General features: G+C 40.7%; 1 protein-coding gene across 3 annotated transcripts; it reads right to left on the bottom strand.

Annotated features, from left to right (window-relative positions):
• Positions 1 to 40,765: 40,765 nt before the first annotated feature.
• CA8 (carbonic anhydrase 8) lies at positions 40,766 to 127,671 on the bottom strand. 3 transcript variants are annotated; one of them, XR_001177247.2, is made up of 10 exons: positions 127,302 to 127,671; positions 125,956 to 126,147; positions 114,044 to 114,168; positions 83,880 to 83,975; positions 75,959 to 76,021; positions 73,702 to 73,750; positions 71,557 to 71,669; positions 60,302 to 60,471; positions 51,200 to 51,281; positions 49,760 to 50,197 (listed from the first exon to the last, which is right to left on the bottom strand). XR_001177247.2 is itself a non-coding variant. In XM_004778360.3 (9 exons), the coding sequence occupies exons 1-8, from the start codon at positions 127,399 to 127,401 to the stop codon at positions 60,337 to 60,339; spliced, it is 873 nt and encodes a 290-aa protein (XP_004778417.1). In that variant the 5' UTR covers positions 127,402 to 127,671; the 3' UTR covers positions 40,766 to 41,767; positions 60,302 to 60,336. The 3 variants fall into 3 exon arrangements, 2 of the variants coding, with proteins under 2 accessions (XP_004778417.1, XP_012904354.1); XM_004778360.3 differs by lacking the exons at positions 49,760 to 50,197; positions 51,200 to 51,281 and adding an exon at positions 40,766 to 41,767; XM_013048900.1 differs by lacking the exon at positions 49,760 to 50,197 and having other exon boundaries at positions 51,199 to 51,281.
• Positions 127,672 to 144,179: the final 16,508 nt, after the last annotated feature.

The following is a 144,179-nucleotide window of genomic DNA, read 5'->3' as shown; positions in this document are numbered from 1 at the left end:
TGATGGTTGCCAGGGACTTAGGGGATGGGGAGAAATGGGAGACACCGGTCAAAGGGCATAAACCTTTAGCTGTAAGACAAATGAGTTCTGGGACCTAAGGTACAGCATGGAGAGTATAACTAACAATATTGTATTGTCTACTTAAAATTTGCTAACAGAGTAGGTCTTAAGCATGTTCACCATATACATTTTGAATACATGCCACTTTATTTGTCAACTATATCTCAATAAAGCTGGGGGAAAAACTAAATTTTTATGAATAAAAATGAAAAATTATTCCACCAAGATAAACAAAATGCTTTGTTTGGATTTCCTCATCACAAAATTAAAGTTTAATAAAAGCTGTGCAATCATCACAGTTGGAGATTCAAAAGCTGCAAAGTGACATATCCTCACCTGGTGATTATGGTCTTGAGTGCTTTTCTTCAAAACTGCAAACCCCACAGAGACTGTGTTTTGTTTTGTTTTTCCCAAGGGTAAATTACAGAAATCAGTAAACAATGACAGTCTTTCCAGGGATGGGAGGGCTAAGGAGTCAATTATGAATTAATTAAGCTTATGTGGCAATTGAAACCTGTGAATTAGGTGAGAAGCAGCCTTCATTTAAACCAGTGATGAGAGCCATTGAGATCATCGTGCCTCCTAATACAGGTCACGTGTTCTTTGTATTTTATTACACATCACAGAATGAATTAAAACTAATGAGGCTGGCTGGTGTTGCTAATTTCATTAATGATTTTGATTAATGCAAAGCCTAAAGGATGTGGCACATGACTAGCTGTTGAATGTCATGGTACTGACAACATTTTGGGGGCCTCTGGCTCCCAGAGATGTCATCATCCAAAGGAATTACCACTTTGCAAATGTTTCCTTTGTAAATTCCTTAGGATATAGAGAACATAAATATGAGCACGTATTCCTGATTCAGGGACTAGAACATTAGTATAATCATCATAGGCTGAAAATCACAATACTATGACATCAAAGATGGAAGCCTCCTTCCCCCATGTGGAAAAAAGCAGGTAATTGACAACACATCCCAGACAACACAATGTCCCTACAACTTCCCTTTCTACTGGTTGTCATTTCTTCAATCTCAAGCCACAAAAGTTGAACTCTGGCTAGATGCAACAGAAAGTCATTTATTAGAATAATCCAGGAAAGGTTCCAAGTCTGGAAGACAGACTGAAAAATCAAGCTTGGAAAAGTCAAGAAAAGGTAGCTCTGCATTTCCATGAGTTTACCTTCACCGTGTGCAGGACAACAGTGACAAGGATGGAAGAAAGAGACACAGAGATCCCACTGGCTTCCCTCACAAAAAGCAAGAACCTGAATTTAGCATCTCACCCAAACTAGATCCACTGAGGGAGAAGCATCTCTCCAAAGAGAAACTGAGTGGAGAAGGGGTAATATATGCAGGTCACCGGAAAAGATGGCAACTGCCCACCACCAAACCCATGGTCCCCTGCCTTAGCATGTGCCTTTCCACCCTTCAACTGCTGTTGAACTTGGAGCACCATGACCATGTAACTCTATTTAAAATCCTTTTTGTGCCCCCTTTCAAAGTTTTGCCTTTTTTTTTAAATTGTACATTTTTAAAAATTTAATTTTGTTTCTAATCCTAACATGGCACAAGTTTTTTCTTTTCATAGTGTAAATAGGGTTTTTTTTAATTTTCTAAATATTTTATTTACATAAAATTGAATATATTTACATATACTATATTTTAGATAAGATTCCAAGGTATTTTGAATTCTGGACTAAAGCATACTGGGCTTAAAGATATGACTGATTATATATAAAACACCAAAGAGTGTGTAATCAAAGAAGTGAACAGGGAATTTCCAAATACAAAACAAAATAATAAATTAATCAAAAGAGAAAATCTAAGCACCTTGTACTTTTTAGGCTTTGTCAACTTGATGGATGGATAATCTTGTCTTTTTTTTTATTTAATTTTATTTTATTTGTGTGTGTGTGTGTGTTCCAAAATTTATTGTTTATGCACCACACCCAGTGCTCCATGCAATACGTGCCCTCCATAATACCCACCACCAGGCCCACCCAACCCCCCTTCCCTCTCCCCTCCAAAACCCTCAGTTCATTTCTCAGAGTTTACAGTCTCTCCTGGTTTTATCTCCCCATCTGATTTCCCCCAACTCATTTCTCCTTTCCATCTCCCAATGTCCGTGTTATTTCTTATGCTCCACAAGTAAGTGAAACCATATGATAACTGACTCTCTCTGCTTGACTTATTTCACTCAGCATGCTCTCCTTCAGTCCTGTCCATGTTGATACAAAATTTGGGTATTCATCCTTTCTGAAGGAGGCAGAATACAATACATATACAATGGAATACAATATTCCATTGTATATATGTACCACATCTTCTTTATCCATTCGTCTGTCAAAGGGCACCTTGGTTCTTTCCACAGTTTGGCAACTGTGGTCATTGCTGCTGTGAACATTGGGGTACAGATGGCCTTTCTTTTCACTACATCTGTATCTTTGGGGTAAATATCCAGTAGTGCAATTGCAGGGTCATAGGGAAGCTCTATTTTTAATTTCTTAAGGAATCTCCACACCTTTTTCCAAAGTGGCTCCACCAACTTGCATTCCCACCAACAGTGTAAGAGGGTTCCCCTTTCTCCACATCCTCCCCAACACTTGTTGTTTCCTGCATTGTTGATTTTGACCATTCTAACTGGTGTAAGGTGGTATCTCAATGTGGTTTTGATTTGAATCTCCCTGATGGCTAGTGATGAGGAACATTTTTTCATGTGTCTGTTAGGCATTTGTATGTCTTCTTTAGAGAAGTGTCCATTCATGTCTTCTGCCCATTTTTTGACGTGATTATCTGTTTTGTGTGTGTTGAGTTTGAGGAGTTCTTTCTAGATCTTGGATATCAGCCCTTTGTCTGTATTGTCATTTGAGAATACCTTCTCCTATTCCATGTGTTGCCTCTTTGTTTTGTTGACTGTTTCCTTTGCTGGTGGCACAAGTCTTTTAAGAAAAAGTTGAATAAAATTTTCATGGAAGTCTTGCTTCACAATTCAGGGTGTCAGGCAGGACTACATAGGACAGAGATGAAATCTCCCTTGATTGACAAAGACAACCGAGTCCACTGCCACTCTTGACCACATCTTTGCTTAATCACTGGGATGATACACAATTCAAACAAAATACACAATTGAGACAAAGCATTGAGCCTGGCCTGGGGTCCCAGTCAAGAAAGATGGGATTTATAAGACTCCCAGGTCACCAGAGAGCCAGAATACACATCATAAAAAAGTCTACGTACCGAACACACACAGAAAGCCAAGGAAAAAGGACTCACCTTCCATACCCGACACGGAGACCAAGTGCAGAACATTAACATTAGAGCACCCCATGGGAAGGACTGAGTTGGAACATACATCCCAGTGTGACCTACAGTGTCTACCTACAGTGGACAGGACTACTCAGAGAGGAGCTTGTGGAAGGCAATTCTTCAAAGTCAGGAGCTAAAAAAGGATTAAATTTACAAAGCAATAATTCCCTATGTGATAACATCTTTAGAGGTAGGTGACCTATAAATCAGTGCTATCATTTTGTCATTCATTAGTTATTTGTGCGGCCTGGACTGATGAAGTCATAAACACAATCACGGTATCACTTGAGCTTTGCTCTCCCCCAAGCCCCTACCACCCCAAAGCCCAAGGAACAAGAAAAGCACTTTAAGTTCAGTGACAGGAAAGAGATATCATAATTTTCTAACAAGTAAGAGATAAACCTGGAAATCAACACTTACTCAGCTATCATTACTAGGTTAGAATGAATTAAGTGTCTTTACTACGTCCTTCTGTATTACTTTTTTACTATTATTATTATTGCCTAAATAACCATAAATAACATTTGTAAGAGTCAGTACATTTAATCCAAACATTGATTCCCTTGTGCCTCATGAACATTCCTTTGTGTGCCCCAGCAAATCACCCCTCCAGGCTGGGAGTGAAAATGTTGTATAAATGTGGAGTGATGGAAGAGATTTGCCATGGAAGAAACTAAGGAAATGTTAGGAAATAACCAGAACTGATTGTATTAATTTCTGGTTGACAGAAACAATCCCTATTGTTTTCAGTGTTATTTATCATAATCTGCAATGGGGCCTGCTAATAACACAAATACTCAGCAATGGTTATACTTCTACTCAATTTGATTAGCTAGTTGTTAGCTCAAGTCAGATCTTCAAATACTTATGTACTCCCAATCAAATAGGTGCTGTAAGAATGTAGAGATGAGGTCACATGATCCTGTCCTCAAGGAGGTTATGGTCTGGTACAGTAGGGATACATCGTAAGCACAAAGTGGAGTGCCACAGGTTAACACTTTAACCACAAAGAGGGAAAAAAGAGAAGACAAGCTATATGGAATATGATCTCAGAAACACAAAACAGCTTGTCACAAATATTCTATCTGGCAAGAAGGAAGCCCTTTTTATCTTTTCTATTTTTTTTTTAATATTTTATTTGTTCATTTGAGAGAGACAGAGAGAACACATGCAGGGGGAGAGGCAGAAGGAAAGGGAGAACCATACTCCCCACTGAGCTGGGATCCTGACATGGGGCTCAATCCCAGGACCTGGAGATCATGACCTGAGCCAAAGGCAGACGCTTAACCAACTGAGACATCCAGGTGCCCCCAGGAAGCCCCCTTTTATTTTTTTTCTTAAGATTTTATTTATTTACCTGACAGAAAGAGACACAGCAAGAAGGGAACACAAAGCGGGGAGTGGGAGAGGGAGAAGCAGGTGTCCCACTGAGCAGGTAGCCCAAGGCAGGGCTTGATCCCAGGACCCTTAAGGACTGAGCCACCTGCCCCCACCCCTGAAGCCCTTTTGAATTGAGAACTTCATGCATTCATTCCTATTCTCCCTCATATGTTACAAATAAAACAATACCCTTCATACCAGTGGAACTTTGGCCTGCATGAGGATAGCTAAGGAGATGGTAAACATGGAGATGCCCTCCCCTTAATTGCTAAGCATCTAGTTCAGTGGGTCTACATTTTAATGTGTACTCCAGATGATTTTGATATGGTTCCTTAGCCTATACCTTGAGAAATGTCATTCAGATGTTGGAATTTTATTCAGTGTTCTTCCAAGTTTGTATTCCTTTGGCTACAAACATGGCTTCTGTGAGTGATAAGGGTTTGGGAGAGGTTTTTTTTTTTTTTTTTTTTTTAAGATTTTATTTATCCATTTGACAGAGAGAGATCACAAGCAGGCAGAGAGGCAGGCAGAGAGAGAGGAAGAAGCAGGCTCCCCGCTGAGCAGAGAGCCGGATGCGGGCCTCGATCCCAGGACTCTGAGATCACGACCCGAGCAGAAGGCAGCAGCCCAAACCACTGAGCCCCCCAGGCGCCCGGGTTTGGGAGAGTTTTATAAGATATTTTATACAGGTACTGACCTTCCCTCAGGTCACACCCATGCTAATTTTCCCTACTCTGTACTTTAGGTAAAAACATGGCTGCAGGGGCGCCTGTGTGGCTCAGTGGGTTAAAGCCTCTGCCTTCAGCTCGGGTCATGATCCCAGGATCCTGGGATCGAGTCCCGCATCGGGCTCTCTGCTCAGCCGGGAGCCTGCTTCCCCCTTCTCTCTGTCTGCCTCTCTGCCTACTTGTGATCTCTGTCAAATAAGTAAATAAAATCTTAAAAAAAAAAAAAATGGCTGCATTTACTGGGGCAGACAAAGAATTCTAAGATGGGTTAAGCTATAGAAGAACAAAATTCATGCACTATTAAGGCCTACATGTTATTTGCCCACAAATCATTATTTGGAAAAAAGTAGACATATCTGACATAAGAAGATTTAGGAGAGACCAACCCAGACATTTTCACATCTTTGCATTGCAAATTTTACGTGCTACCTTATCATTATATTGAAAAAAATATTATCAGGTTTATATGACATTGATTTGTTCTTAATAAACCCATGCTGTTTGTGTCTCAATTCATTTGATTGTAGAATTCTGAATAGACTATAAAAACAAATTTCTAGAGTTAATGAGCTAAAAAATTGCCATTAATTGAAGTACAAGCATTTATTTCAATTAAAGAATGTCACAATATTTAGTTTACATCTCATAGCTACCACCGTAAATCTAATCAATGGCGTAATTTATACCGAAGAGCAATTTGAATAATTTAATACACTGTACTTAATGTTGGTCATTAGATGTAATTGCAAATTTATACTATTATAAGTGCAATATGTACTGTTCTTTACTTTGTTTACTTCTTGTCATATTACTTTATATTACTATTAATAAACAACACAGAAGAAACCATCCTTTTTTACCAATAGCGTCAGAGAAAGTTTAAGCTGATGATCCTGTGGGCAAAATCCATCTTCCATTAAAAAAAAAAAAAAAAGACTTTATATATATTAAACAAGCAGTTACTTGGGATTAGTCAATAAACTTAAGTATCTATATTCTAATTTCTCCTTATGTGCCAATTAGCTCTTGCTAAGGTGAATTTCAATTTCTATAGAAGGCAAGTAAAAAGCAGGCATATGGTTGCAAGTCTACAACTCACCTAATACCTCCTGCTTAAAACACTCCCTTGTGCAGGAGACTGAGGGTAAATCATAATGAGATCATGCACCGCTGAGAGGATGAAGTGAGATGACACCACTCTTGTGATCATCCATGGTCTTCCTCTTCCAATCACAGCCCAGCCAAACCATGAAAAAACATCAGACAGACCCGAATCGAAGGACAATCTACCAAATACCTGACCAGTCCTCCTCAAAACTGTTAAGATCATTTCAAAAAGAGGAGTCTGGAGCGCCTGGGTGGCTCAGTCTGTTAAGCATCTGCCTTGGGCTCAGGTCTATTTCAGGGTTGTGGGATTGAGTCCCACATGGGGATCTTTGCTCAGTCAGGAACCTGAATGAGCTCCCTCTGCCTTCATCTACTTCTGCCTGCAGCTCCCCATACTTATGCTCTTTCTCTCTCTGACAAATAAATAAAATCTTAAAAATAAAGGGGAGGCAAAAGTCTGACAAGACTCACATATCCAAGGAGGCTAAGAAAACTTGACCACTAAATATAAGTTGGCATCCTGAATGGAAGCTAAACCAGAAAAGGGGTTTTGCAGAAAATTAACAAAATGTGAATTCAGTGTGGGCTTTGGTTAATAGTAATGTATCGATACTGGTTTGTTAGCCATGACAAATGTGCCACAGTCGCGTGTAATGTTAACAGGAGGGGGAACTGAATGAAGAGCCAATGGGAATGCTCCATGTTACCTTGGCAACTTCTCTGCAAACTGAACACTATTCTAAAATCAAAAGATTATTTACAGGTGAAAAAACAATAATATTAAAGGACAAGCTGGGTGGGAGGATGGGACACCGGGTAGCGGTCGTTAAGGAGGGCACGTAATGTGATAAGCACTGGGAGATACATGCAATTGATGAATCACTGAACACTACACCTGAAACGAATGACATACTATATGTTGGCTAGCTGAATTTAAATTTAAAAAAAAAAAAAAACACTAAGGAAAAAAAAAAGGAAAATCTGAGAGAAAATATTTGTAGTGTAATAATAAACAAATAATTAGCCTCCAGAATATAGCCTCTAAATTTATTTTAAAAAAAGACAAAAATTGAAAAGTGGAAAAATACCAGAAGAGGTAATTGCCTGAAAACATAAAAAAAGTCCAATGAACATAAAATGACATTAAGTGAAACACAAATGAGAATGACCACTTTTTATCCATTTTGTTGGCAAATGTAGATTAACTACATCTAAGGTCAAAATTAGAGAAACTGCATTGCCAGACGCTGCTGGTAGATATGTGTGGTATTACGACCTCTTTGGGAAGCGATTTGACAGTAGATATTACAATTATAAATGCCCATGCCCTAAACCCAGAAATTCTGAATGTCATTATTTATCCTAGACACGCAATGGCCAGAAAGCAAGTACAGGGCCATCCCCTGGGGCACGTTTCTAGTGGTAAAAAAAAATTTTAAATGAGGCACATATTCATAAATGGAGCAATTGTTACATAAATTAAACAACCTGATAGTATGTGTCCCACATATATGATACATGTTCTATTATAATGTTCAAAATGAGGCTGACCTCTCTGAACTAACACAGACAGATGTCCAAGACTTTGCTGAGGGAGAAAAATGCAAGCTACAGAACATCAAGTTTATCATGGCACATTAGTAAATAAAGGGGGAAAATGTTAACAAAATTATGTTTTATCTGGAACCCCAAAATATATAAATATGTGGAAAGTAATCTGGAAGAATTATAGCATACTGATAGTGGTAGTAAAACCTAAGAGTGAAAGGTACAACACATGTTAAGGACCCTTGTCCAAGAAAAATCTAGTCGGTGCTATGCTCTTATTAGGTATGGCACTAGCTCCCCTATCTCCTGATTTTTTACTAGTAAATAAATACACACCTCTTAAAATTCCTAAAACATTAAAAATTGTTCCTTCCAAGTCAGTCCAAGCCTCCTCTAGTACCTCATTTTCTCTAGCCCTACCTCTTTTTTTTTTTAACTTAAGTGGTTAGAAGTTTTTTTCTCAATAAAAAGAAAATGTTCTATTGAGTTATTCAGGGACATTCCAGAGGCAGAAATTTCTTTTTTTTTTTTTCAGAGGCAGAAATTTCTTGAATTATATTAAAACCTCTAAGCGCCACAAGGGCTTCTGATTTTCTTGAAAACATCTGTGTCCACAGATGTTGGTTTTGGGGTGTTTGGGGGGTAGATGTTTTCTCTCTCACAGTAGTATAAGTGAACTTCAAATAATTTTAAAAAAATGATTTCTCTGCTTTTCATCATGAAGCTTCATGGATGATGAGATAATTAAGGCTGTTGTGTAAGTTTCCTCCTCCTGCTGTAGCAAATCACCACAAATTTAGTGACTTAAAACAATATAAGTTTATTTTACAATTCTGCAATTCACAAGTCTGAAAAGGGCCTCAGTGGGCTAAAATCAAGGTGTCAGTAGGGCTGCATTCCTTTCTGGAAGCTCTAGGGGAGAATCCACTACCTTGCTGTTTTTAGCCTCTAGAAGCCACCTGCATCCCTTAGTTGGAGGCCCCAGTCCTCCATCTTCACAGCCAGCGATAGTAGGTTGAGCTCTTTTCACCTTGCATTCCTTGGACGTTCTTTCCAGTCTCCTCTTTCCGCATTTTAAGAAGCCCTGTGATTGCACTGGGTCCACCTGGAGAATCCAGGATAATCCTTCCATCTCACAGCCAGCTGGTTAGCAAGTTTAATTCCATCTGTGACAGTAATTCCATTTGCCAGTTCTGGGATTAAGACACGGACATCCTTGGGGGATTACTAATCTGCCTACCTGAGTCAGGAGGAGAGCTGTTGGAAGAATGCCACCAATTATCAGTCTGACCTGCCTGCCTCCCATTCCAGCCAACCTGACAGTCCACAGATCTGCTGCCTCCTTTTCAGTCTTGGCTAAAGGGTTACAAAGACATTTGTGTGGGGTTGCTGACTGTAATGAGAGTGTTTGTTTCTCTGGGAATGATGAAGTTGGTTTGGACTGTGTGAAACAAAGTTTTGACTAGACATGAATAGCAACGGTAATCCTGACTACCAAGACTTTTTTTTAGGAGGAATTTAATAATAACAATTAAACAGTACTACCAGAATCATCTCTGGAACCATTTGGTACTGACAGTTTTTGGTTCCTTCACCTGATAATACTAAAGAGTCAAAGGGAAGCTATTGTTTTGGTCTGGCTCCCACAGATGTTGGGTTGAATTACCCAGCACTTCGGTTCTCACCTTCTGCATCTATCCTATGGGCATTTAGACTAGAATTGTTCAGTGCTGTTCTTAAGCCAGGAAACTGTAGGGACCCGTATATCCCCTGCTTGTTAATTATTCTTTACACAAGAGAGAAGGAATGTTTTGTCCAGATTTTAAGTATGGAAGGTGTCACGATGCTATTAACAATGGGCTCTACAAAGGCAAGAATTAAACAATAAAAGATTTAACTACATGAAATGGGAAATCAATGTTGTATTTATGAAAGCACCAAAGGGAATGGGATATAACTGAAGGTTTCAAGACACGTTCAGTACCAATATGATGCATCCACACTGACTTGGACAGCAGATAGGATACAGGGAGGTCAGTCCCAGAAGAAGAAGAAAAAAAACACTATTATTTGTCCTTTCACAGAAAGAAGGAATTTCGTTCTTTAGAATATTATTTTATATTTTCAGCTACTTGATACATGCAACGTAATATAATCCAGGTCTTTTGATGAGTTGGGTTTTGTTTGCTAGTTTACCTAATTTTGTGTGATAATAGTTTGGCTAATGCACTCAAAATGTTTCCAATTCAGTTGTTGGATAGCAAAGATCAGGTCATGAACCAAGGAGGTATCACATGGTATTCAGGCTCAGACGCTTGACTTGATATCTCATCTCTTGATCCAGGACTGCTATTGTTCATCCCAAACATCCAGTGAAACTTACACAGTTAAAGAACCTAAGAGGACTTAATGAGGTATCATCTTAAGTTACAGGAATTTGGGTAGTTACCCTGTTTTTGTATTTTCTTTATTATTCCTCCTCTCCATGCCCCTCTGACTTTTCTGGGAATCCTTGTTTTGGGAAAAAATAAAGTATTAAAATTATCTGAAGTACCAAGTTCACAACAGATCAGAAAATATTTATATTTTTGAGAAAGTTAATGAGAAGATGATATGACTATCTCAACTTTCAAAAAAAAGCTAAAGTCTAAAAAACATTGGAGAAATTTCTAATCTACACTTCAAATAAGAAAATATAATAGAAGATAAGCTAAATTACTTTCTCTCCAAAATAGACCAAAATACAGGGGTGCTTTGTGTATGAATGAAGAAAAAAATGTATTTCTGTGTCTGCCATGTCATTTTTCTTTTCTTTAAACAGAGTCTTTATGAACAGAATGAAAAAACGAAGTATGAGGCAGAAAGGATGATAATAGATTCAAAATGACTTTAATTCCCTCACGTATACATATCCTGAGAATGATTTTTGTGCCCTGTGAAAAAAGAGAAATATATCTGATGATCCAGTTATAAATAGAGCAATATTTATCTTCACATTTCAAAGGAAATAAATTAGATGTAAACTGATATGCATATTACCAGTTTGAGTAACATTATATTCCTAATCCTGGAAACATTTGGAAAAATTGTATAATTCAAAGCCTCACTTTTCCCAAAGGAACAATGTTATAATCTTAAGGGTAACTATAAGATATTTATTGTTAGATGTGATAAAGCTGGAAAAAAAAGAATTAAAATAAATAAGATGATAGTCTGGAAAGAAATGAGAGTGAGAAGGGAAAAGAAATTCTTATGACCTGCTGCAATTTGGCTTTATCTCTTTGTTGGAATGAATACTGAATTCAAGAGAACACAACAATTAGCAGTTTTTAGCAAAGAGTTCATTCTAAGCTTAACAGTTAATGTACTTAGGTTGTTTCAAAATAACATTTAATAAAATTTATCTACAGCAGTCCATCGTATTAGGCAGATAGCTCTTGGATAGAGCCTTTTGGGGACTATATCACTGTAATCAAATCTCTCAGATTCTGTAAGACACCATCAATATAATCAGGACAAATTACAGTGTAATTAATATCTGTGTGGCTATTCTTGTGCAAAATCACTTTTACTGCTCCATTACTTGTACTTCCAACTATCTTCTAAAGTAGTAGAAACAAATAGAGATCACATAAAGAACTTTCTTTTTAAAAAAGGAGGGTTTTTTTTTTTCACTCAGGCAATATAAATATTAATCAATTAAAACTCTAAGTCATGTGACCTAAAATAGTAAATCTAGAACAATTTTATTTATCATTTAAAATACACAGCAAGGAGCTTAAAAGGGAAACTAGAACATTAATCAAATAAGTTTTAATCAAATAGGCAAAAGACATGACTATAAATCTCTGGCCCAAAGTTAGCTATTAGATCAAGTTAGCTTCTCCCAAATTAACAGATTTAATTATATGAATAGATAAAGGCAGATGTACACATATACTTCTCTTGTAGACAACATATGGATGGGTCCTGTCGTTTTATCCAATCTGCAATTCTGTGTCTTTTTATGGGCGCATTTAGGCCATTCACATTAAGGGTGGTGATTGAGAGATATGTTTTTGGACATTGTGTTATCTGTGAAGTCTTTGTTTCTATAGATTGTCTCCATATATTTCTGTTCAATGATATTCTTAGGATTTTTTCTCTTTTTTTTTAATTTATTTTTTATTTATTTTCAGCATAACAGTATTCATTATTTTTGCACCACACCCAATGCTCCATGCAAACCATGCCCTCTATAATACCCACCACCTGGTACCCCGGCCTCCCACACCCCTGCCCCTTCAAAACCCTCAGATTGTTTTTCAGAGTCCATAGTCTCTCATGGTTATTTCTTTTTTTTTTTCTTTTCTCTTTTATAGAACCCCCCTTAATATTTCCTGCAGTGTCGGCTTGGTGGTCACATACTCTTTTAAACCTTGCCAGTCTTGGAAGCTCTTTATCTCTCCATCCATTTTGAATGTCAGTCTTGCTGGATAAAGTATTCTTGGCTACATGTTCTTCTCATTTAGTGTCCTGAATACATTTTGCCAGCCTTTTCTGATTTGCCAGGTTTCTGTGGACAGGTCTGACATTATTCTGATGGGCTTTCCTCTGTACGTAAGGAATTTCTTTGTCCTAGCTGCTTTCAAGAGCTCCTGTCTACAATTATGATTCATCATTTTCACTATCAGGTGTCTTGAGGTCTTTCTAGATTCTATGATCTTGGGGGGAGACCTTTCTGCCTTTAGTACATGGTTCCATTCTCAAGATTGGGAAAATTTTCATGGAGAATTTTTTCAACTATATCTTCTAGTCTTCTTTCTTTCCCCTCCGCCCAAGGGATTCCAATAATTCTGACGTTGGAACATTTCATGGTGTCATTTATTTCCCTAATTCTGTTTTCATGGCTTCTAAGCTGTTTGTTCCAGGCTTCCTCCTGATCCTTTTTCTCTATCTGTTTGTCCTCCAGATCACTAATTCTATCTTCTGTCTCAGTTACCCTAGCTTTTAGAGAATTTAAATTACATTGGAACTCATTGAGAACATTGTGAACATCATCCCTGGTGACTTTCAGTTCTGCTCTAATCAATTACATTTTGTCATCCATGGCTTTCTCCAACCTATATTGCCTGGATGATTGTGAGCCTGAATTCCCTTTCTGAAATATTGTCTATGTCCATATGCATTAGCTCTGTTGCAGAAAGCCCATTCTCTGAATTTTTCTTCTGTTGGGCATTCCTCCTCCTAGTCATTTTGGTGAGAGATGGCTGAACTGATGTGTAGCTTAATGTATCGACCATGGTGCAGGCAAGGTGCGCTCTGGAATCCTTCTGAGCAATTAAGAGTCCCCACCCAAAAAAAAGAAAAAAGAAAAAAAGAGAGAGAGAGAGAGACAGGAAAAGAAAAAAAAAAAGATAAAATTAAAGAGAAGGCCCAGACCAAATGAACTCCAAGATAAGATTTATGAAGTATACAAACAAAAACAGACAAACAAAAAGACCTACAAAAGTAGATGACAAGGGGAAAATAAATAAATATATAAAAACAAACAAACAAAAAGAACCTCGTCAAAAAGAACCCCAAGTATACGAATTATAAACTACCAGGACAAAAACAAATACACAGAAACACCGGCAGAAGAAAAAGATGGGAGAGTGGTTATAAATTCTCAGTGTGGGTGAGGAAGGTTGTTTTGATTCTTCCTGGATGTATCTTGATATCTTTGTTAAAGGACTCAACTTTCCTAAGATAAAAAGGAATTAAAACTGGTTTACCTATAGGGGTAGCATTGATTGGGGAAAGGGAATTACCTTGAAGCTTAACTCTATATGAATGTTAAAAAAAAAAAAAAAGAATAAACTAAAATAAAATTTAAAAAATTTAAAAATAGAAAAGCAAAAGAAAAACAGGTTTATGTATCAAAAAGTTCAGGTTAAAAGGTTATTATGGAATTTGATGTACTAGACATCTGACTGTGATGGTAAATAGGTTAAAAAGTTATATATATATTTAAAACTAAACCAGAATAGTGGGAACGAATTAAAAATAAAAGTTGTATCTATGCTGAGGGGTTTGACGTGGCAGGGGGGTGGGAGTTTGGGGTACCAGGTGGGGGTATTATAGAGGGCACGGATTGCATGGAGCACTGGGTGTGGTGAAAAAATAATGAATACTGTTATGCTGAAAAAAAAATTGTATCTATGAAGTATTGGTGGTTGTCCTCTTGTCTTTTTTTGGGGAGGGGGGGTGCTGGCTTTCTGGGGGAGGGGTCTGCTGCATAGGTTTTCAGAGAGTCTTGCTGGAGTTAAGTCCTCCTGCCCCCATCAAGGGGATGGGCTCTGAGCAAACCGGTTTTTCAGGCTTTTGTTCTCTGGAATTTTTTTTTTATTTGTTTGTTCATTTGTTTTCTCTCCCCTTGGCAGCTTTTGATGGTTTTTGGAGGTTTAGAGGAAAGCAAACTGCACCCAGACCTCCCTCTCAGAGAGAAGCCTCAGTCTGTTCCCCTCTGGGTGCTCCAGAGCACTTCCCCCTGGGCTGCTAGCAGAGCTCGTTCCCAGTCACGGTCTCTGGGATCACAGGAACTCCTGCTTGTATCCAAAACCACAACAGTGGCTGTCTGGGCAGATCCAGACCACTAGAGAGGTCCCAAGCAGTGATAGCGCACTGAGATTTTCCCGCTGGCCCGGGGTGGGAGTGCTCAGACTTTCTGGGTCAAGAGCGCTGGGCTGGGGCCTATACACACCTTTCTCAGGGGAGGGTGTGGGGCACGACTCAGACTCTGGTTGTATGGCCAGCACGTGGAGAGTGCAAAGGGCTGTGATTCTTCCAGCTGACAAGTCTCCCTCACCCTCACAGGAGCCCCCACCCAGAAACTCTCAGGGGCACTGGCGACTCAGGGACCAAGACCTGGCTTCTTCGCTGCACTCGCTCTGGCTCAGCTCCAGCTGTGACTGTCCTGGGTCAGCGGAATTAAGCCCCTGTCCCTAACTGCCCTGATTCCCACAATTTCCCCCCATGATCCTTTGCTCTTTTTGAGTGCTTTCAACCAGACTCCAAGTTAATGCTGGTCCCCAGTCTCAGGGCACTCTCCTATTGGGGTATTACTTTCCAGTGGGTCCCTTCTGGTGGCTCCCTCCCCCTTTTGTTTATCTTCTGATATCAGTCTGATGTTCCCACTCCGTTGTACCTGCCCACTGGCATCTTCTGCCCCCTAGAGATCCAGAAGTGTATAATTCTAATATCAGGCTGATTTCATGGGTGATCAGAGTTCTTGGGTAAGTAATCAACTCACTTTAGGGTACAGGTTGAAATGGCACTTCCTCCTACTTCCCCACCATCTTGTCTCCCCCCCACAACAACACAATGGAATCTCAATTTGCAGCCCACTAATCAATTCAGATAGATACCACAGAATTTTTTAAAATATTTATTTACAGTTTGAGACAGAGAAAGAGCAGGGAGAGGGTTAGGAGAGAGAGAATCCCCAGGCAGGCTCCTCACTGAGCTCAGAGCCTAACACGGGGCTCCATCCCAGGACCCTGAGATTATGAGCTGAGCCAAATCAACAGTCAGCCACTTAATTTACCAAGCCCCCAAGTGTCCCAATACCACAGAATTCTATAATTTATGAAGACCCTAAAGATATTCAAGACAAGATTTTATCATCTAAGACCTCATATTATTCCATAACTTTAGTGTCCAACACAGTCAAAGACAACTAAGGATACAAAAAACAAGATCCCATGAACAAAAATCAGCAGAAATAACAGGAAACTGAAATAGATCCACAAGAATCATAGATAGGGGAGTTATCGGACTATAGACTATGAAACAACTAGTATATAAAGCCAAGGTTAAAATTATCAACACCAAATGGAAACTATTAAACAGTGATGTAGATGATTTGGAGAAAAACCAAGTAGAAGGAATAAAACTGAAAAATTAACAACTCGGTGGATGGGTTTATCAGATTATAACCAGCTGAAGCAAGAGCTATTGAACCAGAAGATGGAAGAAATTAGCTGAATGAAACACAAAGAAATGAAAAGATAGAAAATATTTTTTTAAATGTAAGATACACAAAAGTGAACAGCATATCTAAGTAAGAAAAAGGTCTATCATAGACTTAGTTGGAGAATCAGGAGAGAACAGAAAAAATGAGGCAGAAGCAATATTCAAAAAACCAATGGCTAAACATTTTCCAGAGCTCATGACAGATAACCCATATATTTGTGAAACCCAATGAATACTAAGCAGGAAAATATAAAAGAAATACACATGTATGCTTATATGGAAACTAAAAAAAAAAAAAAATCAAGACAAATGTACAACTTTAAAAGAAGCTAGTGAATAAAGGATAAATTTATTTAAATAACACATGCTGAAGAACAATAATAAATGACTCTCGGTTTTTGTTGGTCTGAAAAAAGTCTTTATTTTGCCTTTATTGTTGAAGACTATTTTGCTGGGTATATAATTCTGGCAAAGGTTCTCAAAGGGGAAAATACTTCTGTCAGGAATACAACAATGATGTCACTAAAAGTTTTACCTGGCCATTTGGGGCTTCTTACAACACCAAGACAACAGGTTTAAAAAAAAAAAAAAAAACAGGTTCATCTACTAATTGAAGTGATTATTCCCAGTTACCAAAGGAATATTGAATTGTTGCCTGAGAGTGGAGGCTAGGAAAACTATGTCAATAATCCAGAGGGTCCTCGGGGATGTCTCTTGGTACTTCCATGCTTAGTAGTAAAATTGACTTAGAAAAATACAGCAAGAAACAGAATTGGTGAGGACCCAGGCCATTCAGGAAAAAACGTTTGGCTCACTCCACCACGTAAAGAACCCAGGGAAGCTGAGATTCTGGCTGAGAGCAAGGGAGATACAAGGCCGTGGAAGAAAACACAGCCAACAATAAGCTTGGGACCAACTACAAAAGTAATGTCTATGGGAGCTTTACATATTTTCTCTTTGTTATGTGCATATATTTGTCTACTCTAGCCACCAACTTCTTTCTTCCCATTCCTATTTTATATATGTTATTAGAAATTTCATTTTGACTTGTTTTTAAGCAATAGAACAGTCTAGCTAAATTTGAGGAAGAATTAAGACAATCAGTAATGGATGCAATGATTATTGGGACTGCGAGATTTCTCCTTTTGGGGAAAGGATAGGAATTTTTACATGTCAAATGGATAGATGTACCTTATTATGTGCAAAGATAGAGTTGTCCTGATGATGTACGAAAGCTCAAATGCGTGTAGATCTAGAGTGCATATGGAAACTCGGTAGTCAAGTGGTGGACTGTGCCAGTTATCAATTTATTGTCTCTCAGCTCCAAGGTCATTTTTCACTGTCTACTCAGCAAAAAAAAAAAAAAAAAAAAAAAAGGATCTGGACACTTTGTCTATTTTTTCCTTTGCCAATGGCTGTACGTTTTGTCAATAAAAGATACTGGGAAAGACTACAGAAAGAAGGGGCTTTCCATTGGGTTCTGGTGCGCTCATTTGGCAGGACTCTGCAGTGCACACAGCCAACAACAGTCCATTGCCAGCAACTTCTCCTGGCGCCCTACTCAGGTGGTTTTGTAGCAGAATGCCTTCAGTGAAACACATCCCTGTGAACAGTTTTCCCAGGTGCCCTAGGATATGGAATGTTAGCAAGTTCCAGAGGGCACATTTCCAGCAAGTTGGACAGCATGGCACCACCATGACTTCTCTGCTATCAGTGAGTCACAGCTGTGCCTCTGCATTGAGATCTGAATTTCAGCCCTGGAGGGTATCTTCCTAGAGCTCCCTACCTCAGCCCTAGGGATAGCAGCTACTCCTTACACCGCAGTTCCTGTATTCCCTGGAATCCTTTTTGTTTCTTACTAGTGAATCACTCATTATGTCAATCCACTATTACAGTTAATAATTCTTTTTTTTTAAGATTTTATTTATTTATTTGTGAGAGAGAGAGAGAGTGAGAGCGAGCACAGGCAGACAGAGTGGAAGGCAGAGTCAGAGGGAGAAGCAGGCTCCCTGCAGAGCAAGTAGCCCGATGTGGGACTCGATCCCAGGACGCTGGGATCATGACCTGAGCCGAAGGCAGCTGCTTAACCAACTGAGCCACCCAGGCATCCCTACAGTTAATAATTCTTAATATTGAACTTTCCCTTGCAAATTCCTTTTCCTTTCAAATTACCATGTGGTTTCCCTCTTTTAATTGGACACTGATTGATACACCATGGTTTTCTCTATTTTTATTTTTCCTGAGATCTGTGGATTTTCTTGGATTCTAAAAAATTACTCTATACCACCCTCTCTTTTTCCTCTTACTCTGAGCCTCTGATTAAACATACATCAGAATGGGGCACCTGGGTGGCTTATTTGATTACGTGTCTGCCTTTGGCTCAGGTAATGATTCCAGGGTCCTGGGATCCAGTGATACATTGGGCTCCCTGCTCAGTGGGGAGCCTTTTCCTCCCTCTGCCCCTCCCCCTGCTCATACTCTCTTTCTCTCTCTCTCTCTCTCTCTCTCTCTCAAATCAATGGATAAAATCTTGAAAAAAAAAAAAAACCATACATCAGACTGCTTGATATTTTATCATAGTTCACAGAGATTTTGTTCCTTTTATCCAGTCCTTTTCTCTCTCACACACACTTTATTCTGGACCCTTTCTATTGCTTTGTCTTCAAGTTCATTGATCTTCTGCAGTGTCTAATCTCATGTTAATCTCATTCAGTCTGTTTGTCTTTGTGGACATTGTATTTTTCACCTCTCAATTTCATTTGGTTCTTTATCATATCTACCATTTCCTTCCTCATCTTTTTCATGTTTTCTTTTACATCCTTGAGCATACTTGAGATTTATAAACATTGTCTTAGGATCCTCATCTCCCAATTCCTTTATCTCTGCTGGTTTTTGGTTCTTTTATACTGATGGATCTTTCTCCTGGTTATCAGGCATATTTTTTCCTACTTATTTGCAAGCAGACTGATGTTTTTAAATCATTTCCTGGCCATTGTGAATTTCATGTCAGTGGGTGTTAGATTTTATTGTTTTCCTTTAGTATTTGGCTTCCTTACGGAATTTTACTTGCACATCATTTTGATCTTTTCAAGGCTTGCTTAAGCTTTATCAGGGTAGGCTCACAGGACCTGCTTTAGAGCTAGATTGCCTGGAAACAATGTTATGACCTTTGTGAGGATTCTGTCCCAAACCCCATGTCATACCAGATTTCTTCACCGAAGGTGGTGAGAAGCCAAACTTTGCCCCCAAAACCCATGTGAGCTCTGGGAATCACTTAGTCCACTGCCTTCTGGTGGCTCTCTTCCTGGCTTAAGAAGATCCACCCCCACCTGCACATGCAGACACAGGGAGAACCCTCTATAGATCCCCAGAGCTCTCTGTCTGTGCGGCGCCCCCTCTGTACTCTGATTACCAACTGTGACTACTTGCTGTGTCTCCCAACTACGATCTTTGTCTCCCCAGTCAACAACCCACCAGCCCTACTTGTGTTCTCTGTCCTGTGCCATGGCCTGGAGATTGGCCCCCAGCAGTAAACTGGGACAACTATAAGGCTCAGTTCATTGTCTTCCTTCTCTTGGGGTCATATCCCATTTTCTAGGTTTCATGGAAGAAGAGCAATATCTGAAGCATTTGATTCTTTATGGGCAGAAGTAGAAGTCCTGCATTAGCTATTATTTTATGCTGTCTTGGGAACTAATAGTGTAAATGCAACCCACACTTAAATTTATTTAAACAGCATACACAGATATTTATTTCCAGGGTTATACTAATAATCACAAATCATGTTTTCCATCTAGCAAAGCATCTCTAAAAGACATACTTGATGTACTCTGTTATTTGTGGAAATGTATTTTTTGCAATTAACACATCTGAATATTTAAAATTATCCTATAGAGCTTTCATTCATTCACCCAATCACAACTTTTCTAAACAACACTAGTTTTTATGCCTGAAACTTAAGCACCTACATTGGCTACTTGTTGGAGTCCTAAAGGGAAAAAAGCAGAAGGATGCTGATGTTTGACAATGGTGAAATCTCAGAGTTCCACGTGTGTGATACTAGCTCACTTTATGGATAAGGATCGGGGAGTACCTGCCACAGGCCACATGGCTAATTAGAGTCCATGATGATTCTTACTAGTGAATCACTCATTCAAACTCTTTCTAAACCATTACAATGTCTAAGCTGAGTGCGCCTGTCCCTTGTGGTGACATTTAGCAGTTACAACACCAGTAGAGATGTGAAGTATTTATCCTTTGAGACAAATGCTACAGCCCACACTGTCATGCAATGGGGGAGAGCACTGAACTTGGAACGGCTCATACGCATTTGATGTCATCCTGCCACCGGTAAGACTGGTGTGGCCTTAGTTCAGGCCTCAGTTTCCACATCAAGAACCACATATAATCAGAGAAGTGAAATATAAAAGTCCTCATATGTCATAATACAATACTTTGTCTTTTTACGTCTAAAAGTTTTAATCCCATCAAATTCTGGGACATAAGGTGATAGCACCCAAGACTTTCTCTCTCCTCCTCACCCTGTCACTTGACCCTTTTGCTCCTTCAAATATTTAATTACTTGGCTACTGCCATAAAATATTCACTGATGAGGTTTGATATGTGGATGAATGAATATGCATTGTACTGAGTGGTCTTCCTGCTGCTCTCGTTTATAGACTAACTAGGAATCTTACCTGTGATGATCTGGCTGGTCAAGGGTTAAAGATTAGTAATTCCTGTTTCAAAAATGACAATACATTCCTTGTCACTTCCTAAATCTGAGTCATTCATATCAGCCTGATAGCTGACATTTTAAAGAATAGATCTTTCTCTGTGATTTTTTTTTCCATCAGACTTATTTTTGCTAGTTCTAAGGAAAGTGTCCCAGGAAGGCCGTATGTACAGACAGTAGCTCATCGGAGCAGCCACACTGGGTAAAGCATTAATGGAATGGGATGTGGGCTTCATGAGTAGAGCTATGAGGAGGGAAAAGAGACAGGTGGAAGGATGCAGATAACCGAGGGGGATGAAAAAGAAAGAAATTTTGAGAAGTTGGCAAAACAAAGCAATGCTATCCATGATAAGAAGGTAAGGATTTGGGCATCAATATAACTCTACCACAGGACGAAGTCTAAGGTTTTAACACTGTGCCACAATCTTTCCTATAGAACAGAATTTGCAAATGCTTTATGTGAGGGGCACCTGGGTGGTTCAGTGGGCTGAGCATTGAACTCTTAGTTTCTGCTCAGGCCATGATCTCAGAGTCCTAGGACTAAGACCTGCATTAGACTCCCACTCAGCTGGGAGTTTGCTTGGAGATTCTCTCTCTCTCTCTCTCTCTCTCTCTCTCTCCCCTTCTTGCACTCTTTCTCTCTGAATAAGTCTTTTTAAAAAATCCTTTAAGAAGTATTAAAAAAGGTCTCCTATAGTTACAAAGATGTATATTTCTGACATCTTTAGAGAGAAGCAATCTAGATGGCCACCAAGTTGGGAACAAATTAAAGATACAGACATAAGATAGAACACTCTACAGCATGCAGAGACGGGAGAAACACATTATCAGATTTTTGAAAAGCGAGATAAAATGAAACTAACATAATAAATGCATTAATAAAAACATGCAAAAATAGTATTATGTAATCATGTATATGTGTGCATTTCGATGAACTGGGAAGTAACACACTAATCATAGTGATTGCCTCGGAAAAAAGGGTCAAGTGGTGGGACTGGTCATGGTGATCAAAGGAGATTTTAGCTTCATATTATGTTTCACATCTTTAACAAGCAGAGAATGCAGATGACAGCTTTCTTAAAATATTTAACTCTGGGTGACAAGAAAGTGGGTATTCTTAATTCTGTTACCTTTGTTTTAGCTTCTTGGAAATTTTAAATTTACAAACTTATTGCCCACAATAAAAGTAAAATAAAGAGAGACTCAAAGCCTGAGAACTTAGCAGTGATTTTTCAGCAGTTTGTTTGGAGTGGTGATGGAGAGAAGACACTGGAATCATGAGTGGATTGGAGCTGAGTAAATGTAACTTTATACGGTCTCCTTCTCAGGCTATGGCAGGAAGGATCTTAGGGTACATGGCATCCTGAAATCTGTGGAGGTGAATATATACACACATTTGTTACTTATTATATTTATTTATTGTATTTATTATTATATATTATATTCAGCATATGTACAAAACATATATATATATATATATATATATATATATATATATATGATGAGATGTGCACTGTGAACCCCCACAGAGAACCTTGGCTGAAGGGATTTAAAAAACACTTAAAAACTGACATTTCAGTGGCACAGGATGGAAGTGTTTGTACAATTTACATACTTCAGCAGGGAAGTATGTAAAAAAGAAAGAAGCTTCTTTCTTTGAAGGAAACTCCAAGGGAAGAAGCAATGGCCAATGTCTTTTATTTGCAGGGGGCTATTTTTATAACATTAACCAATAGTGGTTTAGGACACAGAAATTAGAGAGCCCTAGTTGGAGAGAAAGAAAGGTGAGAGGAAAAAAGGAGAAGGAAATACAGATGTCCATCCACAGATGAATGGTGTGTGTATATATACACACACAATGAAATATTACTCAGCCATCAGAAAGGATGAAATCTTATAATTTATATCAGCGTGGATGGAACTGGAGGGTATTATGCTGAGCAAAGTAAGTCAATCAGAAAAAGACAACTTTCATAGTTTCACACTTATGTGGAATATAAGAAGCAGCACAAAGGATTATAGTGGAAGGGAGGGAAAAACAGAAAGGGAAGAAGTCAGAGAGGAGGAAAAACCATGAGAGACTATTAGCTATGGGAAGGAGACTGAGGGTTGCTGGAGGAGAGGTGGGTTGGGGAATGGGGTAACTGGGTGATGGATGGGCAGTGATGGATCATGGGAAGACACATGATGTGACAAGCACTGGGTATTATATGCAACTGATGAATCACTGACCTCTACATCTGAAATTAATAATGTTCTATATGTTAGCTAACTGAATTTAAATAATAAATTAATAAATAAATAAAATATTCCTAACTTTTTTAGAGATCTCCTTTTGAATTTTAAAAACTCTAATAAGTCATATATGATATTATTTGTGCATTTCAAATCCACCAATTGAAAGAAACAGTTGGCGGTGCCTGGGTGGCACAGTCATTAAGTGTCTGCTTTTTGCTTAGGTCATGATCTCAGGGTGCTGGGATCTAGTCCCACGACTGGCTCCCTGCTCAGAGAGAAGCCTGCTTCTCCCCTCCCACTCCTCCTGCTTATGTTCCCACTCTCTGTTGTCTCTCTCTCTGTCAAATAAATAAATTAAATCTTAGAAAGAAAGAAAGAGGAAGGAAGTTGCAAAAAGCTTTTTTGAATTAGGCAGTATTTCTCAAGAAGATTTGTTTCATTACTAATTCAAAATTATCTTTTGATACTTGAAAAATAGCAACATACTAATTTTGTTTATTGGCAAGATTTGAAGTATCTCAGATTCTGTGGACCCCTATAACAATTTTGTAGACCCCCTACCTCTTTCCATCAGGTTGTGGCATTCTGAACATGACCTCTGGCTGTAGGTGTAAGATTATTAGAATAAATGAAAAACAACTGCATGGAAATGTGTAGCATGAGTTCAGCTGAGACTTCCGTGGACTTAGAAATGGATTAAGAAAGCTTATTTGCCAAATGCTAAGTGACAGAGCCAGGACTCAAATTAATCTGATTGATTCCAAAGCTCGCGCTCCTCCTACCCAACAGACAACGCTATTTTTGAACACTGCATTTTGTACCTAACACTAGGATGACTAAAACACAGTTAAAACCAAGTTCGACACAACTCCTAAGGTGAAGATTTAAGTTTTAGATAAATCAGCCGATTTTTCATTATTCCAACCAAGATCTTTCCTGGAAGCATAAGGTTGAGCAAACATATCAGGTCCATCCGTGAGGCCATTGCAATGTGGGCGGGGCCCTGCTGAACCGTCGGTATTCATCATCTCCCTCCGCATCTGTGGAAGCCTCGTTCATGCATACTGAGATCCTCTGAAAAAAACTGTCTTCTCCATTTTCCAATTTTAGCGAAAAGAGAGTCAGGGCAGACCCGGTTCTCCTGAATAAATAATTAACTGAAGAAAGGAATCAGATTGCCTGTGGGGTACCATCCTGGTGTTCCTGACCAGGAACATGAGCAGCCAAGCTCATGTAACGAGACTGTAATCCTTAGTCATGTTTCCAGGAGCCAAATGCTGACTCCCATTTGGAGTCTGTTCCTGGGTACAATCCTGCATCTATATGGAAATGCAGTCATGATGGGGGAAGAAGCTGATTCACACATTCTCCCTGCTATCTCCCCAGCACCAGCACATAAAACAGTGCCTGAGAATAGAAACATTCCAATAGCCGTTAAAGGAATGGATACCAGTGGCTGCGGGATTTTTATTCCTTTCCTGTTAGTATAAATTATAAACATAATTCACTTGCAATAGTGATGATACCTCTGAGCAGAAGACAAAGATTCAGTTTAAAAGCTGATAATCTCACTAGAGTATCTGAGAGAAGCAGCAAGGTTGTCACTCCCTTAACTTCCCCATCTCAAGGCTAGTGGGCCAAGTCCTTCACCTATGGTCAGTGATGTGTTCCATAGGTAATGTAGGTCACTTACTTTCACCTACCTTACCTCATTCAATCATCACAGCTAATCTTTAAGGAAAATAGCATTATTATCCCAATTTTGCCAATAAAGAATCAAAATATTCTTGTCAGGACTCAAACTAGTCCAAACAAAATGAAATACAAAAAGGTTTAAAAAAAAAAAAAGTTGATTCCAAATAACTGAAATGTCCAGAATTGGACCCAAGTTAAGTTTGGAATCAGTGACTCAAAACATGTCAGAGCCCTCTCGTGTGGGCTCTTCCCAGCTCTGTGGGCTTCTTTCTCTGTGGGTTAAAATTTATTCTTAGGTGAGTTCATACCTGAAAACTCAGTTAATACCATTCTTACACCTTGTAATCCTGGAGAATAGCTCACTTATTCCTCTTTCCAGGAAGCTCCAGCCACATTCTCAGATTGGCCCAGATGGGGCCATGTGTCCATCAATCCCACGCTAATCACCGTGACCAATAAATTGAGTATTTAGATTGCCCCAGTCCACGTCTCCATGTTATAGAGAAAGTCAGGCATTGGCCACCTCGTTAGGTAGAAGACAGAGAGTTCCAAAAGAAAATTGCTGGGCAGACTAAATGTGACAGACTATCTGCAATACCAAAGCTCACAAAATTCAATTCCATACACACCATTCCATTGCCACTAAGAGGCTGAGTACCTGCGCGCATCACACGTAAGCGTTTACCACATAACTAAACAACTATGAGCCCGGGTTCTAACTCCCAAACCCATGCTTCATCCACTACGCAGGTGTCTCCTATATTTTCAGCAAAGTTAAGAACTACCCTCAAATTCTCAAAGCGAATAGGATTCATCACGTGGATTGACACAGAAAACTGAACCATAAAAATGGTAATTCTTAGAACAGTGCTACATAATACTGCCCTATGGTCGAATGCTTTCTATTACTCTTGGTTGTAAGGATTTGCTAATCAATCTAATAGTTTGAAAAAGCTTCATTTGGGGTGCCCTTAGCCAGCCAACATCAGAGGTAGTCGCGCCCCACAGGAATGATGGAACAGCCTCCCTTAAGAGATGAGGAACAGGACCATCGCGTTGCTACTCTTCCTGCCTTTCATCTAATATGTCTTATCTCCTCTGCTTTTCTGACTGAAAGACACTTGATTTGAATTAGTGAGAAAATGAGTGGTAAGCATCCGTAACGGGTTTCTAAACCTCCCTTTGATCTTGCAAAACTCCAAATGGAGCCATTCGCATTAAGTTCTGACGCTCAAGTATTTGTCTACTGTCAACAAATGGAAAGCTTTATTTTAAATGTTGCTAGACTTCCCCTAAGCTTCACTATTCCATTCCGCTCGACTATGAAAAGGACAGATACTCTTTCTCTATAGTCTAGGAATCCTGGGGAAAGATTGAAGGCATCCCTTCTGGCTTGGAGGTGAATGTGTGACTTTTCATTAATATTAACAGAAGTCCTTTGCGCTGGAAGAGCAGACTCCATGTTTTTAAACGCCTGAGTGGTGATTCACACAAAGCTGGGAAAAGCCTTTTCTGTCAGGCAGCTCTGCCCGCTGTTGCAGTACTGGGATTAGGAATCACGGGAGGCTGTCCTTCTAAGGCAGTTCACCCATCCACAGACATTCCAATATGCTCGTGCAGAGAAGGATGTCATGGCGGAGCAACGCCAGGGTCTGGGTCGGGCTCCTCACTGCCTCATCAAGGGGCAAGGCTTTCAGGCAACACTCTCGTGATACCCTTCTGAATAGAAAGACTAAGTTAACTGAAAAACTGCCTAGAGTTGTATCTTTTCTCTGGTGAGTTTAAAGTAAGAGAAAAATAATAGTATTGTTTCGGTATTTGCAAAAGCTGACAAAAATCCACTGAAGTGTGTGGACACAACCAGCTAATCCTGGTCATTATTTTAAAATCCTCTATTGACCACATAAACAGAATGATGCTGGGGTTTTTAGTTCACTTCTAAATAAGAAAAAGGTATAACTTTATAATCTGTTAAGTAAAATAATTATGGAATAAGAAGACATATTAATGGTTTTTTAAAGATCCAATAAATCATTTAAACTAGTCTTTCCAAGTAATGTTTGCAAGTTGCTAAAGATATGAAGAGAGGAAGAAATGACTGAAATTAATTCCAAAGACAAATCCCCATCAAAATGAGAAATAGCTCACTAGCCTACATTAAATGAAAAATCACTCAGGTGACATAAAGCGGATAGAATACATCCATTTTTTTTTTTAAGGAATACAAATATGCAAGGGAGCCCTGTGTAAAAACAAGCAAAAAGCAGAGTAGAAGACTGGACGCTGACCAGGTAAGGGATGAACCCATGAGAGCACCATGGTGGGTTTGCCCACCCATTGGTCTTGCTCTGTATCCCTGTCTGGTACCCCTTCCCACCCCCTCCCCCGACCGCCGGCTGGGGACCGCTCTGTTCAAGCAACTCTTCATGGGCCAGCAGAGGAATGCCTAGTGCCCACCTCCTCTGCTTTGCTTCATGGATGCCCATCTCCAAGGTCCTTCTGGATTTGTCATCTATGGCCCGGAGAAGACTGCTGGGTCCAGAGAAAATGGGGAACCTACAGGGTTACAGGATGTTGAGGGGGAGCTGAGGGGCCCAGCCCGTGCATCCTCTTAGAGAACACTTTTAGAAAATAGAAACAAGGTCAGAAGCTGATGGAACAACCACATGGCCATTAGTTTTTATCAAGAAGACACACCCATCCTGAGCGTGTGACCCTGAACAACTGTGTTGTCAGCAAGTCGAAAAGAAGAAGGGTGACGTGGCTTTAGGATAATGTGAAAGGCAAGAAAGCTGCTGGGTGTTTTCCAGAGGCCAAATGTTCCTACCGGTGAAATCATGGATTCCACAAGGATTACTGAGAAGGGAAGATGGGGGAGGGGGAATACACACACACACACACACACACACACACACACACATTATTTACATTTCCACAAAGACAAGTAAATTTGTATTTAGTTGTTACCAAGGTTTGTTTGGGTCTGGTAGCAAGTCCAGAATCTTTTACCTCACTGGGAATCCTGTCAGGCATCAAGTGTATGGGAGAAAACACTCTGTGGGACCCTAACAAAGAGAATGAAAACAGTCCTTACTTTCCAGGTGTTTAAATGCTGCCTGCGAGGAGCAGACCCGGGCCCTGTACTATTTTGTGAGAGCAATTTACAAGTAAGACATTTAGAGCACACGAGAGGGCCACTTTGTATTTCGTGGAGTCTGCAGAATAACGCAGAGTAATGTGAAATGTTTGCAGATGATGCACCCCACAAAGTAAGCGGAGGGGCAGCAGATTACTGACAGCTAGACCCATCTGCTTGGCAGATGAGTGACTCGTGAGGAAAACAGTTTGTCCAAGTAAGGAGGCAGACTCAGACCCCAGTGCTCAAGCCAGGAGGTAAAGCAGGCCCCTGCCCCATCTGCTTCTCCATCTTGCTTCTCGACCCGGATCGGTCTCTGCCTGCCCACATCTCTGGGCAACAGGCCCGCCAGCCTCCAGGCTCCCCGCTTCCAGACCGCCATGAATAACGTGGGAGCATAATCTCCAGAAACTTCAATCCCCTGTTCAGAATGCTTCTGGGCCTCGTTGCTGGCTCTGTATCATTTATCCTCCAGCATCTCCAGTGTCTGTCACGGTGCATGCTTCTTATGTGCTCACAATTAACTCGCATAATGAATCCATGATCTCTGGTAGATAGATAAAGGTCAGACTTCCTAACTTAGCTCTCAAAATACTCACTGTGATTCCTTCACTTGCCTTTGATCGTAGTAATTCTCCATTTTCCTTGCCTATATTTAGACTCAGCTAAAATGGCCCGTCACCAGCTCTGTATTGCACCCACCCTCCTCACACCTCTCTTCCTACTGGTCTAGGTAGCAGGAGGCCCTCTCCTCACCTGCCTCTCTAACCTTCCTCTCCGACTTTCAAGTCCAAAGCCACCCTCCCCATGAAACAGTCCCTGTTCATCTCAGAATGTTCTTTTTTTTTTCTTTGTTGAACATATACTTTGTGCCATCCATCTGGCTTTAGAAGAGGCTCTGAATTATTTGGGTATATTTCAGGCAAGTAGTGTATCTCCCTTAGCACAGGACACTAACAGACACACACTAAGAACTCAGTAAGTATTCACGAAATACATAAACGATACCCTTGCATGCTGCCTCCCTCCCTGCCACAGGAGAAATGTCAGATGTTACCAATCATGTTTAATTACAGCAACAGAAGAGAAACAAATAGAAGGAGGAGTCTAATTACTGCACTTGGCTTTGACTATGTTTCCGAGGCCATCGTAACCATCTTGTATATACCCTTTCTACTGTGCAACAGCCCTTGCATTTGTGACCAGAGATGCCTGCTCGCTGAAGCATAAAATCTGCATCAGGACATGCAGGATTAAGAAAACTATAGACTATATGACAAGCATGAAGCAAAATCATCATAATGGGCTTGTCTGACCCCAAAAACATGTAAACATTATTTTATTCTGTTTTTGGTTTCAAAGTGAATTTGGCCATCATCCCAGGAGGCATTTCAGTAAGGAGTAGCTCTTACCCTAAACTGTTAGGGGCCCCTGTCAGTGGGACTGCTCTCTAGAAAGCTCTATATCTTTAAAAAAATGATAATGCATTAGTTAAATGCACTCAACAAAATAATTTCCTTTAGGAGTAGTTTCACAGTATTACATAAAGTATTGTTAAATATTTCTGATGGATTGAAATTGAGAAGCATATAATAATATATCGTTACATAAATTTCACTGGTCCTGACTAGAGAGTGAGCATGGAAATAAGTGGAATGTGTAAACTGAGAAAACTTATCAATGGTGATATCATATATTGGGGTTCTGTGATAGAAATGTATAAAGAAACACAATAAGGTAGTGTTCCAATACGGCTGGATTAATTAGAAATACGGGAGAATGGAATTAAAAGGACTACTGTTAACTCACACTTATATTCTGGATCACCTCCCACAAACCAACATCCTGTCCAAGAAGGGACTTGTCCATTGTGTAACTGAATGAGACTTTCAGTCCCAGAGTGACCCTCAAGTCTCCTTGTCACTTAATTCTGTACTTAATGTGCTACTGCAAAGGACCCTGCCCATTTCCTAACTATGCAATTCAATAATTCAGTAATTGCTGATTTTTTTTATTAGAACCTTGTCTGAAACCCAGCTCACACAAAGCTACTAAAATTTCAATGTACTAGATAGAACTAGATCAAATTCTGTAGCTTCGAGCTTACAGGAACCAAATGACTCTATTTTATCTGCTCCAGATTCTCATGCTAGAGTGTTTTCAGTCAGAAACAGTAAAGTTCTGTTAGCTTGTGTATTTTTTTTTTTTTTTTTTTGATGAATGAAGGGCAACTGAAAATCTACCTCTGTGAAGACTTATTCTTTTTTTTTTTGCACACACCAAGATGAAACAAACGGTCCATGCATTGCAATTGTTTGTCTTTGGTGCTCTATCATTGTGAAGAAGTATGATTTATCAATGTAGGTGGCCAATAGAGGAGCTTACTTTCATTCACCCATTCTGGCCCCAAGAGAGGCTTCATTAATGTGGGCAATGAACAGACCACTTACGGACGAAAAAAACACCGACTCCCCTGGAAGCAAAAGCAAAGAGTGTCAACATTTAGTGAATGTAGGAAGTTCTCCAGATAACAAGTCCACTTACCTTCACAGAGTATTCAACTCTTTCTCACCTAAGTGGCTCTTGGAAATTAAATACTCTACTTCCATTTGAGATAAGACAAGCTAAAAATTCTTAACTTAACCATTATCTAGCATACACAAACCTGGGAATTCATTAAAAAAAATATTGCCCCATGCTACCTGGATTTCATGTTGTTGCCTAGGAAGTCTGGTGTGTTGTGAGAGAATTTGGGAGATAAGATTCCAGTCAGGTTCCAAGCAGAAAGTGACTTTTTCCAACCACAGAAGATTCCAGCCTCAGCCCCCAAAATGTTGCCACCAGTCCTAGCCCACAACTCTTAGGCTATTGCTTTCATGGGATGTTATCACCAGATAGGCCCGCCCCTCCCATGTGGTATCTTGCTTTACTGGGCCTCAGGGGGCCCTTCCCAATCAGTGAACTCCCACAGGTTCCCCTAACTTTCAAACTCACTTGAGAGTCTTACTTTCTTCCCTCCCCAGAAGGACCCTAGCTCTTTATGGAAATAGTGTCAACTGTACCCCAGAGCATTCCTTACCAAAAGGAGCTCCCCTCAAGAGGGCACACTCTTCTGTGCCCTCCCTCCAAGTGGGGCATACCTATGTGCCTACATGTACATCTCTAAGAGAGGGTCCCTCAGTGACTCTGAAACAAGGAAGTTACCCTTGGGAGACTGTCTCTATCTAACCATACAAGACGCAGTCATAGTCAGCTTTTTAAATTATTTTTCTGCATCAACAGAAAATAACATATAAAATGAAGTAAACCTATTTACTCTTCATTTCACAGTATGGCTTCACTCGTCCTTTGCAAAGCATTTCATCATCTTCTTTCACGTAATTTGATATTCGGTCACCTAGTTGTGGACTATAGCTGCTTTTAGTACCCAGGATGTGGGAAGAAGAAAAATGATGAGGAACTCCTCAGCAGATTTTGCCTTGGTGAATGATATTCCTCTCTCAGTATGGGAGTGACTAACTGACATGTGCCACAGTCCATGACTGTCCGTGTGGAAGCCCAGGGAGAGCCAGTGGGCACAAAACCGATGATCCTTGCAAAGAGGCTAAAGTGAGTGACGAAGAGAAGGAAGGGGACAGTGTTGGGCAGTCCTGTTTCAAAAGCCCTGGGCTCTTGGGAACTGGTGATATGAAGTGCCTCCTTCATCCATGGACATGCAGACCTGCCAGCCATCACAAGGAAAGCACAGAACCATAGGATGGTCCATTCCAATCTCATGACAGAGTTAACACATGTCATTAACAAGGTATGGCAATGGAAACACCAGACAGTTACAGTTCTTTGATATTTATATTGTACTCAGTGTCATGAAAACTTGTTTGGTATTTTGCCATTGGACCATTAAAGGTTAGAGAAAACCTACTTCTCAGTGTTTTGACTGAGGAATGAAAGACTGGAACTGGATATCAGTCATCTTGGACATGAAATGAGATCTGAGGTGATCTATGTAGTCTTGGATATGCTGAGAGGCTGAGTGCAGAGGTGCACACATTGCAGTCTCCAGAGAGTGTGTAGGGTGGGTGGGCAAGCTGAGGTTGCCAGGCAGCCTACCCCCTTAACACCTGTCATTCCAGAAAAGAGGGGATTGCTCTGGTCCATTCCTCACTATATCCCCGTCACCTCACACAATGCCTGGGACTTATAAAACTGCACAATCAACAGTTGTTGCTCAAGTGAATACAACTTCTATACGTGATTAAGACAACTATATTCTAAAAGGGCTTCTCTAATGTCTTAGACATTCCTATAAGTGATGTAGTAATAACAGCACTTAATTCAGATATTCCCATGAGTGTTAATAACAGTAAACACTTAATTCAGATGTCCCAAAAAAGAACATCTGAAGATTTAAATCTTGAGATCCAAAGATGGAGAAGCTGATACCCAATGTGATTAAGTCCATGGCCCAAGGTCACACATCACTGGCAGTACTCAGACTTGGAATTCAAATCAAAGAGTCTGGCTTCAGTCTATGCCTGGAATCTTCTAGAATGCCTGCCCATCAGAATGCCTGACATGAGGAGAGCACATAACTTAGAGTCAAACAAAAACTTTGCTCAGAGGATGGTGTTACGAATACCACTTTAAATCATCTAAGGTACTGACCTGTATCTATTATAGCCATTACTTGCTGGTGGGTCTGGCTTCACTGAAATTTTTGTGACATCTTCATATCTCCTTTCATTCATGCACCTGCCCCACGTATGCACTCTTATTATATATCACTTTCTAGGTGCAGACCCTGCCTTCTCTCCATTTGGCTATGCTGGAGTTTCCTTTCCACATATCAGCTGGAAGAGATATATCATAGATTCCGATTCCTAATTCTCCCACCTCACACAGTAATGCTGGGAACTAATGCTGTTGAAGGAAGTCCGTTTTCTTAAAAGCATTGTGCAATGCACTGGAAAGAGTCTAAAGGAAATAAAAAATACAAATAATTCGTCAGATGAAGAGGTTCGACCATAGGTACTTGACACATTTCTTTTCCTTTCTGGTCAAAAATAAGGAAAGGAAATTTTCCCTTGGCAAAATCAGAGGACAGAATTAAGAAACTCCAGAAATCAATTATGTCACCATCTCTCAATAGTTTTTAAAAGGTGATTTAGAAAGAAAGAAAAGAAAGTTTTTTCTGGCTTCAATATTGTCTGCCTCTTTTGAACTAACTCCTATAGTATAGAAATTACAAGGAGAAAAATATATTTAATACAAATGTGCAAGAATGTTAAAATATAGACTCGTTGTCAGTAACCCAGAAGAAAGAAAACTTCTCCAAGGGTAGTAGTGAAACACATATAATCCTGCCAAAGATGTTAAGTTAACAACAATGTATCTTATAGTCTCAAGGGGCTCTGAGAACAGAGGGACACAAGGCAAGGCTAGAACCCAAGGGTCAGAACTGCAGTGAGAAATAATAAGTGTAATCAATGTCCGTAGGATGTTTTCAAATATGTGGTTTTGTGCAAGGACTGGCAGTAATAATGGTCCTAACCTCGGTGTGATGTACCATTCCTTGGAGCTAACTGCTCACCTTGTCCCACACAGCAGAATACCACTTGGAATGTTTTCTCCCACTTACCTAAATGAGAAAATCACCTCCTTGGTGCTCTGAAGTATTAATTTCTCTCCCTGGGAAGACCAATCTACCCACAAGAACTGTGTGTACATTTCCTTTGTGGGGACCTAGAAAATAGAAGCCTGTGGAATCATACGCTTCTCATACCTAGTCTCTTGTTTTTTCCAGAGAGCTTCACATTTCTGGCTTGGCCTTCTTGATTACTGAGCCTACTAGCAGAGGCAAGTTCCTTTCTGCAAAGCCATCATAAAACACTTGCCTAGACTTGCATGTGAATTTTTTTAATAATGCCTCAAATATATTTATTGAATATTGGAACCATTTCATATGAGAATAATGTATAAGTATGAATAGAAAAAAAGCGGGGGGAAGAAATCACATATATTACAGGACTTTTTGTATACCAAGATCATTTCATTCAAATGAGATTTGTTCAAAAAAGTATTCATAAGGAAATTTATTTAATATGACTGAAATTTCAAGGGATCAATTTTCATCTCAGTCTTGCACTATAATAATACTGTAGATCTCCTTTATATGATAAAGAAGCATCTCTATGTTATAAAAGATAAAATGTTTTTCATGCAATGTATGGACTTTAATCTGCATTTTAAGAAAATCCCTTTGGGCCAGATTCTAACACAATTTCACAGGAAAATTCCTATAGAGGCTGACTGAATTCCAATATAATTTGAAAGCAATTAAAGTTTATCAAAGGAATTATGCAGTAGGGTTATTCTGAAAATGAATCAGCCCCAAAGGCAGTAAAACAAGGATATTAGGTCTTTGGAGCAGCTCTAAGAAATTTCTTAAGTTCTACTGACTAACTAAAACTATAGTGTTCCAAGCGAAGGGAGGGAGGACAAAAGCCTTATAAGGCAGCTTATACAGATTCATTGAAAAGTTTCTTAAAACTTGATAATGGGCATTCCTTTACAACCTGAAGTATAAAACTTCTAGTATGCTTTAATAAAACATCATCTAAGCCTGATACAACACAAAATTTCCAATTTAAAATCCTTTCTTCTATGTTGTTTTTACCTTTCTTAAAAATGTCTGAAGGCTCATATTTCACCACCTTACTATCTCAGTGAGTGCCAGTTAAGAGTTTCACACAAAACTAGCACCGGAAACAACTGTAAACAAAGGAAGGGAACATAGAAAGGAAGGAAAGAATGTTTCCCTGTGCATATCCTTAGGATTCACATTATCTCATCAGTGTACAATAGCTCACATTTTCCATAACGTTTTATACTATTAATTAAATTTAATTAACTAAATATGGGTTGCTTTTTATCATAGGAATATTTTCTGTATCAGTATGTTCTTTAAAGAAATGAAGATTCCAAGGAAAATGAGGTTTATTCAGGAGTCTATTTATGCACATGCCACCTTGGGATAAAGTTTGTAGAGTTAAGACTTGAAAATTATCAGCATATGTTAGCTAACTGCTTTTAATTAGTTGGTTAGAGAAATAAAATCACATGGTAATTAATTCCATAAGTTAATGCCTAATATTGTTACATCAAGGTCATTTTCATTTTAAGAAATTTTACCAAAAACCACGAATCTACCCTCAATCACAATGATGATATTTGACATAAAATTCTGGAAAATATGCTTACTTGAGTGCAAATTCCAAAAGGGAAATGACAGCCAGACATTTTAAGTAATACGCTATTGTAAATGAGAGAAAATTACATCCAGAATGACAAATAGAGCTTCACAGACCTGCTTCTCAGCAAAACAACCATAACTGATAGAATTGGAAAAAAAAAAAAAAAAAAAAAGGAGACATCTGATAGTCTGAAAATTTTTCTAAGGACATACAGCAAAAGAAGAAATATTTATTCAAGAAAATCTCTTAATCTCAGTAAGAATAGTTAGAGTACCATGAACCCACTCTTTCCCTTCCCCTGCTCCAGGCTTAGCATGATTAAATCTCCACCCTTGGTGGGGATGACCAGGAAGCTGGGGCTCCCCTCAGTTCCCAATCAAGGGATACTAAAAAGGTTGCAGAGGCTAAGCACCTGAGGATTATAGGTCCCTTCCTTCCAAAGCCCCCACTCACAGACCAGAGGTTCAACAACAGATAGAGCAAGCTGAGAATACTGGGGTCTTGATCACCTTTGCCCCAGCTCACTCATACAGCAGTAGTTCCATCTTAGAACTACATTCTGGGAGAGGCAAGCCACAAAGATGGGAGGCTACTGCCCTTACCCAGAACCCTATTTGCAAAGCTGGAGTGTCACTGCATTAAGAAACAAGCTGCTGACCCCATCCACAGCTCAAGAACTGTGACAGAAATATTTTGCCTAAGACAGACGGTAAGAACAAAGAGCCCCAAAACTTTCCATACAAGAATGAACTTTATTAGTAACAGAGTGTGGGGGAAGTTCAAGCCTGAGGCTGCTCTGGAAAACAATGGAGATTTTGGTGACAAGTAATTAAGAGGAGAATATTAACTGTATCAGGGTAACAAGTTAAATCACTAGCTAGTTTTTCAGATGGAACCATGGAAAGAGACAGCCAAAAACCCTCCTAAGATCAGAACAAATCTCATAGCAAAGCTTAGCAGAGAGATCAAGGAAAGAGACCACCCAAGAGAGTCCTGTTACATCACTGTCATCCTGATGTGCACATGCCCAGAATTTCAGTTCTCTGAGAAGCTACTTCCTAGGCTTCACAGTGCATGGAGTAATAGAGGTGATTAAAAATTTTTAAAAAAATGCATAGTCCAGTCAAGTCATTAAACAAATAAGGCAAACAACAACACAAACAAGCAGGGGGTGGAGTGGGTAGAAAGGGGAAAAAGTGAGCACAGGATCAGAGAAATATGGGACACTATCAAATGCCTTAGCAAGGGGCACCTGGCTGGCTCAGCTGGTTAAGTGTCTGCCTTTGGCTCAGGTCATGATCTTAGAATCCTGGGATCGAGCCCCACATCAGGCTCCCTCTTCAACAGGAAGCCTGCTTCTCCTTTTGCCCCTCCCCCTACTCTGATTTTCTCTCTCTCTTTCTCTAATAAATACAATCTTAAAAAAAGAAGAGTGTCTTAACATTTGAATAATGGTAGCACCAAAAAGAGAAGAGAGAAGGAGAAAAAAAAATTTAAAAAGGAATGACCAGAAACATGCCACATTTGATGAAATATTAATCTATATATCTAAGAAGAACAATGAACTCCAACTAGGATAAACACAAACAGATCTACACCCAGATACATCATAGGAAGAATAGGTAGGAGAGATCAGGTAACAAGAAAAGCAGGAAAAAAAAAAAGAATTTGATAACAGGTACATAAAAATCACTTGTCATGTGGAAGGAAACCCCACTAAGTTTAATGGCTGACATCTTATGAGAAACGACATAAATAGTGGAGGCCAAAAGGCCGTGAGAGATCATGCTCAAAGTGCTAAAAGAAAAAAAAACTGCCAATCGAGAATCTTACATATAACAAACTTTCACACAGAAAGGTAGAATAAATGTATTCCCACATAAACAAAAAGAATTTGTTGCTAGTAGACTTGCCTTAGATGAAATCCTTTGGCCTGAAACCAAGTGACCCCAGACAATAGTATGAATCTATACCAAAAACCAAGAGCACTGGTAAAAGTAATTATATAATTCTAAAAGTAATTATATAATTATAAAAGACAGTGTAAGTGCATCTTTCTTCCATCTCTTACTTAAGAAGCAACTGTATAAAGCAGTGTCATATAGTTGTACTATTAGCCTTAGAACATATAGAAATGTAATGTATTTGACAATAATAACATATAGGAAGTAGGTGAAAACAAAGTAAGAGAATGGAGTAAGAAAATTACACAGACGGTAATGTGAATCTACAGGGCCAAATTATAAGAACCAGAAATTATAAATAAGAAGACTAACATAAGGAATCCTATAAAAAAGAAATTCTACTTGTCCTTCCTTTGCTTAGCTTCTTTAATAGACAATTCTATAAAGTAATGATTATAACAATATATTGTCGGGTTCATAGGACATATATTTGTACATATAATATATAAAACAGTAACAAAAAAGGAAAATGAATAGAGAAATATAAAGGTAATATTTCGGGGCGCCTGGGTGGCTCAGTGGATTAAAGGTAATATTTCTGATCTCACTGTAACCAAGTTAGTATAAATCTGAAGTAGATTCTGATGAATTACAGGTATATGGTAAGCTCTCTGGGGCACCTCAGTGGCTCAGTTGGTTAAGCATCTGAGTCTTGGTTTTGACTCAGGTCATATCTCAGGGTTGTGGGATCAAGCTCCATATCAGGCTCCAAGTTCAGCATAGAGTCTGCTTGATATTCTTGCCCTGCCTCTTCCTCTGCTCCTCCCCCTGTTCATGCTAATATATAAACAAATAAACTTAAACATACACACACACACACACACATATACACACACATATGGTAAGCTCTAGAGCAGCCGCTAAGAAAATAAAGTCCAAAGAAAGTAAAAGAAAAAATCACTAAAGCTATTGAAGTATAAATATTCACTTAATGCAAAAGAAAACAATAAAGGAAAGATAGAAGAACAACATCAAAGACATGAGACATGTAGGAAACAAAAAGTGGTTGGCATAAATCCAGCTATGTCAACAATAACATTAAATGTGAATGGTTAAAAAAATGCAATCAAAAGTCAGAGAGATTGTCAGTCTGGATGAAAAAACAAGATCCCACTTTGTATACAGGAGACATACTTCAGATTCAAAAATACAAATACACTGAAAGTGAAAGAACGGAAAAGACAGATTATGCAAATAGCAACCATAAGAAAGTGGCAATGGCTTTACTAATATCTAACAAGTTACTTTTTAAAGCAAAAAAATGTTTCTAGAGATAAAGAAGGGCATTTTTTAGTAATAAAAGAACTCCTTCAGAAAAATATGGAAAAAATATATATTTTTCCATATTTTTATGGAAAATATATTCCATATATATATATATATATATACCAAAATCCTTAAAGAAAAAGCTGATAGAAAAGAAAGGAAAAATAGATAATTCAATAATAATAGTTGGAGCCATCAATATCCAATTTTCAATAATAGAAATAAAAAGATAAACAAAATAGAATACTTAAACAACATCATAAACCAACCAGACCTAACAGGCATCTACAGAACACATCAACAACAGCAGATTACACATTTTTCTCAAGTGCACACAGAACAGTCATGAAAACAAGCCATATGCTAGGCCATTAAACAAGCCTCAACAGATTTAAAAGGATTGAAAACATGCAGAGTTAGTCCTCTAATCATAATGGAGGAGAATTACAGATCAATAACAGAAATTTTAGAATTCAAAAATATGTGGGAATTAACCAACACACACCTAAATAACCATTAAGTCAAAGAAGAAATCACAAGGCAAATTGGAAAATACTTTGAGATAAAGAAAGCAAAAACATACCAAACAAAACTTACAAGATGCAGCAGAAACCTGCTTAGAGAAAATTTTATAACTATACTTTGAGATAAAGAAAGCAAAAACATACCAAACAAAACTTACAAGATGCAGCAGAAACCTGCTTAGAGAAAATTTTATAACTGTAAAGGGCTTTATTACAAAAAAATCTCAAACCAATAACCTAATCTTCTACCTTAACATACTATAAAAATCACAAACCAAACCTAATGCAAGCAGAAAAAGAAATAATAAAGATTAGAGAAGAACTTAATGAAATAGAGAATAGAAACACGGTAGAGACAACCAACAAAACTAAATGCTGCTTCTTTGAAAGGAGCAACAATATTGGCAAGCCTTCAGTTCAACTGACCAACAACAATAAAAAATTATCTTAATTGACAAACCTTCTGAGGACAATATTACTTTAGACACCATCAGGTACATTAATTACCATGAATCAGAAACACTTTCAGATGTATAAGCTATGTGAAAAAGCACCTCCGTTTGTTGCTTTTTTTTTTTTTCCTGTTAGGTAAACAAATCCACCCTAAATTACATTTCAAGATCCATAAAATTTGTCATTTATCCCAAGTTAACTCCCCCACACCCCCTTCACCCACCCCCCAACACACACACACACACACATACACACACACTTTTGCTTGGGAGGCTCCTTCCTCAATTTCAAGGCCCTTACATACCTTTCACTTTCCTTCCCCAGGACACGGTCAAAGGGAGGATAGACTGGAGATCAGTTATTTGTGCTTGTGTTGATTTACAAATTACACTTTCAGATTCATTCTTACACAAGCATCACTCTCACACCTGCATTCATAGTCTGAGCCTGAGGTACCGAAGTGTAGAAAGGAAGAAGGGGTTTCCTATATTAAAGACTACTAAGCCTCCACACACACGGCCTCAGCAATGGACACCACAAGCTGAATCAAGTAGTTCATGTCCCTCTTCTCACTTAAGAAAACAGATGGTAAATTTGATTGCTTCAACTAAAAAACATTGAAGGGGGAAATTTGGGCAACTAGTTATTTCCCTAAAGGTCATTTGAATTGATAATGTTTGTGTTTTTCAGGGACAGATGGTTGGAGACTACAAGAAGCAACAAAAGTCAAGTCCAAGACTTGACCTGCACCCTGCTTTCAGGGCCCGAACACAGGCTCTACTGAAAGATTGCCAGGGCACCTTTTGACTGGCTTCTCATCCATAAGAAAATGAGATCTTCAGAGGTCATCTTTAGATATCAGTTACAAATGAGGAGACACCTACGACCAATGTTCAGCGTGTGTGGCATGTTTTAGTCTAGGAGAGAGAGGTCTTTAAACAGGTTGCAGTTTTTGCAACCATGCTTTGCCATTTCTTCATTTTTGCATAGGAGAAACTACAGAGAGGAAGGATCCAGGGCTTCTCTCCACTTCCCAGAGACTCTGCCCAATGCTGCCCTCCTGTGGCCCAGGGCTCAGGGAGGACCCCAAACCTTTGCAAGTTCCTGCTTTTCCTCACTCTGCTGCCATGGCCACCGCTCCTGCCTCTCCCTGCACAAGGCTCTACCAGTATCTTCCTTTGCTGTCATTTTTCAGGGATACTTGGTATGATTTTTATTTGTATTTAATGCTTTCATTATCACAGCCTCTCCACAACACATCCAAAACCTCACAACGTATACACCTTTTACCTGTATGATTTCTGACTTAGACATTTTGCATCCCCAAATCCCTCCAAATTAGGACTATGAGGCTTGCAGTTTTACAACAATAATTGTAACAACAAATAACATTTATTAAGTACTTGCTTTGTGCCAGGCATACTACTAGTTTACACAAATTATCTCATTTTGTCACATCTAACTGCTTCTAAGCATATGCTTACATTTGCCAGTAGCACTTAAAATTAATTAAAATAAAGATATTGTGGATTATTTTAGAAAGCAATGTCTCAATATACTAAAGTAAAATCCATAGAATAAAATATTTTAAGGTCTTACAAAATGTACAACACTAAATTATTATAGGATACTATTAAATTTATGTTTCTATCATTGAAAATAAAGCTATTTTCTGGTAAGTAGTACCCACTTACTTTTTATCCTATTTTTATGCCTTTCTCAAACTCCTAGAAACCAGAGCTTCTAATATGTCAGATAAATCAATTAGATTCCTACATTCAATTTGATCCTTTGAGAAATGCATAAAGTGATTCTGTTGTTGCATTAACTCCAAAATTGTTTTGCATAAGAACCAGCATGACATTAATTGTGGCAGGAGGGCTGAACAACATGCGATACGACCTTCACTAATCTTTCACGTTCCATTTGCAAGCCGTATGCTGTCCCTGATCAAAACTCTTATTATTAAGAATTATATTATTCTCCAAATGAGTGAATTTTCTGAGACAGGAAATGAAGGACCGCTAACACTGAGAGTGTATTTTTCCTGTCTCAGTATTAATATGTGATATATATTCATATTAATAACAACTCTGAAAACTAGTTTCATTTCTTCTACACATAAGCAAAAAAACAGTATGTGCTAAAATCTGAATCCTAGCAGCAGTGGTATGGATATAGAATATTGGGGTTTTTTTGAATGTACAGCCACTTCTAGTATTTCATTAGAGCACATGTAGAGGCAGCTGTCACAGAGGTCCATCAGAGCTGGGTTAGATGAAGACAAACAATGCAGGCTTTGAGGGTCAGCCATAGATGCAGCTCAAAAGTTTCCGTTTCTCATCGAAGGGCACTATAGGATCGTTGTCTTCCTCCTGGAGGCAAAAAGAATAAATCAATTATGTTACTGACATCCCTCCACAGCAGACTGAAAAGTCTTTTTTTGCAGTCTCAGAAGAGACAGTGAAAACTCAAGATTTCTTAAGAAAATGTGGAAATTTCAAAACTATATTCACGGTCAAGTTTGTCATCTCTGCAATGTTTGCATCAAGTCCACCATCATTTTATTTCTGTGGCAGAATCTACTAGCGCAAAATTTCACAGAGGTATTTCCAACTGAAGGAAATGCTTGAAAGGCTGAACATTTCTGTACCTTGTTTAGTAATAAAATTCAGCTTTAAGTTATTATCATTAACTTCATGTATATTAATCACAGATGGTGACTGCTTATGCAAAAAGACCACTTCCTGCTAGCCCCAAATACTTTCCAATTCTATTAAGTAAATGGATAATTAATAAATACAAAATAATACATGAAAAGATAGTCTTTTTTGAAATAGTGGATTTCCCATATAGAAAACAACATCAGCTAAGATGTCCAATACCATCTACTCATGTTGCCAGAGATGGGAGTGGCCAAACCAACTTTCATGGAGTTGCTGCACATTAATTGGTCCACTCTTTTAGATAATAAAGACCTATTAAAATTCAGATGCACATGCTTTCTGATCTGAAATTTTATTCCTAGAAGTCTATTATACAGATACAGCCATCCAATCATACAAAGATTTTGTGTGTCAGGATATTCACTGCAGCAATTAAATAACTTTCTTCCTTAATAAAGAAGAACACAATAGAGTTCTTAAAAAATGTCCACATATGCTCTCTGTGTATGGATATATTATACACACACACATACACGTGTCTTTCCACGTATGCTATGTACACAGATATACACGATTTCTGGAACAATTTATTAGAAAGTATTTGTAATGTGGCGTATATTTTTCCAAACCACGTTTCAAAGAAAATAGGGAGTCCTAATCAAATCTTTAAGACCTCAGATAAAACTTCAAAGGTAAAGTAGGACTTTGTGTACACACTTGATAATTACAACCCAGCAAATTTTAAGTCAAAGCGACTCACACGGAACTGATAGTCAAAATTGTGAAGCCACAGCATTTCAGAGCTAAAAGGAGCCTAAAGGTCATCATATGCACATCTCCTTCAAAAAAAAATAATAACCTGGAGTCCCCCATTTCCCAAAATGCGTTCAAGTAAAAATTAGTTCGAAAAATGAATCCATGTTCAAAAAAACTGTGGAAATTCTGGTTAAATACAGTAACATATGGTGGTTCTATACAAAATCACCTCAGAGTCTCTAACACACTCATGTGCCCTGTAAATCTCCAAAAGGAGGTTATTATATCCAGGATTCTCCAAATTGCTAGACATCAGCTCCTGACTTAACAAAACACCTTAATGTGTATCTTAATGGCTCTACAGAACACATTTGGAAAAGGTGAATCTACAGGAATATATATTCCAAGTTTATCAAAGTAAAGAAATTTCAATTTAAGAATATATGAAGCCATTCTAAAACTTAAACTATCATGGTTCAAAATACCAATTAAACAAAGGATAGTTAATATGCAGTCTCCTTAATCATACAAACTCAGGTCTTAACACAAAGCATTTAGACACTGAATGTTCACACATCGAGCATAACAGATGCCTGTGTCCATCGGTGTCTCATTCATTTGAAGTTCTAAGGGTCCCATGTAAATTGTTCTCAACAGATGCTAAGTGAGTTCTAATCTACCAGAGTGTGGTCTCTTCCTGGTAAATTTAGGTACTCACTCTGCTAAAAACCCCCCTCCAGAAGAAACTAAAGATAGTAATGCCCCATGCTTGTTGGGCTGCTTCTCCTCTACAAGGCACTGTAAGGATGATTTTTATGTTAGCCAATCCACCCCCAGCCCCAAAAAATGGATGCTTCATCTTGTTCACTGAAGACACCAAATTACCTGGGTAAATACTTCAATCGATCACAATCTGTGGTACAAATTTGAAACCAGGGAGGCCAAGGTTCGAGTTCCAGCTCTGCAATTTTAGGCAATCTACTCACCCCTTCTGAGCTTCAGATGATCGTGGATCCAGATAGAACCTTCATAGGGATGTGTGAGAATGTAGTATGACAACAGATGAAAGGTGAGAACAGTGAGTCCCAGGCACATAATCAAGCTATTACTGAGGATTTCAGCTGATTCTACGACATCTCACTAGCTGGAAATTGAACTACACGATGGCCTATTGTTTTCCACAGCATGTGTTCAAAATTTACTTTCTAGAATTTCCGAGAAAGTTTTCATGGAAGGAAATTATACTCGATCACCTTTGCACTGTATTCCCAAGGCCCAACACAGAACCTGGTCCACAGCAAACACTCAAAGAAAATGTGTGTGTGTGTGTGTGTGTGTGTGTGCGCGCGTGTATACATAAAAAAGTGTACAAAATGACAGGAACAACTTTATTTTTTAATTTTATTTTCTAAATTTGTATCAAAATTGCACATTTACATAAAGGGTTACATAGTTCTAGAATATTTCCTACGAAAACTAGCAGGTCCCTATCTCTTACGCCAACCTCTTACACCAATTTCCTCAACTCTCTTAACTGATTATTTTATTAACACCACAGAGCTAATTAAACAGTGTGATTTTTATTACTCCTTTTCAATTTTAAGTATTATCTCTTGACTTTTCCCATGGAAAATGAAGATTTGACCCTCCTTCCTCCTGTCAGACATCTCCCCACTCCAACATACACCACCCACATGTATCTAAACTCTTCCCTCCCTCCGTCCTTCCAATATGGTTATATAGTAATTTTGGCTGGATCATTAAGTTCTATTATTTCTATTACTGTAATGAAGTAAATCTAATCCAGAGCTGAATTATGTGTATTCATGTATCATTTTTTTTCCCTATACTTCTTTTCTCCCTCTGGAGTGAGTAACTGTAATTATCTTGGTTCTTCCCACCTTACTTTTCTCTGTACTCAATCCAAAACTACCTCCCAATTGTCTGACTCTCAAGAAGTTTAAGGCATATCATGCAATCTATTTCATCTTCCTGGAGAAAGTTCTAGAACCTTTTCATTTGCTCACATCTGGACTCACGACGTCTATCTCTACAACCCCATTTCACAATTGTTTTGGGCATCTCCTTTGCTGGATCTCTTGTTTCCCAAATGCTCCGTCTGTTTTCTCCATTTTGGTGAGGCTTTTCTAGTAGCTTCTCAGGAAATAATCTTCAATAACCTTGATATTTAAAAAGGAATACTTTAAGCTTGACTGGCTTAAAAATTCTAGAGAGTTGTAATTTTCCCTCAGAATTCATGCTTGACATTTAGCTTCCAGTGTTGCTATTTATTGGTCTGATGTCCAAATTCCAGGTTCTTTCAATGTTTTTTTCTCCCTGTAATTCCTCCCTCAGTGTCTAGAAATTAGTGGTGCCTTGCTGTGGGTGCACTTTGATCAATATGCTGGAAATTCAATGGGTCCTTTAAAACCTTAAATGTATATTCATGAGTCCTGAGAAAATGTTTAAATAATTTTGTTGCTGCTTCCTCTCTTCCATTTTCTCTGCTCTCTCTCTCTCTCTCTCTCTCTCGTTTTCCTATTATTTGGATAATGAACCACCTGCGCTGGTTCTACAATTTTCTAACTTATTTGTTTTTGTTCTACTTTCTAAGAAATTCAATTCTGCCTTCTGATTCTCCTAGAGAAATTTCTGCCATCGTGTTTATGATTTCCAAAAGCTTTTTAGACTATTCCTTTTCTTCACAGCATCCAATTCCCATTTCGTGGTTGTAGTTTCTTCCCTGACCTCTCTGAAGACATGAATGATCACTTTTTTTTTAACTTTTCCTAAGTATTTATTCCTTGTATCTTGCCTTCTTCTATTTGTTTTGGGCTCTTCTGTATTATACACCTTTTTCAAATGTAACTGTTCATACTGAAGAATGGGAACAACCACTATAAAACAACAACAAAAACCGAGAGTGGAGGGGCACCTGGGTGGCTCAGTGGGTTGAAGCCTCTGCCTTCGGCTCAGATCATGACCCCAGGGTCCTGGGATCAAGCCCCGCATCGCATCGGGATATCTGCTCAGTGGGGAGTCTGCTTCTCCCCCTGCCCCCCACCACCTGCCTCTCTGCCTACTTGTGTTCTCTGTCAAATAAATAAATAAAAATATTAAAAAAAAAAAAAAACAAGAGCGGAGACTCCAAGCACACAAGAGGGCACTTATCTATCTGCCCTGCTTTTACCACAGAATGTTCCAGCTGGGCCATTTTGTTAAGAAGTCCCTTGGGGTACTCAGGTTCTCCAGAAAGACCATTCAAGCTCCCTATCTAGAGAGTAGAGGCCTTTCTGCCAGTGTCCTGGAGGCCAAGTGGGGGAGGAGAGAACACAGGACATGAGGATATTATTTAATTATTCTATTTTTCAGTGAGGTATCCTGATACTCAATAGCACCTATGTCCCCTAATAAGGAGACTCTCTCTTCATCAGCTTTCAACCTCTACACATGATTTCAGTCTCCTCTACTCCAGCTTCTAGAGATTATCTGCTGCCAATTCCTGAGCCTTTGAGAGAATGTCACGTAAACAGGCATGTTCCTCACATCTGCTAAGTCTGTTACCTCACAACCATCTCCTTCCAGCTTCCAAAATATTTTTGGTGCTGTCTCTTTTGTTTTCTCTTCCTAGTCGTTTTGTGTACTTAAAAAAAAAATTAAAAAAACAAACACCTTTCCTGTTATTTTAATGCAATTTGTAGTAGAAACAAAATTAATTGCCTATGTTCAATGGATTATCATTGTTTGATTAAAAAAAGTTATTTTTTTCCATTTGTGTATTTTCTCAAGTTTCTACTATAACTGTATTACTTGATAATCAGAATATATATTTATTCAGAAAAACCATCTAAAGAAATGATACTTTCAATATACAAAGGCCATTAAACTGACTGGCTCCCCTTTGGGACTTCCTCCAAATACCCATCTATGTATGTATAAAAAATAAGAAAGATTAATTCTAAAAAAGAATGTTCTATTATACAACGATCACTGTTCATAACAAGACCCTGAAGTATGGCTATACCCTAAGAAGTCCTCTAAATCATCTGCTATTTCAGTATAATTGTAACAGATGCTATCTTTCACATGTGAGTATTTTTGAACTTTAAATTACCTTCTATGAAGAGACCCCAGGGAATGAGTGCAAATCAAATCACTACTGGGAGAATTTCCTGAAAAGCTATCAAAAATAAACAAGCACATAAGAGGAAAAGAAATAATAATAAAATAATAAAAAGACACACATGCACACACATGCCCTACTTCTCAGAGGCCACTGCAGGTCCCAGGGCTGACCTAAGTGCTGGTCTGGCTCTGCTCACTGATAACCCATTAAAGTTTCTCTCCCTGAGTAAGATAATCCAGGGTATAATTTCCAAAATAAGAATCTTTTAAGAAATAGGGATGGGGTGCCTGGGTGGCTCAGTTAAGCACCTGCCTTCTGCTTGGTCCTGGGATCCAACCTGGCAACAGGCTTCCTGCTCAGCGTGGAGTCTGCCCCTCCCTTTGCCTCTCTCTCTGCTAATGCTCTCTCTTTCTCTCTCTCAAATAAATAAAATCCAAAAAAAAAAAAAGAAAGAAAGAAAGAAATACAAAATAAACAAATAAATAAATAGGGATGTGATGGACGTGAGGATTCTCGCTTTCAGAATTGTCTCTTTGGCGTGTGTGTTAGAAGAGCACTCTCTTGGGGGCGTTTTCACAGGCTGCTTTAATTTAGAGGTAACCATGTACCTGATTTACTCCCAACACTGGGCTGTAAGCCCCTTTGGGGAAAGACCATGTATGTCTGATGATGTTTTTATTTTCACACAGTCCCTAAAATACCACCATACACAAAACAGAAGACTAAAAATAAATGTCCTTCCATGACAAACAAGGACGCACAGCCACCTTTTTCCCCCCAACATGCCCACTAATAACATCAGGTCACGAGAAAGGAAATAAAGAGAGAAAGGAGGATGAGAAAGGAAGAGGCCCGGAGTGTCCAATGCGTCTGAAGACTCAGAGGAAAGAGTGTGAGGAAAATGCTACTATGTTTGGAAAGAGAAGTCAAAGCATATCAGAAATAAGAAAGGGTGCTGGATTATTTAACATTATTCTAAAAGTACTATATGCTACAATAAATATTGACATTAGAAAGGAGAAGACTGTCATTATTTACGTATGTGATCAAGGTCTGTTGAGAAAATTCAAAATACTCAGCTACAATATTACTGGAAACTATGTGAAAGGTCAGTTAAGAAAGCCAAGGACAGGGACACCTGGGTGGCTCAGTGGGTTAAGCCTCTGCCTTCGGCTCAGGTCATGATCTCAGGGTCCTGGGATCAAGACCCACATCGTGCTCTCTGCTCAGCCGGGAGCCTGCTCTCTCTCCCTGCCTCTCTGCCTAGTTGTAATCTCTTTCTCTCTCTCTCTCTGTCAAATAAGTAAACAAAATCTTTAATAAAAAAATAAATAAAATAAAAATAAATTTTAAAAAAGAAAGCCAAGGACAAACCTAAGCAATTATTTGTTCAGTGAAGAAACATTAACCCATAGAAAGATATAATAATGGATAATGACGCTAATCAAAACAGATGACAGCAGTAACGATAACCATAAAAAAAGAAAAAGAAAACAATAATAGTAATAGCTCACATTTGTTGAATGCCAACTTCTGCTAAGCGCTGCGCTGTGCATTTTACCCTATTTAATTTCATCATCTCTAGAAAGTGTTGCTCCTAGTATCGTTACCTCATAGATGAGGACCCTGAGGCTGATGGAGTATCACTGATTTGCCCAAGGTGCGGAACAGGTGGCGGTGCCATATTCCCCATCGAGCCACACCCAAAGCTGACTCTAGAGCCCAATGCACACCTTGTATTAGTCTAGTGATGAGAGAACCATCCAACGAATGAAGAACATAAACACTTTTAACAAGCCCTGACCTATGCATTGTTCCTTAATAGAAAGATTCAATACCAATTCTCCTTAAATCCCTCTATATATTCAACGCAACCCAAATGAAACATTCTAGCAAGATTTTTTTGCTTTTTCTTTTCTCAAACTCTTTTTCACACACCCCCTTTCTTTCACTCTTTATTTCGACCATTCTGATAAAATGATGCTACAGCTTATCTGGAAGAACTAAGTATGGGAAAACAGCCAGGAAAATTCTGCATAAAGGGCTAGGTGAGGGCCCTTGTCCTACCAAACACTAAACCATACACATACGCCACCAGGATTGTGAGCGATGGTCATGAATAGGGAGTTTGGTGGACTAGGAGAGGGACTTCAGAGACAGAACCAAGCCATCCCAGGATTTAACATCGTAATATATTTTTATCCTTTTTAGTCAGACGGGCACAGATGAAAAATCTGAAAACAGTTAATGGTGGTAAAGGTGAGGGGAACTGTGCTTGGTGGAAGCATAAATGGAGAGGACTCCCAGGCCAAGCAATATCCATACATATGCACTCTAATTCAAACTCTCCGAACCAGTAATCTCATTACCAAGAATTTTTTAAGGACACAGATGCATAAATCAACCACAGTATCACTAAGGATGGCAAAATACTGTAAATAACCTGAATGTATAATAATAGAGGAACAGTGCAATAAAATTTTGGTACATACTTATGGTAACTTATTTAAAAGGTAATCATTTAGAAGTATGGCCTATTACCTACGCAATGGCATAAAAAGATATATTGTCAAGCAGACAGAAAAAACAGCCTGCGACACCTGCCTGTCTCAACTGGTAGAGCATACAACTCTTGATCTCGGGGTTATGAGTTCAAGTCCCACACTGGATATAGAGCCTACATTAAAAAAAAAAAAAAAATCCTCTGGGGCGCCTGGCTGGCTCAGTTAGTAGAACATGTTCCTCTTGATCTCAGGGTAAGTTCAAGCCCCATGCTGGGTATAGAGATTACTTAAAAATTTTTAAAAAATGAAATCTTTAAAAAGAAAAGAAAAATAGCCTGAATATAATTCATGAGGAACACTGTATATCTACATATTCCATAGAAGATAAATGCATGAAGAGAGACCAAAGGGACAAAAATAACAATAAAGCTAAGTATTCACTGAATACTTACACCGTGGACCAAAACCATGGTAAGCCCTTTCCATCATCTCAGTGAATCTTCACAGTAACACTCTGAGGTACTTAGGGACTTCTTGTGACTGATGACAAAAATAACTTAAGAGACAGCAGCAACTTTTTCAGGATCACGCAACTAATTAGTGGTGGAGTCAAAATGGAACGCAAGACCTTCCCACTGTGCTATGGGGTCTCCATGTTCACCCCAGTCCTGGTGATGGCTGTTACTGACAGGAGGCTTTGAGAAATCCATTACTTCTTCTTTATTTTGTTCCATACTGTTTGAATTTTTTGTCCTGAACAAGCATCATATTTAGAGACATGGGAACAAAGAACAAAAAAAGAAAGAAATCAAAGGCAACTCTTGCCACAGCAATTTCAAGAGGCAGAGGGGAGATGAACACATTTCAAAAAATCAAGGAGGAAAAAAGAAATGAGAAAGAGGTGGAAAGTATACCGAGTGATAAGAAAAAAATGGCAGAAACACTTTCTATAAAATATTCAATCAGTGGTACAAGCATTTGTGTACATACATAAAGGGACCCCATGAAAAACTGCTTTTTTTAACTCCTTCTGCCTTTATTCTTGTGAAGACCTACACCCCTGCCTTCCACAAGCCTCACAGAACAGATTAGGTCTATCCCCCTCCAGAGGTCAAGGAGTTAGTGGTTTCTCAGTAGATAACATCTTAGGAGTGACCAAGCATGGTCATCATAAACATTTTCCAAGACCACTGACACCAAAAGCCCTGGTTCCAGAGCGTACGTGATGTGCGGAGCACACCTCAACACTCATCTTTGTTCCTGGATGCATGAGAAGACATAGGCACTGGACCACAATCCCCAGTAAAAACCCAAGACCCCAAGCAACAGTAAGACTCACTCTCCTGTCTTCTTTCCAAGTCTCCCAGATGCTCTGCCCATATCTGCACTCACTCTAGGTCTTCAGTAAAATTTGTTCTCACTTCCTCATGGCTGGAGGTTGATTTCTATCCTGTACTAAGCCAAGGACTATGTTGGCTGGTCCTGCAGGACCCACACTGGGTTCTCCGGGACCCAGCCAGCCTGCATCATTTGCATAACCCTTATTATCATAAGCCTGTATTGCAGCAATATGTTACCGAAAACAGAAACATGCGTGTCCTTTTTTCCCAGAAGTCTCATTTCCGGGAAAATATCTAAAAGAGATAAGGAGCAAAGATATACAAGGATATACAAAGATATACTCATAACTTTCTACCCTTTGTAATTTGAAATGTGGTGTAGTGACAGGAGCTCCAGGTTTGCAGTTAAACCTACCTGGGTCTGAATCCTTGCTCTGTACTTTACTGGCTGTGACCATGACCCAAGTTACTCAACCTCCTTCAGCCTCGGTTTATCTCTAAAACATAAATCAAAACACAGGCCTCACAGGATTGTTGTGGGGATTAAATGAGATAAAATACAGCACCGTCTGAAATATAACAAACCACTCATTTCTTTTCTTCCCACCACTCGCTAATCTGTATAATTTAGAATGAATACATAAACTTTACTCAGAACCCTAAGATAAATTATACAGCTTGGTAATTTCTGCATTATTCTGCATCAGAGTATCATAAAACATTAAACTTAGCTTTTAAGGTTGTTCAGTAGTAAACCGACGTTATGATACTCTGACACTTTCTCAATCTCAATTAGCAGCAAACCAGTTAACAAAACTCTCATACACTACAGTGAGTCACATTTTTCTTCTTTCTTCCCTAATCCCTGGTGTGTTGTAAGGGTGACTGAGTATCTAATTACTTCTTAATTGAATGCACATAATATACATTTTTCACTAGTTCATGCTTAATGCTTTTAGTCCAGAAATCAAAGCCAATGAAATTAAGTTGAATTGGGATTTGGGCAACTGTTATAATGAAAGAAGGTTTGTATTATGTCTAATTATAAGTAAATGTGGATTTTAGCATTATTTCCTATGGACATATTTTAGGTACAGGAATGTGCCATAACTGACTAATTTAAATGATTAATAACATTGTTATTCTTATTTACAATCTTTTCTTCCTCGTTACAGTGATTTTTATTGCTGGGACCCACTAAATATAATCATTCTTTAAAGAAAAGATACTATTAAAGAATCATTAGTTGTAGCAAAATCAGGATGATCATTCGTATCAGTGACTAGATGAGTTTCTCTGTAGCATAAAGGTTAAAGGAATTCTCACATGATGTCAACAGAAGAAAAAACATAAATTTGGAATATAATCAGTTAGATTCATAAAAAAATTTATTTATAGAAAAACATAAAAACATTACTATCAAAATGGCATTCCAAATTCAGTTACTATTTTACAGAGATACTATTTCATGAGAGGTCTCCCCCTCACCCTTTTTGCATTATACAGGAGTAACAAAAAAAGTCTGAAGTAGATATTCCCCCAACAACAAAGATTTGTTTTCTTGTGTATAGATACGGGGAACAGCTATCTGAAATAATTGAGCTGAAGCCCTCCTCTGGCAGATGACTAGATTAAGTAACTTCTTCAGATCCAGTCAATGCCAAGTTTCCAAGATGTCCTAAAAAGATTTTCTGTAAACAAGCCCTAAAGACCCTGATGAGTTTCTAACCACTAAAAGTACAACAAGAATTCAGAAATTTTGAAGGGGGTTAAAGTAGTGCTGTAATGGAAAATAGACCCATCCAAAACAATGTGGTTTTCCCGATTTAACAATTTATTTGGAGAACGTGTCATCTATCTAGTGGCCAGTTTCTTGATCGGAGAAATCTCCACCTTACCTAGCAAATATATCAGATTCTGTCCCCAAGATACTGGGTATTGTCTAGATTATTTTATCTTTGCATGTTATCAAAACAAGTTTTAACTGGAATGCTTGTTTAATTAAAACTGAAGTAGCCCCCAAAATAAAGCAAACCTACACACACACACGCATCTCTAATACCTATATAGTTTAACAACTTTTTATGGCATATTTTTAGTAAAAATATTTTAAAATACATTCTCACCCTTTTGAGGGCCCTATTGATATCTGTCTTTCTCTCACATGGTTTCTTCTCTAACTCACCCTTTCCCTTCTTCAGGAGACGACTTTCATCCCTAACAAAGAGGTCTGGGGTAATTTCCTCTTCACTGTCACACTGTAATGCTTTCCTCACCCTCATGCCATTTCATGTCCATGGTGAGATTATTTCAGATTCCCTAGGTTTTGCTATAGGTAAGCAATTTGCTATATAAAATCATCAGGACCATAACTATTACATAACAATATGAAAATATTAAAAGAGGACTCACGTCATTTCATCATGCTTCCGTATTTCCTGGCTAACTGCTAACACCTAGCTACAGATCAGAAGCTCTAATGCAGATAGGTTTTCCAAAGCCCATTTCCAGAAGACTCTGTACCTTAAGAGTGAACATTTCAATCAGGTGCCAGTAATAGTACCCTTCATTACGAATGGCAATAACCACCACTGACACCAACCTCCCAAGGGCAGGTCCTGCTGGTTAGTCACAGCACCCCTTCCCACTGTACTCAGAGGTGGATTCAGTCTTCTTTTCAACCACTCACAGCTGACACACAAGTCTGACTGCACCACATCCTCCAAGTCTTTTATTTGTAGCCATCTTTCTTTAATAATCCTATGGGAAGGGATGCTCTTGCGACAGTCCAGGTAAGAAATGAGGCTAACTTCATGGGGTGTGATGTTGGGCATAGGGACACAGACACAGATTTGGGAGCTGTCAGAAGGCAAATCTGCAGAATTGGATAATAAATTGGAAATGGGAAGTGAGGTGAGGGAGAGAGGAGTCAAATATAACTCAGGTTTCTAAAAAAACTGTAAGAGAGCCAGCTCATAAATTCACTCTCATACATACGGAGTTTAAGATGTCTTTGACACCTCCAAGAGAAGAGTCAGACAGACAGTTGGGCCTCCAGGACTAGAACTGACTAGAGAGACCTAGTCTGAGACTATAAATGCATGGGTCATGTGCAGCTGGTGCGAACAGAAACTGTAGGTTTGGAGAAGTCGCCTACAAAGACAGCATGCCTCCTCACAGGCTGAGCTGTGAGGACTCCGACAGGAAGTGGCCTCCTGAAAAGTCTGGGTGCAGAACTTTTATACCTCCCCAGCTCCAGAATGACCGCTTTCCTAAGTCTCTGTAAACTTCATCAGGAGAAAGAGAAACTCGAAAGAATGAACAGCAAATAAACAAGGAAACCAAAATGAGTGCCTCCTTATGAATACGGTTTTCTTAATAATTAGTCTCAGAGTGGGAAAATGGAGCTAAACATTGATCTGAGGAAATTACCAAAACAAGCATCCATGATGCATAAGAGAACATGTTTAGAGGAGATCACCTGGTCTCAGTAATTTTCTTACGAAAAATATATGCTCTAGGTTTAAAATCTTGAAACCTACTATATTTAAGGGATCAGAATATATGAATGTTCAACATACAAGTTGGCCCATGACTGCAAAATGTTCTCTTTTCTTCTTCCCAAACACAATTTTCTTTGAATTCATGAGCTGTGGCGGAGGGGTGGGGGGGACAAATCATCCTGCAATTTTTATCTACTACAAATCATTAAAATTTCTAAAACCTAAAAGGAAAAGGGATAAATATGGAAGTAGGGATTATTATCCTTGTTGAGTAATCTTGAAGAAATGCCTATACAGCTTTGATGCTTTTCATTCTTGGGTTAATAACAATTTTTATATCACATAATCAAAACATAATAGACAGGTTGAGCACCCTTGATATTCTGGCCTTTTCCTGAAATCATTTTGAAATCCTTTAGGAAGGCCGTGATCGTATAGTGGTTAGTACTCTGCGTTGTGAAATCCTTTAGGAAATCCATTCCATTTTCAAGAAATTCTATATGATACAGTAAATAGAAAACAGCTATATCCATCGAGTTTTCATTTCTCACCTTAATGCTGTGCATCAAGTTAAATTATTAGAGTGAGGAAAAGTCCAAGTTCTATTGACTGAAAATATGGCTTTGAGCGTTCCATTTGTTCAGAAAGGATAAAAGCTTTTCCCTACTTGGCCACTCAGAATTGACACTCTCCCTTTCCCCTGGCAGGCCCCCTCCTTTTTTAGAAAGCCTTGTCCTTTTCTAAGGCTGTAATTTTTTTATGTTACAAAAGAGAACAGATAAGAAACTGATGCTTGTGATAGCATTATTAAAACTAAAAAGACAACATTATTAATTGCAAAAGTATACGGAGGGAAGAGTTCAACACAGTCAAGGATGGCTTCAAAGACCCAGAAAGAAAAATGAGGGCAGGCTTGACAAAGGGGTCATTCAGTCCTTTGGTTGATAACCCTCTTTTTTCTGCTTCCTTTATTTTTTCCCTTAATTTACTTGAAGGCATACTTAGACTTCTTCCCCCTTAAAGTGGGGGGAAGAAAGGAAAGGATTTAAAGAGACTTGTGGCATTGGCTTTACCGATAATAAATAATTATAATGAAGTATAGTTACTATATACATGTGCAGCTTAAATATATCTGAGTTACAGGGGAAACAGACAAGTCTTTGAACAGTCATTAAAGCTTTAAATAGTGGGCTACAACTTCATGAAACAAACAGGCAAGTAATCATCTCATCAGAACTAAGTACCGGTATTAAGATACCAAGAACAACAAGTAAACTAAACTAAACTTTGGTCTTGTTTTTTGTTTGTTATTATTAAGATTTGGTTCTCATACAGAAAATTCAATGGGTAAAGGATCATTTCATGGTCCCTGGCTCCCAGAAATCTGAACTAACACTGCAAACTAAGAATTTCCAGCACCTGGATGAGTTATGTGCTAGTTCTTTAAACAAGTATAAAAACCATGGTTCATACTTCTTAAATGGTAATATAAAAAGTCACAGATTATTCATGGAAATAATAAGTCTTGGTTATCAAAGCCCTCCAGATGTCTAGACATGTCATGAAAAAAAAAAAGTCATTTTAAGTCCAAAAACTAAAGTTATTTTAGTAAGACATAGCTAAAATAAATCTGAATTATTTTAAACATTTTTTTAGAGAACCACCAGAAAAAAATTTTTTTTTCCTTTTCAGTTCCAAGAGCTTAAATGAAACATTCATGCATTAAATTCAAAGTCTGACTGTCAAATCACTTCACTTTAATAAAAATTTGAATTACCTGCCTTAGGGCATTATTAAATATCAAATAAAAAGCACACATCCATAAGTCTGATTTCCCAATATAATTTTTATGTAGAACTATGACTAGATTTGTATTACACATTTCAAGATAAAAGGGTCAAAAATGTATTCATAGAAGGATGAAGTCAGAACTCGAGTTGCCCTTGAAAGAATTCCTGCACCACTCCTAGGAATTTGGGGGAAAGTAACCCCTTTAAGCAATCTCAGGCACCACGATAAGGATGCCAATCCATCCTCCTTTTAAAAGAAATAGATTGTAATTAATTTAAAGCCTTGAAAAATTATACATTATCTTCCTATCATATAAGGAATACGAAACATCTGAAATACACATGTCAGCAACATTTCAGTCTGTGTACACGTGTGGGGGGAGATGAAAGAGTCATGGTTATTGAGATATTTAGAGAAAAGCACCTTTAGAGAAAAGCACCTCTGGTCTAGGGCTAGATGTGGATCAAAAATTCAAGGTTATAATCTGATTTCATAAAATGTGTCATTTACAGTTACTGATATTCAGAAAGTACACTAAACCTAGACTGGGGAAATTAATAAATTCACATGCACCAAACCTCCCTTCCCTCCTGCCAGCCCACCTGTGCCTCCTCCTGGGGAAGCTGCTGGGAGTCCAACCACCCCCCTCTGTTCCAGTCTCCCACCTTCCCCCTCCTCTCGCCTCTCCTAGCAGCAGCCCCATTCTTCCTTAGATAATAAAGGCAAGTCACAACAATGCTAACCACCTCCCCGTCTCCCTTGCTATTACAGTCCAGAAACTGTCCCTTCTCATGAGAAAGACAGTTTCCACATTTGCTCAGGATTTTGTTGCCTTTCTTTTTTTAGTAATCCCTACACCCAGGGGGAGGCTCAAACTCAAGATTCCCCAGATCAAGAGGCTCATGTTCTTCCAACCGAGCCAGGGAGGCACCCAGACTTTGTCCCCTTTCAAGGCTTCAGAGACCTTCCTGCTAGGACGAGCCCCCCTGAGGAATGGCATCTTCATTGCCTCCCATCTACTGGCTCATTACCCCAGCATACAGACAAGTGTCAGTAGTTTTTTGTTCAAAAAGTGTCCCACAATCCTTTCGCCCCCTCTGTCGCTGCAGCTTCTGCTCTTCTCCTACCCAGCTCATCGACAGCCGCCATGACACATTACCCCGCACCTTTCCCATTCAACTCAGGTCTGTGGCAACACACATTCCCTCCTCGTCACACCACCCTCCCCTCCAGCTTGGGGACGCTCCCAGACCCCTGCCGCACAGTGGGTAAGAAAAGGGGCTCTGCCAGCCAGGGCTGCCTGGGTCCAATTTCCAGCTCTGCTGCTCAAAGACTGCATGATTTTGGCAGGTGATCTAACTTCTCCAGGCTTCTGTGAGCTTTATCTATATAGTCTCACATTAAATTTTGTGAACACTTAAATGAGACAGCCCTGTGCAGCATTAGAACATGAGACGTGTATGTATAACCTCATGCCAACGCCTCAATGACTCCCACATTCAGTTCAGACCTCCTTTGTGATCTCTGCTTTTGAAATCCCAGCGAGCTGCAGGAAGCGTCCACCACTGCCACTGACAAACATCTCTCATCCAAGGAGCTCCAACTCAACTCTTTAACTTTCCAAGAGTCTACTCCGGCTTTCTTGCTGTCATTCAATGATGTCATTCATCCATGTGCAGTTTCTGAAGCCCCCAAACCCCAGAAGTTATCTTTGATGTTTCCGGCTCTCTCCATCATCCCCTGATTAGTCAACTGGGTGTCACTTTCAGTGTCTACTAAACACACTTTAACTTCTCCCCATCTCCGCTGCTCCTTGTCTAGCATCTGAGCTCTTTGTCTTTCCCCTCGGCTACCCAGCAGACTTCTAAAATATCTCCCTACAGGCGCCTGGATGGCTTAGTGGGTTAAAGCCTCTGCCTTCAGCTCAGGTCATGATCCCAGAGTCCTGGGATCGAGCCCACATCAGGCTCTCTGCTCAGCAGGGAGACTGCTTCCTCCTCTCTCTCTGCCTGCCTCTCTGCCTACTTGTGATCTCTGTCAAATAAATAAATAAAATCATAAAAAAATAAAATAAAATATCTCCCTACTCCTGCCCCTGACCACCCATCATCCTGTATGTTCATTCAGCAGTTTCTGTGATCTATTGGAAATGTACATGGGGTACATTTTCTACTCAGTCCACTCCCCTGAGTAGAAGTCTTCATGGGTTCTCAATGCATCAGCAGTAAAATAAAAATCCCTTAACATGGCTGACTAGGCCTCCAAGATAAGAGCCCTGTCTGTCTCTTTGATTCCTACGCCCCAGACTCACAGGGCCCTCCTATGTACCTCAATGCATTAAATTTTTTTTTTTTTAAATGCAATCAAATTTTTACCTCCTCCACAGGAAGTAGCTCCTCAGGGCCTTTGCAAAAGATACTCCCTCTACCTGAAATCTCCTCCTCTGTACTTTGTTGTTGTTCTCATTTATGGATTTATTACAAAGTGTAGTCATATGTTTTTTGAAATATTTATTTTTCCACCATCAGGCTCCTGACGTGATTCTAAGTTTTCTGGGAGCAGAGATGTCTGTTCTTCTGACCTCTGCATACCCAGAACCAATCATACAGTGATGATCTTTGATCAAATAAAATTTGAATTCTTTAGTCCCTCCAACATAAGGTTTAGCTTAAAGCACTCTTGGGACGTTCTCGCATGTTACCCGATAGGATTTACTGAAAGTCCCTTCTCAGTCCTACCAGAGCAACTTTGCCTGGCTCTCACCATCTCCAAAATAGGAAGAGGATGAACCGTACCAGCTAAGTCAGAAACGGAGAGTCTGGGAATGACTGGCACGTGTGTAGCTCTAAAGAATCGCTAATTGGCCAACAGACATTCAAGACACAAATTGTTAGGTGGCCTCATGGATTCAGAGCAAAATAAACATGGTTCAACCTTTCAGTCTGACTGTAACCCAGAAAGTTAAAAAACACACAAACAGCTAAATGGGAGAAAGGGTATGAATAAAGAAGTACAATTTAAGGGAGGAGCAGAGAATTCATGCTGAGAACAGGATTTGGGCTGAGCCTGCAGGGAGCTCGGATTTCAACAGGCAATAGGAGCGGTGGGAAGGACTGTAGGAGCAAAGCACATTCCCATTAAAAAAAAGACAATCTGGATGAACTACTGGGTATAAATGGTATAGTAGTTACAGAGAGGCAAGAAAAATGGATTGGGGAAACACATGGACAAAATGGTCACTTTTTAAAAGTCTAATGTCAGCTGTCTAGCTCAAGACCCTGTTGACTTCCTGAAACCAGAGATTTCATCTGTTCATCTGTGACTCCGTCTATACTGTTCTGCTCCCACAGTATGTGAGCTTATACTCACCAAGGTTCATTAAACCAAGTCCAAGCTCTGCCCTGCTCACCTACGTAACTTCCAGCAGATGCTCTCCTCTTGTGGGAAACAGTGGTTGGCCAGCCACATGCCCTGACCTATGTACATACTCTTGGGAAATTGACAAGGTAAAGAAATAATCCAGTATATAGGCATCTACGTATATTTGATCTTTCCCATGTCTGTGATGTTTTATTTTGTTAGTTCTTTGGGGATAAGGTATACATATATTGAATCCAACATATGAAAATGCATAGATTATATTTCAGTCCATAAAGAAGTATACCATATTCATATACCTAAGAAGTGCTTCCTGATCTATCAAATAAAAGCACTTCCACAGGACAAGGATTTTCACGCACACCAGATCTGCCCTCTCCTACCCCAACAGAGGATCCCATCTGCATTAGACAAGGGTCAGGTCTGAGGCTCACATACCCCCCTGCCCCGGTGGCTCCCTGTATGTTCCTCAGTCATCAGGAGGTAACTGCTACCACTTCAAGGGTGAAGCATAGGGAGCCCTAAAAAGGAATTTACCTCTTTGCCTTGAATAAAGACAGACTGCTTCTCTGCCGTGGGGCTCCTTACCTGAAGAAGGCCAGGATTAAACCAAAATGGGAATTAAAGGCTGCTCTGGTGGGAAAATGCAAGGACTGGAGGTTCTTTTTCAACACTGCACGAAATTTTTAAAGCCACCTGACTTGTGGTTAACAGGAATTGAGAATGTGTCCTCACTTGTATCAAAACGAAGGGCATGCATACTGCTAAACTATCAGGACTGCCGTGAGGATGACTCTGGTTTATGGAACTGGAAGCCCCATTTTGCTTACTTAATCTGCACATACCCTGATGAAGACCGTCTTGTTCCTCTTCTCTTTGGCTACTGAAATGCAGCTCTAATGACTCTGTCACTAAGTGGCTGAGTGGGTCTAAAATTGTCTCCCAAAATCCCATCACAGCCTTCCACAAGCTCTGCCCCCTTCACGTGTGTCCTCAGCCTTCGAAATTCTTCAATCTGAAAATAGAAACGGAACAAAACAGATGGATTATTTACTAGACGCGGACGAGACTGGAGATTCCTCAGTGACTTAATATACACATAAACTACAACAGTTTGTACAAAGAAAACAAAAATTATTCTTCAAGAAAAGTAAGACGGACTTAATTCTTCCAAACCTAAGACATTAGCCATCCCTGCTACACGAGAAACGGAGGCAGCAGAAAGAGAGATAGTAAGGTCTCCAGACACCCCCAGTAGTCACAGAAACCTGCTAGATTTGTTCAGGTCAAAATGCAATACCCCTGTCTCAAAAAGCTCTCATGCCTGTCTGTAACACAGTAAAGGAGAGACAAACAAAGGAGTAAGTGTTCCAAGCAGAGCTTCAGTTAATGAAATCTAGTATTACTGCATACTAACACCGAATCGATGTCAGATTTATCAGATGGACATGCCTTTTATCACACAACCCTCTCTGCTGCCCTTCTAGCTTTTTGGAGAGTGAAAACCTCTGCTGCCCTTCTAGCTTTTTGGTCCAGTGAAAACCTCTGACTTTCCAAAAAATGTAAGCCCAGCTTCCCCCCTTAGCCATATCAATTTTCACGTTCATTTCCTTTCCCAGGTGGCCTTCTCAGATCCCATGGATTCTCATTACATGTTAAGAGATTCCCAGAGTCCCAAGGGTCAGTTTCTAGGATCTGACAGGTCTGCGCCTCCTAAGAACCCATATCCTGCCAGGACCCTCTAAGCAGTTGCTGACCAACAAGCAAATGTGATGAACATTCACCAGACTCATTCCCATCAGTCGATTTATCTACAGGTATCATCATCTGCCATTTCGCTAAATGCCACAGAGTCACATCATACAGTTTTCATTCCTTTCACAAAAGAGGAAACTGACAGACTGAGAGTGTGTCCACGTTAGCTGGGTCAGACAAGTCCAAGTCCGCCCGCTCTTCCCCCAGGTCCAGTGCCAACTCTTCAGAAATTCCCATCAACCCGGTATCACCTCTGCCCTCCATGTATCGCAAGATATGGAACAAATGTGCTTTCAGTAGCATCAATCCCCCAAAAGTCCACCAGGTGTCTATCACAGGGCTCTATCTACAGAAGTTCTTCCCACAACAAAGCCACAGAATTCTGCCACTCGTGAACTAAAATGAAATGAAGAAGATCCATCAATTCGGGGGTTCGAATAAAAGTCTAGAAGCCCCTAGAGACTTTAGGGGCTCATGAAAACCCTCAATGATATGGAACATTTTACATGTGCATTTCCTAAGAAGAGGTTCCTGGGCCCGAAAAGAATGGACTTTCCCAGGATTCTAATATTCCAACTATTTATATACGTGCTGGGAAACAGAGCTAAGGGAGAAGGAAGTCACTTGTTACATCAGAACGCAAGTCAGAAGTCTAACCTCTAAGATCTTACTTTCTCATGTCTCCAAATGCTTTCCCTACATGTTGATTTCCCCACATGGGGCAAGACTGACCCACCTGGTACTGTCCTGTTGTTTGCTTTTTTATCATACCTACTCGCTGCCCTTCTACAGAAGTGTCAGTGACATAAGCAATTAATGGTTTAATCTACACTTTGGTTTCTCCCCAGACCTTCTTGGAATCTTAGGTTCAGAATACGGGCATCACCTATTGTTTGCTGCACTTGGAAAACTTCCAGAGCCAAGGCTGCATTGGAGAATTCCCTGTCATTATTTGTGGCATGTATTTTACTAGGTTTTCTCTAAGCGTGGAGTTGAAAGGAACCTAGTCAGGCTTTTTCAACAGGAAATTATGGAGGTGAAGGCTGTTGGGCTGTGCATCAAAAGCCTAGTTCAGGAGTTCCTGGGTGGCTCAGTCATTAAGCGTCCGCCTTCAGCTCAGGTCATGATCTCGGGGTCCTGGGACTGAGTCCCACATCGGGCTCCCTGCTCAGCGGGGAGCCTGCATCTCCCTCGCCTACTCTCCCTGCTAGTGCTCTCTCTCTCTCTTTCTCTCTGATAAAGATAAATCTTTTTCAAAAAATAAAATAAAAAATTTAAAATTCTAAAACAGCCCAGTTCACACCCTGGCTCTGACACTGAAGAACCAAAACGGCCAGACTACATCACCTCTTTAAGCTCCCGTTTTCACATGGACGTAAGGGTCGACGACAACAGCATTTGCAAGGACAATGCAGGAGCGAGATAATTCATGAGAATCACGGAGCATACTTCTACAGCACACACAACTGTTCAGCAGATACTGGCACTTCTTTTGAAGTCAAACCTTTAGCATCTTGAGATAAATATTTAGCTACAATTTTCTTTGCAAAAAGTAGACTGGAAATAATAAACCAACAGACTGCAAAAACACAACGTCCTGCCTTCTCACAGCCTCTTCACATGTAATCACACATAATGGCAGCAACTAGAATCCACACACCAGGCACGGGGTCACCAGTGAGGAACAAGGACTAGAAAGTGCACTGCCTAAGCATAGTTTAAGAAAGACTCCATTTCTGATTGACTTTGAAGCTTATTTGAAAGCTAGGTTAATTTTATATTTACATATTCTGAACCGAAGATAAATCTTTCAAGCCCCAGACCTCAGCCTGAAGCAAATTCTGTGAAAAACAGCTTCTTCTAGAACAGACGATCGGAATCCACAGCCAGCCAGTCTCAAATCACTGCATTCTTGGAGAGAACTATTTCACAAGAAATGTTTTTCTCTGATCATAGCAATACTTTGAAGACTTCAAACATCAACAGAGATCGAGGGGAAAACATGCCTTTCTGAAATGCCATTTTTTTCTGAAGTAACCACCCCTCAAAACCTTTAGTCACTTCAAATGGTTTCAAGCGCGTACCACGTTATCTCCCACTGAAAAGAGAGAGAGAGTGAGAAAGGAGCAGAATAATATTTCAGGATAAAAGTCTGTGATGAAATTCAAATGTCAGGGCAGTACAAAGACTATCACTATCACACACATCAGTAGAGATGACTTCGTCAATTTTTAATGCTACTCTACTTAAACATGGCTATCGGTTTTTAACCAATTTAAAAGAGAGGGAGAGAGGACAGAGACCCAAGCTTCAGGGAAAAATGCTTGTCTTCTGAAGGTAACAGAGTTGAATAGCTATTCTCTGAATCGGCCGTGCACTCTACTTAGTCTAAAGCATTGACTCCAACCTTCACTGACTCATGAACCAGATTATTCACTCAAAGTTCAGCTTTAAAACCTCTTTCTTTAAGAGTGCATTCAAAGTACTAATTTACAGGGCTTGTGGTTTGGCATTAATTATTTTTAAAGATTCCCAAGATCCTGTGAATATCCTCTAACAGACGTCTTTTTACTTGCATCTCTGTTACCATGTTTAAAGAGAAAAGAACACATAAAAGTCAACATTCTCATCTGGTTTTCTTTTCTGGCCAAGCAATGACACTGCATGAATTAGTGTAATATAATTCCTTATGGCAGCAATCAAGTAAAGAGTCAAAAGCCAGCTCTACTTAAATAGTCCATAAATACGTACATAAATTGAGATTATGTCATTGATAGGACTCTCCACCTTTCACGTACTCAGTCTAATTGTTTTTGTTTATTTCCTTTTCCTCAACCCACTATCTACTTTTTTCTAAAATCACTGCTTTTTTTTTTTTTAAAGACTTCTCATCCATAAGTCAACTCATCTGTCACAGACTCTACTTAGTCTCATTTTTCTCATTTTTCTGAGGAAGAGCTCAGAGAAGAGCCCAGTAAAACTGATGCCAACTTTCCCTTATTCCAATACCCAGTCCTGGTCTCTGCCACAGTCTTCCCGTCTTCATCTGAGGACAGTTACTGATGAGCTACACATATGCAAACTCAGTCAAGAATTACAGTCTAGAGTTCATGACCACAGAGGAAGCGCTCTCTAACACGGAAGACGCTGAGAAAATACATCCAAAATTCCCCACAAGTGCCTAAAAAACACTCATTTTAAAAAAGGGAAGAGGGAGCATCCCAAGAGAGAGAGCCTAGAGCTGTATTCTCACAGTGTGGCCACTGAGCATCCGAAATGCAGCTGGTATGCCCTGAGGCGTGCTGGAAATGCAGGACACACACTGGAAGTCAGACTTACAGTGAAGTAATCGTGTAAAAAAATCCCATCCATGCTTTTTTTTTTATTCGTTATATGTTAAAATGGTATTTGGGGTACACTGGGTTAAAATATACTATTTAAATTCATTTCAACTATTTATATTTAGATTGTTTTATTGTGACCCCTAGAAATTTTAGTCTTATATATGTGGCTCCTCACATGGTGTTTCCACAGGATAGTCAACACTTCTCTCAAGAAACTCCACATTCTGATATGAGAATGTGGTTCTAAATTACACATGGAGGTAAATGCCAGTAGACAAGAAACAGGTGTCCTCAAAGTGTGCTTCCTGGGATAAGTTCCTGCCCCAGTCCTACTGGATCAGCAACTCCGGGGTGGGGCCCAGCAATCTGTGTTCGAACAAGCCCACCCAAGTTTGGGAATTGTGGATAACAGAAGACAATTGACAACAAATGTCCCCAATTGCTTGAAACTGTTTTTCAAACATGACCATGTGGTGATTCCACAGCAACTGGGGTCTTTAGGGTTACCAGCCCCTCAGAACCGATGTGGGGATCACACAGACAAGAAAGGCCCTGCTGCTGAGTCCTGGCCCTAAACAGACCTCATTGGTCTCCCAGGACCAGGTGGGCTCTCAGATCCCTCTGGTCAAGCACACACCATATCCTGACTAGGGCTGTCGGGGCGAGGAAGAGTTCTGCTTCTTGATCTCTAGGAAATATGTAACAGGGAAGGATGGAGAAGGGGCAAAACTGAGAAGAAAAGAAAATTAAAAGTGGTTTTCTAAGTTCGAACAGACATATATTCACACAGTGAGAAACAGTAAACACATTCACGTCCCTTTGCTTCACTAGTGTTACTGAAGTTGAAAGAGAAAGAAACAAAAACAGGCACATCTAACCAAAGAAAGCAGATAAACTAAGAAGTCAGAATAGATGAATAAGGGGGAAACAGAGAAAGTCAGAAAAGGAGAGTAAAACTTAATCATTTCTCTGTGCATACTTGCACACATGCCATTATAGTATCAATTCTGACTACTGTTCACATTTTAATGTCACTGGAAATCAGGATGGGTCTTACAATTTGTTGGCAGATTTGATGAAATTTGGCATGTTTTATTCTGTTCTTGGAATCTCATCTCCAAACATAACCGCTCAGCTGAAAAAATTATTTCCTTCAGCTTCCTAATGCTTAGACCACTATTTACTGCAAAGTAATTGAACATTCTAGATCATAGCAAAATCAAAGAAAATTACATACCATCCAATTGCATGTCTTTTCCCCTCGCATATGGTATGCTAACCAAGAATAAGATGAAAAAATTCAACTGAGCAGAGGCTTCCAGTTGTTTACTCTAGAATTCCAAGTACCCCTGAGCATGTGAGTGTTCCATGATGGGCTTAACGGTCAACACTACAAGTCAACAGAAGAGGACTCCTCCTTAACTGAACTGCTGTACACTTCATTAGAAACTATATGATTTGGGGGTGCCCGGGTAGCTCAGTGGTTAAAGTCTCTGCCTTCAGCTCAGGTTATGATCTCAAGGTCCTGGAATCAAGCTCCACATTGGGCTCTCTGCTCAGCAGGGAGCCTGCTTCCTACTCTCTCTCTTCTCTCTCTGCCTGCCTCTCTGCCTACTCTGTCAAATTAATTGTTTAAAAAACTTAAAAACTATGATGATTTGGAGCCTTTTCTTTAATGTGGCTAGTGCAGACACTCTTATCCTATGGCATATGGTACACTGCAAGATACCAATCATTTCTGTAATAAGACCCAACAGCCTAATTTACATATGCTAGCCCTGGAATCTGAAAGGAAACATTTTTTCTTCAATACGAAGTTTTATATTTCCCAACAGACTCAGCTATGCAAAGACCCTACCTACTATTTTCCAGTTCCTTTCAGTGTTTTATACACAAATAATATTTTATAATCCCTCCCTTTGTTGTCTCTGTTCCTCTTTAAAGTTAATAATACAAGACGTCTCAATTTTTCTTGGTCTAAATTTTAGAATCCCACCTCTCTCTTTGGTCCCTCTCATTTTTACTACCTTCTCTGGACTTTTTCTTTTTCTGCCCTGCTTTCTCTGAAGTTATATGAGCAGCAACAATGAAACATTTGGGCCAAGAGAAAACTAATTTACATTCTCCTAAAACTGTAATTTTTTTCCAAATTGTTGTAAGTTGCATTTTGTATGTGTATGTGTGTGTGTGTGTGTGTGTATGTGTACATTTTAACACCGCTGCCGTCCGAAAAGATGCTATAATGGACCTTTGTGCTAATAGTACCTATGTCTTTTTTCTTAAAAAGCTGCTGCTAATTGGAAAGTCATGTATTTTCAAGAGCAGTTGATGTTATTCCTTCCAATACACATCCCTTTGGCTTTGGCTCCCAATTAGGAGGATACGGCTTTTCTCAACAATCGAGGAACATGACTTGGTGTGTTAGGGTTATTAGAGTCTTTTACGGGCCTTACCCAAAGGGACAATAGAAAGCAAGGTTTGACGCTAGCCAGACACAAATGCAGACACAGTGATTTGTCTCTGAATTTTGGCATAACATGCTAGTCAACAGGGGAGTAAAACATTATGGCTCACATTTACAGAACATCAGTTAACATTCAGAGTAAAGCTCAACAATAACATTCCCAAGAATTAACAGCCTAGCAAGGGAATCCTTAATGGAATTCCAAGGGGAATTGAGAATGTTCTCTTTTGTGGCTCAACAAGGTTAATCCCAGCTAACTTCCAATAAACAGAAATTTATTGTGGTGATAAAATTTTATTTTTCACTAAAAGGTTTGATCTATTTTTAGAAAAATACCCCTAAACAAAGCAATGCTGAACAAATGGGACTGTAGACTCAGGTTCTTCTAGTTCCTCCCAATGCCTGAGATCTCTCCTTGTGGCTCAATCCAATTAATACTTTTCTACCAATCCTTTAATGTATGTGCAGAATCTGATACTTTTCATCTTTCCACGCCCTTCTTTTTTTAAAAAAAATATATTTATTTATTTATTTATTTGACAGACGGAGATCACAAGCAGGCAGAGAAGCAGGCAGAGAGAGAGGAGGAAGCACGTTCCCTGCTGAGCAGAGAGCCCGATGTGGGGCTTGATCCCAGAACGGTGGGATCATGACCTGAGCCAAAGGCAGAGGCTTTAACCCACGGAGGCACCCAGGCGCCCCTCCACTCCCTTCTTCTTAAAACTCACACCTTCTGTGGCTTCCCATCAACCTCCTGACTCTTCCCACCCCTTGAGTCAGGTGGTGGGGACAACTCTCCGAATGCATGCCCTTATCAGCTGCCACTCCCCAAGCTCCGCATGATTTCTTTTCTCTCCCTAAAGGATCTCCTTCCTCTTCTCCACGTATGGCTTCAACCATCACCTATGAAGTACACCGCTTTCTTGGGACGTCTCAAAGGCATCCTCAAACTCTCAGCAGTCACAACCATAAACTCCTAATACTCTCCATAAAGCCTACTCTTCCATTTTTATTCCCTGTCATGAAGAGCAACACTACACACTCGCCAGTCACTCCAGCCAAAATCCAGGGAGTAATATGCAGGTTTGCCCTCCCTGAAAATCCTATGTCTTCAGTCACCAATTCTACTGATTCTACTGCCTTTTTGTTTCTAAAGCCATTCCTCTCCTTTCATCCCACTGTCACAATCTTTTTTTTTTTTTTAAGATTTTATTTACTTAATTGACAGAGATCACAAGTAGGCAGAGAGGCAGGCAGAGAGAGAAAGGAGGAAGCAGCTCCCTGCTGAGCAGAGAGCCAAATGCAGGGCTCCATCCCAGGACCTTGGGATCATGACCTGAGCTGAAGGCAGAGGCTTAATCCACTGAGCCACCAAGATGCCCCAGAAATTACTGTTCTTTAAATGTGAGCATATCTGCCTTTCCCCCTGGATGGTGAACCCCTTGAGGTCAGAACTATGTCTTATCATTCCTCCATTTTCTGTGCCTACTACAGCACCTGGAATACAGAAAATGCCAAATTACCAAATTAATCAGTGAATGCATGAATTAGTGAATAAATCATTCACCTTTTCTCAAAGGAGAAATTCCACATGCTAACATCTGTCTATGAAAAGGGTAAAGGAAGACAGGGCTATGGCAACACATTTTATCAGTAACTGCTTGTTAATAGTGTCAGGGAATGAATCCCCAGCAAAACATACTGCGTATCCAGCCTCAGTGTTTTGAAACTTAGTCATCTAAGAACTTGTGCTCCTTGCTACAACAATGAGGAAGTGTATATCATTGTCCTAAAACAAAAGTGCAGGAAATGTAAATGCAGGGGGGTGTGTGATCTTTGATCTACGTCATTCCCAGAACGATCACAACTCTGAGCCAGCCCAGCTTAGGACGGCTGAGGCTGCAGTCTCACTCTTACCTGGTTGGGGGGCTAACAACAAGCATGGCCTTCACCCATCCACCGGCTCATCCCAAACCTTCTTCCCTGCTTTGGAAATGAGATGTCAGCAAGAGAAATGACTTGGATGAACTGGATAGCACATGGAGACTACTAAGTCCCATGGGACCCTACCAGCCTTGAAGAGTCCCCTTATAAAAAAAAGTTCTCTTATAAATGTTTTCTCAAGAGGGGCACCTGGGTGGCTCAGTGGGTTAAAGTCTCTGCCTTCAGCTCAGGTCATGATCCCAGGGTCCTGGGATTGAGCCCCACATCAGGCTCTCTGCTCAGCGGGGAGCCTGCTTCCTCCCCTCTCTCTGCCTGCCTCTCTGCCTACTTGTGTCAAATAAATAAATAAAATCTTAAAAAAAAAAAAAAAAGCTTTCTCAGGAAAACCTCCCAAGAGACTATTTCTCCCATCTTCTCCACTCTTCCTTTCCCAAACTCTTTCCTTGGGTATCTCATTCGTCCCTTGGCTCCTTGTCTTATGCCAAAGATCCCTAAATCCGTGTGGCCACTTCAGCCTCAGATGATCTTATTCTGTATTACAGTCAGATGAAATAAAACTCCTCCAACTGAGAACACAAAACATGGGCCAAAAAGGCAGAAACCTTGTCTAGTACCGTGAGATTTTCTTGTCAAGGTCTGATATAGAAAGAGGATCTCAAAGGAGTTGTGACGTCATGAAGGGCAGGAGTTGAAAGGGGACAGTGGTTAAGCACCCATCACTGATCATCACCTGGAACTGTGCTGGATCCCCCAACCAGCCAGTGGCATCTGGGCCCGCTTCTGTAAGGTATGGTTATCTGCCGCGCCCACCCTACTTAAATTCTCCCAGGCATCTGTCACTATTAATGTCCCTCCTCCGTGTGTGGGCCGATTCTCTCTCCCATCCTGCATCTCAGGAAGCCACTCCCTCTCCAGTGTCCGTAAGTCCTTCTTAGCCTCCTGCATGAAGCCATCTCCAGCTGCACTGAGGTTTGGCAATCAGCCGGCCCTCTCTCACCTCCTCCTCAACTTGAGCTCAACTCATTGTAAAATCCATTTCTTCTTCCTCTGGGACATGAATCCGGAATGCACATCCCAGCTCAGCAGGGAATCTGCTAAGACTGTCTCTCCTTCCGCCCCTCCCGAGTTCATGTGTGCACACTCCTGTGCTGGCTTGCTCTCTAAAATAAATAAATAAATCTCTTCTATGATAGGTCACTGAAAGGTTGAGGTTGGTTTGTTACAGCAGCTACCATCTTTGTGGTTAAAATCCAAACCCACAATTATTAGTCCAAAGGTTTATCCCTAATATTAGAGTCAAATTTCTGATTTCTTTCCTCTCCTTTACCAGACTTACTCATACTATTTTGGGGGCATTGTTCCCTGTCCCCCCTAGGCCAGGCTGGGTTTCTTTCCTATGTGTGCCAGGAACACCTTACTTCTCACAGCCAGCATAACCCATCTGTAGGATTCTTTGCCTCTTCCACTCTTGTAAACATCTTGAGGACAAAAACTGTTTTAATCTCCACATTCTTTGTGTGTCTGCTTGGCACTCAGGAATAGCTTCTTTGAAGAACACAAGGATAAATGAATAAATAAAGGATCTGTCATATTAAAAATATGAAAGCCTCAAGGTGGTGTGATCCAAGTATGTAAAAGGCTGGAGAAGCTAATTTGGGAAGTTTTAAAATCAATCCTTAGAAAAACAAAAAGAAGAAGAAACTGTTAAAGGTTGAAAGGATTTTGCAGATTTAAGGACAAGCAAAGGATGGCTTTACTGAGTAGTTAATAAACTTGAGGTTCTTAGAAAGTAATAGGAGATGTAATAAAAATTTGTTAAAAAAAAAAAAAAAAGTCTCTAAAGGAAACTTCATTTGTTTGGAGTACAGTCTAAGCCTTCTGAGGTTGATTATGAAGGAAAAAATACAGCCTTTTAGAACACATCCCTTAGATCCCTGGAGGACAGGAGACATTTAAAGCACCTCTTTTGTAATAATATCAAAATCATTATTTAAACATATTGTAATGATGTTGCCTCAGGTTCCACTAGCTAACATCCCATGACAGTTCAACTCCGTGCCCCCACCGACTGGGCATCAGCCATTAGAGCACTGAGGCCAAGCCCAAGGTAAGAAGTACGTGACCAGAAGTGGAGCTGGAGAACAATCCAGCTCTTTCCAGAGCATTCTTTTTACCTCCTTCACCCTTCTGCTTACAGAACTCGTCCTGTGCAAGCCAAGAAAGAAGTATCACAAAGCCCCATGACTCACAGAAATAACCAACATTTTCACTTCCAAGACCTTTCTCCTCTCCACTCCTGGGGAATCCCACACAAAGAAATAACTAGACTAATCAAAAGTCTGACTATTTCAGTGACTTCTATTTACTATATAAAAACTAACTTTTAAAATACAGATCATAAACGACAGCTGGGTTTTATTCATCCCTGACCTTTCGATTGCTTTCACTGGTTCAAGACATCTAACTTTCATCTGTGGAGATGTGACTGATCTAAAGGAAGCTAAGACATAAAACAGACATTTCCCTTTTACAGAAACAATATTTAACCTTTAACTCAGAACTTCTTCTGAATGATTTAAAGTGCTGTACTCACCTGCAGCTGGGATATCGTTAAAGGATATCGGAATAAAATCCAGGTAACACCTTCACTGCAAGGCGGAATGGTAAGAGAGCCTTCATACACCCAATAATCCCGAAGCAAAGGATCTGTGCAACCGGGTGAACATGGCACGAAAAAGTAAGTTAATTAATAGTACTTTGGAAGAGGCCAACAATAACTTTCCAGAATTACAAATCGTCTAAACAACAATTTTCAGAATGAGGTCATTTTAAACTACAGCCTCACACCTGTATTCTTAAACTGATCGTCAGGGAGAAAATAACCAATGGGAAAATACGATGAGTCCTCGTTCTAGTATTAATACTGATTTCAAACTGTGTATCACTCTGTGAGCCAAAGACAGCTCTACAAAGTTGATAGACTTATACATATATGAACGTATAGGTCCAGTTCAGTCACTTTCTCTATTTTTTTTTTAAAGATTTTACTTATTTGACAGAGAGAGATCACAAGTAGGCAGAGAAGCAAGCAGAGAGAGAGAGAGAGAGAGAGGAGGAAGCAGGCTCCCTGCCGAGCAGAGAGCCCGAATCAGGACTCGATCCCAGGACCCCAAGATCATGACCTGAGCCGAAGGCAGACGCTTAACCAACTGAGCCACCCAGGTGTCCCAGGTTTAGTCACTTTAGAAGACATGTATCTGTGTTGTTTTTTACTATATTGAAGAATTTCCCTGACTTATTCATACCTAACCCACACTTACTACCTGTGAGGTACTCTTCTAAGCATTTCACATGAATTCATTTAACCCTCACAGGAAACCAGTGAGACGGGTATTATTGTTAGCCCTGTTTTCCAGATGGGGAAACTGAAGCACAGAGGGTGACATAATTTGCCCAAGGTCACTCAGCTAATAACTGGCAGAGCCAGGTTCAACACCAAGCCGTCTGACTTCAAAGACTGCACTTTTAAACATTCTGTTCTATGATAATTGTCTTTCTCTGACAGACTTATTTTGCTTAGCATAATAGATATGATCTCTCTCATAGGAGGAATTTGAGAGGCCGGGCAGGGGTTCATGGGGGATAGGGAGGGAAAAATCAAACAAGATGGGACCCGGGAGGGAGACAACCGTAAAAGACTCTTAATCTCAGGGAACAAACTGAGGGTTGATGGGGAGTGGGGGGAGGAAGGAATGGGGTGGCTGGGTGATGGACACTGGGGAAGGTATGTGCTATGGTGAGTGCTGTGAATTGTGTAAGACTGATGATTCACAGACCTCTACCCCTGAAGCAAAAAATGCATTATATGTTAATTAAAAAAATAATAAAGGAGAAGTTTTTGCATTTTTACATGCAATGATTTTTAAAATAATCTAAAGGCATTCTGTGATAATAAAGCAATTTTTACTATTAAAAAATAAACATTCTGTTCTAGCTCTCTCTATACATCTCCCTCAACAGCAAAATACTGAGGTCCTATTATGACAGGACAAAAGAAATCTTTTTAGTTCTGCATTAGAGGAATTCATGATCAAATATGATGGATAGATGTTCAACACATGGCAAAAACTGGTTTGTTGTAAAGCAACTAAAGGTAGGCCACAGATGATACAATATATCAGCCTACGTGGTTTTGTTTAAAACACTGAGAAACAGCATATAATTTAGGCAGAGAGATATGAAGACTAAAATTTAGAACAAAACCACCTTTAACTACAAACTATGCTTTGAGTATTTTATACCGAATTCTTACATGTTTAGGTATACCTAAGTAATTAAGAGTAACATCTGTATGATAGTAGCACTGCAAAGACTTTACCTTAAATAATTAGATATAAACTTTATTTCACTCTAGAGATTAGTAAGAACCTCACTGACCAATCCTAGAAGTATATTAATGTTATGTTATTACACTCATGCTTTACACAGAGGTAGCAATTCTTGCAAATGAAAATCCAAAAGAAACTCTTCAGAGAATAATGGAAAAAGTGACAAAATGTTTGTTTCAAAAGGTTACTCACGTTTAGAGCAATCTGAAAGTACTACCTATGACAGAGAATGTAAACTGTAAAGAAACTTTATTAACTAATAATATATAGTCGTATATATTTGAAAGGAAACAACGCAATCATATTCACACAGTTAAAATTCTTCTAACACAACCGTGATTAACACCTACCTGGTAATAAAGTGTTAGGATTAAAGCAGGGTATTGTTTTGGACTTCCCCTGAAAAAGAAAAAAATTCACCATATGTTATCGTAAGATTCCTCAATTTTAGAATAAAAAAATTACTAGCACTAAGGACCCAGGTTGACATCTTTTCTGAATGGCATCCCCGACTCCTGATGTCTATAGATGTCCCACTCTGTCTTCTCAGGGGAGCAGCAGCGACTGATTCCAACAAGACACACCTACTCTAACTCCATGGCTACGTCGCTGTGACCACAGTTCAATTCTCCCTATAATTTCAGAGTGATGTTTACAACTGTCTGTCTATTATGTTGTCTGTCCCAGTTTTCCTGCTCCTAAGCACATCCAAACCAAAGACCTGGGTTTTGGTGTAAAATGCCTGAATCCTGGTTCAGAGAACTCCTTTGAAATGACCTTCCTCCTGCTACTCTGACCTCAGCTCTTAACCTTCTTGGCATTACAACCTGCCTCCTAAATTCTCATTCTGTTTCCTTTGCATTTGGTAACTTGTCTCTATGATCTATTCGAGATCCTCTCTTCCTCCAGAGGGGAAAACTAACACCTGAATGAAAATATTCAATTCTACTAATGCCTGGGTGGCACAGTCGGTAAGCATCTGTCTCTTAGTTTCGGTTCAGGTCGTGATCTCATGGTCCTGAGCTCGAGCCCCGAGACAGGTTCTGCACTCAGCATGGAGTCTGCTTGAGATTCTCTCTCCCTCCGCCTGCCCCTCCAGCTTATGCGCTCTCTCAAATGACTAAATTTTTTAAAAAATATATTCAATTCTAATCCACTTTTATCAAAGTTGTATTTAAATTTCAATAAAATAATTTCAATAAAATATTTGTGCCATTGTTCAATCATCACATTTGCAATCACTATTTTAAATAATGTCCCTTAAATTGCTCATGCCCTAGAGGCAAACAGACCTGTCATGGTAGCTGGAGTTTCTTGTAAGATTACTCTGTCAAAGCAGACATAAGAGGTTAATACATAAACTCTTAGTCTCTTCCTTACTTCTAGGCAAGATTTGACACATTGTAAGAATCCAGCTTACTTGCTTCCCACCAGCCCCCTGTATTCCATAAAGACAGAGGTCGTATGAGCTGAAGCAATGAAAGAAAATTTCTCAACCCATTTCTATTAGACAAATGTCAGCCAAAATGTGTCCCTCTCCCTTCTTACCAGCTTTTTGACTAGTCTGTGCTCTCCCTTGGTAGCTGGATTCATTCTAAGCCTGCTCAGGAAATCTCTGGTAGACATTTTTTCCCTCATCCAAGATGCCCTGGGCTTGCACCAGCCTCAAGCTAATCAGACTTCACTTCCAGATTGATTTTTGGATTGGCCGTGGGTCTTGGTCTTCGAATCTCTGCACTATCTCTGCAGTAGCTATCCAATATTAAACTACTGCCCTCTGAGGACACTCATATTCCATCGATTCAACGCGCACGTGAAAAGCACTGGTTATAACAGAGCTTGGCTTCCAAGCAAAGCTGGGCTGAATCACTACAGAATCGTATCAAACTAAATCACCTTCTCTGCGATACCTGATCTTACAGCTTATGCATACTTGCCTTTTTTTTTAACATAAATACTTTTTAGTATAGTTGCCATAATCTTTGTTTCAATTACACAACTTTCCTATAACCAATGGGCAGAAGGGGTTAATTCCACACGCCTAGATTGCTCAAAAAGCAGCTCGTCATGAGGACTGGCCTTGATTGGCTCTGAGGTCTTGGAATCTTCTGCCTGATAAGAGTGTTTCATATGCCGGAGGCCTTGGGCCACACTGTTCCAGTTGGACCGGAGGAGTTTATCCTGACAATGTGATTTATGATGAAGGCTTGGTTTGGCTGGGGCATGGGGTGAGGCTGGGGTTAGTTACACAGACACTTCATGCCCACATAACGGACTCCTAATAAAATCCCTGTACACAAAGGTTTAGCGAGCTTCTCTAGTTGGTCACACTTCAAATGAGCTGTGGCATACCACGGTCGAAAGAGTTAGGTTCATCCCATGATTCCACTGGGAGGGCACAGCTGGAAGCTTATGACTGGTGTCTCCTGGACTTAGCCCATGCGCCTCCACACTGTCCTCCTTTTTGATCTGTGTCTTTCCTCTGTCATAAACCACAACCAGGAGAGTAACAGCTACTCTGTGAGTCCTTTGTACGCATCATCAAATCTGAGAGTGGGAACTGCTTTCATAGCCGGTATTTTTATTTTCTTTTAAATAAGGACTTACCTTGTACTGAATATCCTGGAGGATTTCAGTCACAGCCTTCAAGCCTACGTGTTCTTTTCCTATCTGCAATACACAAAGCATAAACCATACCACAACTATCTTTAAATACTCTGCTTTCATTCAAAAGAACTAACAGAAAGTGAAGCTCAAGTCCTTCTGAATTTCCTTCTCTAGGAATAAATGACCTTTTCATTAATAACCAGGTCAGCATCTACAGAGGGCGATTAAAGTTGTAAGAGAGGCTAGTACAGGAAAGTGTTAGTTCTAAGACATTTTCGAGAATTCATTCTAAATTCATCTTACTAGGTAGAGATTACTTCCCACTGTGCCTTCTGCAGTTGACCCCTGAACAATGAAGGGGTTAAGGGCACTGACCCCTGTGCTGTTGGAAATCACGTACAATGTTTGACTCCCCTCAAAACTTAACTGCTAATAGCCCACTGTTGACCAGAAGCCTTACAGATGACAGCAGTCAATTAACATGTATTTTTGAATGTGACATGTATTATATACTCTATTCTTACAATAAGTTAGAGAAAAGAAAATGTTATTAGGAAAATCCTAAAAAAGGGAAAATACATTTACAGTACTATAAAAAATTCATGCATAAGTGGACCCGTGCAGTTTCAAAGTCAAGTTTGTTCAAGGCCAACTGTATATCAAAGGATATAATACTGCAATTTAATATTTCAAGGATATTTCTAAATTAACATTGCTCATCACATTTCAAACCCTTTCATTGTTTTACCTCCGGCATTTCTAGATCATTGTTATAAAGATTGTACCTATACTGGGGGTGGTGGGTGGATCTGTTGTTAAGCCTCTGCCTTTGGCTCAGGTCATGATCCCAGGGTCCTGGGATGGAGACCTACGTTGGGCTCCCTGCTCAGTGGATAGCCTGCTTCTCCCTCTCCCTTTCTCCCTCTCCCCTACCCCCACTCGTGCTCAGTCTCTCTCTCTCTCAAATAAATAAATAAAACCTTTTTAAAAAGACTGGACATAATTATATAACCACCATTTTATTCTTAAATTCATCAAAATATGCTGCTCATAGCTTTCTATTTTAAAACATTATGTATCATTACATATGTTTAGTGTAAAAAATGCTCCACAGATTGTGAGATTTCAAAAGAAATTTGACATTAAGTATTCCTGACTTTAACTTTTAAAAACTGTAAGTGCCATCTGATCTCCACTTTTCAACCAGGTTTCAATGGCCCATGATAATGGAGGACAATAGCAACACGAGATAATTTAAAATCTGAGATAAACAATGTTATTATATGCTTTTTCTCTGCCCCACACATTTGTGCAGGATGACCTACAGGTGCTAGAACAGCTGTCAACCTCTCAACGTTCTCCGTTTCTCTCCACATGTACCAAGTGTGAAATATGCCAGGTGAAGGGGCATCAGAGAGAAAAGAGACGAAACAAGACACTTACATAATCTAAGATAGGCCGATCAGTTCAAAAGAGTCCAGACTTAACTATTTCCCAAGTGTCTGCAATTCCTCAGACAGGCTCAAAAGATGGAAAATGAGTTCTCTAAAGTTAAGAAAATACTTGAGGTAAATGCACGAATAAGTGCAGAGTCCTGGGCCCGACCTTTGGGGGCAGTGGGCCTCCCTCTTCATTGTACTGGTTTAACAGTGAGGTAGCACTTGGAGGACTTCACCTTGGCCGGTGTTTTTCCTTCCATGCATCTCCTGTCAGATTACAGCTCTTCGAAGAGTCCTTATCTGAATCCAGTAGGGCTACATACTGGAGAGGTTCAGGACCAAGGCTGCCCTCACAGGATGCTCAGGTTCTGAGCCTGTGTCGGAGGCACGCCTCTGGCCAGGGCGGCCTCCGCCATTAAAAGATGGCGCCTGGCTAGTTGCCAGGTTAGGATTGCCTCGTGAGACTAAACGGAACGCCCAAAGAGGAAGTTAACAGCATTGGTTGCTAGTGGAGTTGTTCGTTTAGGTGCACAGCCTGATTCGCTCCCTCCTATACCCTGCTCGCTGATGGGTCATGTAAACGTATATAAGTGTGTAAACTTGCAGAAATAAAGAGAGAGAAGATACATCTGAACTGGGGCTTCTTGTCGTCCTTGCGGGTCGAGGGCGATAAATGGTGCCGGCACTCGGGAACTAAATAAAGGAACCTTGCAGGTAATCCGCGGTAAAGCGGGGACATTAGCCACGTTCAAAAGTGGGAATTCCACGGTAAAGCAGGGAGAAAAGGTCGACTGAAGTATATGCGTGTAAAAAGTTAATGTGCTAGTTAGTGTCTTTAATGTCCACGTGTGTTCATAATGGGATCTGAAGTATCTAAAGTGCGGTTGGAAGGGTCTTTAAAAGACCTGCTGAAAGCCAATGGAACTCCACTAAAAGCAAAAACTGCTCGGGCCTTTTTTAATACAGTGGAAAAGGCGGCTCCATGGTTCCTAGATGAAGGCTTGCTAAACATACCTCAATGGGACCACCTGTGATCCAGGGTTTGGCCCCTGTGAAACCTATTAATGCCTCGGGGCCATATCAACCTTTTAAGTTGCCCAGGTGCACCAATAACAGGGTATGGCCACCGGAGTGGTCTGGATGTCAGAGTACCTTGCTCTCAGTTTACATCAATGAAATGCATAACTTTACATTCACTCCACGCTTTCCTACTTATAAAAATAATACCTTTACAGGGTACAATTATTCCTTTCAAAATCCTAAGCAAGGCAATCCCTCCTGTCCCTTTGATGCATGGCAGGTCTGTAACTTGCTAGGAGCATGTACTGATATCTCAGCAGTGTCCATGTTAAATGGTGGCAAATTCCTCAACTTTTCTTATAAACAAAATGACTCTAGTACCTTTGAGACAACAGTTAATGTGTCTTGTCCCCATAATATTACTTATCAGCCCACTCCCATATGCGTCTCGCCACCGTTCCTTTTCCTCGTAACAAATGCTAGCGAGCTGAATGATACGTTGAATTGCACTAAGAATTGCTATCTTTCCCAGTGCTGGAATGTCACGGCCTTCAAGCTGGCTGTGATTATGCGTATCCCTACCCATGTTCCTATCCCAGTTTCCATTCCAGAGGACAAGTTACCGGTGGTGCTATCCAGAAAGAAGAGAGATTTTGGTATCACAGCCACCGTTGTGACAGCATTGGCTATATCTACAGCAGCTGCCACGGCAGCAGCAGTCTCGCTTGCTGCAACTATACCCACTGCGGAAGCTGTGAACACCCTTGCAGAAGGAACGGCGGCTGCCCTTCAAACACAGACTCAGATCAATGCACATCTGCAAGCAGGAATCCTGATAGTCAACCAGAGAGTGGATTTGGTTCAAGAACAAGTGGACATATTGGGGGCCCTACTGGGACTGGGATGTATAGCACCCTTCCCGGCAATTTGTGTAACTCCCATAGCCTATACTAATATGAGTGACTTACAGAATGTCTCCCGACAGCTCTCCCAATACTTGTGGGGGAATTAGTCTGCAGAATTCCAAAACTACACTCAGCACCTGCTACTAGGCATAACAAAGATAAATAACACCAGAGTTAAGCTTGCAACCCTTCCAGAGATAATCAAAACATTGCAAGATGTGTTAACCTTTACGAAACAATGGGCTAGCGTAATTGGTCTGATGACAATCCTCGTAGTGGGCTTGATTCTGCTAGTAAGGAAACTGCAAATTTGGAGGCGACAGCAACCTAGGCAACAGCAAGCCATGGTGCAGGCCTTGTTAGCCATCGAGTCTGGAACATCCCCCCCAAGTGTGGCTAAGTATGCTGGATCGGTAGTCAACGATGGGTAAGATTGGTGGGGGAAATATACCAACCTAAGACAGGACGCAGATCACTGATATCTGCCGTCTGATGACGGATAAGGATATTCCCCGCCACTGACAACCTAAGACAGGCACGATCCCTGCCATAAAAGAAAAAAGGGGGAGATGTCGGAGGCAGGCCCCTGGCCAGGGCAGCCTCCGCCATTAAAAGATGGCGCCTGGCTAGTTGCCAGGTTAGGATTGCCTTGTGAGACTAAGCGGAACGCCCAAAGAGGAAGTTAACAGCATTGGTTGCTAGCGAAGTTGTTCATTTAGGTGCATAGACTGATTCGCTCCCTCCTGTACCCTGCTCGCTGATTGGTCATGTAAACGTATATAAGTGTGTAGACTTGCGGAAATAGAAGATACATCTGAACTGGGGCTTCTTGTCATCCTTGCGGGTTGAGGGCGATAAGCCTGACTCAGTGTTCAGGCCAAAACAAATTTACTTAACCTCTCTGTCCTTCAGCTTCTGATCTATCCAGTGGGGGAGGGGTGGGGTACGGAGGATAAAAGCGATGGGGTTTAAGATAAGACAACAGAGACCTCAGAAGAGGGCACAGACCGTCCTAATTCAATTACTATCACCCACTATTATCCTTACTCAGAATGCCAAACAGCATCAAATACAGGTTATACGGAGAGTAGTAGTATCTCGGGCTCCTCCTTCTCTAAAGATTCCATACTTTATGGGCAAGAGTTTTAAATCTTGCAACAAACTCTAGCTCTTGTGGCATCTCTTCCCTTTCCGTCTTTGCTGGATTTCCGTAGGAAGAGGTGATAACCACCCAACAAAGTGAGTATAGATGCTACTATGTACACCCCAGCCCCCGAAATCCTAGAGCAACCCAGGTGACAGCATAGCCTGGTGCCCAGAGGCAGCCAAGAACCAGGAGACCCATTACCTCCGTACCCCTCGCTATCCAAAATGACCCCATCAGCCCTGCCCAGCCCTGGCCCGTGCTTTTCCACCTCGCACTCTGACCTCACCTCATTTCCGCTGTGCCCTCTGCAACAGGGGGCCACTGCCTGCTGGTCCTGGTCCGTGTGAAGCCCTCAGGTCTGCTCAAGGTCCAGCTCACCTGGGCCTTCCGAGTGGATGCTGTGCAGTCTCCCCCAGAGACAAGGCTGAAAGCAGAGGTCAGTGCCCTGCGGATACCCTCCAATGCACACTCTGACCCATGGGCACGAGACTATCCTCCTCGGACTAAACCATCCTCCTCAGATACTACCCGGCTCTACTTGGGGCGAAGTTATATTGTCACCACCTTTTTAAAAAAATGACCCACTGGTCACCCTCTCGTCGTCCTCACCTCCTGCAATCGCTAAGAGGACCTCGACTCCCTGGAATGTATCTTCAGCCCTGAAGCCCGTGGCTTACAGCCCCATTCCACCTCAGCACTGAGGTGAGAACATTCCTGAGAACATTCCCTGAATTTGTTTTCCCTCTGAAAACTTCAGCTCCAAAGACCATTCCCTTTGACCACAGCGTCTCATCCATGCAGCTCTTACCCTCTCCTCTCTCTCTCTCCCCATTCACTGATCTAAGGAGCCACAGCTCCCAGGGGCCTCTTGGCTTTGTCTCTTTCCCTTCCTGACACCTTTCTAGCCATCCTCCATTCTCTCATCCCTGTGTCGTCCTAAGCCATCTGCTCTGCAAGAGATCAATGCAACAATTCTCAAGAAGTCTTCTACTCTTCTACTTGGATAGAGAAACAAGCCACAAGATCTCGTCCCACACCATCTATGATGTTCAGTCTCAAGTGGGTCTTCCACACTGACTGCCATGTCTGTTACCACTCTCCTCTGGCCTATTTCAAAACCCAACTCTACACCCATGCTTCCCTTGCTCTAGAAATAATTCCACTTCATGTGTCTCAGAGATGATGAAGGTCATCAGGCATGAGCCCCTCTAACTTCATGCCTTTCTTCACATTTAAATCCATCCCGTTTCTACCCACTCTCTCTTCCTGCTCTGCTCTGGTTAAAGTGTGGATGCCCCCTCATTTCCGAGGTTAGTCTACCCACAAAAGCTCTCCATCCAGCATCTTCTTGTCTCCTCCAGAACTCTTATATATCAAGTTATCACTTTTTTCTCCAGTATTTTTAAACTCTGCATCTGCACTCATGCTTTTTGCTCAGAATAAACATATAGGCAGATCGCAGATCTTGAAATGAGACAAAGAGAACTTTCCTATACATCAGCACGAGTTATTACCCCCATCTGTTTTTCCTTTCTTGAGCCACGCTTCTTGAAAGGGAAACCTACGCTCACCGCCCCTGCCTCCCCCCACCTCCCCCGCCCCGCCTCCCATTCTCCCACTCCTCCTGCAGAAGTGTGAGAGCCCCAGATGGACTTCAGCCCCTCTCGTCTCCACTTCAGTGGACACTCCTCATCAGTCCTTCTTTCTTTCATGAGATTCCGCTCTCAGACTTTCTGTAAGTTGACTCTCTCCTAGATAACCAGAATGGCTCCTCCCAGCAGACTCGGGGAAAGTTAGAACAGGTGCACGTGCTTGTAAGCTTCCCCGGGGCCTACAACCTTGAGCTTCTTCCTGGAATACTGACGCTGGTTCCCAGAGCCCTGGCTTTCAGCCTAGTGCTCTATCAACCTATGCCACCTGACCTATGCTAAGGATAAGTAAGTGAGAATATTCTCGTATTCAATTCCATTCACAAATATTTAATGAATACCAACTCCAGAGATGAAACAAACATGCTTACTTCTCCTCTTGATATGACTGTTCAGTTATTTGTTTTATTTTATTTCATTCTTATTTTTTAATAACAAGACATTGCCTTCTACTTCTATTGCCTCAACTTCTCAAATTTGGACACTTTATTCATTTTTTCAGGTTACAAAAGTAGACTTCAATAGTTACTACGTTAGTACACTAGAAGTCATCAAAACACTTTTATCAGTGTCTTGATAACATGATTTTATTCTGCTTATACAATGCAGTTATAAAATAGGTCCTTGCCTATAAAAAAAATAATAAGCCATGAAGTAAAGAGTAAGAAGGTTCATTTAAAACTCTGGGTATTTGCTTTTTAAATTCTGTGACAGGTGTCCTATTTTGGAGATACTGATTTTAAAATATTAAAAGGCTAAAACCTTTCTGTCAATAGACAAATACCTGAGAGAGAAATTTATAAAGGAAAACTGCTGTGCTTAATATTACTATTGAAATATATACAACACCAAAAAAGCAGGTTTGCAAAGGCCCCACTTTCTTTGAAAAATTAAGTTACTGACGATCACTGTTCTCATATGACTGCTCTAGTCTCACATTCTCCAAAAGGAGAGCCCAGAACCACACAGAACTGCAGTTACAGCAATGGTTTCTGGTCTTGACGGTGACACTAAATCTGTGTGTGACTATGATCTGTGACCGACCTCTCTGGCCCTTGTAGGACCATTCTGTAGGATGGGGAAGGAGAAAGCGGGGTCTCTTCTACCTCTTCATCTTTTAGGACATCCAACAGACAAGACAAAGTTAAAAAGACTCAGGGCAGGGGGTGGGGGACTAGATTAAATTTTTACTTTTGAAAGTAGGTAGTCTGTTTTTTATATTTCACAAAATTTAATTAATATCCTTTGCCCAGTACAGAGCTCAAATCTAAACTCTATATTGACTATATCCGCCAAGATCTTCGCCAGTCTTATTTTATCAGTGTTTTCGATCAGACACTTCAAATCATCTTGGAGTAAAAATTATTAATAACAAAGAGCTAAAAGAGTCTACTACATGATTACATTATTGATTTTTCTTCGATTTCACAGCAAGCGCCAGGGTCCAAAAACATTTTCTAAAATTCTTTTTCATTAATAAAATGCATGCTGCCTTCAGGAGACATTTTCAACATCATTTCTCCAAAGACCCTGAAGCCCAGTTAGAAGAAAATGTCTACAGACTAAACGAACCATCTGCTACCCTTAAATATGGCTGCTGTCTCGCAAGTCAGAAGAATCAGGGGTCCTCTTCTCAAATGAGTCGTGTTCTCCGCACAGGAGTTTAAGAAGTAATAAAACTGAGAGTACAAAATACTCTGCCAAGGAATCAGAAATAAGGATCTCTGAACAACAGAACAGTCTCAGCGGGAGACCATTTACCTGAACAAACAAAGCAATGATGGCAATGCCGTGCGGCTTCCCCACCGCCTCGTCCATACTGCCGAACAGGGTGGAGTTCCAGTGGATCAGATGCAGCTGGGGAGACAAGACAGGTCGTCTCGTTATTGATGCATGTCTAGTGAGAACCACAAGGACAGATCAATTTCTCCTTAACGAGGTCTGTTACGTCTCTGTGGTAACACATGCAACAGAAGTGTCCCAAACAGACACCCACACACCACTGCTGGGATCCCGGTTCTCCGGAGAGTCTGTCCTCCTCATTTCCAAACAGCTGTCAATGCTCGGTGGCTTGCGGACGCTTGAGTTCCGCTTTAATCCTCATCAGGAGCACCTCTAAGGAGACCGGCAGAAGGCTCACTGATTTAGTCGCCTTGCCTTTCATAAATGCTGTCCCCTCTGGTTTTCGAGAGGACAAAATCCCGGGTCTGGGCACAAACACCAGCACTCGTTCCAGGGATCAGTACCCACAAAATCACATGCTGAGTCACCTGGTATTTCCATCAGAACCACAACAAAGCCAGCCTCAAATTCTGGTAAATTATTTCAACTCTCCAAAGATATACAGAGAGAGCACCCTATAATGCAGCCTCTTCCTCAAGTCATGGTAATGTAATGAATGTTGATGGAAGGCCATTTCCTGCACCAGAGATAAAGTTTTATCTGTGAAGGAATGACAAACCGTGCTCTAGAGGGACTCCCTCACTCCTAGCTCCATAAAGCTTTGTGGCTTTCAAGTTTATCTAGAACATGCACTTGCTCCTACAGCACTGATAAAACACTGGAAAGAAGCCAAATTCAATTCCCTTGTTCAAATCAAATGCCCACTGAAGTCCTTAGGAAAACAGTAGCTAGGTCAACCTTCTGCAGAGAATGCTATCTTCATCACTACAGCTTTTAATCAAGTTATAATTACTTACCACGTTAAAACACTGCCTCGTTTAAAAATCAGTTCGAATCTAAAAGGACAGAGCTAAAATTCAATCACCATGTCATTTTTGCATCCATATTAAAATGTGAAGGTATGTTATCTTTGAGAATAGGCACTGATTTGCTTTTTCTACAGCTGAATTTGTCCTACTAGAATGCGAGATTATTAAACTGACCGCTAGAGGGAGGCAATGACGTCCTCTACCTGTAATAGAAGCCGGAACCTAGGAAAACACCACATTCAAGGCCAAGCTAGGACAGGCTATGAAAAGCCAACATGGACCACGACCACCAGTACATGCAACTGTCAAGGCACTGCCTTTGAGAAAACAATGCTCCATAACGTTTCAATTAATAATGAAAGACAGACCAATTTTAATCTTTCCTCTTCTGGCTGCAACAATAGCATGGAGTCCCAGTGGTACAGATAAGTGTACAGTGTACCGATAAGAACCGACTACCTTAATTAAATAAACAGAGAAGGCCCAAGGTTGAAATCTATTTTTATTCGACAAATCACAAAGTTCAAATCAACGTTTTTCTTACTTCTCATAGCAACATTATGGGGTATTTTTTTCTAAAATAAAACAAGTCCCCCCAAAACCCTGGTTTCTTTTTGTGTTTCGCCTTGCCACTCCTTAGAACTCAGCAACATTGTTGACTCACACCTGATCTTCCACACCTGCTTGGCGGTCTTTTGCATTTAAAAAATTGAGGGTACCCACGCCATAAGCGGACACTACACACAGTGACTTTGTTTCAGGGAGTGAGTTTACAGTGAAGAAACCAGGCAAACGCTCCCCAGGCCAGAGGGGCAAGGTCAGTAGCTCCAGTCATCAGCGTGCGCCGTTGACAGGATGTGGTGCAAATGACACGTTACCCCCATGGCCGCCTGCCCCCTACCCCATAACCCATAACCCCATCTAATCATGAAGAAAACATCACACGGATCCCAGCAGAGGGACAGTCTACAAAATACTTGACCTGACACAAAATATCTTTTGTACTCCTCAGAACAGTCAAGGTCAACAGAAACAAGAAAACCTGAGAATATGTCAGTGACAAAGGGACCTAAAGAGACATGAGAACTAAATGTAACATAGTATCGTAGGTGAGTTCCTGGAACACAGAACAGAAACTAATTTAAAATGAAGGAAAATGAGGGGCGTCTGGGTGGCTCAGCTGGTTAAGCATCTGCCTTCGGCTCAAGTCATGATCCTGGGGTCCTGGGATGGTTCAGTGGGTTAAGGGTCTGCCTTCAGCTCAAGTCATGATTCCCAGGGTTCTGGGATCGAGCCTCACATTGGGCTCCCAGCAAGCCTGCTTCTCCTTCTGCCTGGTCTGGTCTGCCTGCTATACCCCCTGCTTGTGTGCTCACTCGCTGTCTATGACAAATAAATTAAAAAAAAAAAGTCTAGAAGTTGTTGATGTTGCTGTGAAGGTGCTTTTTAAAAGATGTGATAACGCTTCAATCAGTAGACTTTTAGTAAAGTGGATTAATCCCCATAATGTGGGTAAGCTTCATCTAATTCAGGGAAGGCGTGGGAGCAAAGACTGAGGTCCTCTGAAGAAGAAGAAATACTCCCTCCTCCAGGTTATAAAATACAAACTCTACCCCAGTTTCCAATCTCTGACCACCCCTGCAGATTTGGGACTTGCCAGTTCCTGTGATCTCAGGAGCCAGTTCCTTAAAATTTCTCCCTTGCCCTCTCTCTGTGTCTCAGATATGTAGTCTCAATATATATTTTGTTCCTCTGGAGAACCCTGACCGATGCACAGGTTGTACAGACAAGTGAACACGCAGGAAGTATGGAGCCAAATGTTGGTTTAAATAAGAACAAGACGAGTAGCCACAGGGATAAAGACAAAGGACCCTGACAATTAAAATGACAGTGTTGGAATTTCCTCTCCTAAGCCCAAGCAGGGTTGCTGTAGGGAAGGGGCACGGAGGGACAAAACAATTCACAGAGGATCAGAAAATACACACGAGAACTTCTGCTCGTTTATTTATGTCCTCTTTTAAAATTTCAGCTTTCCTATGCCTCACAAAATAATTACATACACAGAAAAAGACAGACCTAGATCAAATACATATGAGCACGTGTATTTATTCCTGAATACGAACAACAGTGAGGGTATGTGCTCCAGACCTGCGGAGGGACAGCGGAGTTTGAAGGGAAAGGCGTGGGACACGAAGAACCTGGCTTAGAAAATGATGAAGCGGCTCGTCCAGTCAAAGGGAGGCTGTCGCAGAGGTCCAAGCAGACGCTGTTATCAGTTGAGGGAACTGGGAAGTGGAAGCTAGGAAGCTGACTTCAAAGCTGAACGGTAGACGCCGGCTCTGGGGTGTGTCTGGCCCGTGGAGAAGACTACAGAGCACGGAGGCGGGGACCCGGACACTTCTGCAACCCTACTGATAAATTCGGAGCAGCAACAGGCTCTCACAAAAGCTCTGTGCGCCAGCAATCAAGTCTTAGAGTCTTGGTTCAGTTCACAGCTCTCTAGCTCTGTGAACTTAAATCTGAGCGTCAGGCTCCGTGACACAAGGAGAGCTGCGTCTTCCCAGTGTGGCTTCTTCACACCTCTCCCCGCCTGCCCAGGGACTCTCTTTATCCCTCCATTTCTCTCCCTGGGCACGATTCGTGCTCATTAGCCTTAATCATATGCAGGCAGCAAAGGCCAGGAAGGAGAGGGATGAATTTTCAGAGTGGAGAGTGGCTTACTTGAGAATCAAACCTGAGCATCTAAATGACCCTGACTGTAGCTGAGGAGTCTGGGGGTGAGACAGTACCTTCGCCACAAGGGCCGCCTGGACTCCTGACGCTCCCACTCACTCTGTCAGGGTCCATGGGACCCAAGATGACTGGGGGCAGGGCTCTGCCTCACCAAGGCCTTCCGGAGCCTGAGCACATAGCACAGCAAGTAGCATAGGGCCTGCCTCTTGCCCCTTGAACCCCAACTCCCACTATGGCTACCAACAACAGTAGCTGAAAAAAGAGAGAACTCTTCAACAGAAACAACAGGACAGTTTTTCACTCCCCCTTCAGGGACTCCCCCCTCAAAAGACGAAAGGTTTTGGCTTCTTCCCAACCTGGGTATGTCTGAGTAGAAGACAGTGGTTTTCTCTATCGAAGCCAAAGCTTTCTCCCTTACTGTTCTTCCCCCAACCCCCACCATTCCCCAACCGCAAGGCCTCAAGGTACGTGACCTCCTGTGAGGTGTGTATGTACATATTGGGGCAACTGCGTGGCTCAGTTGTTAAGCATCTGCCTTCGGCTCAGGTCATGATCCCAGGATCCTGGGATGGAACCCTCCCTGCTCAGCAGGGAGTCTGCTTCTCCCTCCCCCATTCCCCCTGCTTGTGGTCCCTCTCTCGCTGTGCCTCTCTCTGTCAGATAAATTTAAAAAAAAAAAAAAAAAAGCACAATGTTCATATTATGGAGAAATAAGAAAGCAGACAGCCATTATTCCTCTTATCCACATCATGACCATCATTCCTTCCTATTAAAAAAACAAAAACAAACAAACAAAAAAAAAACCCTGACCCTACAATAACAACTGTAAAGCATCTTTTTACAGTTTCAGAGAAAATCTTGGAGCTTTTGCTGTAGGGCTCACAAATTCAAATTTCCTGCAAATGATTACGCTGCTCTGCCATTAGTACCCGTGAAACGCTCATCTTAATGTACTTAACTCACAGCGATAGATAAATTTGTCCAAAGTTATGAAACTGTGACAAGCCATAGCCTTATAATCACTTATTTGTCACTGAGAAAAATAAGTTTGAAGATTTCGTGGCAGCCTAACAGAAAGCTATCTTCAAGATAAATGAGGTTTATTATTAACATAAATAACACGACAGCATTAAAGTACAAAAGAATGAATCATGAGGAATGGAAAAGGCAGTGAAGGCTAAAAAGGCACTTATGACTCACAAACTTCTTTCTCCAGCCCTGTGCACTCATTCACACAAATTCTGTGAAGTCTCCTATCCTCACATGCTTGATGGCCAATTCCTTTCAAAGGGCTTCATGTCAGTTTAAGTTCAGTATCGCTAGGATCCTCGTCAGCTCCCTTCAAAGGTGCCCTCTTACCGGCTTCACCACAGAGCCCCCACCTCCTGGGCTTGAGACCTTGACCCCCCTGAACAACCCCTTTATCTCCAACTCACCAACGCCTTTCCTGGCTCCTAATTGTTTGCATTATAAAGCTCTATTTCTTGCAGCTTTCACATTTCCTCTGTTCAAAAATGTCTACTTTGCTTTATTTCCTGCCCACACAAGATTAAATTTCTCTAACCTCATCTTTCCCCATCCCAACTATCTCCAAAATACTCAAACCAAGTGAGACTGCTGACCGTTCACAACAGCCTCCCCATTTTTATGTTCCACTCATTTAGAATGCCACACCCCATCTTGTCCTGAGACTTACCTAAACTCTACCTATTCTCCTGGGCCTCAACAGGCGTTCGACAGAGAGACAGAGAGACTAAGGACGGACATGACAGGAGATGGAAACAGATACAGCTTGAACCAAGAGATACAAAGGAAAAGAGATAACTGGGTTTTCCAGCCTGTATCACTTCCCAAAAGTAAGATGAGTTCACTTGTAGAGAAGAGTTGAAAGTTACCTCACAACAGTCCAACTGGTCTCCCATGAGTGAGCGACGCAGAATGAAAACTGCATTAAGAAGACAGGCTGAAGTTATGGACTACAGATAGCCTTAGATGTCTAGAGAGAGCTTTACAGAGTCCGCTCACCCGTGCATCCAGTCACAAAAAAGAGTGACAGAAGGGAAAAGACTGAGCTTTCAGAAACAGTGAGCGGAGAAAAGGGGAGTATCAAATATGCAGGAGGAAATGCAGAAAACTCCAAAGTCCTGATGGACAAAAGAGAAAAATCCTTCTAGAAGAAATTGTGTCAACAGTGTCTAGGCTCTGCTACAAAGATACAACAAAACAGAAGAAAATGAGGAGGAGAAGAGATATGGGATTTATTTCCTTTTAAAGATAAATGAGAAGGCACGGGCAATAGAATGAAAGCCACAGAGGCAGAACGTGAAGACATTAGGATAAAACCAGCAGGGCAAGGCCACTCATCCAAGAAGGTGGGCAGGGAGTATCAGAAAACAAATCAAAATGTAACTAACTATAAGTAAGGGCTAAGTGATTTTTTTTTTTTAAATAAAGAGAAACCATACACTTGAGTTTAAGTCACCTTTGCCTTTAGTGTTCTTTTAATCTATTCTTTCAAAGGGCAAGGGTAAAACCTGAGAGAATCACAAGCCACTGAAAGTTTTGATAAATCAGAAGTATTCAGTGCACCTATGAACTCACATGCAATTGCCCCCGAAAACCATTTTCCTGTCAAACTATAGTTCCCGAGAACTCTCCTCTGAGCTGGGCCACCCTGGTTTCTGTGTCCTCATTTTGCTTAACTGCTTCCCTTCGTCCCAGAGAAATTCAACAATAGAGCGTGGCAGCCCCATCTCCCACTAGATTCTGAGTTTTGGAAGCCAAGAATGTCACTTCCCCTGCTCCCTCACACTCCAAAACACCCATTTTCAAAGCACTCGGGAAGAGTGATGAAATGAGAAAAAGGAAAAGAAAAGACACCGTCTCTCGGATACACTTCTGTTGAGAGGGTTGAAACAAAGGAGACGGGAAGTATTCAAATTTTTAAAAGAACACTAAAGAAGGGAACTGTTTTGATAATTAAGTGCAGAAGAGCAGAGAGAACAGCCCCTCTCTGCAGATCTCCTCCTCCCTGGAAGAGGCGACCATTCATCTGCAGATAAACTGGGATTTAGTGTGTATCGTTTTCAGGTGCGGCTGCACTTGAAGATGTCACTGTCAATAAATTATGCAGCTACTATGCAGAGAAGGACATCCAAGGTGCAGACAGATAGAATAGTGACAAAGCGCTGTAAAGCATGAAATGGAAAATAAATTATTTGAAATTCTATCTCTGACTGTCCCTTCCTTGTTATGTTTGCCTAAACTTAATTATGTATCCTCTTACGCAGGTAGAAGAAAAATAAGAGGGTCTGGTAAAACATTTCAGAGCAACTTCATCTATTAATATATTAATATCAAAAGCTATTTATAGTGTTCTTAGGGTTCGGAATTGTCGATTCAAAAGGCACCTGAGTTCTCTGAAATTTCTAAAAAGATCTTTTTTCAGAGCAGAATGACCTCGTCATTGAATGCTAATTTCCTTTTGTTTGCTTTGATGTTGCTATCCTCTTCAAAGAGGGCATCTTAGTACTGTTTGGGCTCTTCTCTCAAAAACAGAAGCTTCGTTCAGGAAACTCACTAGGAAAGGCTGGAAAAGCCTTTGGGAGCAGTCATGAATCAAAGAAAAACAAACACATCATTTTAAATTAATTTCTATTTAATGCAAGATCAAAACCAATTAAAACAAATTCTTTCACATTGGCCTCTTTGCTTTCCAAGAAATATCCCCCATCTTGTTTCTTAATCCCCTCTTATTTTATTAAAAAAATAAAAAGAAAATCTGAATTGTGCATTATGGGCTGCAATTAGCTTGCCATAACCAAAATTCTCTATATTTCATTTGTTATTCTGTAAAATAAAGGCAGCTAAGGGGTGTCACAAGGTCTTGATGTTACAGAACGGAAGTCATTTATAGACTGCATCTGTTTGCTCTGTATGGTGAATCACTAAGTACTGTGTGTATTCTTGCCCTACTGTCCCCAAATAAAAAACACATTAGAAAAGAGTTCTGAAATGATGGCAGCATTCAACAAAACATTTACGGAGCACCAGGAATACCTGGGTTTTAGTTCTCACTGTTTTCAACACTGGAAACACAAAGACCTCAAATCTTTCTTTTTTTTTTTTTTTTTTTTTTTTTCAAATATTTATTTGAGGGAGAGAGTGAGAGAGAGAGAGCATGAGAGGGAGAAGCAGACTCCCCATGGAGCTGGGAGCCCGATGTGGGACTCGATCCTGGAACTCCGGGATCATGACCTGAGCCAAAGGTAGTCAGTCACCTAACCAACTGAGCCACCCAGGCGCCCTTCAAATCTTTTTATAATATAGGATATGAACAAATAAAAAATATAAAACTTCTTTCAATGGAATAAAAAGAGCAGTGTAAAGGGTCAGTTGCAAAGTAAATTATGGGGCTGCTTTGGGTGTCTCTCTAGTTATTTAATGTGCTCTGATGTGTGACATTCTCCACCAGGAGCCGCTCACCACAAACTTGACTTCACTTCAATCCTCACTATCCTCTTCCTAATAACAGATGCTGGCACCGCCACCAACACCCCGTCTTGATAAGAAGGGAATGGAGGCACAGAAGGCAAAGTACCCCGCCTAGGATCACACAGCTAACAAGGGACAGAGCCAGGAGATGGCCCAGGCTGCTGGGCTCCACCCTTTAATGGCAGCTCTGCCCTCCAAAGAGGGAAAGCCGAAGACTGATCTGGGTAGCTTTCGCAGCATATTATTCCCACAGTGCATGCAGGAAGGACAAACCACGGTCTCCCTCGAGACAAGAAAAACCAGGGAGAAAGAAGGACGGGTGTACACATCAAGAAATGGCTGTAATCCAGCCGGGCTGTGCCTGATGCCAACAGCACACGGTGCAAAGGCACACACCTGCTGTGAATGAACACTTACTCCCTCTGAGCTCCCTGGGAAATTACTGGAGCTCTAGGAGTCTCTGCTGTGAAGGACGGATCATACTCTCTAACATTTAAGGCCCTTACAAGGGCAAGAGATAGGACATGGAAAGCTCCTGGAAAATATCAAGGGAAGTGCTGGCTAGAGCCAGTGAGAGTGGGGAGAAGGAGGAGGGGCAAAAGAAAGGTAATGTATGAAAATTTTGTATTCAAAGTCTTGGAAAACAAAGGTAAGCTCATCTACCCTCCTTTTGGTTATTTTCTCGTTTTTGCTGAACTCATCTATTTATTTTCCTCAAGGTTAAAGGGAAGGACTAAATTTTCCATTATAGAAAGCTGGATCGCATCTAGCATCTACCAGAGTTGCAAACTCGCAGGTTAATCCATGAGGGAAAGCCCGCGATGAACAGGGAGGGGGAGAGCGTGGAAAGACATCCTCTGGCCTCTTCTCTTCCCATTGAGCATATTGTTGTTGGGGGATCCTCTACACTCCCCGGGCGTCACCGGCCATCTAGATGCCCATGATTCCAAAATCAACATCTTTCACTAAAATCTGTCCTGAGTCTAGACCCCTTTACTAAACTGCTTACTGAAATATTTCAAAATCAGTGTTTCGTCATTGAAGTGCCTCCTGCACTCCTCAGAGCTCCCCCACCTTCATTCCTAGCTCTGTTAAGGGACCCAAACCAGAAATCTCTTTCATCATCTTCTTCCCTTACAAACAATCAAGAGCTGTGTTCTGCCATTTTCTACCTCCTTAAAATCTCCCAAATCCATCCACTTGACTTATCCCCATGAGCAATTCCTTGGTTTAAGCTATCTATAACCTATTGCTGGTTATGGCCCAGGTCTCTTAACTAACCTCCAAAGCTGGCATTTCAAATTCATCCCCCACCTTGCAGGTATACGGTGCAAATGTGATGATGTCACCCTCCTCGGGAAAGCTCAACTAAGGTTTCTTACTGTCGCCAGGGTACAGTGCACACTCTTAATACACACGGCACCAGAAGATGTCTTCCTATAATCTTTGAAAGTGTGCCAGCTTTATTATAAATTAGCTGTTTCACATATGTTGGTGATAACAATTACAGTAAGAAACTCTCCTTAGCAATAAGAATGCACATAAAACAATTTTAATTGAGCTTAAAATTCAACACAATTTCATTTCTCTGTAAAATACCTCTGTCAATTTTCATATTCCAACTTGATATATACCTAATACATTGCCTCTTAACCTAATTTTCAGGAAATATATTTTAAATCTAATTGTAGTATTTAAAATACTACCATTCACAATAAAATACATTTATCTGAAAAAAAAAAAAAAGTTAAAGAAAATCCCTTTTCATCCTCGCTGTTCCTGTAAAGGTACTTGTCTGTTAAAACAGCACACTCGGAGGCTTTCACTTTTACTTTGTGAATTGCAATTATCTAGAGCAAAAATCAGAACCATTTTAGTAGAAATATGAGAAGGCATATATTGTAGAGGGAAAAGAATGGTACTTGGTCTGAGTCTCAGTCATTACGGATGTACCTAGGGCAACTTATTTAACACCTCTTGACCGGATTAGTCAGCTGAAAAATACACATAACATCTACCTCTAAGGGATATTTTAATGATTAAATAAGATATGGCATATGCCTGGCACATGGATGGTCTTCAGAAGCGTTAACGCTTGGCTCTGCAATTCTCTGAGGACTGCAGGAAAATAAATTTTGCATTAACTCCATGGACATGAGATAATGCAACAGACATAAAACATTCCAACATTAAAAAAAAAAATTCTTGTATCTTCGGGATACCCTGAGAAGAGTCAACTCTTAATGGGCTAAAGAAATAAATGTATACATAGAATCACATGTCACAGACTTTCACCAAAACATTCCCCCGCCAAGAGAAGAATTTCCCCCGGCTCTACAACTATGAAAATGGAAGACTGCCCTACTCCTGGAGACAAACAGCTCTGCAAAAATCCTCACCTATGCTTTTCCCACAAAGTACTTCCTTATTTACGTAAGTTTTGTAATTTACTTTAAAGTCCTAACAAACTAATCCAACTCACTTGTTGCTCAAGAGAGCTGCACAAAGAACCATTCTTCAAGCAAGCTCACCATACACCATATCACTTCCAGTGCTAACCGAAGAGGACCACGTTTCCCTGAAATCTGTGTGAGACTCTCCTACTATCAGAGGAGCAATGCTACAGGGAGCCAAATACAAATCACATTATTTTAAAGAGCCTTCTATAAAACTGGGTTTTCACCTACAAATGACCTCAAACATGGAGTCCAAGTTTCTTTTCAATGCTGTGACAAGGTAAAGTATCACTTTGCTTAACTGAGATGGAACTTCTCCCAAAACAGCTCCGGTAAAAAGAGGTCAAACTAGGAACAGGAAAGGCATGAATGGGTGTGAACCAGAAAAAGCACAACAATTCAGATAGGAAATTTAACCTACGTTTATATGGCAACGCACTTCAATGTTGTGCAGCTCACGCTGACTTAGGGGAAAAACATTTCTGAAACGAAATGATTACGCTTGGTACCTAGTCCAAAATCAATCATCACCAATAACCACAGTGCTCTCCACAGAGAACCACAGTGTTCAGAGGGCAGAAGTGGGCACACTGATTAGAAAAAGAGATCCTTATCTAGGCCCTGAATTTGTCTACCGATGGGGTAGACATCTTGGACTCTCCAAGACTGACCAGAGTGTCTGTTTTGTGACATTTTTTCCCCTGGTCCGCCCTCACGATAGTCAAACTACCGGACCACTCAATGCCTTTATCATCCTGGCCATCCAAAACCACTCTCAAAAAAATGATAGAAATTCTAATTGAAACAATTATTTTTTTCCAGAAGGCTTCAGTATAAGCAACGTATTTGTTATAGACCACTGAAATACAGCAGTGAGTAAAACTAGTTTTGTGCATCTATGTAGTCCTAGAGATGGGCCCCTTAGAAAAGCAAGGACACCTCCTTGCTCGACAGTAATGTAACTCAGAAAATAATTTTGCTAACTGAAATTATTCTACAGGTGTACAGTTACTTTATTACCTCTGCTTTTGTAGAACAATGTGTGTGAGATTTTTAATTAATTTGGGGTTAAGCCTTAAACAGGAATGAAAATTTAATGAAAACCCTGTTTCTGTGGGAAAATGGTGACTACCTCATAGTGAGCACTCCCCCACACATTTTCCATAAGGCCCTGTGACAAAGAGAAGACGGAGGACTCGCTACCCTGTACAAAGGTGGACATTCAATTTATTACAGCAGGTCTAATGAAAAATACAAGTTAAAATGAGGAAAGCAGGGGCACCTCGGTGGCTCAGTGGGTTAAGCCTCTGCTTTCGGCTCAGGTCATGATCCCAAGGTCCTGGGATCGAGCCCCGTATCAAGCCCCGCATCGGGCTCTCTGCTCAACGGGGAGCCTGCTTCCCCCTCTCTCTCTGCCTATGTATGATCTCTCTGTCAAATGAATAAGTAAATATCTTTTTTAAAAAATGAGGAAAGCATAATCACTATAGAAAATATTTATTGAGCACCTGAAACTCAAAGGCCTGTTCAATTTTGAAAATAATTCCAGAAGAGATATCTTGTGGAGCAAAAAGCCACTTTTCTGGTAGACATCTAACCGGTCTGTCTGGATGTTCCTACTTTCAGCAGACACAGCTGACTTCCACTTGCCATCCGTTCCCTCCCTTTCCCTCCATGCAGAGAGAACTTCAGTGGCATTTATGGGTCACAAGCCCAAGTGCTTATGGGAAGGCTAGGCCCCTCCTCAGCCCCACAGGGTGAACTTGATTAAGCTCAGAATTACAGCCTTGTCATTGACCTTGAAATGACTGTTTCAGGAACTTGCATGTAAAGAAATTCTGGACAATACATGAGGGAAATTCTGCTGGCTGGTAGGGATGAGGAAGACTTCTGGGATTCCTAAGACTGGTAATAGCATGGATTATGGCAATTACTTTGGTTAATTACTTGGCAGCATCCGCTATAGCTGAACTATTGCCTTTCCTACAACTCAGGCTACCCTTCTAGGTGCATGCACACCAGAAGGCTACAATATTCACAGAAGCTCTATCCTAACAGACCACATTCTGAATGTAATCTAAATGTTTATCAACAGTAGAAAACCATACTGTGGAAACTTCATGTAATGATATACTCTATCTAAGAGTAAAGTAAGCAAACAGAAAGTACACACCAGAGTGTAGAAATCTCTCTGAACATAATGCAGGATTTTAAAAATGTAAGACACAGATGAACAACTGCCTCATGAGTCAATTTATATAAAATTCCAAGACAGGCAAAACTTATCTATTATCTATGATGCTGGGAGTCAAGATCACAGTTAACCTTGGAGGAACCATGAAGGCAGCTTCTGGGATGCTGGTTATTTCTGTTTATTAATCTGAGTGTTAGTTTTTCATAGGTATGTTCTGAAAATTCAACGAACTATTTGTGGTTTGGGCATTGCATGTATTATTTACCTATAAAAATGTCTTAGCTGTAAAAAATAGAGATGGCACCAAAAACACAACCAGTAAGAGAAAAAATTTGATAAATGAAATTTCATCCATATCAAAAAGTTTGGGACATCAAGCAACACCTTCACCAAAATGAAAATATAATGCAGACAGATGGCCAAGAGCCACATGAAATGATGCCCAATATCACTAATCATCAAGGAAAAGCAAATGAAACCACAGTGAGGTATTACTTCAAACCCACTAGAATGGTTACACAAAAAGACAGACAATAACAAGTGTTGACCAGGACATGGGACACCCTCATAAAATCCTGATGGGACTAGTAAAAGGATACAGCCCCTTTGGGAAAAAAATGAGCAATTCCTAAAATGTTAAACCCAGAGCTACTACATAACCCAGTAGTCCCACACCTAAGTACATGCCCAAGAGAAATGAAAACCTGTCGGCACAAAACCTTGTACTCAAAAGTTTATAGCTACATTACTCAAAACAGCCAGAAAGTGGAAACAAACTAAGTCAATCAACTGGTGAATAAACTGCACATGGTTTACCCATACAGTGGAACACTTTCTGGCAGTCAAAGTCACAAAGGACTGATACAGGCTATGACATGGATAAAGGAACCTTGAAAACTTCCCGTGGTTCCATCTGCATGACGTCTAGAATCGGAAAGTCTATAGAGACAGAAAGAAGATTAGTGGTTGCCTAGGGCAAGGGGTGTGGGGGTAGTGGATAGGGAGTAATTTTCTTCTTGGAGTGATGGAAGTGTTCTAAATCTAGATCATGGTAGAGGCTTATGACACTGTAAATACACTCAAGCCATTGATCTGTACACTTTAAATGAGTGAATTTTATGACATGTAAATTTTATTTCCATAAAATGATTTTTTAATGAAAGAAAATACAACTTTTAATCATTAATTTGTGAGGATGTGACACTTAGAAGTGATACAGCCATCTTGCAACCATGAGTGAGCAAACCAAGGTGCAAAGCCCAACTTCTAAAATGATTTACCAGAAAAACAAAGCAACTGGCACTTAGAAATATGGCTTAGCTGTTGAATTAACCAACCCAGAACTGCTCATTGGGATGTAATGAGGAAGGGAAGTATCTGATCGTTTCTCAGTTGTGTTTCCTATTAGTAGCCTGAAACCAAGGCACTCCTTGCCAAGAGACAGAGGATACTAAACCAAAGTACTCTGTTGGTTTCTTACATCCAATCTCTTCAATGCAGACATACTAAAATAACTTAATAAATAAAAGAAAAAATCTTTTACATTTGGACTTTGGGTAGACAAAATGGAACATTTCCTGAAGATAAAGTTCTAAGAATACACAAAAGTTGATGGAGCTTTTTGCTCTGACAAAAATAGTCTGAGAGGCATTTTCTGTATCATCATTTTTAATACCCTGAAAAATAAAGACATGAAAAATGTAAACCAGTTATCAGTGAGCAGAAAACATATCATCACTGCAGCAGTTTCAGAAGTATAAATCTAGTCCTAAATCTCTTGTGCTTACATTAATATTTCTTAATAATAGCAGTGGATTTTATTATTAGTTTATTACCAAGGTGAGCAGTAGAGGAAGGTTCAAGAACGGATTAATTATTGATGTGGATGAAGACAACATATGCTACTACGAGAGCTACAATCGTTAATACGTAAACTAAGGGCATAAAATAGCCATTACCCAGGATTAAGAATATAACTTCCCCTTGGTGAAGTACTGCCTGATTAAGCTTACTTGGGTACATTACATACTCCTGTGATACCAAATTAAAACTGCAACTGTTTTCCCATGACATTGCCTGAACAAAAAAGAGTGTGCTCTTCTATTAACTCATTTACCTAGACCCAGATTCGAAGAGAGGCAGAAGTAAATAATATCAGTGGCTGCAGTCCATCCTGGTTAGTGACCTCTCTTCTGAGTTACAGATCTGCATTTCCAGCCCCTTCCTGGGCATTTCCACTGGGAGGAAAGGCGGCTAACAAACTCAAAGCATTTCAGTGTATACACCGTGACTTCCCACCACAACAGCCCCGCCCTATGCTATATCCAAGAAGTTATCAAAGAACCCACCACGATTTCCCACCAAAACAGTCCCCCTTTCTGACATTTCTTAAAAGGTCCACCATTTTGCCAGTTATCAAGGCTCAAGGCTTAGAGGCATCACTGACCTCTCCTTTCACCGGACCTCCAGACAAGCTATCAAAACCCTTTCTGGTACGCTCTGAATGTTCTCTTCCCACACTATTTCTAACACCACCTTCTTTTTCTTTGTCAAGGTCATCATCCCAGTTGTATCACATCCGTTTTTTTGAAAATGACTTCCCCAAAGCATGACCTTTCTGATCAATGAAATTGATTAGATTTCACCAGAAGTACAGTTTTAGCAAGGAAGTGATTTTTGCATGCTTCGTCACGGCTGTGTTCCTAGTACTTACCACCGCCTGCAACACACATTGTAGGTGCTCAGTAACTCGTGAGTGCACGAAAAAATCTGTAACTATGAAATGTGGAATAGTGATCCCCACTGTCCTTGGTGAAACGCCCATATACATCATAATATACACCACTCGTGTGACTAAGGAAAAGCATATCAATATAATCCTGACTTTCTAGAGTCTCCAAGTCTCCATTCTTTGTCCGCAACCTGCCATTGGAAATGTATCTCTAGCTACTTAATTTCTAGGTCCCCTAAACTGCAACCACAATAGATTACTATAAAACTGTTATATTTATTATATGTTTATGTATACACAGTATATTTATATATGTGTCTGTGTGTGTGTGTATATACACATACGTCAATATATATATTATTAAATTACTGTGAAATACAATGGAGAAAAACACAGAAGGTTAAAGAAAGCTGAAGTTAGGGGTGCCTGGGGGGGCTCAGTGGGCTAAGCCTCTGCCTTTGGCTCAGGTCATGATCTCAAAGTCCTGGGATGGAGCCCTGCATTGGGCTCCCTGCTCATTGGGGAACCTGCTTCCTCCTCTCTCTCTGCTTACTGCTCTGCCTACTTGTGATCTCTCTGTCAAATAAATAAGTAAAAATCTTAAAAAAAAAAGAAAGAAAGAAAGAAAGCTAAAGTCAGCCTCACTGATTCTGTGACATTTGAGTAGAGACCCAAAGGTGCTCAAGGAGAAGCTGTGTGGCTCTGATGGGAGCACATTCCAGACCAGAGACTGCAAGGACAAAGGCCCTCAGGTGGGAGAAGGTCCGGTCTATCCTATTTACCTCCTCAGAACCTGACACTATGCTAGAACTTGCCCATCTATTCTTTCACACACACTTGTGTATATTTATTTAAAGCCCTCTAGAAGCCAGGATTTGAGATTCCATTAGAAATCAAACTTCCCGATGTGAAAATTCCTAGAATTTACCTTTGAGTTTAATGACATAAAAATCTCAACCAATCTCAAATTCAGCATGACTTGAGGTAACCCTGACATCTTTCCTCCAAATCCCTCTCCCTCCTGACATCCCCATGTCATTTCACAACACACAATGCTCCCAAGCCCTGCGCTCAAAAGCACTATTCCAGGGGCACCTGGGTGGCTCAGTGGGTTAAAGCCTCTGCCTTTGGCTCAGGTCCATGATCCCAAGGTCCTGGGATGGAGCCCCACATCGGGCTCCCTGCTCTGCAGGGAGCCTGCTTCTGCCTGCCTCTCTGCCTACTTGTGATCTCTGTCTGTCAGATAAATAAATAAAACCTTAAAAAAAAAAAAGCACTATTCCTTTTTGACAAACATAACATTATTTTTAGTAGGTACTAAAGATTACCACCCACCCCCAATTACAGTATTTGGCCAGCCCAATCTTATACTGACTATCTTCCCCCACCCCACCCTCAAACAGGAAGCCTGGGAAGAGAAAGGCAAAGCATCTGCCATCATCTCAAATCTTTGTCCCCACAGGATTCAGTATTTATTCAATAAGAGAGACAGCCAAGGTGTTTCTGATACTCGACTTAAATAACCAAGGCTAATTCTTCCCGTTGAGGAGGTTCAAATTTGATTGGAATCAAGAAGCACAAAGTCTAGTTCTCCACAGCCTTCTAGCTAACCAGAGCAGGGACACCAGTAACACTAATCCTAACAACCTAAAACAAAATTGCATGTTGTTTGCACAGAGTTTCACGCAGAATTCAGAAGAGAATCTCTAATAAAACTCAGACCTATGGAAATGTAAATATCCATGTAACTTGACGCACCTTCATGTACGCATTTCCCAGCCAATATCCTTCCTATTTCTGCCACTTCAATTTTTAAAATCCAGAAACTTCTAAGAGTCATCAGGGGCACTGACAGGGCATGGATATCTATGTTAAAAAAAATAACATAGCCAGAGGAAAGGTAGGAGGAGGAGCCACTCCAGAAACAGCAACTGACAACGGAAAGCTGTAGCAATTCCAAGGAGCACAGATATCAAGAGAAAGTCTCTTCAGAAACACCAACAGAAAGAGAGGTTCTGCTGGGTGTTGCCTAGGAAACCCACAGCAGAAATACATGCTACCCGGTAAAGATCAATGCATTCAGACCACCAAACTAAAAAGAGAGAATGAAAATCTCAAAGCTGAAAATTATTTCCCTGAGAAAACAAATCAACTCCAATTAACAATAAACACCAACTAAAATCTGGCAGTCCTCCGTGTAATGCGCTTTCCTATTGTGTGGAGAAAGCTCAGCCTTGCTTTCATGAAGTCTCAGACTGTGGAAGGCAAAGGAGGATTTCAACTATTTTCCTCTCTTCACCTTACCTACAGCAGAGAGCACCTTTGCATCTTTTTAAGGACCTGCAATCCCGACTTCTGCTGTTTTTTAAACTAATTTCAGAGTGTCCAGGGATTACTAACAGTACCGATGTAATTGAGTAAAGTGATGCTTGTTAAAACAGCATCATTCGTGATCGCTTCGGCAGCACATATACTAAAAAAAAAACAGCATCATTCATTAACCCAAATTCATCAGCCTCTCCCTACTGTGTACCTCACTTCCTGATTCCCTCATTTTCCTATTAATTATCCCACGACTATTTCCATTACTCAAGTTCCATTTCTCAGCACACTGGCCTTTTCAAATCACTCACCAAACCTTATCACGCTTGTCCTTTACGACACATCTTGCGTCCACCCCTTTCTTTTCCGTATCGTTTTTATTTTACCAGATTGTTAAGGCCCAGCTCCAAAATCCATTCTTCACAGCTTTCTCTGAGTCCAGCAGCTACTATGTATTTGTTGCTGTGTGTGGTGCTGATATAGGACAATAAATGCAAAATAATCCAGGTCTAGAAGAAGGTCCTATACAAAAAAGGAAGAGGTCATATTCCCAACAGGGTGACAGGCCTCTTAAAAATGGCTATTATGGGCCACCTGGGTGGATTTCTGCTGGACTCAGAGAACGTGTTTTAAATTGTTTTACATCTAACCCTCCAACTGTTATCTCTTCACATGTTTTTACGTTAATTCCACCTCTTCCAACCATACTACAGAATCATTAAACACAAACGCTGTTGTCTTATGTGTTGTGTATCTCACAGGGTTTGGCTTTAAATATAGATCCTTAACAAATGCATGCTAATTGAATGGTATGCACCACACCACCATTTTGCTTGATTCAAAATCCAGTCATAGCTTTCCTTTTACTTGTTCATGGGGAAGACAGCCTCTAGAAGGGAAAACCTCAAAGGAGGTAACCCACTGGAGCTCAGCTGAGGAAAAGCTAACAAACATTACTTAATGCTAGACCCAAGCCACTGACCCACACAGCAAGGCCTAGCTCAGCTGGAAAATAGCAAGATTGGGCGCACCATTAAAGTACGTCAGGGCTGATAAGTTAATGAGAAACAATGCCTGCTGATAAAAATCTGTAATGTTTGTTCTCTGTGACAGGGTGGATTAAGTGACATTTGTTCTTAAAAATTATTGCAAAATAGTTCCAGCACTGTACGACCCAAATTTTGAGTAGGATTAATAATTTAAGCCCTGGACCTAGCTCACCATTTTTGAAAAGGGAAACAGTTATTTATATATGTAAATGCAATTATGGCTTTGGTTTCAACAGTGACTGGCCCACACTAAGATGCTGCATTGGGTGAAAATCCACCCAAGTAAATTAGAAAAAAAAAATAATAAATCCTCCACATGCACCAAAATCTTTGCTCGCTCCATCTCCCAGCTCCTTCTAGAAAGTGGGAAACTGTGTGATTGTCTTTGGTCCAAGGGAGCAGCAAACAACAAGGGGATTTGATCCCAAATGGTTAAAATGAATAAACCTGCAATAAAAGAAAACAGAACTTCCTCCACTGATTCCTAAACATAGTTGGTCTCTTGCTAGCATCTAGTGCCATCGAATTTTAAAAGGTACACGGAAGAATTCTGAAGACTCTTATCTTGTTAAGAGGAAATGCCTCTTCCCTGTTCCGGGCTCCTATAAAGAGGGATTTTCCCTAAACAGGACTGGCCTTCCTCTACACTCTTTCAACTAACTCCTCCTCTTTTTTATTCCTCTTTTGAAATTTGAGCTACCTGCTCTCTGAGAGCAGGTTCTCTAAACCCTACCCGGCCCCTCCCCCACCAGGATCCGCTCTGCTCTCCCTCACAGGCCTCTACCTTACCTACAACTGAGCGGGCAGAGCCTTTTCTCTCCAACACTAAGCTAGGTTTCCACTGTCATTCTAGTCCTCATATAGGTGGTGTTTGGTTCTCTGTAATGATGACTCTAATAATGCCTATTTCCTAATATTTCCTAATTTGTTCAAAACGCAGGCAGGATAAAGGGATCGGTTTATGGCTCTCCTCAGAGAACTCAACAATTTAGAGAACTCATCAAGTAATGTTCGTGACAACTACCTTAACTCTGGAGCCAAAGAAATCAGTTCCACTACGTGTTAAGCTGGGTTTGGAGAACATACTTGCCTCAGGGTCCCCAAGTGAAAACATTAATTGATGAAAAATGGGTCTTTCACTCTGTCAGCTCTTATAAGCATTAATGTCTTCCTTCTATATCTAATGTTTACATTCAACAGTTTTAAAATCTGGATTTCTTTTCTATCCAAGGCTTCTAAAATTAAAAAAACCCAAAACAACTATACTGTCATAAATTACAACATTTACATCAAATGCACCTAATTATGCCCTTGAAATGCCTTCACAAAAGTACTTCCAGTGAATACCAGATTCTGTTTAAACCACCACAGGAGACATTTAGTGGCTGGCACCTCCAATATTACACCATTAATTTTTATAGTCTCTCCCTAAGTTTCATAAGGGCAGGTGCAACTGTATTATCCTGATGTACCAGCAAAGGAAGGAGCTTAAATGGCTACACATCAGTCCCACAGCAAATACCATGGTGAGCCTCAATCAGTGCAGTTCTCCTGACTGACAGTGCCAGTCACCAGAACAGGGGCTCTCCTGGAAAACCAGGACACCAAATATTCCAGTTTCCCACAGGGCTCCTGGCATGTCGCTCTAGGATTCCATAGTGAGCTCTTGTTTTGCATCACCCTAAGAAGCTAAAAGAAAAAAATGCATACAAGCACAGCAAAGCTGTGGCCAAGGTACAATTATCCTACCAACATCACTGCACCATTTTAAGTGGTCACTCTTTTTTTTTTTTTAAGATTTTATCTATTTTTTTGAGAGAGAGAGAGTAAACAAGAGACAAAGCAAGCACAATGAGCTATAGAAGAACAAAACAAACTTACATAGCTTTTATACTAATTAAGGTCTTACGGAGTTAAAAATCTCTTAATATTCTTTTGTTTGATTAGAAGTTTTATCATACCATTACTTAACTATCTTACACAGGAAATATTTAGTTGATTTTCACTACAAAATAAGCTGATGGTATAAATTCTACTGCATATACACACGTAATAATCATAAAAAAATGTCTCAGGAAATACCATATTGACTAAACTTATGGAGGATAATATATTTAAGTAAAGGGAACAGGGGTTTTAAAGAAAACGAAAAGACTTCAAGTTTTTTCTTCATTCATATTCTGTTAGTAACAAAAAAAAAAACCAACCAGAAAAAAAAAATCCTTTTGTTTCCCCCTCACTCCCTTTCACTAGGTTTTTATCATCACAACTGTAATCACCCCTTTGATGTCCCCACATCTCTTCCTAATCATAGGAATAACATAAAAGGAATAATGATACCTTTGTAATATAGAAAAAGGTTTATTCCTTGCCAACCTCTGAGCTAGCTTTGAGCCCTTTCCGTAGGACCACTGGGGCTTTAAGAAGTTGACTAGCTTGGGGTGTCTGGGTGGCTCAGTTGGTTAAGCGGCTGCCTTTGCGTCACGTCATGATTCCTGGGATCAAACCCCGCATCGGGGTCTCTCCTCAGCCAAGAGCTTCTCAGCAGAGAGCCTGCTTCTCTCTCTCCCTCTGCCTGCAGCTCTGCTTCCTTGTGCCTTCTCTATCTCTCTGTCAAATAAATAAATAAAATCTTTTAAAAAAAAGTTTACTTGCTTGCTCAAGGTCACAGGGCTGGGATCTCCGTTCTGGTTTTGTTTCCCAGCCTGAATTCTCACCAATCCGAGCACTCGGACCCCTCCCCCACACATTGGGACTGGTAAATGGCCTGGGTTCTCCAGCAGCTTTCCAGGACCTAGACCTTTCCTAACTTTCCCGTCAGCATTAAAAGTTTCCTATCTGGTGTCTCACCAAGCCTAATTTTACTGCAGTTAAATTAATCCTGTAGAAGGGTTTACACCTAACACAGAGCCTTTCACACAGGACTCTATAAATTGTCTGGTTGACAATCATTACATCTCAAATAATGTATTTGCTTTCTAACAAGTGTCTTCAAAACCTTCTTCTAATCAGCTTCTGACAGCCAGAATCTGCATACTGCATAGACGGGGCAGAGGGGATAAGGCCCTTTAACTGCCATGAAAACACTTGATTTAAACGTTGATCAGTTTAGGGGAAAGGAGGGGAGGAGACGACTCGCATAAACTGCATTCGGTTGTAATAAACCCCACTGGTTGTCTTTTCCCCTCACTGTTGGATCTGTTATCACTTAGCCCGGAGCCTGAGCAGTGGACTCCCAAGAAACATGTGATTAGATGGGAGGATGCGTGGATAGATGGATGGCTGGATGGATGAACAACCGACGGACAAATGAATGAACAGATGAAAGTGAGTTGTTTTAAAGATGGTCACTTAGTTACAGACTATACATTTACTTTTTAATTTAATTTTATTTTGTTTTCAGTGTTCCAAAATTCATTGTTTATGCACCCCATCCAGTGTTCCATGCAATACGTGCCCTCCTTAATACCCACCACCAGGCTCACCCAACTCCCCACCCCCTTCCCTCCAAAACCCCCAGTTTGTCTCTCAGAGTCCACAATCTCTCATGGTTTGTCTCCCCCCACAACCCCCAACTCACTTCCCTTCGCCATCTCTCAGTGTCTTCCATGTTATTCCTTATGCTCCACATGTAAGTGAAATCATATGATAATTGACTCTCTCTGCTTGACTTATTTAAATCAGAGTCTATTTTTCGTCTGAAGTCTATTTTTTTACAGAATGGGAAAGGGACAGAGGGAGACAGACAAAGAGAATCCTAACGACACAGGGATCTCACATGACCCTGAGATCAGAACCTGAGACAAAATCAAGAGTTAGAAGCTTCCCCGACTGAGCCATCCAGGTGCCCCTATCGGGAGACATATTAAGAGGATATATTCTATTGTAGAATTTAGATCTGTTAAAACCCAATTTAAAAATATTTTCTAGCTGCAAGTCTGTAACCTCCTATGAATTAATTACATATCATATTCATTTACAAAAACAAGTTTTCATTTTCTATAAATGTTCATTACATTGTAAAAGTATACATATAAAGGATTCTTTCAAATTTAGATTGCCAAAAACATGTTACACATCTTCAAAGAAGAACAAAGAATAATCTACCAAAAAAAAAAAATACTAAAAAATATAAAATCAAAGGTAGGCTCAAGGACTATTCAAAGGTCGAGCTGGCCTTCTACACTTCTATTTCTAAGTGGAATGGTAGATTGGCACATCATGTGGTACAGCTAGAAGAACATTTGTTTGTTCAACACTATAATTTATTTTCTATTCAGTAAACTGCGCAGTTTCTAACACTAAATACATTTTCATAAATGAAAAAATAAACATGTTAAATCAAAGCAGGAACTGTGTTTTTTACAGAGTAAAAACGCAAGTGTTCATCAGAATTCAGGAAACATAAAATTTGTTGTTGTTGTTTTTAACCTGGATGTGAGAGGGAGTTTCTGCAACTATGACCACAGAAAGGCCACAGCACAAAGTTCTAAATCCATCTGTCTTTCCATGAGGCTCAATTTACTAGCCCCATGGAAGAGCCCAAGATGCCAAATTATAATCATAATAATCATTTTATTGACGGTTTGTTCCTTTTTCTGATCAAAAGAAACTGAACACTCAAATTTTGAATCATTTCCTTTAGTTATCATCAGTGATAACTTGCCTTCCCTTTTCTTCTCCTAAAGTAGCCTCAATCCGAAGTATTAACTACCATGGCAAATAAAATCTCAACACTACCGTTGATTTTCCCAGTAAGAATTAGCTTTGGAAAGTGAAGGGGGGGGGAAGCACCCCTTAGAGAAATCAATTCACAGATCTTGTGTCGCCACTGTCACTTCCTAGATACACGACCCTGAGCTAGTCTCCTCCTCCAGACCTTGGTGAGCAGACTGGCAAAATGGGGGAGCTACACAATCCATTAAATCCACCCCAGTCCCCAGGGAGCAGCAAGGATTCCACCTTCATGACACCATGGTCTCGCAACCTCATGAAGCCACTGAGTTTTGTCCTCACATCCTGAAAAGCCAGGGTCCCATGCCATACAGCTTCACGATAATCCTATACAAGCTAGGACATGCCCGCCTCTGAATATGGGTGCATGCAGACAGAAAAGACCCTCACAGGGGTGTGGGGGGGAGGTAGGGACTGTTATGTTACCTCTTTCAATCTAGCCAATTAGAGAAAGGACCAACATTAAAGGGTAATTCTTTCTTAAATGGAATACTTAATTAAGCAAAATATCCCCTTCTCTACCCAGGCCATATACATTATGGCTTCCTGTAAGTTACCATGTAACCCTTAACCTTTTGGAGCTTCCAATTTTTCCTGTGTTAAAAAGGGAGTCTGGGGGCGCCTGGGTGGCTCAGTGGGTTAAAGCCCCTGCCTTCAGCTCTGGTCATGATCCCAGGGTCCCGGGATCGAGCCCTGCATCGGGCTCTCTTCTTCAGCAGGGAGCCTGCATCCTCTCTCTCTCTCTCTCTCTCTCTCTCTGCCTGCCTCTCTGCCTACTTGTGAGCTCTGTCGGTCAAATAAATAAATAAGATCTTTAAAAAAAAAAAAAAAAGTTTGCACTGGGTGAGCTTAAAGCCTCCTTTTGAAAACAGATTAACTGTGTATCTTATTTAATAAATAATAATAATGATTGTATATCTCATAGATCTAACCTCATCATGTTCTGTCACTGAAGTCAAACAAAGTCCGTGGAAGCCTCTAATTTGGAAGTGATTTCACAAACATGAAGCTCTACTTGAGCTATCCGTGGAAGCTCTACTTGAGCTATCCGTGGAAACAGTGTAACTTGAAATGATCCTCATTTCACTGTTACCTAGGCAAACTCTTCCTGGTATCTCCCCAGAGTATTAAGATAAACGAACACACGATAGATGTCTTTCAGTCAGGCAAATGCGCAAATGACCTGGGAGGCGGCAAATCAAAAGGCCAGACCATTTTTCCTGAAGGAAAATTTAAATGGCAGACACTGACAAGGAAAGAAAAATACAGGATCCCTGGAAGACCTGGCGGCTTGGAGGGTGGGGAATGCAATAGTCAGGACTGCCACTATTATTATGAGATGCACTGTTCACCCGGTTCTGTTGACCTCTTTTGCAACCAAGGCCAAGACTCTTCACAACTGAAGAATCCAGCTCTGCACAATCAAACTTACTTTTTCTTTTCTTTAAATATTTACCTAAACCATTCAACTTCCCATAAACCGCAGGTATGTGGGTGGCTCAGTTAACGCCAAGCCCTTTCAGAGTATGCAGACCAATGGCTGCTCTTTAAATATGTAATATAAAGATAAGAATCTGTCCTACAATATCCTCTTTTGTGGTAATCCACTCTCAAATTATAAACTTTTAGGCCCACAGAGCAAGAAAGTCAGACCCACCATGCAGGATCTCCTGCTGGTCTATGGGCAGGACCAGTGCCCATGACTTTCATTCACCTACAGTGAAATGAGAAAACAGAACTAACATACTGAGTTTCTTAATGCTAGAATCTGTTCAAGTTACAGGTCTATGTTTATCCTGAAACTGTATCCTTCCTACATTTAGCTAGTAAAGATGATCTCTCTATAAAATGATGGGGACAGCACAGTTAGTATGTTCTTATTCGGAAAAAATAAAACTTGACCACACTACTGGTTTCCCCATCCTCTAATTTCTTTTAAAGATTAATTTATTGGGGCCGGGGGTGGGGGGAGAAATCCAAGCAGACTCAGTGCTGAGCACAGAGCCCAACTTGGGGCTTAATCCCACAACCCCAAGATCATGACTTTAGCCGAAATCAAGAGTCTGATGCTTAACCGACTGAGCCACCCAGGCACCCCTAATATTTTTTTTATTTTATTGCTCCCACGTAAAATCTAAATGCCTGTGAAGCATTCTTCCATATCAGTATGAAAGTAGCAATTCATGTATAAAGATTAATCATAATTTCCAAGAGTTACACAGAACACAAAGTTAGGCTACCTCCAAGTCACAAAGAACCTGATGACAGTCTTCTCAGACAAGTGACAGAAACAGAATATACAGCCTGAAAAGTTGAATGTGAACATAAATACTCAGAAATTCTTCTATCAGTTAGATTTGTAACAAAAATTAAACAGGAATGGAGTAAATAACTTCAGTGGTATGGTGGATGCAACCAGAAGGACAAACACACAGGAATTAATTTGACTGGATCTCAGACTTCTCTTAAATCAACAACCTTCTACTGCTGCTGCTTTCTTGATTAAACATCAGGATGCAAAAGATCCACACACTAAGTGAAGGAATTCCAGCTGGTAGACAGGACTCAGACATTTGTAAGAATATAGTTAATACATGCACGCCCCTTAGGCTTTCAAGTAACAGGAAGAAAAACGCAGTACAATTTGTTTTGCTCTTGCTAAGGCGCTGTCATGTAAGCATAAATCTGCAGTATTAATAATAGAATTCAGGTTTAGAGGATAAAAGCATAGTGAGAACGTCAGATGCCATGGAAACTCGTGTGTTTCTCAAAAGTGAAAACTGCAAGAAGAAAAAACAGAAATGGCCTGCTTTATCCATCTTGCTTAGCTTAGGGTTGCCATTTAAATTGTTTAAAATCATAAACTGCTAATTTTTTAAATGATGTGGGTGCTGGCTACTAGTAGTAACAAAAATATATTCTGGGTTGTTTTTACTGTATTTATAATTTTAAAGAGTTGAGGGAGGTTGATGAATTTCTGGTAAAAGCCATTCCTGTGTTACACGTAATGGACATGATGAATATTTGTTTATAGGGTTTAGTAAGCCATCCATTTAAGTGTAAGTGAAATCGATACAAATGAAATCTGTTGGGGCACCTGGGCGGCCCAACCGGTTAAGTTTCTGACTCTTGGTTTCGGCTCAGGTCATGATCTCAGGAAGGTGGAATTGAGCACAGCACCAGGCTCCACGCTCAGCATGGAGTCTGCTTAAGAGTCTCTCTTCCTCCACCCCTCCTCCCTCCAATAAACAAATAAATCCTTAAAAACAAATTATGTATACATATGCAATTTAGAAATTAAAGTTAGTCCTGAAATGTAAATAAAAGATGGAAAGGGTCTTAAAACTTTTTAAATCACATACCCAAGAAGGTACCTACCTGATCCCCTCACTCTCCGCTATTCTATTGGCAAGGTGGCCCTTGTCTCTAAGGTGGCCCTTGAGGACAATTCAGGGCCAGAGAACCAGTGGCAAGTTACCTACCTATCTCCATGTAAGCCTTCTCATTCCCTCCTGGACTTAGTCTACGCTGCGTCTATCCCTTCTCTCTTTCAGCACACGCTGTGAATCCTCTCCTTAAAACCCAGCTCAGGGGCGCCTGGGTGGCTCAGTCAGTTAAACGTTTGCTTTCAGCTCACATCATGATCTCAGGGTCCTGGAAGTGGGCTTTGCGCTCAGTGGGGTGCCTGCTTCTCCCTCTCTCTCTGCCCCTCCCCACTGCTCATGCTCTCTCTCGCTCACTCTAATAACAAATAAAATCTTTAAAAAAAATAAAACCCAGCTCAGTATTCACAGCCTCCATTAAAACAAAGCAAAACAAAATAAAACAGAAAAAACGTGGCCTATAGATCACTCCCTCTACTTCTGCACAGCCCCCTACATTTATGCAACTCAGCGGGACAGAGCACTAAACAAACATCAGCTGATGATACAAGTATTTTCTCTAGGACAGAATCAGAGATAATCTGGGATAACAAAGAGTATAAATATTATTCATCACCTATTTTGGAAAAATTACAGCCAGTAATTCCATTATCCCAAATATAAATATTTCTGCAGAAACAAAGCCTATCAGAATTTCATCTTCACTCAAAACAAACCATTACCTGTGTTTAATGGACCAGAGCAGTTAAAATGCCACCAAGTAACAGGACCAGTCTGAACATGTGGCCTGGAAATTCTATTTGACCACAGAACAAAAAGCTCAGACCACTGACTCGTTTAATCTAATTAAGCATTCCCAAAGCTATAAATTCTGCATGTCGCAAGCAGGGCTGCTAAATTTTCATCCGGAAGTTGTTGCCTATCCAGTTACTCCCATCTCTCCCCCAATTTTTTATAGTACAAGTGGGTCTTTAAAAACTGGTTGACAGGAAATGATGAAACAGTCCTTTAAACCCAAAGCAGCCCTGCCCGTCCGTGTCTCCCAGTCCCTGACTCTGCCCACTGCTACCCTGCAGGTCCAGCTGTTTTGGACTGTTTTGTGTCCACTTTCCTCTCTGATGCCTCCTGGTGTGTGCTTTTCCTTCTCATGGTGGGTGAGGACAGTGCAGTAGCCAGACATGACACAGAGACAAGGCAGAACCGTATTCACACAGCAGAGGAGAGATGATGTCTGTAGGTACTGAGAAAAAAAGTCCCTAGGATGGTAACATATGAAGACCTGATCTTCCCCGTCAAGGTCTTAATCACAGCCACAAGGCCATAGTCACATACTCAGGTGATCTGCAGCTTACTACAACCATTTTCCCTTCACCATCCTCCTTCAAACACTTAAATATTTAACTTTTAAGACTCAAGTCTTGGGGTGCATTGGTGGCTCAGTCACTTAAGCAGCTGCCTTTGGCTCAGGTCATGATCCCAGGGTCCTGGAATCAAGTCCCTCCTCAGGCTCTCTCCTCAATGGGAAGCCTCCTTCTCCCTTGCCCCTGTTCATGCTCTCTTCTCTCTCAAATAAATAAGTAAAATCTTAAAAAAAAAAAAAAAAGGCATTTGAGTCTTTTTTAATGAAAGGCATACCCTGAGATTCCTAAGGCACTTTTTAAAAATTACAATTAAATATGGAGAAATACTTCCTCTACCTTGATTCTGTGAAATAAATGTATCACTAATAGGAATTATACAGCAGTAATTTCCAGTCACTGAAGTGGGACTAGACACAGAATCTAGCCATCTTCAATACCATACCTAAGGGTATGGGCAGTTAGCAACAACAGAGAAGGAAGACTGACACCCCAGCAGCCTCCAAAATATACTGTTATGTGCCACTGACATGCTGTTTTCTGGAGACATCTGGGGGTCCTTATAGGAAAACACAGAAACAAGACCTGGACCAATGGCAACATTGTCTGAAGTTCACCAACATGGGCTGTCTCTGATGTATCCAGCAGTGGACTAAATGACGGGTGTAAAGAGAAGATGAGGGGGAGACTTTTCTTCAGGAACTATCTTAGTCAACGTTAAGTCATTACGACAAACGACCACCGCTAGAGTGGCTTACACAACATTTATTTCTCACAGTTCCAGAGGTTGAATGATCCAAGATCAAGAGGCTGGCAGAACTGACATCTGGTGAGGACCCACTTCCTGGATTGTAGGCAGCCATCTTCTTGTCTGCCCTCACATGGCAATGAGCAGGGAAGAGCAAGTTCTCTCTGGACTCTCATAAGGACACTAATTCCATTCATGAGGACTCCACCCTGGAGACCTCATCTAACCCTAATTACATCCCAAAGGCCCCACCTCCTAATTCCATCATAGTCAACATACAACTGGGGGGTGGGGGAGGCATCAACATTTTGGTCCATAACAGGAACCCACGGAATCAGTGAGAAAGACGCCGCAGACACTAAAGTTCACAGTCAAGGAGTGCCATGGCAACAATCTATTAAGTTCACTGGGCACACAGAAGAGGGAGCAATGTATTCTGCTTAGGGAATAGACTCAGAAAATGTCCCATGAAAGAAATAATACTTCAACTAAGTTGGAAAAAAGAGTAGGAATTGACTAAGGGAAGTAAAAAGGGACTTCTTCAGACAAAAGAATGACTCTTTAAAAATCTCTCTCTCTCTAATTGCCTGGGGTGAATAAATCCAACTTACCAATTTCAATCAGAGGCAAACCAGACTTTTGACTAATGTTGAGGTTTCTCTAACTCTGCTGGTTTTCAGTTTATCATCTATTTGTAGCATCTACAAAAATGACTTACTGAATTTGCAAAGGCAGCAGAATTTTTAGAACAGTAACAATACCGAAATGAAACCTAGTAGTGTAAATTACCTTTATAGTCAATCACCTGTGTGCACTCTCCAAGCTCACCAAAGTTGATGGTAAATGCCATTTGCTGCCCAAGCATACACTTTCTTAAGTGCTTTGTTATTTTACTATAAATTGATAAAATTTAAATGGTATACACCTACTTCTAGACTCAACCATTCTCAGTAAGTCGCTGAATATTTTACATAAACAATAAGAGTTTTACAAGATGATTTGTTATTCTTACCTCCATGGGAAAGGCTTTGAAATTAACTGTGTGCTCAGAACCACGCTGGTTTTCTCGCCCCCAATGAAATCTAACTTCATACAGTTCAAATTCATGCCCTTGAGGCAATGGACCTCCTGATAGAACTGAAAAAAGAAAGTAAGTTCTGTTTAATTAACAGAAAACATATTCATCAGTACAGTAGAACACTTTAGCATAAACACGGGGGACATTTTTTGCCAGAAAGCTCTCATGAGTTCTATAAATTAAATTCAGATAGCCAAAATGAGAAATATATTCTAACTGGGGGAAGCATTTACACTATCACACTGATACCATTTAAAGACTATAAAATACATGGTAATATTGCATCCCATCAACTTCCTGTGTGTTTCAGATAAAGGAGTAGACAAAGAAAACACAGATTACCTATTCTCCCTGAGACTCGCACTTAGCACTGCTCAGGAGACAAGGACAGGGTTTGCGTCTCACACTGACCAGTACTTTGCTACCAAACAATCGATCATTTATATCTTGTTTACAGATCATCCTTTTGTACCATACTGTCAACTTAGAGAGTAAGTACAAGCTAATAAAATTACCTATTAAAAGAATGTTTACACCAATGTGATTTTTTGACAACAAAATCACACTTAAAAAGCTATTTACAATGTAATACCACAGAAATGCAAGTGAAGTAAAATTATAATAAAATATTAACATGATTTAAAATTTTGGGGCACCTGGGTGGCTCAGTGGGTTAAGTTTCTGCCTTCAGCTCAGGTCATGATCTCAGGGTCCTGGGATCAAGCCCCGCATCCGGCTCTCTCTGCTCAGCAGGGAGCCTGCTTCTCCCCCGTCCTCTCTGCCTGCCTCTCTGCCTACTTGTGATCTCTGTCTGTCAAATAAATAAATAAATAATAAAATAAAATTTTAAGACCTTTAAAATGTTAACATTTGGGGGAAAAATACTAACATTTGTTTCACAGGGCCTGGTCTCTATTTCTCATTTCTGTATAGGACCCAGAACTTTGTCCCAAACAGGAGCACTCTAAAGGATGATGAAAAATACACCTGTGTAAGAACCGGTCTTGAAACAACAAAACACTTTCCTTAGTTTAAACACACCCTGACGTTGTAGAGGAAAATTTTATTCATCACAAATGGCCAATTTTGACACAAATAAAGACTGTCCATATTTTTCCTATAAAAACTGTCAATTCTAGGTGCACCTGGGTGGCACAGTTGGTTAAGCGTCCGACTCTTGGTTTCAGGGCAGGTCCTGATCTCAGGGTCCTGGGATCCAGCCCCGTATTGGGTTCCCCACTTAGCATGGAGTCTGCCTGAGATGAGCTCTCTCTCTCCTTCTCCCTCTGCCCCTCCCGCTCATGTTTTCTCTCTCTCTCTAAAATAAATAAATAAAATCTTCTTAAAAAAACCATTATTCTAAATGATATCAGCTAAGAATTAAAAGTTTTTTTAGTCAAGAAGTTGACAAAATTTATCTCCTCTCCCAAGAAGCAGTCCCTGAAAGAAAGGAGCATTCACACTTGGGCCAGCTTGTGGAGGAACAGTAGTGCCCAAAGCTGAGTGCCACACAGAGGGACAGGCCCACTGTCCATCCGTACCCTAAACCTCAGTGGAGAGGAAAGGGAATTGATGCAGCAATATTTATTTGTTTGCCTGGTTCATCATCTAATTACTTGTTCCAAAAGAATTTAAGGCTTCTTACATCAAGTACCTGTCATCCAGCCAGAAGGCATAAATTAGAAAGAAGAGCAAAGGGAAAACAAAGACAGAGAGGGAAAACAGATGGAGACGGGAGGCTCCCGCTCAAATGAAAGTCATGAAGTCCTTACGAAAAGCACCCTATGCATTTGGTTCTATGCTTTTTGCCACCTCAAAGAAGAAAAAGAGCAGCAGCAGCAAAACACAATTATAATTTTCCTTTCCGGCGGAAAAGAAGTGAGACACATGACCTTTAGGACGATACTATCTCACATGGGTTTTATGTTTTCTTCATGTCTGGTCTTGTAAGTTGTACAGCAAATTGTAGAGGCACCTGGGTGGCCCAGTCAGTTAAGCGTCCAACTCCTGGTTTCACCTCAGGTTGTGAGCTCGGGGTCGTGAGATCAAGCCCCGTGTCAAGCACCGCGTCAGGCTCCGTGCTCAGTGTGGAGTCTGCTTGAGATTGTCCCTCTCCTGGCCCCTTCTGCTTATTCTATCTCTTTCTTCTGTGAAATAAATAAATCTAAACAAAACAAAACAAAACTGGAGGGGTCAGTATCACCTTCCCAATGAATAGGGTCGAGAAAAGGTAACTGGGACAGGTGAAGTGTGATGTGCCCCAGGCACCCAGCTAGCCAGCTCCAGGAGCCTGGAACTCGGACCTTCTGACCCACGTCTCACACTGAGACAGGACAGGGAAATCCACATCTCTGCGTCTGTGAGCTGGAACTAAAAAAACCAATGAGTTCTTTAAGCCTGGATTTCTAAACTGCAGTCCATCCTTTGAGTACTACACCTCATCCTATTTCGCAAAACAATTTTAAAAAAATGTAAACACGTGGATCACAAAGGTTTCCAGATATCCCAAACGGCAGAGCAAGTGCAGGGCATCTTCTCCAACAAGCACCCACGCTGTGGATGAAACCCTTGTATTCCAACCAGCCATGCCCCAGTTTGGGCATAACCTCAAAAATCGCTCCTTTCCCCCTGGCTGCCCGATGTTGGTCTTAAGAAAAACCAGGAAGGAAGTCTGGACTGTACCCACTCCCAAAGGTGGAATGTAACCCCCTCCCAAACCAAAAAGAATACATGGGGGATAGCTTCTTTTGACATACTCCGGCCACACTCCGGCCCTCATCACCAGAACTCCAAAACACCCCTCACCAGGGCAGTGAGAGCCTGATCTGAGGGGTGGGAGCCAGTTCCCTAACACTTTACTATCTACTATCTTTTTTTTTTAACACTTTTTAAAAAAGATTTTATTTATTTGAGAGAGATAAAGACGGAGATAGTGAAGAGAGAGCACAGCAGGGAGGAGAGGAAGAAGCAGGCCCCTAAGTGGGGAGCCAGGTGTGGGACCGGATCCCAGCACCCCAGGATCATGAATGGAGCCAAAGGTCACCACTTAACTGACCAAGCCATTCAGGGGCGCCCCTAACACTACTTTCAACAGAAGGTGGAAACTGTCTTAAAGAAGGCTTAACTCCATGCTGCAGAGGAAAAAGAAAGGGCAGCATTGTGCCAGGAAGCTCATGTAGCCCAGAAAAGAGGATTTATAAAATCTTTCCCCCAAACTTCTTCCTAGGGTATGTGCACACACAAGGGCGTGGTATTTCTGAGCCTGGGGAGTGCCGTCTACCAAGGCTTTCCTCTAGAAACGGAGATAAGTGACCTTGACAGTGAATTCAGGGCACCAAAATACAACGCCCATCTGATGGATGCCCAGGATTTCTTTCCTAAGAACCAAGCCTTCAGCTTAGAACTTGATGACAGAGCTGCTATTTTAAATGCCCTAGAAACTCAAACGGCACCAGTTTATGTGTGGATGGGGACCAGCTCCAAGCCCACAGGGCTTCATTTACTTATCCTTTCAACTAATATTTTTATACCAGGGACCACATTAAATGCTTAAGATACACCAACTCTGCTAAAACCGACAGAATTCACTACCCTTGAGAATCTTACATTTTGTTAGAGGGAAATGAAAATTCACCCATTTATGGAGGTCAGTGCTTTGCTGAACGGTATGTGGTCAGCCCCTAGCAGATTTGTTAGCTGTGATGCCATTATGTTCAATAAAATCATGATGAAATAAGACCCTCACAGGTCTTACACTCTATCAGGTTGAAAATAAACACCAAGAAGGGAAGCATTCAGCCGGGGCCTGGTCCCCAGGAAGAAATGACAAGGACACAGCTTCCAGCCATCAGCCAAGGCTCTGGGTACCAGTCACTCTTGCTGCAGATGAATAATCCAAAGTTAAACCACACTCAAATCACATGGCTGTACAAAGCCATAAAAAATAACAGAATACTGAATTAAGAATTTTATGAGGGGCTGGCTAAAAGCATTACCTGTTCATCCCCTAAGAATGCTAGCATTGATAGACTAAAAATAAATAGTCTCTCTGTTTTACCCACTTGGCAACATCCTCTTAAAGCATTATTCTCCTTTTTCCCAGCTTATTTTTTTAATAAGGAAACTACTCATACCAAAAGGGGTACACTTTTCCTATATTTATGAGTATCAAATTTTGATAAGTGACATTTTGTCACCATGTGGCAGATTTATCAGTTGTGATGTCATTATGTTCAATAAAATTACAATGAAACAATGTGAGAGTCCCACTGATGACACCCTGCATTTCCTTAGAATAACACACCTGCAGAAAGAATGGAAAATAAACTGATGCCATTGCCACTAGCTGCTTTTTCTTTAATGCTCTTTAACAGGCACAGCTATTATGCTTGTACATATAAAAAGAGTTCCTCTCAGAAACCTCTGCAAAATCTGAGAAACCCATAAAGGCATGATATATATGCATTTACCTAAATCTAGCTAAGCTTCCACAAGCCATTGCAGAAAACGAATTTGCCAGAGAGGTCAAAGGCTTAGCCTCCCTCATTTGAGTTCAACTCGCCTTTTAAGATGGACTCCTTGCCCAGCCCTGTGTTGCCCCCCAAAGGATGTAAAAAGGAGAACACAGTCTCATGCCGGAGGGGTATTCTCAGTGTTTAAGAAACAATGCTCCCATTTAAACGTGAGATGCAGGAAAGGCACCCAGCAAGGGCCATGCCAGAACCAAGGGGGCATCAGAAAGTCAGAAAAGACTTTACAGAGGAGATCACTAAGCAGAGTCTGGAAGAGGAAGCAAAGAGAATTGAGTAAGAGCATTCCAAGCAGAGAGAAGGGAACAAGAAAGGACTGAGTCTATTCCAGGAGAATAAAGGTTAGGCTCCCAAGATGTGAGCACCAGGAGGGGAACTGTAGGCTATGCCTATGAACTGGGAGGTTATTATGGAGGGAATCACCAATAGCTTTTAAGTAGAAGACTAGTAAAATATTACTTCCATACCTTTGTGAACAGTGGACCAGCAAAGAGCAAGCCTGACCAGCTGACTGTTATAACTCAGGCACAGATAGTGAGGTCTGGAGACAGAGTCCTTCCCAGCCCTGCTGTGTCCCCAGCACAGAGGGAAGCTGTTAACTGCTGTGTCCCCCAATGGATCTAGACCCAAACAGTTCATTCTCAACGGGTCTAAAGATTTTATAACCTCAGTTTGACTTTTAAGGAATCCAAAACGTATTCGCAAAACATTGCAAGAAGAGTATAAATTAGTTCTTCTAAAAAACATTTGAAATCTTGAAAGCAATAATTATTTTACTCCCTTTACCTTCTAACCTACAGTTTCACTTTATATTAAAGAATGAATATCGGGGTGCCTGGGTGGCTCAGTGGGTTAAGCCTCTGCCTTCAGCTCAGGTCATAATCTCAGGGTCCTGGGATCGAGCCCCACATCAGGCTCTCTGCTCAGCAGGGAGCCTTCTTCCCCCTCTCTCTCTGCCTGCTTCTCTGCCTACTTGTGATCTCTGTAAAATAAATAAATAAAATCTTAAAAAAAAAAAGAATGAATATCATCAGTTCTTAAGAGTGGGGGCAACATGGACAGTACAGAGAGGAGGCCAGTCAGCCTGGGTCTGCATAAGCAAAGGGAAGCAGATTAAGACAACTGTCCAAGTAATCCAAGACCCCCAAAGTTTGCTAACAGGTCAATCATAAAGAAATTCAACCCTGACATCTCATATAAGTAAACAATACAGAGCCACTGTCTAAGTGAAGACAATTTTAAGATGTTTTTGACAACCCCATATTTAAATCAGCAAGGCTATTAAGAAGCACTATAAAAAAAAGTCATGTTTTTGGGAAAAAAAAAGTATGATTTAATAATAAAAGTAATCTAGCCTAAATTTAATATTGAGAATTATAAAAGACCCAGAGGTAGAACTGTCTAATTAGGGTTTCTATAATAAGTTACAACAAAGGACACAAATGACCTATTCTGATTAGCAATTTCTCCCATACCAATGGTCCATTAAAAATGTCATTACCCTTGGGGCGCCTGGGTGGCTCAGTGGTTTGGGCTGCTGCCTTCGGCTTGGGTCATGATCTCAGGGTCCTGGGATCAAGCCCCGCATCGGGCTCCCTGCTCCGCAGGAAGCCTGCTTCCCTCTCTCTCTCTCTCTCTGCCTGCCTCTCGGCCTACTTGTGATCTCTGTCTGTCAAATAAATAAATAAAATCTCTAAAAAAAAAAAAATGTCATTACCCTTAACACACAGCTTGCAGTCAGATGGAATGATGTTCTATTGCAGAAGCTTGGCCAGTCTCACACTTTGTCAGGACTTAACTATTCAACCACTGAAGCTAGAAATCTACAGTTATATTTTTATGCTTAAGCTACTCTTTATACCACTGCAATATGTCTGATTTTCATTTGTGCACACTAACCATGGAGATTCCTGTACTACAATGATTCACCAGTTCGACAGAGAAATTAAATGATGGATGCGGCAGCCTTCATAACACTCTCCAAACTCCAGGAGATAACAGGACCCAGAATGTGATGCTTGGCTCAACTCCATGTCAGGAGGCACTCCGTCACCTCGAAATATGCTCAGAGCAGAGGCGGAAGCACAGTGACAGGACCCAAAGCGTGGTCCAGTCACAGGGGCTCCACCCCGGGGCATCCCTCCAATGGTTCCCTCCTCAGCGCTGGTCCACACACCCCATCGCCGACTTTCTGTGGATGGCATCTCAGAGACCTCCCTGTGCCCTCCCTGCCTTTCCACTGGCACTGCCAACACAGCCGCTCCCACTCTCTCCCAGATCCCATCTTACTCTGTATGGCCCGGTGAATTTTCCTGAAACATATTTTACAGAAGAAAAAAAAAGATTATACTCTTTAGGATTTGGTTCAGAATCCCTCATGAGCTTGCTCCAACACAGCCTCTTGATGTATATATTAACCTCATTTTCCATGAATCATTCTTTTCTTCCACATACACTTCAGGATTCTCTTTCCCTCATCCAAGGTCCAGACCTTCCCACAGCTGCATCCTTTTTGCTTATTGCCCTCTCTTCCCATATATTCCAATCTTCCCCATCCCAATGCTCTTCATGCTTCAGTGATCACTGCCAATGCCACCGCCTCTGCCCATCCTCCCCTCAAAATGGCAGCCAAAAATCACCTCTTCTGGTGTACCTATCTCACACAATCCACCACTGTAATCTTCCAAGGGCAGCTTGGGAGCCTGATTTCTATTTGCCTGACCCAAAGCAGGCAACACTTTGCAGAAGGTAAAACAAAGATTGCCACCTGCATCTGGCAAACCAGAGAAAACTGGTAAAAGAAACCAAAGCCTATTGCTAAGTGAAAGAAGTCAACATATGCTTCTAACTGTACGACATTCTGAAAAATGCAAAACTATGGTGATGGTAAAAAAGATCAATGGTTGCCAGATGGAGAGAGGAAGGGAAGAGTAGGTAGAGCATAGAGGATTTTTAAGATGATGGAACTATTCTGTAGGACAGTATAATGGTGGAGACATGTAATTACACATTTGTGGAAGCGCACAGAATGTACAACACCAAGAGGGAACCCTGATTTAAACTGTAAGATTTAGGTGATAATGATGTGTCAACACAGGTTCATCAACTGTTAACAAATGTACTACTCTTGTTTGACTCTTTGGCCTGGGGGTCAACAACCAGAATGTTGACAACTAGGAGTGAGCCACCACATCCCTTTCCCCAGAAAACTTAATAAACCAACAAAAGTTCCTTCTACAACATGGCCAGATCCTTACATAATCACATTACTGTGATGCCCACCAGATAGCAATCCCTGTCCACATGCACAGAGCTTCTAATCCAATTTTTAGACCCATCCCTAAATATGAACAAAGAGCCAAAGATAAGTAGACTTTGGAGAAAAACTCCCATCTAAAAGAGACCAAATAAATAAAAGAACCCAGAATAAACAGAGACATAGAACAGGAAAAAAAGAAAGACAGACAGACAGACGGACGGAAAACAATGGAGAAAGACTCTGCACTTAGGAAATAAACAGCAGAAGCTGTACTTGAATGACTAAGAAAAGTAGTATAAGCACAACTTTTTTAGAAGTTAGAACAGAAAGCAGAAGTTTAATGGGAAGACTAGAAGATGTAAGTTGAGGAAATCCACCGAGAAGCAGAAAAAAAGACAAAAACAGAGGAGTTATGAAAGAAGAAAATAAAGGAAAAACAGAAAATGTATCAATTACCTAATGTAAGAAAATTTCTAAGAAATGGAAGACACAATCATCCAAAAGCCCACCAAGCGTGCACCACAGAAACATACAAGGTAGCCAACCATGAGCCCTCACATGCCCTCCTTCTCAGTTACTGGAAGACGGACTATAGGAGGGAATAAACCAAGAAACCCCTGACATAAGGGATCAACCTCAAAAATGGCTGACAGCATCCAGGAAACATGGGCTCGCACAGGAGAGATAAGCAAAGGGACCTCGTGGGCATAAGGTCCAGGAGCTGCGGGTGATGGCTAGAGGGCAGGCCTAGAGATAAAGCAGGAGAAGGGAGAGGCCTCCAAAGGGACAGGGGAAAGACCAAGGTGAGGGAGGCAAGGACTTCTCGATGTAGCTCTGCCATTGCTCAGAGCCTGGAAATAAAATCATGACAGATAAAGTAAGAAATTAAATAAACAAAAATGCATTAACTCCAGGGGAGAAAAACACCACATTGTTCAGTAAAGGAAATAGATTGTAGTCTCAGCTGGAAACAACAACTACATGGTCATAATGATAAAAATACTGAGTACTAATTTAAAGAAAAATTGTAAGGGTGCCTGGGTGGCTCAGTTGGCTGAACGACTGCCTTCAGCTCAGGTCATGATCCTGGAGTCCCAGGATTGAGTCCTACATCAGGCTCCCTGCTCAGCAGGGGGTCTGCTTCTCCCTCTGACCTTCCCCTTCTCATGCTCGCTCTCTCTCTCTCAATCTCTCCTCTCTTTCAAATAAATAAATAAAATCTTTTAAAAAGAAATTGTTGGGGGGGGGGCACCTGGGTGGCTCAGTGGGTTAAGTGGCTGCCTTCGGCTCAGGTCATGATCTCAGGGTCCTGGGATGGAGTTCCATATCAGGCTCTCTGCTCAGCGGGGGTCTGCTTCCCCATCTCTCTCTGCCTGCCTCTTTGCCTGCTTGTGATCTCTCTCTCTCTGTCAAATAAATTAATAAATAAAATCTTTTTTAAAAATTTTTTAAATTTAAAAAAAAAAAGAAATTGTTGGGGTGTGTGGGTGGCTCAGCGGGTTAGGCCTCTGCCTTCAGCTCTGTTCATGGTCCCAGGGTCCTGGGATCAAGCCCCGCATCGGCCTCTCTGCTTGGCGGGGAGCCTGCTTCCTCCTCTCTGTCTGCCTGCCTCTCTGCCTACTTGTGATCTCTGTCTGTTAAATAAATTTTTTTAATTGTAATTTAAGTATACAGGGACAAAAGAGGGGCAAACCATAATGGGGGAGGGTAGTTAGAGACCAGCCTCATTTTCCGTAGCAGAGAGTTCACAGATATCTCACATGTCAAAGCAGGACCCTATGAACATACCCGTGAGGGATGGAGACAGGAGAAGTAGCTAAGAGTTCAAAGTGATTGTCACCAAGGCAAAAAGTTTTAGGTCGGGGATGGGGTCTCCCAAGGGCAGAGAGAAACAACATATAGCACCAGTCAAATTGTATATCCTATTTTGATAAAGATAACCCTTGATTAAATAAATGAAGGATAATGTGCTTGGGGCTTGCAGACTACTCCTTTGAGAAGCTTAAATATCCTAAAAAAGGGGGTACTTGGGTGGCTCTGTGGGTTAAGCCTCTGCCTTCGGCTCAGGTCATGATCTCAGGGTCCTGGGATCAAGCCCTGCATTGAGTTCTCTGCTCAACAGGGAGTCTGCTTATCCCTCTCCCTCTGCCTGCCTCTCTGCCTACTTGTGGTCTCTCTCTCTCTCTGTCAAATAAATAAACAAAATCTTCAAAAAAAAAAAAAAAATGGTCCACACATGGTATTTTTTTGCCCCTTGTATTTTAAGTTTGAGAAATACAGAAAAGGCAGAAACAACAAAGAAGACATTATTCCAGCAGCAGAAAAGAGACAGGGCTTCTAAAGGAGCAAGCTCTCCAAGGGGGCAGGAGTAAGGGGTCTGGAACATGTGTACTCAGATTAGGCTAGGACAGACAGAGAGCTCACCCCTGCTGGTCAGGGGTGAAGGAGGGAGGGACTGGAGTGCAAGGGGAAACCTTTTGGTTAGAGAGTCAAGGCACTGCTTAATAGTCTCTGTTTTGGGGATAAGTGAGCGGGCCAAGGGAAATCATCAATATTTGAGAAGGTACCAGAAGCAAATGTTAAATTCAATTTGATCAAGTAAGTTGGATCTTAGAGCAGAGAGTGTTCATACTCAGTCATTCCTCCATGCTTCCAGATTTCATAACTCTTCCATAACATCTTTATACTAATAGTTTAAATGACTGACTCTTCACTAAACTATGAATCCTCGAGAACAGTCTTAGCATTTGTATGTAACCCATATGCACTGACCACTGTGCCTGATGTGAAATGCATTTTTGTTCTATAGATATATAAATGTTTATCTCCAGAAACACAAAGACATCTCAACATACCAATACACATATATTACATTAATATGCTTTTTACAAACCATGACAGTCAGCACTTAATAATTTTACTGTGCAGTTTAAAAATAATACCTAATGTCCTTCATAGATAGCCTCTCCCCAAGAAAAGTTTTATTTAAGTTCAAATTTCCATCTGAAGCTGTCTCTCTTTGACCACATGTAACACCGAGAATCTGTTTGGGATGATGCCCATACTTTGACCCAAGTCAGATCATCAAGGAAGACTACATGAACCTATAACTAGCTCATGGGTTCTAAATTAAAGTTCAGGAACAGTCACAGTAAGTTTTAAAACAAAGATTCCATAGTTGGAAATCAATGCCTGCCCTGTCATATAATAAACCTAAAGACTTTAAGGTTTGAAATATGAGATTATTGATTCAGAATTAATTTTGAGTACAGGTGATCTCTGCTCATTAGTACTTCCTAGTATTTCAACATACTCTAATTTTATATTCTTTCCAAGAAAGAAATACAGCTATTCACTAAGAAAAGGATAATATTAATGCTAATTTTTTAAAAATTCTTCTTTCATCTCCCCTACATTTAAGCCAATTTCCTTGATAATTTCCAACACCTTTTCCATAAAACATTTCAAATCTACCTCAAACAGATTCAAAGAGGAGAGGAAGAGTTAGAAATAAGTAAATACAAACAAGAGTTCTGGTCATTCAAATCTTTTACTAAGTTTAGAGGATGTTTTTGATAGCTATTAAAATTCTTCTTGCCACATTAATATAGTAGAGAAAATTAATTTGAGAAGTCTATCTCAAAACCCATATTATGGCAATAAATCCCAATCTTTAGTTTTACAAAGCAATAAAACAGAGAATTACAATTTTCTGGATGAATTAAGCTAATGAACAATTTAGGACAAAATGCAGATTAGGACACCTGCACATGCTTTTCCATAAATCCCACAAAGTTTAAGTTGATCAACTAAGGTTGTTTCAGTAATATCATGTAACACAGAACAACCAAACTACCATCTCCATAATTTCATCCTTTTAGCTTCTCAAAAATTTTTTAGAAATAATTCCCAAAAAATAGCATTTTATAGTATAGTAAGCTATCCTGATAATGGTACTATGGTTAATTCTACCTTTAAAGTCATAGAAGCCAAATCAGCTCAGTAGCCTGTAAGAACTTCTAATTTACAAAGGCATGCAAAAGCATCTTCTAATATACCTGATTTTGACTTCAGGATAACCTGAATGGTATGTCCATCGTTGGTGACTTCGCAGTCCCGGCAGACCACATAATTTGGGGAGAGGCGGACATCCAGCAGTGAGGGGTCATATCTAGCTTCTCTTGAGTTTAAATTAATGGGGGACTGGTATTCCCCATTAGCATCAGGAAACACCAAGCCCCACTCAACACCTAAGCACAAAATAAAGCAAATTTAGAACAGGTTATAAAAAAGTTCCAATAAAATTCAACATGTAAAAGCTGATTTAGACACTGTTTATGATCCTTGACATTATTAAGGTTATGACTATTGTTTCTCTATAGATGAAAATATGGTAAAGGTGTACGAATTTCTGCGCTCATATTTTCAATGATTTAATACTATCAAATATCATGTACAAAGTACTGCACTAACAAAATATTCTGTCTTCGTCCACATATATATAATAATATGTAACTCTAGGAAATTTAGGTCACCTCGAAGTGATTGAAAAAGAATCAAGAGTTCCACAAAAATTTCCTCTGCTCATTAGTTCAATACATGCAGTCCCTGAGAAATACCTGAACTTCTGAACTTGCTTGACGAGAGCCAAAAACCATAAATCTAATGCTAGTGAATAAACCCCTCTTCTCAGAAATGCAAACACAGCAGTAGAGAAGTGGGCATATCCTCATATACCCACACCGCTCTTGTCCTACAATATATACATATATATTCGCTTGGCATGTTTTATAAAGTTAAAATTCCCCATTTGTTTCACCATCAGCTTCAGCGGTCAAATCTATTTCCATCTTCTGGGATAAATGCAGCCAACAAAACTTTTTTAAAAAGTCAACCCCTTCCGACCAAGCCCGCTGATTAGGCTAGAAATTTAGGACTTCTTTAGCAAGAATTGAACACCGTTCGCATCCTTCACGGAAAGACTAGCGGCGAGAAGGCTTTCTCCCCGCCGGGTCCTCACAGCAAGCAAGAACCGAGCAGTTTCGGTAAGACTGGGCGCCCAAGGTGCTGAGTAAAATGCAACGCAGCTCCCCGCCGGCACTCGGTGCACACAAGGGTTAGAGGCGCTGCGCAAGGCTGGCCCTCCGCGTGGCCGCAAGTGCCAACTGCTGCCCGGCAGGACCGACCGGCGCCCTGACGCGCGCAGGCGGCGGGCACTCTCGCTCTGCCTGGAGCCACTTCGGCCCCCAGTCGGGCCTGGGGAGCGGGAAAGCGACAGAGACGCACGTGGGAAAGAGGGGCCGCGGCGGTGCTGGGCGCGCGCGAGAGCCGCAGCCACTCGGCGGGACGCGCACGCGGCGGGGCGCGGGACCTCGGACAGCCCGCCCGACTCGCGGCCGGTTACCTTCTTCGTAGCCCCACTCCACCCCCTCCTCCTCCTCCTCTTCATCCTCCTCCTTCTCCGGGAAGGCGACGGAATCTTCGATGAAGCTCAGGTCAGCCATGGGGAAAAGGCCGTGGGTCCCCTCGGCGCTCTCGCCCGCGGAGCCCGCGGGGCAACAGAGAAGCGGGCAGGACTGGGAGTGGGCGCGCGTGGAGGTGGGAGGCCGGCCAGAAGTCCGTGGGGGTGTGAGCGCGCGCGTGGGGGTGTGAGCGCGCGTGCGGGCGCGGGGCGGACGCGGGCTGGGCCGGAGTTTTCGGGCGGCCGGGGCGGGGAGCGCGCGCCCCCCGAGTCCCGGCGGAGCGCGACGCGAGCCGTAGCTCCAGGAGCGGCAGTCGGCGGGTTATAAACCCGACCGGGGCGTGTCTGGTACGGGAGGATCCGCCCCCTTCGCTCCGCGGCCAGCAGGAAAAGGACCTGGAGCTACCGGCCCCACCAGGGAAACTGCGGAAGCCCGGTTGCCCTACCTGTGGGGTGCGCTCCCTACTGCCGGCTCTCCCATGCTTACCTTCCAGAAGCCCGCGAGTCGCCCAAGGACCCCCGTGTGTAGGCCCTAGACCCGGGGCTTTCTACCTTATTTACTTTCGGCTTTACTGCAGGAAATACAAAAAGAAAAAGAAAAAGAAAAAAGCGGAGGTGGGGGCTTCAGGAAGGAGAGAGATTAATAGCTATGCGTAAAGGACACGGCTGGGAAGACCGTAAGAAATTTCCCACTCTGGTCTACGGCCATACCACCCTGAACGCGCCCGATCTCGTCTGATCTCGGAAGAAGTTTCCCACTCTGAATTTTTATTATTGGCTATTTACTTTATCGTCGTCCTTAAAGGACGGTGGAAAGTTGAAATGGAAAAATTTCCAAGGAACTTGTAGTTCCTAAAACACATAAGACAAAAATGTTTCAATCGAGATAAACAGATGTGATTTGGGGATTCCCCCCCCCCCAAAAAATTATCTCAAAGGCAATTACAAGCAATAAAGAAAGGGTATTTGGTTTTAGTTTCAGAGTCTGGGGTGCTGCTGCAGGAACAGCTTGACCTGTACACAGCTCCCAAACGCCTAATGAAATCGTGTAAATAATGAAATGCACACATTGCATAACAAACAGAACTTTCCTGATCTAAAGAGGTAGCATTGTTACCTCTAAAACATGCTTCCCAAAGACTTAATGCCCTAAGAGCCCCGTGTTTCAATGCGTTTGAAAAGCCCCAGTTTATAACCCCTGACCAGATTAACTCCGCGTTTTTAGAGGCTCAGATTTGGACCTCAAGCAGAATATGTTTTTATAAGCCCAGTGCACGTACCGCAACGTCTGTTAGCAGTTTGAATTGCCGGTTCTTAAATCATCTCATCTTTATGAATGCTTCATTCCTCATAGGATGGAGAGGCTCCTTCTGGGGATTTTCATGTTCTGTGCTCCTAGCATTCACTGGCTGCTCAGCCCTCTACTATGTAAAAAAGGCATTTAACAGGTTATTAGAAACTACTCCAGAAAGTGGATTGAGATTGAGGGTGGGGGGGCCTAAGTCAATCAATTCTGACACTTTCTGGAACATTTAGCAAAAGAGGTGAGAACTATTGGTCAGCTTTAGCTTTGAGGTTCCAAGCACTCATTAAAAAAATTAATAATAATAAAAATAAAAAATTCCCCCTTAAGGTAGGTGAAAACTTATGAGGACTTGAGCCACAGTTTAAGAGAGATGAAATTCATTCTTCACTCACTGCCTTTTGGGTGTTCTTTAGTGGATATCCTCTCTCTTCTGTTCCTTACTAAGCCTGAGATTGACAGAAGTGTAAGTCTACTCTAAACCTATAGTTTTTGAAAATAGTAAGCACTACCCAAAGTATTAACCATTTTCACTAAAGTTCTTCTAAAAGGAACATTTCATTTATTTTTCTGTTGTTGAAAACTTTTTCACAATCTTGAAATTTTCATTAAAGTTTCTTTCTAGAAGTGTATTCACACAGTAATCAAATGCTGCAGATAACGGAACCTATAGAAAATAATAAAATCATCTTGCCACCCTGAGCTCATCAGGAATGTCCACTCCCCTCGTCCCAAACATGAATAGATGCCAAACTGTAACCATTGTGTGACCACCATTTCATTTAAAGTATTACATGAATTACAGAGATGTTTACCAAGCCAGAGGACAGCAAAATCACCATGGCAAAGAACTCAGTGTTCCATGAGTAGTAAATGGTGTGCCATATTTACTGCAGACAGGCTGCAAGATTGAATTACCAATATTGAATTTTGCAGCTAATAGACCATTCTGTATATAGCCAACAATATATCACTATTCATAAATGTAGTTAACCACTACGCAAACATATGTTTACCCATACTTGTTCTTTCTAAATTATTCAACGTCTTGTGTATAATGTAGCTCCCTACTGCAAGCCTAGGATACCCTACCCAGCAACATATGAACCATTCCACAGTGCATCCAAATATTCAATTAACAGCCTTAATTGCTTTGAGACTGTGTGCTTCAGATTTCTGCTAATTAACAGCTCTTTAAGACCTTCTCTTCTCAGGTCCCTGTACTATATTATCGCTAAAGATGGAATTTCTATTTCTAGTTATTATAAGGTATCTGTCACCTTAAAACCTAAACACACAGACCCAAAGATATAGGCCAATTCGTTGATTTATAAACTAGAACAAGCACACCCAAATCTAATATCAGAGAATCTAAAAATATTCATGCTCTCTATTATGAACATAAGTACTCCACATACCCCCATATGCAATTTTTTAAATATTTCAACCTAATATCATATTCGATTCCTTTAACTTTCTATTGATTGTTTCTCCTGTTTCCATAACTGAGGTCAAACGACATCAGTAGGAAAGTTTATTAAAACTAAGACTATATAACTTATTACTATTTAATACTAAGAAAATAGAAATACCTAAAAGGGACAAACTTATCTAGATGTCACAGGGACAAAGAGACACTGAGATTGCTTCACACACCCCTCTCCTCCCAACCTTTTCCTATCCTTTGCCTACCTTTTCAAGGCTTTCTTCTTGTGCTGGTGAGTTTCGGCCCCTCAATAGTCGCGAACAATTATTACTCTCTTCTTTTGTGTATCTTATGTTCTGGGAGCACCTTAAGGACAGAACTAACATATGTATGTCAAATGGCTTCTAACCAGATTGTGTAAATTTCTGAATTTCAACAATGAATCGTATATCTTCACGTGCACTGCTCTGTATTGTGCACTATGGGAGACCCCAAAGTGAATAACACTCCTTCTGCCTGCAAGGAATTCACACTTCTCTTGGCTGGGGGGGGGGGGCGGTGTGCGTGGGAGTCAATAATTAACTATAATAAAGGCAATATATTTAATAGTGATGCAAGCACCATTACATATAAGGAAGATGAGATTCATATAGATGGGAATGATGAAGCAAAGTTTCTTGGAAAAGATGGCTTTTAAGGCAAATGCAAAAAGATGAGTTGGCTTTAGAGCACAGTGAGTGAGCAAACAGCATTTCAAGCATCATCAAGTAATGATGCCAAATCATGGAAGTTCTCATTGTGGATCCATTTGTCCGCAAAGTATCTCTGTGACCTGCCAAGACTAATCTAGATTACTTGGGGAAAAAAAAAAAAAAAGTGTCCTTCAATGGGATTATGTCTGAAGTAAGACATTTCTTTGGTTTAGTTTGTTAGTCTGATTTTTGTTTTGTTAGTAAAGACGTTGCTAACCTTAAAAACAAAGTAGTCACCTATTTTACCAGCAGAAATAAGTTTATTCAAGAATATCAGAGAATTGCGATTTGGAACATGTAAGCTATGGCAAAACCAGAGGCAAGTCCAGCAAATAAAGGAAAGAGCTATTATTTTATGGAGAAGAAGGAGGCGGTTGGAAGGGGTTGTTTTGAACGAAAGCCCATTGGAGAAAAATAAGAGTTAAAGGTGATAATCGTTTCTCATTGGCTGAGTTGCAGGGGTGGTTCATTTCTTACAGGGGATACAATGGACATCATTCCCTATTGGGACCTGTAATTGTTGATTCTTTCCTGTTGATGGTTCTTTTGTTCAAGTCTGTAATTGACAATTCTTTGTGTAATAGACATTTTAGAGATAAGGCTCCCCAATTCTGTACTTCCCCCTCTGGCCTCCCAAGTCCATTTTAGTAAGGCTTCCCTTTATTAAGTTTCAAAACATCAAATATTTCCGTATCCTGTACATTTTGATTTCTGAAGCTTTCAAGCTTTGCTGATAAGGCAAGAAGTTTAATTCTTTCATATTTTTTTCTTATCAGATTAATTCCATATTTTGCCTGCTTACAGTTCTGTTTATGAATCTATTTTAGTTTTACCTCTTCTTCGTCTTTGCCTTCCGAACATCAGCTTTGAGTCTTCAGTTTTGGTGTAACTGTGACGGATTTTTTTTTTTATCATTCCTGTCATTCACTGCCCCTCTCTATGAGATTATACTTCACCGACTATCCATAGGACCTGCTTTGACCAATTGAATATGGGTAGGTGGGCACCGGCCACTTCCAATAGAAGCGTTAGAAGTTGTCATGTGGTTCCACCATCCTGTTTGTCCCTCTGTCCCCAAATTACCCAGTCCAAGAAAGGCCCTGCTTCTTCAGTCCCTCTGGATCCTGACATAACGAAGAACCATAGATCAGAGCCACAGGCAACCAGAATTTGACATGTCATGTCAGTGAGAAGTAAATCTTTGTTTTATAAGCCACTGAAATTTGGGGATACTCTGTTACAGCTGCTTAACCTAATACAACGTAGCTGTTATAGTAGCCCATCAGGTAAAGGGGAGTTCAAGGGTAATTTTCATTTCCTCAAATGCTTTTTTCATCTGCCTTTTTCTTTTGCATGAAAGTACCTCTCTCAGGGCGCCTGGGTGGCTTAGTCGTTGTCTGCCTTCAGCTCAGGTCATGATCTCAGGGTCTTGGGATCGAACCCTGCATGGGGCTCCCTGCTCAGCAGGAAGCCTGCTTCTCTCTCTGCCTCTGCCACTCCCCCTGCTGGTGTTCCCTGTCTCGCTGTCTCTCTCTCTCTCTCTCTCTGTGTAAAATATATAAATAAAACCTTAAAAAAAAACATTTTTTTTAAAGTACTAAAAAAAAAAAAAGAAAAAAGAAGTACCTCTCTGGCCTGCAGGGAAACTGAACAGTCTCAAATGGGGCCCTTAGCCCATCTTACAAAGGTCTTAGAACCCCTGGCCCTAAGTAGGGTCCCCACAGCCTTACCACACAGTGACAAAGCCCTTATCCATTGGAAATGCCCATCTGCTCTGAGTAAACATGGGCTGTAACTCCCTTCACTTCTGAGGTCATATCGCTTAGGCGTAGGGCCCTCCACCTAGCACCAAAATAACAAAGGCTACAGTTGGGAGGTGAGATCTTTACAGTGATACTCCTCAAATCCACCTGTATTAGGAAGCAAAATCTTTCTTAGGGAACCTTCCTAGTGTTCTGCCAAATGGAACTCCCACTCAAGCTTTTAAAGCACTTCCATATACCATGTGCAGATCTCCAGCCCTGAAATTATGATTGTGTTTGAAATACATATTTTATTGCTACCTCCTCCTCCAATTGACAATAAGCCCCCAAGAGCAAAGGATTCGTCTTATTCCTCTTTGTATTCCCCTCATGGTAGGCACTTAGGAATTTGTTTCCCTGTGCCGCAGCCATATGGCGACCTGATTAGCCTTTAAAAATATATTAGTGCAATAAAAATTATGATTGCAAGGTAGAAGCTTTCAGGGTACAGTGGGGCCACAAAAGAGGGAGTGATCCAGGTCTACGTGGCGGCAGGTGTGTCAATAGGGGCTTTAAAGGAAGTGACACATATAAAAAAAAAAAAGGAAGTGACATATAAACGGTCTTGAAAGATAAATAAGTGCTCTTTTGCCCACCGAAGGGAAGAGGAAAGAGGGTACAAAGGACATACTAGTCAAAAGGGTAAATAAACGCCAAACACTCAACTACAGAAGCCAGCAAGACCTCAACTATTCTTTTTCTAGAAGATTTTCTACAGTTAATAAAAATGCAAAATGACACATTCAAATAATGTGCCTATGTTCATCTTAGTGATTTTTTTTTTAAAGCCTCAAAATAATCTCGTGACGTAGAGTAAAATACACAGTAGGTGATATGCTTATGTGAGGACACAGTATTGACGGAACAGTACTAAAAATATACTGAGCCATTTTCAACATTGAAAGGCGATACAGTGGCCCCTGCCTTGGCCACACCCATACTTTAGTTCCCACAGCAACTGCGCCACCTTTCTCTGCCTTACAATATGCTGTTTAGCTGCAGGAGATAAAGGGATGTCGGTTATGCAAGATAACAAACCAGTTCATAGGAGAGTACTTACTTGAGCACTGTGGATGTCTCCAAAGATGGCCGCCACAATTCTTGCCCTCCTGTAGACCCATGCCACCCTCCCATTCAAGGGAGGAGGCTATTTCCCCTCCCCTTAAGTCAGAGCCGGCTTTGTGACTTGCTTTGTCTGACAGACTGTGGTGGAGTGACCCTGTGCAATTTGGGGCTTAGCCTTCAAGAGGGCTGGGCAGTTCCTCTCTTGCTCTCAGAAACTCCCCAGCATGGAAGAAACCCTCCTATCCTGAGCATGCGCCGTGCTGCAAGGAAGAGCAAGGGAGGCGGGTCATGACATTTGGGAGGAACATAGAAGCGTAAGGGCAAGGGAAAAGCCTGTCCGGACCTTCCAGCCCAGCTTAGCTACCAGCCGAATCCAGCCAAGTGAGTGGCCCCACCTGAGGGTAGGTGTAGCAGGGAGAGACCCTGCCTGAATTCCTGGCTCCAGAACTATGAGAAGTCATAAATCGTTGTTTTCAGCCAGGAAGCTCTGGAGTGGTTTATCGCACAGTATGGATAACTGAAACAAGCACTTACCTATGTAGCAGATTCTACGTAAAGCATTTCCCATGCTGTTTCCTTTCATTCTCCTAAGAGTCTCAATATTGCTCATTTTCAGGTGAGAAAACAAAAGGCTCAGACTCATCTGTGGCCACAGACAGAGGTGGTGGGTGACCAGAGGTGTGTCTCTGGAACCTAGGCTCTGACCTGCCACAATGACTGCCTTTAGAGTTGGTGAACTCAGGTAATACACCACCAGGAGAATGTTGGTTGCAGGAAAAGGTGAGAATCAAGCAGGGACGCCTGGGTGGCTCTGTGGGTTGGGCATCTGCCTTCAGCTTACATCAGGATCTCCAGGTCCTGGGATGGAGCCCGTATCAGGCTTCCTGCTTAGTAGGGAAGTCTGCTTCTCCCTCTGCCCCTCCCCACTGCTCATCCATCCCTCTCAAATAAATAAAATCTTTAAAAAAAGAATCAAACACCAGGTGAAATGCATAGGCCAGCCCTCTTGCCTTCCACCTCTGAGCAAACTGGGAGAAATTCTGGGCCAGTCTTGGCAGCTGGGGGTCAGGAATGCTCACAGGGTAAAGGGAGCTTAAAATTAAAAAAAAGAAGAAGCTTGGAAAAAGAGACCTACAACAATTGAAACTTTTTTTTAAGTATGATAGACTTTATTTTGTGAACTATTTTTTAATTCCAAAAAGGATTAAGGAGAAAGTACAAACAATTGCCATCTACCCTCTTCTGTACACCAATTTCCCGGTTATTAGCACGCTGCATTCCTGTGGTACATCTGATACAAAGACAATGAGCTAATAATATGGACACATTGTTATTAACTAAAGCCTATAGGTTCCATGAAGGTTCACTCTTCCTGTCCTACAGTCTATGTTTTAAAAGTGTACATAGGTATAAAAAAGGGAGTGGTGGCTGGAACTCCATGTTGAAGAGATTTACTCCTAACCCAGCCCTGGTCTGCAGCCTTAGCCCACCTCAGCTTGCTCCTCTGACCTCTCCCTTCTCTGTTCTTGTGGCCGGTTTGTTCAGCCCCTTCTCTAGCTCTTATGTCTTCCGGCACATGGTCCACAGCTTGGCTTCAACCTCAGCTTGCCCAATGCAGACTAACAACCCAGGAATAGATGTCTCTTGGTGGACTGCAGCATCCTCCCTCCTTAGCTGGTGATTTACTAATCACCTTTTATATATTTAGTATAGAACGTGATTTAGCTCATTAATTCATAATATGACAAAAGGTATTTTTTAACAGATAAAGAAACTAAAACTCAGAGAATTAAGTGGTTTAGCTATGACCCCACAGCTAACAAATGGAAGAATTAAAATCTGAACCAAGTCCAACCAGCTGTACAGCCAAAGCTTTTTCTATAACCCTCTCCCACCTCTCACTCAGAGCCAAGCTTTAGCCACTATTGTAGCAAAAAGCCCATTCAAAATCTCATTAGTTATTCATCCTTTCACGTTTGCAACCAGCTCTCTATGGGATATGAATTAAGTGCCTACTTAGCAACCTAAAATGCTACCCATCAAAGACAAAAAGCGTTCAAGATGTTTTACATTAAATATTTCTATTTCATAAAGAGTTTGTGTAATGAGGAGGAACCAGGGGCACTAATGAAATACACAAAGCAATAAACATTTCTAATGCTAATGGAGCACAGCATGTTTACATTGTGATTGGAACCCCATTGATCAGACTTCACCGAATATTGTTTTTAGCATAATTATCAGTGGTGGAAGAGAAAGTGTAGCTTGGTTCTGAGTACATGTCAAGCACTAAACACTAAGCACTTGACTGGGCCTTAATTACTTAAGAGGCCGTAACATACAGCATTGTAACTTGATATTCCTACCTTGACAAAGGAAATAACAGAAAAATAGACTAAAACTTCAACATAAGAGAGTTCGGTGAAACACAATGATTATCAAACAGTAAGAATTGCTGAAAGTTGTCCTCTCCAAAAGTCTGATGGAAACCTTTCTCTCATTAAACATATTATTATTATTAACATTTAATGTTGAAAGTATAGTAGAGTAGATTGAGTATAATGGTTTTGTCACTAAGTTTTGATCTTGATCAGATTATTCAACCTCTCTTTGCCTCAGTCTCCTTATCAAAGAAATGGGAACACTAATTATACCAAACCAAGAGGGTGATGGGATGATTAAGTTCATGTAGATAATGTACTTAAACTAGAACAGTCAGCTCACCTAGAATGCTTGTTTTGGAAATGCAAATTTGTTCTAATGCAAGTGGTTTGTGAGGAACAATTTGAGCACGACAAGACTTTCCTGCTGCTTATGCAGTTTTGTCTGTGCGAAATACAAGACTAACACAGAAAACTACAACCAGTAAACTGAGCTGTACAGAGAATACACTAAATGCACACATGTGCACCCATCAGGCATCCACAGCTACGTTAGTTTGCCACGCATCAGCAGCCAAGCCATCCTCATCTGATGTGACAACGGTCCGTCAGATTTCAAGGAACCTTCCTCCCACCCCTTCACAGTAACTCACAAGCTGCAGCAAACATCAGACTTTTCCAAGTTAAGAATGCCACATTTATTGTAGCACTTCTTAATCTCTGAAATGTGTAAAAAACCACCACCTTATTACATTCCTTTGTTTTTTTTTTTAATGTGTCACTAATGAAGTTTTTGAGGGTCACTGCCAATTTTGCACAGCACATTGGTCTTTAAGAACATGTGTGTCACCTTTATAGCAAAACTGACTTTACCTTGCATGTAATAAACTCTCAAATAATGTAATTATCATGGTGGTAATTATAAGAAACTGACATTTAGTGTGTATGACCTGGATTTTTTTTAGATCATTTTATGTTTGAGTTAATTTGATTATTATCATTAGTAGTTTGATTACTATCTATATTATTAGTAGTAATAGTTATTATTATATTCCAGGAGTGGTCTTTATGTCTTGCACATTCGTGAGATTGCCCAAAGCATGTAAAACAATAAAAGAATAGTCCATCACTTAAGGATTTCAAATGTATTGCAAGTCTTAGGGAATTGACCATATCCCTTTGGGACCAAAGATAAAAATAAGACCTGCTGATAACCAGTAGGTGACTCTAGGTATTTGACTTCAGGGTAGTTTGGTTCTAGACAACTATATGTATTCTAGACTGGTTTTCAATAAGCCTCTTTAACCAATGACCACATAGATGGGGCAGGGTGGGCAGGGGTGGAGGTTGATCATTTATATTTCAGATACAAGAGAAGTAGGGAAGTAATCATTAAGTATACCAGAGGAGCTGAGGTTATGGGAAGAAAACAAGAAGATCATTTGAGATTTGAATTTTTACACACTTTCTGTCCTACTTCTTAGGCACTTTCAAAACCCAAGTCACATGTGAGCAGCCTTCAAAGACACAAATACCAAGTACTGACTTTCTTTCAGGAGGTCCATCAGTACTGCAAGTATATCACTCTCCATAAGCTTTAATGACTTGAATGTGTCCTCTCATTCAACCATTCATTCATTGAGGCAGCATTTATTTTAAAGAATTTTTTTTAAAGATTTTATTTATTTATTTGACAGACAGAGATCACACGTGGGCAGAGAGATAGTCAGAGAGAGAGGAGGAAGCAGGCTCCCCGCTGAGCAGAGAGCCCGATGTGGGACTCGATCCCAGGACCCTGAGATCATGACCTGAGCTGAAGGCAGAGGCTTAACCCACTGAGCCACTCAGGTGCCCTGAGGCAGCATTTATTGATTAACTATTCGATGGTAGATTCTGTCTAAAGGCTTGGGATACCCACACTCAGAATGCCTCTAGTAATGACCTTGAGAAACAGTCCTTACAAATCATGGTATGACCAGTGGGGAAGATCCCAGAGATGAGGAGCTTGTAGGTTTCCCACAGAGCCATCAGCAGAGAAAGACCAGTCTACAGAAGCTCCCACTGCAAATCAAAGGACAACTGTGTGTGCCCTCATTGTGAAAAGAACCAGCATGCACACATATTATACATTGATGAAGTTGACAAGAGTAGTATTCCCCTCTATGAAAGACAAAAATATGATACTATAAAAATACCAACTCACAGGGGCGCCTGGGTGGCTCAGTGGGTTAAAGCCCCTGCCTTCAGCTCAGGTCATGATCTCAGGGTCCTGAGATTGAGCCCTGCGTTGGGCTCTCTGCTCAGCAGGGAGCCTGCTTCCCCCTCTCTCTGCCTGCCTCTCTGCTTACTTGTGATCTCTCTCTCTCTCTCTCTGTTTCAAATGAATAAATAAAATCTTTTAAAAAAATCAACTCACAATTACAAAAAATAAGATTATTAAAAATTATAATTATGCAAATGTAAATTTGCTTCATGATCACGATTCTTAAGTTGCTTTTCAAATCCAGTCTGTAGCTAAAATCATTCCCATTTCACCCAACCTGTTACTTTTCTTATGTTCTTGACTACCAATAGGGAAGCTACCATCGGTACAATACAGAAAGCACATAATCAACCTGCATTACTTTCCTTCTTACAAATGCACTATTCCTCTCTAATTCAATCCTGTTAATCCCTTTTCCAAGCATGTCTGTCAATCCCTACTTTCCGTCTCATTCCCACAGCTACTGTCATGGTTCAAAGCTCTGCCAGCTTTCACCTGGACACTCCTGTCCCCTCTCTCTCCTCATTCGCTCATCTTCCGTATCAATGGTGAGGGTAACATCCTTAAAAATTCCCTCGGATGCCCTGCCACTTACAGTATACAATATCTCCTTTCTTTAGTATGGAGTACAAGGCCCTTAAAAGCTGGCCAAATCTTACCATCTAGCTTCATTTAAACTTAGCAATTAGTTCAAAAGTCTAACCACACAAAACTTATCATGAACTATAAATACTCGCAGTTGTTTTCAATAAAAGAACAGTCCATCACTTAAGGATACTATTTTGCATAATGTTTCTTCTTTGACTCCCTATTCTTGAATGGATTTGAGGATGGAGAAGCAGATAGGTACACAGGTAAAGTAAGACTCCCATCAGTGGGGATATGTGACTCTTTTCCTAGGCTAGGAACTGACTGCAAACCTATCTTACTTATCTATCATTGCCTTGCTAGTGTCTAGAAGTTTCCCAGCCTATGGTTTCCCGGCAGCTCAATAAATTTATAAACTGATGACTTTAAGGCACAGCTTCTCTTGCTACAGAGTTACAAAACAGAGCAAAGACAAAGACTTATGGCCCCAGAGAATCTAACTCTCCTGGGAAGGCTCCTCATTCGATGGCGAGATTTCCACTAAAAAAGACATCGAGAAATCTCTTTTGCCCATTTCAAACGTCTTTCATAATTTTTGACAGACAGAAGAGCCTTTGCAGATCCCTCCATTTTAAAGGCAGAGTTGAGGGGCACCTGGGTGGATCAGTCATTTAGGCGTCTGACTCTTGATTTTGGCTCAGGTCATGATCTCAGGGTCCCTGCTAGGCCGGGAGCCTGTTTAAAATTCTCTCTCCCTCTTCCCCTGCCCCTCCTCTCTCTCTCTCTCTCTCTATCTCTATCTCTCTCTCTCAAAAAAAAAAAAAAAAAATACTGCAAAAGACAAATTTAGAGAGGTCATAACATTTAACCCCTGCCCCAAGCTTACACCCTCAGTGTCTCAGGTCTCAGGTCTCTTGATAATGCTTGACTTTTTTTTTTTTACCACAAAGTTGTATTTTATTCATATAACTTCTTACAAAGGACATTTTATATGCTTGGGAGGCCAAAAATTACAACTGCTTTTCCCACAAGACAACTGCCAAATTATCACACTCTTGGGTCTTAATGATATAGTAACATTACACCACTTTTAGAAAATAAAAGGCAATTTGGGGACACATGAGTGGCTCAGTCAGTCAAGAATCCAACCCTTGATTTTGGCTCAGGTCAAAAGGCTTGACATTCGTTCCGCTTTCTGTAATAATGCCTTTTGGCATTTCTCTGTATCAGGAAACTCTCAACCTAGAACTCAAGCAAGCTTCTCTTCTTTTTACCCACTGGTGCCCCCTAGGTTTCCAAGTTTCTCAGACAACACTTTCTTGGAATCTCTTTGCAAAGGCCGTAGAGGTAAGAATTCCTTTGTAATCCATGGAGTCATCCCAGATACTCAAAACACAATGAAAAATCCAAATACTTCCAGCAGCCTCTCTATTATTTTCACCATTGATTTTTCAGATAGACTCATGTATCTCTAACAGCTGCAGAGCTGAGTATTATCATACTACAACGAAGTCTTCTTCTTAGAAGTACAGAAGTACTTTTGAGTACTTCTTATACTCATCCCAAGTGAAAAAATTGTATGTTATTTCTGTCAGGAAAGAAAAAAAATCCTAGCTCATGTTGTGACCCAGAAAAGTAATCTCTCGTGGTAAAATGAACTTAGGAGAACAGTGCTAGGGAACAGTCATATGACGACTTAAATGCTATTCTAAATTATCAACATAATTCTGCAGATTGAATATGTATGATGCAAAATCCCATTCAGAATACCCAAAACAGTGACTGTAGTCTGCATGAAAAACTAAAATAATGGCCCCAGATCAGTTGTATCTTCGGAAGAATTCTTTTAAATGAATTAACAGTGGTTTTAAACTACAGGAGAGGGTCAGAGCCAAGAATCATCGTTTTTATTTATTTTTTTTAAAGATTTTATTTATTTATTTGACAGGCAGAGATCACAAGCAGGCAGAGAGGCAGGCAGAGAGAGGAGAGGAAGCAGGCTCCCCACGGAGCAGAGAGCCCGATGTGGGGCTCGATCCTGGAACACTGAGATCATGACCTGAGCCGAAGGCAGAGGCTCCAACCCACCGAGCCACCCAGAATCATCGTTTTTAAAAGCTCCACCAATTAATATCAATATACAGCTGGGATAAAAATCACCGGGCTAGAGCAAACCTTCACAAAACCAACCCACAAGTGTCTCCAGTTTCTCCAGAGATACCACGAAAATCTAAGAAGTTATTTAAATAAATTCGATGCTAAACCTATTAACAGACCTTAGAAAACCATATCTTACACCAGAGTAGGGAAGGGAAAGGGCTGGAGCAGCAATGAGCACATTCTGAGCACCGAGTATGAATCAAATTCTATGAGATTTATTGCTTCTTTAATCCTCATGACAACTTTGCGATGTATACAGATGAGGAAACTGAGGCTCAGAGAGTTAATTTAACTTTGCCAACATGACAGAAGGAACTAGCAGTGAAATTAGAACATGGATGTACAGGGACACCTGGGTGGCTCAGTAGGTTAGGTGTCTGCCTTCCGCTCAGGTCATGATCCCAGGGCCCTGAGGATCAAGTCCCACATTGGGCTCCCTGCTCAGCAGAGAGCCTGCTTCTCCCTCTGCCTGCTTCTCACCTTGCTTGTGTGTGCATGCTTTCTCTCTCTCTCTCTTTCTTTCTCTCTCTGATAAATAAATAAATAAATAAATCATTTTTTTAAATAAATAATATCTTTTAAAAAATATATGTGCTCACAATTTGCTAGCTTCAGAGATTGGTGTTGCTTTCTTACTCCAGTAATAGAACATTGTAACTCCAGAAATACATGGATAATTAATAAATAGCTGCTGCTTAATTGTTGAAAAGCTCAAATCTGTTTTTTCAAAAATGCATTTGACCTTCAAAATGCATCAGGTACTGATAGATACAGTTGAGTAGCTGGGTGCTAGCTAATTAGACCTTGTCATTTCCCCCTGCATCTACTGTGGTTGACTCTGAGCTGTTCTCCCTCCCTTCTTGACTCTCTGCACCTTGAATGCCACTTACTCTCAAAAATCCCATGCACTCCATACATGATCTATCTCCATTGGGTTGAATCAGCCACTTCTAGAACTCCTGCAACACCAAATAATTTCTGATCCCCAGATATAATGCCACCTGTTTCCTATTATGTGTACTGCATAGGGTGCTTCCTCCACCCACAGGGAGAGCACCTCTTGTTCCTTCTTCTGTTCCCCACCCTTCAACCCTCCTTATCCCCTCTCCCTGCAAATCTCTACTCAACATCTTTCTCTCTGCAAAGGCTTCCCAAACTCTCACACTTTGCAAAAGCAGGTGTCATCCCCAAAGCATTTGCACCATAATTATCACTTACATGCCTTTCTCTAGCACTTGAGTACAAGTTCTCAAAAGTCAGTGGTTACATTTTATTAGTCTTTGAATCTCGAAGACCTACTAAGAGGCTAGATCCTCACATTAAATGTTTGTTGACCAACACACATGACAAGATTTTAATTTTTTTTCAACCACCTATAGCATGCTTTGGAAACTCCACAATTTAAAATGAAAATTCTGGGTCTTAGCAAATACTTGGTTTCATACGGTACATACTCTGAAAGTCAGTCTTATTTTCACATGGCATCTCTGAGCCACAATACACCTAAATGAATTCTTTTTTATGAAAAGCTTCATAAGTTTTTAATTTACATTTTAAAACTGTATATATTTTATATCTTATACCATTGATTTTGGTCCTCCTTGGGAATCGCCCCAACAGGAATAAGTTTCTCCTCTATAACAAAAACCTGATGGAAACCTGGCGTTCTTGACTAGCTAGCACACCCAGACCCATCTATATTTGGATTTGATGGAAACCTTGTGCATTGTGAAGACCATGAGGAAATGGCCCCTGTCATACTACCAAACTTCCTAAGAAGAAGAAGAAACTTTTGTTTCTTGGCTACATGAAAATAGAGGTCTGTGTTTCTTGTATCTGCTGAGAAGAAACTTTTGTTTCCTTGGCTACCAAGAATATCCAGGCATGTCTCCTTTCCCAAAACACTGAAATGCAATTCCTCCTCTCTTGTTTATTGTTTGTTCGTTTTTGCCTTTTCAAAACCACTTTGGTGCTAACTGATCGTTTGACGGGACCAAAGCAGCACACCTGAGCAAGAAACGTGGATTTTGATAGCATACGTTGAAACGGAATTCCTTAATTCCATAAGGATATAGCCAATGGATGGGCATCATTGGATAAGACCCTAACTAAAGCTCCCAAGGAGATATCTAAACACATTGTAGTTGGGAATGATGTAGTATCAGTAAATTAGATATAGTTATCGATGTAATAGCCAAATCCTGGAATAAGAAATTTAAGAAAGCTTCTCTTAGAAATCAAAAGATACAATTGTAAGAAAAATAACAAGAGGGCCTACTTTATATATTTACTAAGCTTCAAAAATCATGATATAAAATTGTGATTATAAAATTTGATGCAGCTTAGCAAATTTATAGTTTCAAGAAAGATTTAGTTAAATTCAGTAGCTTGCAGATATGTTACAAAAGAAAAACAGAGATTTGTATCTCTGGGGACTGATGCATTGGGAAATCATGCCCCATCACTGAATTGCCCTTTATAAGAATACAAAAATCTTAAAATCCCTTTTTTTACTTACTCTTATATTAATGTTTATATAGTCTCAGTGAATTTTGTGAAAGTACCTCTGTTGAAAATCAAATGTAAGTGAAACATTAGGAGCTCAAGATAATATGAGAGGAAACTTTCAACAAAGACTGAAAAAGTCAATCAGTTTAGAACCAACCCAGCACAAAGATCATCATTTAACAAAAAAATAAGTGACGGACGTCTGAAATGTATACCCATTGTCAAGAGAAGCATTTCTCACCTTATGTGTAAAGATCTTAGGTTTGTAGAAACACAGGTTTTAATACATGGTCCCAGAACAGCAGTATCAGCTTTACCTGAGAAATTGTGAGAAGAGCAAATTTTGTGGGCTCCACACCAGACTGGGCAGGTGGGGATGTAGCCTAGCAATAATGTTTAACAAGTCCTCCAGGCTAAAGTTAGAGAACCAGTGATCCAGACCTGTGCTGTCCAATAAGATCATTACTAGCTACATGTTGCTGTTGGATATTTGAAATGTGGCTAGTCCAAACTGGGATGGGCTGCCATGAGGAAAATACTCACCGGATTTCAGAAACACCACAAAAAATGAAC

The sequence above is a fragment of the Mustela putorius genome, unplaced genomic scaffold, assembly GCF_011764305.1.
Source record: "Mustela putorius furo isolate JIRA1106 unplaced genomic scaffold, ASM1176430v1.1 tig00000151_pilon_pilon_pilon, whole genome shotgun sequence".
Taxonomy (NCBI): Eukaryota; Metazoa; Chordata; class Mammalia; order Carnivora; family Mustelidae; genus Mustela; species Mustela putorius.
The sequence above is the reverse complement of the archived record's forward strand: the minus strand, read 5'-3'. Positions and strand labels throughout refer to the sequence as shown.

What these genes read in the sequence shown, in the direction of transcription:
- CA8 (XM_004778360.3), bottom strand. Translation starts at nt 127,401, where the DNA reads ATGGCTGACCTGAGCTTCATCGAAGATTCCGTCGCCTTCCCGGAGAAG. An exon ending in TATCCTGAAGTCAAAATCAG is followed by an intron (nt 114,169 to 125,955) that starts GTATATTAGAAG and finishes TTCTTTTTTCAG; the next exon opens with TTCTATCAGGAGGTCCATTG. An exon ending in TCCAGGATATTCAGTACAAG is followed by an intron (nt 73,751 to 75,958) that starts GTAAGTCCTTAT and finishes TTTCTTTTTCAG; the next exon opens with GGGAAGTCCAAAACAATACC.